Raw genomic sequence first — 144,179 nt, 5'->3', positions numbered from 1 at the left:
ATCCAAACACTGGAAGACATGCTTCGCATGAGTGTCTTGGATTTTGGAGGTCAATGGGATGATCAGCTAGCTTTGGTGGAGTTTGCCTACAACAACAGTTACCATTCCAGCATAGGGATGGCACCCTATGAGGCACTATATGGAAGAAGGTGTAGGTCTCCTCTGTTGGACAGAAATGGGGAAGCGAAGGTGCATGATGTAGACCTAGTGCAAGACACTTGAGATAGTTCCTTTAATCGAGAACGATTGAAAACTTTTTCAAGAGGCGTAAGAGTTATGCACTTGCACGAAGGGATGTGGAGTTGTCAGTAGGCGACTATGTATTCTTGAAGGTTTCTCCAATGAAGGGAGTCATGAGATTTGGAAAGAAGGGCAAGTTGGCACCTCGGTATATTGGACCTTTTGAGGTTACTGATATAGTTGGAGCAGTTGCCTACCGGCTAGAGCTACCACCCAACCTTTCTCACGTTCATCCCGTGTTTCACATCTCCATGCTCAGGAAATATATTCCCGATCCTTCTCATGTACTACAATCGGATGTAATATAACTAAAGGAGAACTTGACATTTGAGGAGCAACCTGTAGCCATAGTGGACTACCAAGTGAGACAGCTAAGATCAAAACAGATCCCTATGGTTAAGGTTTTGTAGAGGAGCCAGTCAGTGGAAGAGTGCACCTGGGAGTTAGAACGGGACATGCGTAGCAAGTACCCTTATCTGTTCAATGTGTAATCATATATTTTATTCTACCTTGTGTAAAATTCGAGGACGAATTTTCTGTAAGGGGGGGAAGAATGTAACACCCCTGATTTTTTTATATATTATTATTGGGCTTCGTGTAGGTATCCTCAATTCGCGGAAATTCGACAGTTGTCCGGATCTGTGAATTTCCGGCCAGACAGACCAGCTACCGAAATAGTCTCCGAATTGGACCGAGGTTTTGGCTAGCCCCCCATTGTCAGACGTCCCGAGCGCGTTCCCGAAGTCGGAATCGGCAAAGGTAAACCCGAACCTTGTTTTTATGTAATTTTCTAGTGCTTAAATAGGATTAAAAATCCGTAAAATATTCGTGATAGCTTAGAAAATTATGATTGATTTGATGGGCCCAGGAGGGGCTGTGTGATATGATTGAACTGTTGATATATGGATTGTGAATATAGAAGTGCGTTTTTAGCCCTTTTGCAGGTTGGGTAGGTCCTAGGTATAGGGAGACTCACGGATTTTCGCACGACTTAGGGCGTAATTGGTCTTTTCTTTGCTTGTATTGAGTCAATTGTATTAAATAAATGTAATATAATTGTCGTGAGCCGATGCCTTTCTTCCTCCGCCACCGCCACAAAGTGATTGTCGTCAAGTCTGTGAGTAAAATATTAATTTTAATTATAATTTCGATATTATTATATGTTCAGCATGCCCATGCATCACTTATATGCATATATTTATGTAGTTAAACTCTAGGCACGATTTATGTTGCATTCATAACTGTTGATGTACCATGGATGTTGTTGTGGTAATTTGGAGCGGTGTCGTGCGTTGGCGTGCGTGTGATGTGGTGTGGACTATGGATAGGGCCGGGGTAGTCACGGCTGAGTAATTCGCTGGGACCGTTCCTTCGAGGGGTAGTCACGGCTTGAGTAATTCGGGACCCTCGATTTGGTTATTAAGTGGAAGTCCGAGCTTGAGTAATTCGGCACCAAAGTTGGATTTAAGAGAGTCAGATAGGGATCGGCTCCCATATGTTATGATTGATACTACAGTGTGTGAGTGCTCCAAATTACCTTTTGATGTTATGATGTGAAAATGTTGTGTATGTTGCATTTCACTCTACAAAGTTGCATTAGTTTTAGATAGTTATAGAGATTATAGTTAAGATTGATATTTTACTCTCTGAGTCGAACGCTCACTCCTGTTCAAAAATTTTTACAGGCCACAGGAGGATATTTTGTTCTGGGTTAACCTGCCTTTTTACCTCGCAGGTTGTTTATCAATATTGTGTAATTTTAATTACTCCTAGAATTTCCGCATGTGTTAGCAGTAATTATTTGAAATTGGTCTGTAATATTATATTCATGTTGGACCTGTAAACTTAATATTTTAAGTCTGTTTGATGGATTGGATGAGGGAGCTGAGCTCCCATTTATTATTATGTTGATGAGTATGTGGAGGGTGAGCTGAGCTCCCCAATGGATTGTTTATTGTGTTTACAGGTCGGGTGAGTCGAAAACTCCCCGTTGGAAAGTCCATTTTATGGCCGGACTCTGTCCGTTTGTTTTCTTGATATTGGGCCCAAATGGGCCTTAGAGTTGGGTTAATGAATAGTTAAGGCTTACTACGGGCCTCGGGGGCTTTAGGCTGGCCCAGGTCCTAGTGCCGGTCCGGCCCATAGGTTGGGTTGTGACAACATAAATGACTTGATCTTTATTTTGCTAAATGAACTCATGAATATTTATATTTCTTAATAAAATAAACGCCACTGTTACAACCCCATTCACATCAACACCAGCAGATGTTAGTGACATTGCTTGTGATATTGTAATATTCATGAGGGACGGGTGGTCAAATTTGCATGATGCACTAAATTTGCATTAAGAGCTTAGTTTCATGTAAAAATAGACAGTAAAATGTACCATATATTTTGCTTCATTTTGCACTTGGTTTTTGCTTAAAACTATCAAATAATAATCAATAACACCAAGGCTAGTTCTTTTCCTTTTTTTTTTTTTAAGAAAAAAAAAACCAAAGCTAGTAAGTTGTATATCTTGCTCATATGTTGTGTTGCGTCGGGCAATACAAAATGGAATTATTATTTTTTTCACAACTCTTTGAATAATTTTCATATAATTTCCATCCACGGATAGGTTTTATTCCATGGCAAATAAACCAATGAAAATAGAATAAAATATTTACTCTTAAAATAATAACCAATACATGCAAAGCTTAATAAAATTATAATCTAAACCATGGATTTTTTTCCTCCATAACAAAATTACCAATAATCCTAATTTTTCTTTTCCTTCGAATTCAACTTAAAGCCAATCAAATGCACATAATATTATACATAATTTCTAAAAAAAAAAAATGCCTATCAAACCGAACCATTGGATTTAGATATTAGCATCCAAACTAAAACTCCAACGAGGAAACCAATTTGAGTATTCTTATTTGTCCCTTCCATTTATTGTTTGCCGATTTCTTCAATGTCAAGCATGCGAGAGCTACTTTCACCAAACTTCTTATTGTAACAATGTTGACTGTAGGCATCAACAGCTTCATCATAATTATTGAAATACTTGTAAACACTTCCACCTATACCTAAAACAGCCGATGCACAATCCTGCCATGAAGAAAATACTCCATGAGTTCTACCTTCAAACACAACGTAATATTTCCCTTTTTTTTCTCTCACTTGTGAAAATTGGATCACCTCCCATTGTTGTAAAAACTTAAAGGGTATATGAGATGATAAATGAAAAATATATTTGAAAAAAAAAAAAAAGAAACCAGAAATGAGATATGGAGTCTCCCACTTGATTATGGAGTTAGAGGTTGAGATAGATCATTATTGGTTAGAGCAATAGTGGGTTGTGATAGGTTAAAAGGATGGTGGATGATGTTTGATTGGTTGAATAATTGGTGAAAAATAGTAGATCAAATAATTGGTGGTATTTGATTGGATGCTCAATAATAAAAAGAGAGAGAATTTATAAATTTTCAAATTCAAATTTGAAAATTTCATTAAGGGCTATATAGACATTTCACATTGAAAAAGTACCTAAAATTTACTAAAATACCCTCATATGTACAAATTTTGTACATTTCATGTATACACAACCTTTTTTCCTTAGAATAAATTGATAATATTTTATTATAAGACCATTCCAATACTAATTCAAGAACATAAGAGGACATCTAATATATATTAAATTTTATTAACAATACCATTAAGAATATTAATTATTAAGAATATAATTAATATGTATTAAGAATATATTTATTATTATAATTTTAATATATATTAAAATTTAATTCTTATATATATATATATATATATATATATATATATATATATATATATTAATTCAGATTTTATAGATATGCAATATAATTTCCTTTTTAAATACTCTATATATAATTTATGAATATGTAAGCCATACATACACTTGTTTTATATAATTAGTACATTGCACTATAATATATACTAATTCTATATAAAATTACTCCTTATAATTTAATTAGAGATTAAATAGTATATGATATTTATAAATTGATACAAATCATATTTAATTTAATTAGGTAGTATATGGTTCTATATTTATAAATTTAAAGTATATTTTATATAAAATTTTGTTAGAGAATAAATAATAAATAGTTTTCATAATAATTTAATTAGAGACATAAATCTTTTTGGCATATATGAATTCAATAATATCTTAAAATAATATTAGTTATGCATATATATATATATATATGAATTTATTCATATATTCTTAATATATTAAACATATTTAATTAGCACAATTGAATATTTAGTCAGTAGAGCATTAATATGTAAATAAAAAGCAATAAATTCTTTCTTGAAAAGATAAGATTGCATTTTGGAGGGAAAAGTTTTATTACTCTACTTTCCCCATTTAATGTATTAAAGTTATAATTGTAATTTCATTCAGTTTTAATGCATTAATAAAAGTTTAAAAACTATAAATTATAGAATTTCAATAATATCCCCATTTGATCCAATTCATTTGATTCATTCAACATCATTCTTAATTTTCTTTTTATCCATTTTATTAATTAGCAAAAATGCCTTTTAAGCTCTTAAAATTATTTTTAAAGTTAAATATGTTTTTATCGATTCAGATAATTTATTTAAGTTCATAACAATTATTTTTGAAGATAAATAAGTTATTATTAGTTTAATTAATTTATTTAAACTTTTTAATATTATTGACGGAGGGTTAACTCTGACAATTATAAGGATTTAAAAGGGCTTTGTACCTTATTATTAATTATTGTAAGAGATTAGCAGGGCTAGCAGATTGTTCTTACAGCCTATTCGGTTATTCATACATGCAGGGTTTCTGATTTATGAAAAGGGAAAATTAATTAATTATATTTTAAATACAAAGTGGAGAAGGCTATTGGTGCGAGCCCACGGTCAGAGTCAGTTGTTCCTGATCCAGTCCCAAAATCTAACCATAAAATTTTACGTACATATATATAACTGCTGCAACTCAGACATCATACAATTGCAAAGATAATGAAAATAAATACATTCATCTAATAGATAGAGATGTATAAAACAGAAGGACTCCAACTAGAAAACAGGAGTGCACCAACAGGACTCTCAAAGAACACAAAGGACTGCTTTACAATTTGTTTGATCAAAAGAACCCAAAAATCGCAGCATTCCAGGAATCTGCATACAAATGCCATGGCATATGTAGATAAATCTCCACCTACAAAATCCCCTTTTGATCATTCACTAATGTCAGCACATCATAATAGTCCCTTTGAGAAGTCCAGCATTTTGATGAAATTAACTGTCCAAAGGAAAAAAGGGTAGGGTATCACATTAAATTTGCAGGTATTACAAGTCTCAAAATGTTAGATTAGTTTCATATATTTTACAGGAAATAGCAAATCTCGGTTTTCTCACCTGGATATGTATCAACTTCATAAAGAAAGCAACTAATAATATTAAAGCTCAGTTTTCTCACCTGGATATGCCTCAACTTCATAAAGAAGGCAACTAATAAAAATATAGATCCTCAAAGTCAGACATATCACTGCGAGAACTCATAGTAGACATCATCATCAATCAATAAATCAATCTAACAAAATTCAGATAGGTAGCCTTCATAATATGATCCAGTGTCAGCAATTTCAGCATCAGATGGATTAGTCATCAATGGAATCAGAGGGAAGCCGCAAATCTTTGATCCGTTCTGCACATCTTTTCCATAAATGTCCTTCTAGACGGACATTAAAACATTGGCGCAGGTCCAATGATTCAAGGTTTGGACAATCATCTAGAATGGCTTGCAAGCCTTCATTTGTCAGCTTATTTCCAAAAATCTGAAGGCAGGGTAAATGAGGCATGTTTTCTGCAACAGCCAATGCCTCTTCATTGCACTCTATACATGGATGCCTGAACCCCTGGTTATTTAGCTTAAATGATCTAAGTAGAGGACAACAATGCCCAACAACTTCAAGAGCCTGCTTTGATAATGAGCAAATATGAAATGTCAAGCTCCTCCAGCTATGGAAATTCTATAGCTGCTTTCACTAAATCCCTCACCTGAAATGCTATACCAGTCAAAGTCGTTTAAGATGACTTGATCTGTAATGTGGTGATCATAGACCAAAATATTAGATATAAGCAGATTGGTACCAACACATATATAAAGAGAAATTGAGTGCAACATTTTCAGTATAGGAACTAACAGAAGGAAGCTTCAACATAGAGTATTAGAAGAAGAAATATATTGTCAGAGGATACACATTCTATCATGTCTCGCAACACTACAAGATAGGCACCTTTTAAGCTCAATTGAATCCCAAGAATGGTAGACACTTGTGAGGAAACAACAAAAAGAAGTGGGTACTATGTGCAAATTGTAAGTCATTGTTTTCATAGGTAGGTTTAAAGCAACGGAAACCTGCTTCTTTGTTGATGATTAAACACAAGAAAAATTTCCTCCTTCCAAGGTAAGCCATAACTGAAACAAGATTTATAGTTGTAGAGAGTATTTCCAAGTACTTCTAGACACAAAATATTAGAACACACAAGAAAGGATCCAAGGATCCAACTGATTTTTCTTACTAATTGACTATCACATCCTTCTTCATAAAGCCCACATTTTCTTTTCTTTTTCTCACCTTTTCCCGCTTTTGGAGGTGAGCAAAATTATGCTAATGAAAAAGAAGTAGTAAATGCTTCAAAAGCTTCTCAACAGCCACCAAATGATAATAAAAAAAAAATTATACCAAATGATTCAAAGCTTCCCAATAGCCCTAGTCAGTCATAGGACACCATGTGAAAACCTCGGCTACCTAGCTAAATCATTCAACCTCATCGATAAAGGCATAAAATAAGAATCAGCAATCTGAAAAGCATGTCAAAACACAACATGATAAGTAAACCTGAATTTCAAATATATAGTGCCCGATGGCCAACAGGCCTGTACCTGGCTTGAATTATCTACCAAATTGTTTTCCTATGGTTGTTCCAATTCCAACCCAATGCTTGTTGTCCTAGAATTTCTCAAGGCTAATTTTATTTCATCTAAATGTAGATTAATAGAAAATATTCCTATAAATAAAAAATGGACAACAACTAGTAACAGCCACAATGACTCAAATTATCGCCTCATATACGAACACAAAATTATAAGAATAACTTCAACTTGTTCCCCCTGCTAATGGCTTCAGTAAACCACAAACAACGAAGTACAGAAGTTCCATATTCAATTCAAAATTATCACAACAAAGAAAACCTTTTTTGTAAGAATCCACAAGCAAACAAGTCAACCCCAGCAATACAGTTAAATAAACAAAATTCCATTTCCACCAACCATCAATACCTATCGGCTATGTATTTGAGGAGATCATCAGTACCAAAATACTCGATGTTGATATCTACCAAGCCACCAGAACTCCTATCAACAGCATGCCTACACATTTTCTTAAGACCATAACCCATGTGCCAGAGATCACCCAAATTGCGCATGTCGATCGATCTCCACACGGAGGGGTCCTTCCAGACGCTACGCCACGTGGAGCAGACGAGCTGCGCGGCGCTCAAGATCTCGACCGCCCCAAGCTTCCAGAGGATCGACGCCGTAACGTCCTGTGTCAGCTCCACCCAGTTCCGATATGGTTCTTGTGGTGGTGGCAAGAGTGAATCCATGGTTGAAGAATTGAGTTTGGAAAAGAGTAGTCAGTTATGAGGTTGTGACTAGGGTTTGGTTAGTATCTGGTGCAGGAGTTTGGTTGTGCTTGGAACTTACGTGACGATGCAGGATTTTCGGGTGAATGACTGATGAATCTTGGATTTGGGTATGGTACCCAAACCCGTTATGTACATTTGGGTAAATCAATGTGGTGGATACGGGTCATTTTTTTAATTCTGTTTTATTTTTTAATTTATTTAAAAATATTTTATTTAAAAATATTTTATTATTATTTTTTCTTAATCTACATAAAATTAATAAGATATAAAGTTATTATATGAAGTTTAAATTTTAATTTAATTTTATTTAAAATAAAGTAATTATATTTCGCATAATATCCCACAGCAGGTAGTTTTCCGGGCAGATTATCCTCAAAGGTGAAACGTGTCCTAAATTCCCTGGCGTCGTTATAAGAGCAGTAAAATCAAGACAACGACATTGCCAAGAAAGAAAAAAAAAATCTTATCGTCAAACGACATCGTTTCAAACCACCAGGACGCCGTACCATGCATTTCTATGATTTTTTCCCCCATCCTATCACTGTTTTAAATAGTAATACTTGTTGCTTCAAAAAAAAATATAGTTAGTTGCTCAGCTTACTGAGGTTGCAGGAGGAGGAGGTTGGAGATAGAAGGGAAATGGTGCGTTTAGGCGGGAAAATGGTGAGCCATGTGGTGAAATTTGGCGGCAACTGTTTCGGCCAGGTTCTGGCTGCTGCCGCGGTGACTCTCCTGCTCCGATTCTTTTCCGGTCCGGGCCCTGCTTTATTACCGGAGGATGAGTTTAGCGACGATGAGAAGAACGATGTTTCTGGAGACGATAAAACTCGAGAGGCTTCGGTCGATGGGAAAGTTGTTCCGGTTACTATCCGCTGGAGCAACATCACGTGTTCTCTCTCTGATAAATCCTCTAAACAAGTACGTAGATTTTTTTTTCTTTTGAAAATTGTAATTATGACAATTTTTCTTCAAGTTCTGCTTGGCTGTTGAGAAAACGTGGTAAAAATTGACTCACTACTGAGCTTAATGAACTATTTGGCTTTAGCTGATGACCTGATGCGTGTTTACTTATGAAGCTCTAGGAGGAAATTTTTGGATTCATCACGCTAGCTAACTGTCTCCAAGCATTCACCTCGCAATGTCAGGAAAACGAAATTTGGAAATTGATGATAGTTTAATCTGTAGGTGCGGTTTCTGCTGAAAAATGTCAGTGGAGAAGCAAAGCCTGGAAGATTGCTTGCGATCATGGGGCCATCGGGATCGGGAAAAACGACTTTGCTCAATGTTCTGGCGGGGCAGCTAATGGCATCTCCTCGTGTGCATTTATCAGGTCTTTTAGAGGTCAATGGGAGGCCTACTTCGAATAGAGCTTACAAGTATGACTTGTTGGGACAGATAATAGTTATTTGATTTTTTTTTTAATAATCTATTTCGTTGTGTTTTTAGTGATGTCTGTGAGATCTATTGTTATTTGTAGGTTTGCTTATGTGAGACAGGAGGATCTTTTCTTCTCGCAGCTGACAGTGAGGGAAACGCTGTCCCTTGCTGCAGAACTTCAACTTCCAGAGATATCTTCGGCGGAAGAAAGGGATGAGTTTGTGAACAATTTGCTGTTCAAGCTAGGTCTGGTAAGTAGGACAGTAGGACTTATGAAGTTTGAAGTCTAAGCATTTGCACTTGGAGCTAATCAATTTAGTTTATATGCTTGAAATAAAATTCACTTATATGTAATTTGGTCTCTTCATCAATATCTCTTATGAGTAAATAATTAATAATAACCCTTAATGGTTTAATATGATGAGGTCATGCACTACGATCCATCTTTCATTTCTTTTATGTATCATTTTATATTATAAGTACTTCTGATGTAATTTGATTTATTTTTGGGGTTTGCTTTTGTTTTTTATATTCAAAGGTCAGTTGTGCTGATTCCATTGTTGGTGATGCAAAAGTTCGTGGGATAAGTGGTGGTGAAAAGAAACGTTTATCAGTGGCCTGTGAACTTATTGCTAGCCCATCTGTCATATTTACTGATGAGCCTACAACAGGTATCATGCTTCATGCGATTCTGTTCACATCATAGTCCTCAATGATTCTGTTTTCACAAGTTACTTTTGATATGGCTCTTGATAAGCTGGTGTTTTAACATTTTTTTTTTTTGTAAAGGAAAAAACTACCGTAGTAGTTGCTATTTTCGTCCATGTCTCTGTGTGATTTGCATTTTCGATGTCAAGTAATATTCATTAAATGCAAAAATTTTCACAAAAGAAATGTGGCATAGAAATGATAAAATTGTACTTATATATTTGTAGTTCTCCAAATGATGCTCACCATTTACAAGTAAAATGTATGATATGAAGTTGAAATTTAATGGATTACATGTCTCAAGCATCAACCCTTTCTGAATCAGCATAAATGGTCATTATTCTAATAAGCAAGCCTCTCTTTGTCGGATGATGAGAAAAGGTTATTGCTTTTGATGGACAAGCAGGACCTTGATAAACTGGTGATTTTATATCAATATGATACTTTTGGAGTGAATGATGAATGGGATGAACTTAGAGGCAATCACATATCATCATTGTCATCATTGTGATATTATTAACTGTCTATTCTTAACAGAGGTTTTAAAAGTGAATTCACACCCCCAAAACCAAATTCTTTGAAGGGTTTGGACCTATATGTGTTTGATTTGGTCACTTAGTGAAGTTAATAGAATTTGGGTAAACTCCTTTTAAATTGAATCTTAATGCACCTTAGAGGTCTTGGTAAGAGTAAAAAGGAATAAAGATTATGGTAATGCTGTGTATTGGCAGTGACTTTGGACCAAAATTCCTTATGCAGTTATTGTGTGACAAAAATATTCTTTGTTTCTTTATAGTTTGTTGGGGATCTTAAGAAGGGTGTCCTCAGTTGACGTTCAATGTGATTGGGGAGTTGCTTCAGTAGATTATAATATATTAATATTTTTCTTGAAGCTTGTTCAGTGAGATCAAATCCTAAGTATTGAAATTTCCCTTCTTCTTCATCAATGAAGTTTTCTTCTGTTGAAAAATAAAAGGAAAAAGAATCTTAATGTATTGTATGAATTTTTGTTGCATTCAACTTTTAGCAAATTGTATTGTGATTGGATTCAATCAAATTTGAAAAGAAGGGCTATTATGTCTGGGCTCAGTTGCGCTGCTTTAAGCTATAGTTCTTTATTTGTTCCTTTCACAAAAGCTGAAATTTCAATATGCTGTTGATCCAATGATTTATACAGTTGACTGCTGAATCAATATTTTCCAGGGCTTGATGCTTTCCAAGCAGAGAGAGTGATGGAAACTCTCCGACAACTTGCACAGGCTGGACATACTGTAATTTGTTCTATTCACCAGCCCAGAGGTTCAGTGTACAGTAAATTTGATGACATTGTTTTGCTAACAGAGGGTGCACTTGTTTATGCTGGTCCTGCACATGATGAACCGCTAGCATACTTCTCAAAATTTGGGTTAGCCATACCTTGTCTCTCTTGTTGATTTTCTTTATGTTGTTTACTAGGGATATATTGTTTATTATTCTCAAGATCTTTTGAAGTTGTGGTATTTTTGTAAATTGCCATTACGGGACATATGAAGCCACAGGGTACAAGCTATATACGAAACAATAAAGGAAAAAAAATATATTGGGTTAGCCTCAAGAATTGCACAAATGGTTGCAAGCCCAAGAAGTGCACCCACCATCATCACTTGAGAATCAGTGCTGCCGGTAGTGGACATGGAACTAATGTTTTCCATGTGGATATACCTTTTTATTTCATTCAATTATAGTCAGCTTTTGATCTTGAACTCAGCTTTTTTAACATTTTTAATTTTTCAAAGTCTTAATTTTGATCTCATACCTCTTATAATTGTTTCATCATTATGCTATAGAAGTTCTAAAGGATATTCTGGGTAGACTATCTGCAAATAAATACTTCCACCATTCATTACCTGGTTTTAGTTTAATGTTGTATTAATTGGACCAAGTTGTTGTATACAATTGTTTCTGTTGAATATGTATATGGATTTGTTCTCTATTTGTAAGTAAACTGTTAGTGATTTTGTAGAAATAATAAACCATGATTTGATTCGTGCAGGTGTGTTCAACATTGAATAGTTTTGACTGCTTTTTTGGTTTTTTACGTTGAAACATTTGATAGCATTTTTTAAATGTTTTTTGGCTCTCTGTTTAGAACTTCTTTTTCCTTGTGTTTTGGTACTTTTTTTTTTTGGCCAAACAATAATGATTAAACTTGAGCTGTGCACTGGGTTTATTGTCTTCACTGTTGTAGTTTTTCACTCAGAAACAGAAACTACATTTCATTTATGCATTTAGTGTTGCAGAATTTAACACACATGCACACTCGAGAATAAGTGAGAATAAAAGAGACAATCAAGAAAAAAAGAGAACACATAGAAGTTTAACGTGGTTTGGCAATGTTCCTACGATAGCAGAGTTGCCTGCTTTTTTTATACTACGAGAAATCCAACCACACTGCTACAACTTACATAATAATGTGTTATGTATCAGCCTCAGATCAATCTTTGAATCTCAGATATTGTGACAAAACTCTTAAGGAATTGAGAAATAGATTGGATGAGAAGAGAAAATAGAATTCAGAGGAGTGGAATATTTCTATTATTGATTCTGGAATAGAATAAATGAATACAGATAAGGATTCTTCTTTTATACAAGAATAGTGCAACTACTTCCCTCCAAACTAACAACATTTCCCTTCAAAACACTTCCTACCTGACTCTTTTATTGCTTAGTACTATTTCTCCTCTTTCTCCTATAGTATGTAACATCATATTGGGTTATCCTTTATATAGCTAGTATCCAAGGGTCTTGAAATACAATGATGCCTCTTTTCCAATAGAACAAGTTGGCCCAAACGTAGACTTCCTAAGTTAAATAGGAATCATTTCCAAATGGGAATTTTACCAGTCTTCCATTAAATATGATCCAATGCCAACAAATAGCCAATGTACATGGACAGGTCCATGGCTGTGGGGATGACTGTGTACCTTTCTGAAACCAAGTCACATTCTCACACAGACTGGTACATGGCCATGGGATGACCGTGTACCTTTCTGGAGTTTAGTCACCTTCTCACACAGCTGAGCCATGTGGCTTCTACATTTCACATGGACAGGCCATGTGACTTACTGCTCCATCCAGCATTGTCTACTTTGAACCATCCCCTCCTTTGCTTGGGACAATTAGGCGTATAGCTTCTCTGAATATGAGCCACCTAACTCAATATATAGATGATGATTATGTAAATGAATATATAGCTGATGTTGCTACTATTAATTTTCAAAGCACTGATTAATAGTTGATTCATTCAACAGGTATCATTGCCTAGATCATGTCAATCCAGCAGAATTTTTGGCTGATCTCATATCTATTGACTATAGTTCTGCTGAAAGTGTGTACTCATCTCAGAAAAGGATAGATGGCCTTGTTGAGTCATTCTCACAACAATTGTCAATGATGCTTTATGCAACTCCCCTTACCAGAAGGGAGAGCCCTAAGAATGACAGGAAGTTAAGCAAGAAAACTGTTGTGAAAAGGAAAGAGTCTTGGTGGAGGCAATTCTGGTTGCTCCTTAAACGTGCATGGATGCAAGTTTGTTTCTCAACTGTCACTTGAATAATTTTTATGTGTTCAAATGTTCTCATTTTATGACATAATGTGATGCAGCCAATTCCCTGTATCTTATAAAAAGGAAGTCTGCTCAAATAGTTGGGCTTAAGATAAACTACAGACATGACATTGTTTTACTTTATTTTTCTTTAACTTTAATCTTAGCTTCTTTATTTAGCTGCTTACCAGTCAGCCAACCAGCAATTTCCAAGAGCATAACTTCATCTTTTACCCAATTTTAGATGACCAATTCACTCCTTTGGCCTAGAATTACAACCACAGAAATACAATATAGGACAATTTTGTTAAGCAAATTCATAAAATTTATTAGATTCTCATTAAAATTGAATGAGACAAACTAGGATGGTCAATAAGTTCTTGTAGTTTTTTAATAGATATTAATTCTCAAATAAATATAACCTGATTAAATCCTTTTAATGAGTTGCTAGGCTTCTCGAGATGGGCCAACAAACAAAGTTCGGGCAAGAATGTCAATTGCATCAGCTATAATATTTGGATCAGTTTTCTGGAGAATGGGAAGATCTCAGACATCAATACAAGACAGGATGGGATTGCTCCAGGTATGTTATGTCATTGATAATCTTTTGAATGGTTTAATATGCCATTAGTATACTAAGTTTCGGAGTTTGACAAAATGCCTCAAGTTATAGTTTCCTTGATTCTTTATATGGACATTTGATCTTTCTCAGGTCACAGCAATAAACACAGCAATGGCTGCTCTCACAAAAACTGTGGGTGTGTTTCCCAAGGAACGTGCAATTGTAGATAGAGAGCGTGCAAAGGGATCATATGCATTAGGACCATATCTGCTTTCTAAATTGATAGCTGAGATTCCTGTTGGAGCTGCATTTCCATTAATGTTTGGTGCTTTATTGTATCCCATGGCACGTCTCCATCCCACTTTGTCCAGGTGTGCAGGTCTACCATTTTGATTTTTGACAAAGATTTTGTTATGTGTAATAAGTTGAATTATTTTATGTAAGCAATTGTGGCCCCTCTTAATATATTCTCTATGTCATGGTGTGAACCCTTAGTCTGGCCGGGGAACAGCACAGAAATGGGGTATCAGCATGGTGGCCTCATAATGCCCTAGAATCTCATATTACACCGGGGAGGTGGGGTTGGTGTGGGGAGCGATAATGAGATCCAATGGGCTTGATTAGGACATTGGGAATTGGGGAGGGGAGATCCTAACCTTGATTAATCTTGGTGACTATCATATCTCAACATCAGTCATCAGGCCAAGGTGCAACTCTGCAATTTTCTTTTTGGAATAAACGTAGTAGTGCCTTTATATGCTTTAGAGATACAAATAATAAAAGAAACATACTTGATATATTTGTTTTGTGAAAAGCACTTTTAAGTGGAAATGGAAAATTGAAGGCCGGCCCCCCAAAGAGTAAAAGAATATTGAAAAGTTTCCAACGAACAGAAGACGTGCCAGAGATCATCTGCTAAAACCTTGGTGATATGTCATTATAATTGTCCCCGAAATAGTCATTATCGAGTAGATGACACTGTTTTTGCAGTCCCTAGATTTATCTAACAGAGAAATTTTCATTTTTGTTTACGGAATGAATATAAAGTGGGATATATTGTCATTTGAAGCACAATCTAAGTGTTTTCCTTTTTATGCTGAACTTAATTGCATATAAGCATGTGAAATGACAGTTTGTATCAGGTGATGCAAAATGCTTACCTTGAAATGTGTGCTTGACTGCAGAGAAATGCACCTTTCTGTTACACTGCACTGAAATTTTGGTTATTATTTTTGTTACTGGTGGTGCCCATGAGTGTGTGCTGTTTTAGTATGTGCAAAAATGCTTTAAGAGAATATGACTTGAATCAAAAGGAGTGTTAAAAATTCTAGTCAGTGCATTATGCTATTTGCGCTCCCCCACACCACCCCCCCCCCCCCCCTCCTCTCCTCCCCTCTTATTGTAGAGTTTTCTAGTTGATTAGACTATACTGTTGCTTATTTCCTTCTTCCTAACTACAATAGTTTTAACTCACTGATGGTTACTTATTTTCCTTTGTCTACAGAATTTCATTGTTGGAATTGGAATTTGGTTCACTTGTTATTATGCCTCATCACAACATTTATTAGACATAATAACATTACTTCTTGTTAACAAGGTGGTAGGGGAATTTTGTATCAAGCATGTGGTCCACATGAAAATAGTGCACCTTCAGCTCACAATTGTACATGATCCATCTATGAATTTAGCATGTGATTCGACATGAATGTGGGAAGAAAGTGCACTATTTTCATGTGCACCGTAGGCTCCAAATAATTCCTCTTGTTGGGCAGGATAGTTCGCCAATCTTTATCATTGATGTATGAAAGGCAATTTGTGATAACTTCATTGTTTGTTCCATTTATAATGCATGAAGTTACTGAGTTACAACTCATGCTCTAGGTTTGGAAAGTTCTGTGGAATTGTGACAGCAGAATCATTTGCTGCATCTGCTATGGGTCTAACTGTGGGAGCTATGGTTCCAACCACTGAAGCAGCAATGGCACTAGGACCATCTCTTATGACAGTTTTTATTGTATTTGGGGGGTATTATGTTAATGCAGATAATACACCAATCATCTTCCGCTGGATACCTGATGTTTCTCTGATAAGATGGTAAACTGCTTGTCATTATATTTTAAACCCGTTCTTTCCATTTTTTACTAGATGATAAAGCTTAATATTGTTTTTTTTTTTTGGTTTCCCTTATTGACTGTATTATCCTTATTTTCACATGTTTTCAGGGCCTTTCAAGGGCTTTGCATCAATGAATTTACTGGACTCAAGTTCGATCGCCAACATTCATTTGATGTTGAAAACGGTGAACAGGTAAACTACTTCATGGATACCAATATTTTAAATTGCAGCAAAATACGGATTCTTGTTTTGGTGAAGAAAAACAAGGAATTGTAGAAGAAAAGATTGGCTTCTTTTAATTAGAACTTTGGTCATATTGAAGATTAACTTAAAATTTCATTTTATCGGGGAAAATGTCTGATCAGTATAACAATACTCGAGATATTCTGTAATGTTATTTATGTCTTTTAATCTTTTAGGTTTATGGTAAACTTGTCATATGCCTGTACATTTTGCACGAAATGTTTAAAATATTAAAAGTAAACTTACATAGTAGTTTTAGTTACCAATTCAATTAGTTATCTCTTTTTAGTTGCTATTTTCACTCAACTACTTGTTCAAATATGACAAAAGGCATACTTATTACCCAATGTTTTCTATGCTCAATTTTATACACATACACGCACATGCACTTCAGTAATAATAATATTTGGCTGGCAGTGGCTGTATATTGGGAATGCATAATCCCTCAACTGGCACATTGATGCAAAACCTTAGGATTCCAAGAGGACTCTGGTATATAAATCAAAATTTTTCTTAATCAAAATGCATAAGACCTGGTAAATCTACAATGACTTTTACATCCTGTATTTTCTTATTTTTAGGGTATTTCACTTAATTTTCTGATTCATGCTTTTAGACTAAAATTTCACGTGAGGTCAGCTGTATAATTGCAGTGATATGGAGTATCTCTGCCACAAGTTGATTAAAACTTGTAGATTGACATCCAGAGCCACCAAGTTTGTGTATGCTTTTTACAGATAAACTGGGTTATACAATCAGTATCCAGGAAACCTTTAATGATCGGAAAATCTACAAATAAGACGGCAAAATGTCTGATTTGTTTTAACAATTTTACCTGCTTCTTTTCTTAAATTGATATATGTTTAATTTTTTGTTTTTTATTCTTATTTTGCTGTTTCGAAAAAAAAAAAAATCTTGTTTTGCAGGCACTCGAGCGACTCTCCTTTGGAGGAAGCCACATTAATGATACGGTGATAGCTCAAAGTAGAATTTTGTTATTTTGGTACTGCACTACTTACCTTCTCCTTGAAAAAAACAAGCCCAAATACCAACGGCTTGAGCCACCTCCTCTTGAACAAATCCAACAACAGCTACAGGTTGAGCCCTTGGAACCTGACCAAGTCAAACAACTTAATCATTCACTGAAGCAAGATGAATCAAACCAGCAGCTTGAAATCCGACCATTTATCTTGGAAGGTTTGTAATTATTTGGGCATTAGTGATAATCATTATAAGATTTGCCACTATTTATTGATTTATCTTATACAGGTGCTAAGTAAAGGAGATCATTTCTTTTGCAATAAAGGAGGTTCTCATGCCTTTTCTAGCTGCTATTGTAGAACTTGACAACAATAAGTTGATTTACGTATATCTCAAACTCAAGCAGCTAAGAAATCTCTCATGTAGAATGTTGCAATCGAGTCCTAACGCCATCGAAATATGTCATCTTTCAGTATAATTGAATGTGTGTCACGCTTCTTTTGTGCAGCATGATGAACCATTCTCATTGATATCAAAGTTTCAGTCATTTTAAATTTTCAATGCATTGACACACATTGCCTCTTTTTTCTTTTATGAAACACAAGGGTCATCATTGTAAAGTTGTCTCACCTGAATGGAATTTCACCATTTCAACCAACTTTGATAACAAGTTGTAGTTTTGTACCATCGGAGAAGTTAACGGCGCGAATGTAGCTTACAACTTATGCTTGATTTCCTTATGACGCTTTCAACAGAATATTTTTCATGCAGAGAGAGCTTTGTTATACCAATTCAACTGGCATCATCAAGTTCAGTCATTTTCACTTTTGACTTTTGCAATGAGAACAAGATTGACAAATTCAAATATTCAAATCATTTGGGATATATCGATCGTGTCATTGCCGTCTTCCTGCTTCGAGAAGAGAAAAAAATAATGGGATACATTGATCATGTCATTGTCATATTTAAAGTTTTAAACGGTCACCGCCAGCCGCCCGAAAAATGCAAACTCGGCTCTTTCTTGGAGAACATTCTAACCGGGACAGGGAGAACTGATACGGCACCCAATCAAAATTACGCGTTAGTTTATGCCACTTTTCGCAACTCTCAACTCTCATAAATACGGGGACTTTTTGCCATAATCAGAGCACTTACGCAACCCATTCTCAAAAACTCGTATTAAAAGCAATCCTCCAGCCAAAAAAAAGAAAAAAAGCAATAATGGAAAAGCCAACCATCCTACACTCATCATCTCTCCCTGTCCCAGCGCACCCATTTCCTGCCAAATCGTTGCACTTTTACCAAAAGATTAGCCTCAAACCTTCCCACAAGATTATTTCAGCATCAAAAAGAGACAGATTTGGCCGCGATTATGAGGGCAAATCAGTCGACGAAAGCATGATCGTTCTTAGAAAGCGTATACGGGAGATGAAGTTGACAGAGACAACTTACGAGTACCCTTGCGAGTGGATGGAATGGGAGAAGCAATATTTTCCAGACTACAATTCTCATGTATGTCAAGCAGTGGGATTTTTGCAATCTGTATTGATGAACACAAGGCCTAGCTTGGCCTTGGGATTGTTTGCTCTTTTCATGTTGAGTTTGCCCACCTCTATTTCGATGATTATGTTGAACTTGTGGGGTTGGTTGAGTTGTTCATATCTATAGTGTTGGATGCATTTGTGACCATTTTTAGCTTTGTACATATTCTTCTTCGTTGAATTTCTACTTATTCTTAGAGTACATATTGTCATTGTGCACCCGTTTTGAGCTGCAATTAATAAAGTTCCACCTTGCAAATATTAATAGATAAGAAGAATTGATAATCCTAGGGCTGTAAATGAGCCAAGTCGTTCGTGCTTTGCTCAAGATTCAGCTCTATAAAAGCTCGGTTCGGCTTGTTTTCTAAACAAGTCTAGCTCGAGCTTGAATTTTAGATTCGCTTAATAAATGAGCCGAACTCAAGCTTAGCAGTATCCGGCTCGAGCTCGGCTAGTTTAAATATTCATGAACGAGCTCATGAATAGGCTCGTGAGTAAGCTCATTAAATAAGCTCCATTATAGGTTCGTGAGTAAGCTCGCTAATAAGTACGTTAAGTAGGCTTGTTTATAAGCTCCAGAAATGCCTCCTTTGCAAAAATATTCATATTACTTATTGAATTTTAGGATATTGTAAAAATATTTTAGCTATTTATGGTTATTCTAAAAATAATATATTATTTAAAATTATGATATAGTGCATATAAATATATTAATTTATAATTTTTTTACAATTTATTTTATCTTTTAAATAAGTTAATTTTAGTATATAGATAAAATTAAAAAATTAGAATAAATATGCTCAATATGAAAATAATATACTATTAGATAATACATACTCTTAAATTTTTTAATATATTTATATTGTAAACATGTATTTAAATTATTTCACACATATAAATTTGAATTAATAATATGTAACCATAAAAAACTATTTTAAATCTTTTTTTTATGCTAGTACTATATGGAGATTTGAAACCTAAACCTCTATACATTGTTATAAGGTATCTTGACCACTCTTCTATATCCATGTTGACATTTTAAAACATTTTAGTTATTTTGAAATTGCTATCTAAATAAATCAAAATTTTTTATATCCTCTTAATAAAAAAATTAATATCCATATCATTTTTATTTAATAATATTAATATTATTCAAAAACATAATATAAATATAAATATAAATATATATATATATATATATATAATATTATACTAGATATAGTATATATATTGATAGCTTACTATATATATGTATAGGATTATATAAAAGACTATTATAATAATAATCTATATATTTAGTCATATAATATATCACTTATAATTATATTATATAGTATAAGTTATAGAGTTATAGTTAACTATAATGTCATATTATATAAGATTATATAATCGATTATTATAATAATTTAATATGTATGTGATTATATGATATATAACTTAGTTACATTATTTAATATAAGTTATGGTTACATTATATATAATTTATAGTCAATTATAACACTTGTAACTTATAATATTATATAAATTATATTAAAAATATTAATTTACTATAGTTTATTATAATTTTTATTAGTATAACTCTAATGAAACTACGTAGTTTTAACTTGAAACTACGTAGTTTTAGCTTAGGCTTAAAAGAAACAAAAGAAGAGCATTAAATTGTGAAATTCAAAATCGCAATTCGCATAGGACAGGTCATACATTATTACCAATTCCTAAATAGCGTTTCTTCTTCTATTTTGTGCCCTAGCCGCACGAGAGAGATTCCATTTCCTTGGTCCAACCTCCTTCTTCTTCATTCCTTTTGCCTTGACCCACTACTCAGCAGATACGCAAAGCTGTTCTCTTCATTGTTCAAACGTTGACGAAGCTTCTTTGGATAACACAGCTTTTTAGAAATCGCTGCATTTGGGTTTGTGTTTAGCAGTATTAAACTGTTTTTTTTTTTTTTTTTCATTTATGGGTTCTTGATTTTCTATTCTTCTTGTATGATTTATGGGTTTGTATCACATAATGAAAAAATTGAAAACCCTAATTCTCTGTTTTGTTGCTAATGCAAAAAATAGAGGTTTAAATTTGTGTTCTAATTAATTTTCTCGCAATTATAGATAATTTATTCTTTCTGTTTAGTTAAAGTTCAGATCTTTCTAAAAAAAAGCAAGGAATTTTAATATTTAGGTTAAATATTTGATATTTTCATCTTGATATAATGGTAGAAATCAAACTAGTCTAGTGTAATTAGAGTCAAACGACTGAGATTTTGTCCCCTTTTTCGATATTTCGCTGATAATTACAGTGAATTTAATTTATTTTTTAAGTTGTAGCTTCTTTAGCAACCGAGAATGGGTTCTAGGTTTTTGAGGGTTTTTTTTTTTTTTTTTTTTTTTTTTAAGTTCTATAATTGAATTGGCAGTTTAAAATTTTAATCACCCAGGTAAAAACGTGTGCAAGACCTGTGCCTTGGATTTATGTTCATAATTGAATTGCCATACCCTGCTGCATCTATTTATATGACTTGCTATTCTTTTGTTAAGGAATAACTTTATTCATGTAATGTGGTAGCCTGAATGTATTGCTAGAACAGAGAGAGGGAAAAAGAAAATGTGTCATGGGGGTTGTGATTCGACAAATTTCAATTTGTTAGTAAAAATGTGCAGTTATATAAGTTTCTGTTCTTCTTGAGCCTGGTTAATTGAGTGGGGATTTAATTTTTGGGTATAATTTTATATACTTTTCTTTTTTGGTTTAAATTTTTATTTTGTTAATGTGCTATGATATCTTATTTTGATGTTGGTGACATTGATATCTTGTAAATTTTGAAGGTTGCAAGGATGCAAAAATGGAGCTTGTTTCCCTCTTCAAATTCAAGCTTCTAATATTTTGAGTGCTTTAATCTTATCTTAGGACAACTTGTTTGATTGAAGTATTTAGTTGTATTTGTAACTTTCTAGGCTTAATGGTGTAATTTCTAACTTTTTAAAAATTAGATGTAATATGTTGTAAGTATTTTTCTTTTTAGTTATTTTGTAAGAGTAAGACTGTTTAGTAAATGTTAACAACTAAAAATTATTGTGACAGGATGCAGCCTTACAGGTATTAGAAAAGTGGCTCTCAAGCTCGAGCTCGAGCTTCAGCTTAACGAGCCTGAGCTTATTGAACTCCAATTTATTTTTACAAGCTTATCAAGCGTTCTCTATACGAGCTGAGTTCGAGCTCAGCTTGTCTAATACAATAAGTGAATTGAGCTCGAATGAGCTCGAGTTTACTATATTTCAAATGAACAGAGCTTGAGCTTAAAAATTAAAGTTCGAATCAAGCTCATATACATATTTCTACCGAGCCAAGCCTGAGCTACCCTAAAGCTCGGCTTGGCTTGGTTCAATTACACCCCTGGATAATCCAATTGCCTCAGGTTTTTGGATTTAACCTGATGCCATAAGCTAATGATAGAATGATTCAAACCTTGATAACCTCTTAATAAAATATCAACTCAAAGAATTATAAAACTAAGATATATATATATATATATATATATATATATATATATATATACACACACTGCAAGCATAATTAAACAAGTAAAAAAAAATTCTATCTACTTTATTCTTAGTTCCAATCTTATTACTCCAATTGCTACAGATTCAGATCGTGACAATAACATTAAAGCAACCTATCAATCTGAATGCAAAGCTAAGTGCTGTGAGGAGCTATACGATCTTTTTTTTTTTCATCTGTTTATGAGATGAGGACTAATAAAGCAATTATCGAAGAATTATCGAGCACCTTCACCGCATTTCCTTTCACTTGTCAAAGAATTATTGCCTACCTTCATGTTTTAATGATGATTACATATGTATAATTATTTTTTAAGCTATAATTAAAAATTTTAATTGGCTTTTATTCGGGTTAAGGCTGAATCTGAAGATGCAAGTTGTGAGATTCAGACATTAGAATTTTTCTGAGCTGATTTTACAAGTCCTGAAACTGAAAAAGATAGAATCAGAAGAGGCAGTGCAGAAGGGTACACAAGAGAAAGAGAAAACTGATAAAACTACTGAACAAACACCTTCACCGCATTTCCTTCATTTTTTAGTGATGATTACATATGTATAATTATTTTTTAAGCTATAATTAAAATTTTTAATTGGCTTTTATTCTAATATAACAATATAGTTTTTGACAGATTTAAGTTCCTTTTAGCTCACGAGATGTAAGCATGAGATTAGCTGTACTCGTTAATTTGATCATTTACTCCATATGATAGCTATCAACCAAAAAAAAAAAAAAAAAGGCAAATACCAACATATATTACTTTAGCAGAAAATGCATGATTTATTATTAACATTAATTCTTAATTAATTGTTGTCTATTTATAATTTGAGTCATATTTATTTTAGCATGAATATGTTATATATTAATTATTAGGATTTTGGCTCAGACTTCTTAAGTTTTGCGGATTACGATAGACTCATGTTATTAGACTTATTAACTATCAAAATCACCTAAGCTTATTAATGAATTTTAATTTAATAGAATCGCGAAGTCTCGAGTTTTAATTTTAATTGGTATCAAGAAATATGGAAATTATTTTCTCATTAAAAATATTTTAAAATTTTGGATAATTATGTAAATAAGAAGAATTTTTTTTTTTTTTTTTTTAAGTTGGTTGGATTTTAAGAATTTGAATTCAATCCCATACCGCAAATCTGCAAGCTTTAGGGACAAAACATCACTGTCAGCCTCAGCCGAAAGTGACATTAATTTGCCACCTTCATTCATCTAATCTTATTCAACTATTTTACGCGCTTAAAACATGCAGCTGTTTCCTGTTAAAACACACGGTTTCATCTCTCTCTTCTCCCTTAAGCTATTGCTTTGCTTTACTGCTTTAATAATTAATCATCATCAGCTTATTCTAACCTTATAAATACACATCCCCATTGCCATTCACCAACAACATCAAACATGGCACCTACTTCTCTATTATTATCATCTCCATCATGTTCTCTTCTCTTTCATCCACTAACCTCTCATGCTCCCTCCAAACTTCACCTTATTAATCCAATCTCTAAGAGGCCATCTACTACCAGAGTTTTCGCAGCACATGACCAGAACTACAGTGGGCGGCTGGTGGATGTCAACATGATTGTTCTTAGGAAAAGAATTCATGAGATGAAGATGGTGGAGAGAAACTATGAGCCTCCTTCCCATTGGATGGAATGGGAGAAGCGTTGTTTTACTAGCTATGATTCTTTCATTTGTGAAATGGTGGGTGTTCTACAATCCCAGTTGATGGACACAAGGCCTAGCGTGGCTTTGGGGCTCATCTCTTTGATTGCTCTCAGTGTTCCCATCTCATCGGCTATGGTGTTTTCCCATTTTTTGGAATTTACTAAGATTGTCTTTGATGGAATAATTCACTTCAGTTAATTGGTTATTATATATCTTAGCAGATCATAATTAGATTTAAGTTTGGTTTGATAGTTTTGTGTTTTTCTTTTCTCACCATTTCATTATTCATATATTCATTGCTGGCAAATATATACAAATTATTTGTTTCCCAACTTAATTCAGTTGGGCAACTAATTAATTAATAATAACAATAGAATTGTACTCAAATAGGCTTTTAAATTATTATATATATCCATTTGTCTTTTCAATTTGTGCTTCCAATATATATATAATTTTTCAATCAACTTAAATTATATTATATTAATATAAAATCTTTTGTAGTTGTAATAATTTATTTTATTAGCATTTTAATAATAAAGCTCAAATAAATAGTAAAATTGATAGAATAAATTCACCAGAATACGCATCTTGATCTGGACAATGTTGAAATTATATATTATTATTATCATAAAAATTTAATTTTAATTATTTCTTTTATTCTTTAATATTATTGATTAAATTTGGTGTTCCAATTAAATGTTTTAAAAAATATTAAATAATAAAATTTAATTATTTGTAAAAATATTAAACAGCTAATTATAATAATATACTATTTTTACTTTTAAAATAATTTAATAATATATAATTAATATTTTCTTAATAATATATCATTTATATTTTGATTAGACTCTAATTGAATTTTAAATATTTAATTCTATGTATTCATTAATTTTATAGTCGCATTGAATTTCAAAATCTGAATCTCCAAATTACATTTCAGCTAACTAGTCGTTCGTGAGTTGACAAGGCCACCGAACTCCTCTCTCTTTAACTTGTTTAGAGGGAGAAACTCTTCTTTTTTTTTTTTTTTCATTCTTTTTCGTTTAAGGGTTTAGTTTTTTTTTTTTTCTGCCGTTTGAGGTTTCAATTGTCCCTTTTAGGTAAGAAAGGCTCCCCCTGACTTGGATTATGTCTACCCCTCTCTTTTTTGGGTTGGCTATAAATAGTCTTTCATGGGTTTGGTTTTATAAGTCTTGGATGAAACTGTAGAGGGAGTTATGGTATCCATGATTTTCTATGAACAATAAAGAACAGAAGCGAAATAGTAGATTCACAACTCTCGATATCTACGGTTTTCAAATTCTATATGAATTTTATCTGATATTAAATGAGGTTATCAGAATATATATATATAGGACTGAAAGTTGGGGCCTCTTCCTCAATGAGCTTCTGGACAGCCTGACTCATTATAGGTTTGCCCAATCACATGACCCATTTAGATATTGACATTACTAAACTTATTATTTGATACCATTATTTAATCTGTCAATTAGCCTAACAATTAATTAATACTAATTACATCCAGATATAAATAAATAATCCAATAATCTCCCACTTGGATAGTAGTAATCAATTTATTAAACTAAAAATACAGATTAATAAAATACAAAATAATATCCAATAACAAGTAAGCAATTTAACTTATAAAATTCAGTTAATGTAATGGAAAACAAAATAACATTGAATCCAATAGGAAAAATAATATTATATATATGTGCTAACAAAATCTCAAAAACAAAAACTGAATTTAAATAGAATATGTGATAGGATATGTCCAAAAAATAATGGTCTAAGCATTCCATACAAATGCTAACCAAAATGTAATATAAAACAGACTCCCACTAAACCAAAGCATCATCAAAAGTTTTCACTACATCTATATGCGCAACATGCTTCTGAAAAATACTAATGGGCAAAGTTTTAGTTAATGGATCCGCAATCATTCGGTCCGTTGTAATATGTTCAATCCGAGTTTATGATTCATGAATATTCTCTTGAACAAATAGGAATTTGACATCAAAATGTTTAGTTCGACTAGAATTCCTGTGATTTTGAGAGAAGCAAACAGTAGGAGTCGCAATAAATGGTCAAGGGCCTTGAGATGCTCTCAACAACAAGCATACCAGAAATCAATTTCTTTAACCAAAAAACTTGACAAGTGACCTCATAATAAGCAACATACTCTGCTTCCATAGTGGAGGTAGTGGCAAGTGTCTGTTTGGCACTTTTCCAAGAAACAGCTCCTCTAGACATCATGAAGATGTAACCAGAATTAGATTTTCTATCATCTACACAGCCTGTAAAGTCAGAATCAGTGTACGCAATGACTTTCAGATTGCCAGATCTTTTGTAAGTCAACATATAATTCTTAGTACCTTACAAATATCTCATAACTTTCTTTGTAGCTTTCCAGTGACTCCATCTAAGATTACTCAAGTATCTACCAAGGACACTAATAGCAAATGCTATATCAGGACGAGTGCATACTTGAGCATACATCAAGCTCCCAACTGCAGAACTATATGGAATCTTTTCCATTTCAATCCTTTCCTTGTCATCCTGAGGACACTGAGCTTTATAGAGTTTCTCACATGAAAGAATAGGTGTAATAGAAGATGAGCAAGTGTGCATATTAAATCTCTTAAGAACTCAATCAATATAAGTTCCTTGAGACAAACCCAATATGCCACGAGACCTATCACGGTGAATTTGAATACCCAGAACATATGTGGCCTCACCAAGGTCTTTCATGTCAAAGTGACTAGAAAGCATGTATTTTGTCTCTTTCAAGAGATTGATGCTATTACTGGCAAGAAGAATGTCATCAACATACAACACTAGAATAATGAAATGACTCCTACTCATCTTCTGAAAGATGCATTGATCTGAAGCATTCTCCTTACCTCTGCCTTACAACCCTATACATGAAAATGTTTCAAACTGGGCTTCTTACCAAACATTAATTCATAAGGAGTCTTAGGCATTGATTTACTAGGAACTTGATTGAGAATGTACACAGCAGTTTTCAAAGCATCACCCCTTAAAAATTATGATAAAGAGGAATGACTAAGCATACATCTCGCCATGTCCATCAAAGTATGATTTCGCCTCTTTGTAACCCCATTTTGTTGTGGAGTCCCAGGCATGGTGTACTGTGCCTCAATCCCACATTCTTGTAAATAAAAAGCAAAAGGATTAGGATTTCTACCAGTCTTAGTGTACCTACCATAATACTCACCACCCCTATCTAACCTTACACGTTTAATCTTCTTCCCAGTTTTCAATTCAACTGCAGCCGTAAATGTTTTAAAGGCATCCAAGGAACTAGCCTTCTCATAAAGAAGATCAATCCAATCATATCTAAAATAGTCATCAATAAAAGTAATGTAGTATTTAAAACCTCTCATAGTAAGAGGAGAAATGGGTCCACAGATATCTGTATGCATCAAATTCAACACACCTTCACTCCTAATTGCCCCTATGTTTCTAGCTCTAACAGGAAATTTTCCCTTAATGCAATCAACAAATGTATTGAAATCAGAGAAATCCAAACCATGCAAGAAACCTTGTTTAACCATCCTTCTAATCTGTCCCTAGAAATATGACCCAATCGTCTATGCCATAATATTGAAGAGTTCTCATTAACTCTTTGACGTTTGTGCCCAATAACAACATTGATAGGAAGATCAACAGATTGAAAAGAAACTGAATTTAAATTCAACATGTATAAACCATTGCATAAAACAGTGGAACCAATAATATCAGATTTAAAATAAATAACAATTTTTTCATTGCCCTGAAGAAACACATAACCACACTTATCTAAAATAGAACTAGAAATTAAATTTCTCCTTTAAGAAGGAACATAAACAGTATCATTTAATTCCAACACATGTCCAGAAGATAAATTTAAAGAAACAGTCCCTACGAGTTCTACTACTACAACTCCATTTACTCCTAAAACAGTCTTCTCCTTTTCACTTGGCCTCCTCACGTTTTTGAACCCCTGCAAGGAATTTGAAACATGAATGGTAACACCAAAATCCAACCACCAAGAATTTGAAGGAACATCAACAACATTTGATTCAAAACATACTAGAGCTAGAGGGGCAAATTCTAGACTATTACATTCCTTCTCATGCTTCTTCTTAAGCTTAAAACAGTCTTCTAACTTATGGCTAAGCTTCTTGCAATAGTTGCACTTGCCTTTTGTCACGACCCAACCTATGGGCCGGACTGACACTAGGACCTGGGCCAGCCTAAAGCCCCCAAGGCCCGTAGTAAGCCTAACTATTCATTAATCCAACTCTAAGGCCCATTTGGGCCAATTTCAAGAATTCAACTGGACAGAGTCCGGCCATAAAATGGACCTTTCAACGGGGAGTTTTTGACTCACCCGACCTGTAAATACAATATATATCAAGTGGGGAGCTCAGCTCACCCTCCACATACTCATAACAACATAAAAATAAATGGGAGCTCTGCTCCCTCATCCAGTCTGTCAACATGCATAAAATAATAAGTTTACAGGTCCAAATTAACAATTTATATTACAGACCCAATTCAATAAATACTTCTAACACATGCAGAAATTCTAGAAGTTTATAGAATTACACAAACATGAATAGACGACCTGCGAGGGAGAAAAGCAGGTTAACCTCAAAAATATCCTCCTGTGGCCTGGAAAAATATTGAACAGGAGTGAGCGTTCGACTCAGAGAGTAAAATATCAATTTTAACCATAATCTCTATAACTATCTAAAACTAATGCACCCTGTAGAGTGAAATGTAACATCAGCAATAATTTCACATCATAACAGCAAAAAGATAATTTGGAGCACTCACACAACCATTAATATCAATCATAATATATAGGAGGTGATCCCCTATACAGCTCTCTTAAATCCAACTTGTGCCAGCGAAGAACTCAAGCCGGACTTTCGCTTAATAAACCAAATCGGGGTCCCAGCGAAGAACTCAAGCCGTGTCTACCCCAAAGGACCGTGTCCCAGCGAAGATCTCAAGCCGTCTCTACCCGTCCTATCCATAGTCAACACCACATCACACGCACGCCAATGCACACACACTGCTCCAAATTACCACAACAACATCCATGGCACTTTAACAGTTATGAATGCAACATAAAACGTGCTTAGAGTTTAACTACATAGATACATACATATAAGTGATGCATGGGCATGCTTGAACATATAATAATAGTGAAATTATAATTAAAATTAATATTTTACTCACAGACTTGACAGCGGTCACTGTGGCGACTGGGCGGAGGAAGAAGGCTGTTCCGACTCACCTGACAATTTTATTACAATCATTTAATAAATTTGACTCAATACAAACTTAAGAAAAGACCAAATACGTCTTAAGTCGTGCCGAAAGTCCGGCAGAATCTCCCCTATACCTAGGACCTACCCAACCTGCAAAAGGGCTCAAAATGCACTTCTATATTCACAATCCATATATCCACAACTCAATCACATCACACAGCCCCTCCTGGGCCCATTCAAACAGTCATCCATCACAATATGTAAAATTTCAATTTAGTCCTTATAATTGACTCTTTTTGCAAAAACTACCCAAATGAACTCTAAAAATTCTAAAACTTTGCCTCGCGGTCCTTAGCAATATTACTAGGCTAATGCAAAAAGAATCATAATTTTCTGAGCTACCACGAATATTTTACGGATTTTTAATCTCATTTAAGCACTAGAAAATTACGAAAAAGTAAGGTTCGGGTTTACCTATGCCGATTCCGACTACGGGGACGTGCTCGGGACATCTGACAATGATGGGGTAGCCAAAACCTCGATCCAATTCGGAGACTTTTCCGGTAATCGGTCTGTCTGGCCGGAAATTCACAGACTCGGATAACTGTCGAATTTTCGTGAATTGAAGATACCTACATGAAGCCCATAACACGGGGGTTAGTACATAAATTTTACGAAATTTTCTAAGCTCATTTAATACTCGGAAAAATACTACGAAGTTTCGTGGGACCCACTGAAAAACGATGTCGAAAATATTTGAAATTTATATCGCCGCGAAGCTCTCGACGAGTGGAGCACTCTGGTACTCTCAGTTTTCTCGTGGGATTCACGGTTTGCGAGAAATTTAGCCCAAAAATCAAAATGGGCTAAAACTTCCCGAGCAAAAATTGGACAAACCGCTTAATGGATTTCGGTGTTCTTGGTGTCTATGGAAAGCTCTCGATGAGTAGATGGATTTAGACACAAGACTCGGTCCGATTGGTGGCCGGATGGGCCGGATTTCGGTCGGGAAGATGAAGCAGCTTGCTTGCGCGTTGCGTTGCTTCGTGCGCCTTTTGCTGGCGTTCCAGGCGGTGGCAGGCGAGGGGAGGTGGCTGGGGAGGCGCGCCGGTGTCACAGAGGTGACTCAATCCCACATCGGCCAAGTATGGGGGAGTGACTGGGCTAATATGAAGGGGGTGGCCTTGCTTAGGTAGACGCATTTTGAGTTGGGCAGAGGCTCGGCCCAGGAACAAAACCGTGCGGGCCGAGGCCCAAAGCGGATAATATCTACCCACGTGAGGCCCCCGTGACATTTGGTATCAGAGCCGACCCATCTTGGTCGACTCACGCCAAGCGCACAGAGGTGTAGGCAGGGTGGCCGGACTGCAACGAGGTCATTGCAGGATCGGGTGGGGGAGGTGTCACAGAGGTGACTCAATCCCACATCGGCCAAGTATGGGGGAGTGACTGGGCTAATATGAAGGGGGTGGCCTTGCTTGGGTAGAAGCGTTTTGGGTTGGGCAGAGGCTCAGCCTAGGAACAAAACCTTGCGGGCTGAGGCCCAAAGCGGACAATATCTACCCACGTGAGGCCCCCGTGACAGCCGGCAGGCTGGGGTGGCTGGGGAGGCGGCAGCGCGGCAAGGGGAGGAGGGAGGAGAGAGAAAACGGGAGAGAAAGAGAGAGGGGTCGGGACGCACGCGGGGAGGAAAGAAAAGGAAGAAGCCAGTCCGATCCGGTCCGGTTCGATTCGGCCGGTTTGATTCAGAATATAAAATTTTGAATTTTTCACTCTGCCTTGGGACAAAAAATGAGGTCCAAAAATTTCGAAAAAATTTCAGAAAACTCAGAAAAATGCGTAGACTCCAAATATATTTTTAGTTTTGCCACATGGTCTTTAAATTAATTTTTTTAAAAATCATCAAAGTTTATATTTTCAGAAAATCGAACCCTATTTCTAAAATTCGAAAAATTTCAAATAATTTCCTAAAATTCAAGTAAAATAAAATATCAATATTTACTAAAAAATAATAGATTTAAAAATTAGGGGTGTTACACCTTTGAAGGGCTTCTTCTTAACTGTTAAATTATGATCATGCTTATCACCATTGTTGTTCTTAAATTTAGCTTTAGGTTTTTTGTCCTTTTGAAATTTCTCATTAGTCTTGCTACTAGACCCTTTAAAGACATAATTAATAGAAGGAGTATTCCCTTTTCTCATAGATTCCTCTTCTCGGCACACAATGGCTATCAACTGATCAACTGTCCACTCCCCTTGTTGGGAGTTGTAAGAAGTCTTGAGAATTTTGAATTGGGGTGGAAGAGATTCAAGAATGCGCCAGACCAGAAAACTTTCTCCCAAATCAAGATCAAAAGACTTGAGCATGTTGAAATAACTTATAAGTGTCATGATGTGTTCCCGTACACTACTAACACCATCATATTGGGTGTGCTCCAACAAAAAAAGATAATGGCTCTTTTAAGCCTTGTCAAACTTTTTAAACTTTTCAGCAACAGCCTGCTGAAATTCCTTAGCAGTCTCCTTATCAGGAATATCTTGTCTATGGACTTATCTATAGTATACTTCATCACCATTAAGCAAACCCTATTAAAATTTTACCACTTCTCATGATAAGTCTTTTCAGCAATAGTGGATTTATTAGTAAGTTCAGCAGGTGCATCAATCCTTAAGGTTAAATCCAGTTGGGCTATTGCTAGGTGCATGCTCAAAGACTCTTTCTAGTCATCAAAATTGGAGCCATTCAGAGTTTTCACAGTAGATTATTGCATAGAAACAGCAGCTGGAATAAAACAATAGAGGAAACATGAATTATGTATATAACATAATCACAAAACTAAAGTTTTCTTTCAGATCTAGTTAAGTAAGCAATTATGAACAAAACTGTTATTTATTATAATCCCGCCTAAGGGTCCCGGATTACAATAAAATTAAGAAAACTCATTGAACTCATCAAATGTATATATATATAAACCAACATCTTTAACACTTTTATACCGATAGGGTATTAAAAAAATATATTAAAGACAATTAACAAATAACATTACAACCAACAATAACTTATTATATTAATAGTATTATACCGATGGATATATCCACTATTAGTATAATCCAAATAACTCTTGAAATCTATGGAACAAATTTTTAAACAAATTAACAAAACAATTTTATGACTAGTCTCATGATAGGTGAGCTCATAATCATAAAAATGTTTACCATAATCAGAATTTCCATTGACACCATATTATGAATATAGTAACAATGTTACTACTTATGGATATGTTCTCAATATGCCTGAATATAATTAGTCTTAAAAAACTAACAACTATCAATAAACACATAATATTACTATAATTAATAAACACATAACCAAACATAATTGTAAATATTTTATGCTATTGGCTTTTGTTAAATTAATTATATGTGACAGTATACATGTTTCATGGGCTACAAAGTTCAATCATATTCAATCATAATCACTATACGAATATATTATGTACTATTTCGAAAAACCAACATATAGGCATATGGATTTTGAAATTTTATATGTATACACACAACAATATATATCATGAAATCAAATTTAATATTTGTTTGCTGAGACTAATATTCAAACATACAACAACAAAATTAACAAAAAAAAAAAATGTAATCCCTAACCATTGCTCTGATACTAATTGTTAGAAACAAATTAAATCATTATAGATTATATGATTAAAGAATATGTGTACCTGAAAATACACTTGTATCCATGATTTTTTATGAACAATGAAGAACGGAAGCGAAAGGGTAGATTCACTACTCTCAATATTCACAGTCTTCAAATTCTAAATGAATTCTTATATTAATTAGATTTTATAGGTTAAATTGCTTACTTGTTATTGGATATTATTTTATATTTTATTAATTTGTACTTTTAGTTTAATAAATTGATTACTGCTATCCAAGTGAGAGATTGTTGGATTATTTATTTGTATCTGGATGTGGATTAGCATTAATCAATTATTAGGCTCATTGACATATTAAATAATGGTATCAAATAATAAGTTTAGTAATTGACAATATCTAAATGGATTAGGAGAAAATTGTTAGAAATAAATTAAATCGTTATAAATTACATGATTAGAGAATATGTGTAAGTAGAAATACACTTGTATCCATGATATTCTATAAACAATGAAGAATAAAAGCGAAATGATAGATTCACAACTCTCAATATCCACAGTCTTCAAATTCTATATGAATTCTATCTGATATTAAATGGGGTTATCATAATATATATATATATATATATATATATATATATATATATATATATATATATATATATATATATATATATAGAGCACTGAGAGTTAGGGTCTCTTCTTTAATGGGCTTATGGACAACCTGACCCATTACAGGCTTACCTAATCACATGATCCAATCTATTTAGATATTGCCAATTACTAAACTTATTATTTGATACCATTATTTAATCTGTCAAGGAGCCTAACAATTGATTAATGCTAATCTACATCCAGATACAAATAAATAATCCAACATGGAGTTGAGTAATTTAGCAGGAAGTATATCCATGCAGTGGTGACAGTGGGCACCTCTGAAGCTATATAGCCAATTCCAACTCTTGGATGGCTTACTCTTGAGGCTATAAGAGACCGAAATGTCCATGAGTTTTGCCTCCATCCGCTTCCTGAAGCGTGTTTGATGGTCGTGTTTTGTGGATCTTGAGATTCTGATGCCAGATGAGGGTTGAGCTTCAAGTGTTCTTTGGTGGTTTTGTTTTTCTCAATTTGAGCTTTTAGATGAACATCTTTATCCCCCTCCCTTCTTATCGGGGGTCCACTTGCCTTGCTAAGAAGGCTGACAACACTGAGAAAGAGGATGATTGTTAGGTCTCTAGGGTTTTCTTTGTTTAAGGTTTGGGTTGTTATATTTAGGGGTGGCAATTTGAGTTGGCAAGTGATGTTTGTATCAATACGAATATGATACGAACACAATTAAGAGTCAACACGAACACGATATGATTAATGAATTCGTGTAAAAAATCTAGACACAAATACAATCCTTTTTATTTTATGAATTACACGACACAACATAATTAATATTAAATCTTGTTGGTTAATTTGACATTACTCGACCTATTTAACATAATTTGACACCATTAAATATAACTTATTCACACATTTTGATGATTTAATATTTTTAATCACTATAAATTAAATATATTAAACAAAATTAACACATTAGTTTTAATTATACATAGATTTAATAATATATAAAAATATGCAATTTAACATTAAGCACAATATTTCAATATTTAATTAACTTCCTGTATAAATTTATAACTTAAATAATTTTAATAAAAAAATAAAAATCAAATATAATTAAACTCTAATATAATAAATGATTAAGTTTATATTTATTAATTTATTATTTTATAAAAATATAATTAATAGGCTAATGGATCAAAACATGTCAGCGAGTTTTAATTAAATTTAACAAAGGTTGTGAGTTGACATATGACACGAATAATAAAACGTATCATAAAAATGTCAAATCAGATTAGTGAATCAACTCATGATAGATATGATTATTAATATTTTATAAACGAGTTAACACAATTTTGACAAAACATGAATAAATCCAATCTAAATTTTTAATTTTCATATCGTTTTCATATTGCGTTGACATGTTATATCTAAAATTGTCACCCTTGCTGTTATGGGCCGGCTCTTTTTAGGCTTTTGTTCTTACCTTAGCTTTGATGTGTTAAAGCCCATTCTGTAATGCTCTAATCTGTTAATGAAAATTATCTTTCTTTGAAAAAAAAAAAAATTAACGTGGCCAGCAAAAATAATTTATCTGACATGTCAACAATTATTAAGAAAAGAAAATAAAAACTCACTCAAAAACCAAAACACAATGTTTGGCATAGAAATTTAAAAAAGAAAAGAAAAGAAATGGGCTCTGTTAACACAGCGTATGGGTTATGGGCTTAAAATTCGATTAGGTTATTTTATTTTTTATTAAATTAATTAAATGTAAAAAAATTATTTTTTAAAAAATTAGTAATCAAAATTGAATTAAAAAAATAAAAAAAATTAAATTAAAATAATACAGTTTGATTTTCAATTATAACCGAGGTTTTCACAACCTCTCGAGTGACTGATGTAACCGAAATTCGTGACTAGATATAATCTAAACAAATTTGAGATATATCTATAAAAGTCAAAAGAATGTGATATAATTGAAAAAACACTAATCTATAAATATTTATGTATATATATATATATATATAATTGGTGACATCCATTGCGGTGTAACTAAAGCTAAATAATTCCCCTCCTCATGACAATTACACATAGATATGAAAAATAAAAATGGGTCAAGCAAGAAAAATAGAAATTTTCTTTAAGAATGTTAAAAATTACAAAACCTATTCTTGATCTCTCACATAAAAATTTATTTTTAAAAAAAAAAAATTGAGTATTTTATATGATTTGGTATCACATAATAATCTTTTTTACTAAACTTGCCAAGTTAATTTAAATCTAGACACTCTCATATATTTTTTTTAATCACCACATATTGTCATTGTAACACCCCAAAAATTTTAAATTTATTATTTTATGAGTGATATTGATATTTTAATTTTATTTAAATTTCAAGAAAATTATTTGAGATTTTTCGGATTTTAAAAATCGGGTTCGATTTTTCAAAAATATAAATTTTGATGATTTTTAAAAATTAATTTAAAGACCACGTGGCAAAACTAAAAATATATTTGGAGTCTACGAATTTTTCTGAGTTTTCTAAAATTTTTTTGGAATTTTTGGACCTTGTTTTCGGTCCCAAGGCAGAGTAAAAATTTAAAATTTTATATTCTAAATCGAACCTGCCAAATCGAACCAGACCGGATCGGACTGATCGAATCGGACCGGCTTTTCTTCTTCCTTTTTCTTCCTCTCCCGCGCGCGTTTTTCTTCTTCTCCTTCTCTCCTGTTTTCTCTCTCCTCCCTCCTCCCCTTGCCACGCCGCCACCTCCTCGCTACCTCGCCACGGCCGCGCTGCCTCCACCGCCTCAGCCACGGCCGCTGAAACCTGAAAAGGCGCTGAATCGACGCGTCGCTCGCTTCGACCCGCCTTTCCCGCCGAATCGGCCGATCCGGCCACCAATCGGACCGGGTCTTGTGTCTAAATCTATCTACTTGTCGAGAGCTTTCCATAGACACCTAGAACACCGAAATCCATCGAGCGGTTTGTCCAATTTTTGTCGGGGAAGTTTTAGCTCATTTTGACTTTTGGGCTAGATTTCTCACAAACCGTAAACCACACGAGAAAATTGAGAGTACCAGAGCGCTCCACTCGTCGAGAGCTTCGCAGGGATATAAATTTTAAAATTTTTCGACACCGTTTTTCGGTGGGTCCCACGGAACTTCGCAGTGTTTTTCCGAGCATTAAATGAGCTTAGAAAATTCCGTAAAAATTTTATACTAACCCCCGTGTTGTGGGCTTCATGTAGGTATCCTCAATTTGCAGAAATTCGACAGTTGTCCGGGTCTGTGAATTTCCGGCCAAACAGACCCGCTACCGGAAAAGTCTCCGAATTGGATCAAGGTTTTGGCTACCCCACCATTGTTAGACATCCCGAGCGCGTTCCTGAAGTCGGAATCGGCAAAGGTAAACCCGAACCTTATTTTTTCGTAATTTTCTTATGCTTAAATAGGATTAAAAATTCATAAAATATTCGTGGTAGCTCAGAAAATCATGATTCTTTTTGCAATAGCCTAGTAATATTGCTAAAGACCGCGGGGCAAAGTTTTAGAATTTTTAGAGCTTGTTTGGGCAGTTTTTGCAAAAATGATCAATTATAAAGACTAAATTGAAATTTTACATATTGTGATGGATGATTGATTTGATGGGCCTAGGAGGGGCTGTGTGATGTGATTGAGCTGTGGATATATGGATTGTGAATATAGAAGTGTGTTTTCAGCCCTTTTGCAGGTTGGGTAGTTCCTAGGTATAGGGGAGACTCTGCCGGATTTTCGGCACGACTTAGAACGTATTTGGTCTTTCCATGATTTGTATTGAGTCAATTGTGTTAAATAATTGTAATGTAATTATCAGGTGAGCCGGGACAGCCTTCTTCCTCCGCCCAACGGCCACAGTGATCGCTGTCAAGTCTGTGAGTAAAACATTAATTTTAATTGTAATTTCGATATTATTATATGTTTAAGCATGCCCATGCATCACTTATATGTATGTATCTATGTAGTTAAACTCTAGGCACATTTTATGTTGCATTCATAACTATTGAAGTGCCATGGATGTTGTTGTGGTAATTTGGAGCAGTGTGTGTGCGTTGGCATGCGTGTGATGTGGTGTGGACTATGGATAGGACGGGTAGACACGGCTTGAGATCTTTGTTGGGACCCGGTCCTTCGGGGTAGACACGGCTTGAGTTCTTCGCTGGGACCCCGATTTGGTTATTAAGTGGAAGTCCAAGCTGAATTCTTCGCTGGCACAGGTTGGATTTAAGAGAGCTGTATAGGGGATCAGCTCCCATATATTATTATTGATATTACTAGGTGTGTGAGTGCTCCAGATTACCTTTTTACTGTTATGATGTGAATTTATTGCTGATGTTGTATTTCACTTTACAGGATGCATTAGTTTTAGATAGTTATAGAGATTATGGTTAAAATTGATATTTTACTCTCTGAGTCAAATGCTCACTCCTGTTCAATATTTTTTCAGACTACAGGAGGATTTTATTGTGGTTAACCTGCTTTTCTTCCTCGCAGGTCGTCTATTCATGTTTGTGTAATTCTATAAACTTCTAGAATTTCCGCATGTGTTAGAAATATTTAATTGATTTGGGTTTGTAATATAAATTGTTATTTTGGACCTATAAAATTATTATCACATGCATGTTTGATGGACTGGATAAGGGAGCTGAGCTCCCATTTATTTTTATGTTGATATGAGTATGTGGAGGGTGAGCTGAGCTCCCCAATTGAGTATTTATTGTGTTTACAGGTTGGGTGAGTCAAAAACTCCCCGTTGAAAGGTCCATTTTATGGCCGGACTCTGTCCGGTTGATTTCTTGAATTGGGCCCAAATGGGCCTTAGAGTTGGGTTAATGAATAGTTAGGCTTACTACGGGCCTCAGGGGCTTTAGGCTGGCCCAGGTCCTAGTGCCGGTCTGGCCCATAGGTTGGGTCGTGACAAATGTGGCATCAGAGCTTAGGCTCCAGATTCTTAGGGATTGTTTGTCTAAAGTGTTGGGAAGAGTCTACTAGGAGTCACATGCAGAAAATAGGGTCCATATTCGCCTTGCATTGTCATCTTTGCTTCTAGTTTCTGCTTTATATATTGTATGTAAACATGAGTCTATAGATCTATGTAATGTGTAGTTTTGAATTTTGTGAGCTAATGCTGCTGAATTTCAGGAAAATGCGTAGAAGCAGGAGAGCTGCCACTGCACCAGAACCAGATGTGCCTGACGAGGTGTCAGCATAGGATGAGGCGCCTGCCCCGAGGAGGCGGGGTAGGAGGCCTAGAGCTGCTCAAGTAGAAGAGCAGCTGTCACCAGTTCAGGATCAGTCGTTTATGGCACAGGGTCCCATGGACCCCATGGCAGCTACTCTAGCTGGGTTGCAGAGAACCATCGACATGATGGCGCAGTATATGGTCCACCCTCCACAACAGCAGCAGTCCATCGCACCAAGAGGGGAACCTTACTAACAGATCATCAATTTTAAGAAGCTAGTGCCTGGTACTTATGATGTGTCAGACGACGCATATCGATTTTTGGATTCCTGCAGACAGGCAGCAACAGAATTGCAGTTGACTGATATAAGACTTATTTAGTGTATGCAGCATGTCATAGGGCCTATGCCTAGACAATGGATGAATGACTACATATTACCTCAGATGGAGGGTTTGTTGTGGACTCAGTTTGTGAAACTGTTCATCAACTGGTTTGTACCAGAAAGTTTCAGAGATCAAAAGCAGTGGGCCTTTGAGGCTTTAAGACAGAATGACAGGTCTGTAGATGAATATGCTACAAAATTTCTGGAACTGAACAGGTATGCCCCTACAGTAGTAGCTACAGAGACTATGAAGGTAAAGAGATTCCTAAAGGGGCTAGACAGGAGGTATGCAAACCTAGCCATGATGTCTGATCAATCTTTTGATGTGGTAGTTGATCGAGCCAAATAGATAGAGATTAGCTATGCTGTGGATGACAGCGGAAGGGCAAAGAAAAACAGAGCAGAGGGTTCTTCAGGTGTTCCCCACATGGCTACTACAGATAGTGGTGGCCAAACTAATTATAGAGGAAGAAACATAAATAAGAGGAGTGGTTTTAGACACAAATCCCTAGGGTTCAGACCAGGGTACGGATCTAGCAGTGGTCACAGTTCGGGTTACAGCAGTTCTGGGTCTGGTTCAGGATCCTCCTTGGCACCTTGTGCACAGTGTGGAAGGGGACATTCAGGACCTTGTATGATGGGTTCAGGAGTATGCTTCAGGTGTGGCCAACCAGTTCACTTTGCTAGGGAATGCCCCGTGTTCAGTGAGCCACAGATGGGGTCACAGGGTTCTGTTGTAAATGTTCCTCGTCAGTTGTATCCAGGTGCTTCCAGCATGGCAGGCAATTAGTTCAGTGGCCAACAGGGCCGAGGACAAGGGGGACGTGGATTTGGAGGCAGATCAGGAGATAAAAGTCAGTATCAGGGTTCTGCCACTTAGGGTAGGGGTTAAGCTCGGGTTTTCACCCTGACCCATCAGGATGCTCAGGCTTCAAATGCAGTTGTGGTAGGTATTCTTCTGGTCTATTCCTATGAGGCTCATGTTTTAATAGATCCGGGTGCTACGCACTCATTTGTCTACCCTGTGTTTGCCATGAGATTGGGTAGAAACCCTACCACTTTAGAATACCCTTTATCTGTAGCTACCCCACTTAGTGACAACATAGATGTAGATATGGTTTTTCCGGGAAGCCCAGTAGTAGTGGATGGAAAGATCCTCCCAGCAGACTTGGTTCCTCTACCAGTAATAAATTTTGATGTAATCTTGGGGATGGATTGGTTGGCAACTCATTATGCCACTTTAGACTGCAGGAACAAAAAGGTGCATTTTCACATACCTGGTGTGGAAGAGTTTAGCTTTGATGGTGACAGGAGCGTGGCTCCATATAATTTGGTGTCAGCAATTAGTGCTAGAAAAATGTTGAGGTGTGGATGTCAAGGGTATTTGGCATTGGTAAGAGATACCTCTGTAGAAGGTGTTAACATGAAAAATTTTCCTGTTGTCAGAGAATTTATGGATATCTTTCCTGAGGAGCTTCCAGGGTTACCACCAGAAAGGCAAATAGAGTTCTGCATTGATGTTGTTCAAGGTACAAATCCCATATCCATGCCACCTTACAGGATGGCACCAGCAGAATTGAAAGAGCTAAAGGAGCAACTACAGGAGCTTTTGGACAAGGGTTTTATACTTCCGAGCACTTCACCTTGCGGCGCTCCTGTTCTATTCGTGAGAAAGAAAGATGCGTCATTGAGGTTGTGTATTGACTACAGACAGCTGAACAAGGTGACTTTGAAGAACAAGTATTCACTTCCTCGGATCGATGCTTTGTTTGATCAACTCCAAGGGGCTAGATTCTTTTCCAAGATAGACCTGTGATCAGGCTACCATCAGTTGAGAATCAGGAATGAGAACGTGTCCAAAACAGCATTCAGGAGAAGATATGGTCATTATGAGTTCTTGGTGATGTCTTTTGGACTCACTAATGCACTAGCAGCCTTCATGGACTTGATGAATATGGTGTTCAAGCCGTTTTTGGACCGTTTTGTCATCATATTCATAGATGACATTTTGGTATACTCTCAGACCGAGGAGGAACACGTGTGGCACTTGAGGATGGTGTTGCAGACTTTGAGGGAGCACCAGCTGTATGCCAAATTTGCAAAATGTGAATTTTGGCTAGAAAGCATCTCATTCTTGGGACACGTGGTTTCTAGTGAAGGTATTCAAGTGGATCCCAAGAAAATTGAAGCTGTAACTGATTGGCTTAGGCCTACAACAGTCACTGAGGTGCGAAGTTTTCTGGGTCTGGCTGGCTACTATAGGCGATTTGTGCAAGATTTTTCCAGGATAGCGGCTCCCCTAACTAAGTTAACACGGAAGAATGTTCCATTCATTTGGACAGATGACTGTGAGAAGAGTTTCTAGACACTTAAGGAGTGTCTAACCACCGCCCCTGTGTTGACACTACCAATGAGTGGTGAAGGATATACTGTGTATTGTGATGCCTCCAGAGTTGGCCTAGGGTGTGTTTTGATGCAGAATGGAAAAGTAGTGGCTTATGCTTCAAGACAGCTGAAGAGGCATGAGCAGAACTACTCCACCCATGATTTGAAAATGGCAGCTGTAATCTTTGCACTAAAAATCTGGAGACACTACCTGTATGGTGAAGTGTGCGAGATATACACCGACCACAAGAGTTTGAAGTACATCTTCTAACAGAGGGATTTAAACTTTAGACAGAGGAGATGGATGGAGCTTCTGAAAAACTATGATTGCACTATCCAGTACCACCCTGGGAAGGCTAATGTAGTAACAGATGCTTTGATCAGAAAATCTTCTGGCAGTTTGGCGCACATTTCAGCAGAGAAAAGACCGTTGATTCAGGAAATACATGAGTTGATGGATCAAGGTTTAATCCTAGATCTTTCAGATGAGGGGGTATTATTGGCTCATTTTTCAGTGAGGCCAGACTTGCGAGACAGAGTTAGAGTTTCCCAGCACAGAGACCAACAATTGATGAAGATCATAGAAAGAGTACAGCAAGGTGAAGGTGGTGAGTTTGGATTTGCCAATGATGGCGCCCTAGTGGAAGGTTCTAGGATATGTGTGCTCGATGTGGACAATCTCAGAGATGAAATCATGCGAGAGGCACACTATACACTGTACAGTGTCCACCCAGGCTCCACCAAGATGTACCATGATGTGAAGGATAGCTATTGGTAGAATGGCATGAAGAGAGACATAGCAGACTTTGTGTCCAAGTGCTTGACTTGTCAGAAGGTGAAGTTTGAACATCAGAGATCGTCAGGGAAGCTGCAAGAGCTCCCTATCCCAGAATGGAAGTGGGAAATGATTACTATGGATTTTGTGACAGGGTTGCCTCGTACCACGCGAGGATATGATTCGATATGGGTAATTATAGACCGTCTAACCAAATCAGCTCACTTCTTGCCTGTGAAGACTACATATTCTATGGCATAGTACGCCCGACTCTACATTCAAGAAATAGTCAGATTGCATGGAGTTTCGGCTTCCATAATATCTAACAGAGGGCCCCAGTTCACTTCTCGGTTTTGGAGAAAGTTGCAGGAGGCACTTGGCACACAGTTGAACTTTAGTACGGCTTTCCACCCTCAGATAGACGGACAGTCCAAAAGGATAATCCAAACACTGGAAGACATGCTTCGCATGTCACACCCTACCCCTCTGTAAGGCATAACATGATCCCGTAGTATACCTAATGAATTACCAACTCCGTCTACTGATAACCTATTAAATACGCTACAAGGGATTTTAAAAACTTTTCTTACTTCTTTTACAGTGGTGAGCACTATTTATAGGTGTTAAAAACCTTTTTGAACTGAAGTGATAGAACTAAAACATTTAAATTATTTGGGATTTCTGTAAAAATTTTGGCAAAGTGCCATCTGTATTTTGGATAAAACAGTTCTTCAGAAAACCTGTAAAAAGCACTTCAATATATTTCCAAATCTCAACTCCAACATATTTCTCAACACAACATATTTCTCAACTCAAATCCACAATGATTTTTCAAAGACTGAGATACAAGAAATATAATACAATTTTTACAAGTCAAAATAACTCATAATTTACTTTACAACTTCAATGTACAATTTTAATTTACAACTGCTCAAAACCAAAAACACTATGTACATACAGTGGTCATACATTACAGTATAAAATGCAAAATGTGGTATACTCATTATACCCGATAATCTCTCGCTGGATGTACTAGCAGCCTAGTCTGCTGCCCTATCCGTCTGTCTACCTGCGATAGCAATAAAAAGCTATCGCTGACAATGTCTCAGTGGTACACAACATTAACCAAATACAACTTTAAATCACAATTCATAAATCATATAAATAGTGGATACTTAAAACCATAGTTAATTTCAAGACAGTAATTGTCAACAAGAATTTAAACTCCATTTCTCAATATCACAATAAATTTCAATAAGTCAGATCATGGTTAAATTCAAAAGAGAGTGAATGTCAATAAGAGTTTAAATTCATTTCACAATCTCACAATACATGTCAATAAATCACACACAGCTTAATCATGTTCCAAGGTTCAATTCGTCCCAAAAGCCGATGGCTAATGAGGTATTCAATTCGTCCCAAAAGTCGATGACTAATGAGGAATAACATAGCTAGCTAGCAAAAATATGAGTACTCATCCAATTCGTCCTCAACAGGCACACACCTCAACACTTCAGCCAGAGAGGGAATTCAATTCATCCCACTAGACAAGCTAGCGAGGAATACAATCAATATACATGATAGCTGTGGTTTCAAACCATTTCCAATGCTTTTTAATAAATAAGTATCCATCAATATCATTCAAATAATTTCTCACAATTTCAAACCATTTACAGTGCTTTTCAAGCGATAAATATCCATTCAAACACATTTCCACAATTTAAAACAATAATGTACAAATAGTCATAATTTATTTCAATTAAAAAATTCAAAAGAAATAGTTGTTGTGCACAAACCTCTGATAACTGTCTCCTGGTCTTGACCCAGTGTTTTCTTCCCTTTTCCTGAGTCTTTGCTAACTGAGAAACACAATTTGAAGTGTTTCAGTACTCATTAAAACTGTCTCTAACGATAATGCTTGATAATTAATTCACTGAATTCTAATATTTGCTTAATCAACCTAATATATCGACCCTCGATGCATTCTAGGTAAATTAGGTTTTAATGTTACTAACATGTCACATTCGATAGTCTTTTAGGGTTGGTAAATGTTACCAAGTTCATTTCCGCGTATACTGCATTTTCTTGCAATTTGCTAGATTCCGGGATACTAGTTCGACCAAGCCAGACGACCTAGTTCCCTCGATTTTCGGGTTTCGGTCAAAACTAAAAACTTGTAGATCTATGTCTTATGGAACGCGGGGCAAAATTTCAGGTCATTCTGAGTTATGTAGACCAAGTTATGGTCATTTTACTATTGCTGGTCAAATTGCACCAAAATTGGTCATTTTAGGTCACTTTAGGTCATTTTAGGTTCGGCTAGTTTTTGGACCCGAACTTGTGCAAGCTGTTTGACTTGCTTATGGTCATTTCTGGGCTTTGGTGTCTTCATTAGGCTTGTAGATATGGGTCTTAACTATTCATGGTTAAAATTTCAGGTTAATTGGACCTGTTTTGAGTGAGTTATGGCCTAAACACTAACTGCTGCCAAAATGGTAAATTTTCAGGCCTTATTTGCACTTAATCCGGATTTGGTCATTTTTCAAGCTACCTTGCAAGCAGAATTTTGGTATGCTTCCTTCATGAAAGTTGGCACATTTTGTGCCTAGTTTCACCTCCAATTGGTCTTATACCAATTGGAGCCACACACTTAAAGTTATAGGCCTAAAACTCAAACTGCCTTATTACATTTCTTCCATAGACATCAAGGATCACTCCTAACACTTACCAAACTCAATATTTAAGTCAATTCTGGTTGTATCATGACCTAAACATAATTTACAACATTTTATAGGTCATTTTGGCAGCTTACAATTACATTCAATATGCACCAACAAGTGCAGAAATTGTCCAACTCAATTTACAATAATTCAATCACCAATTCATGCTCATTTACATGTCCCACTTCACACCACCATACATACACTCGAACTGTCATAACACCTATCACAAATTAATATCATTATTCCATAAACCAAGCATGAATTCCAGCATTCTTCAAGAGCTAACAAACTGCCACAATGGTACATTTACATTCCATTAATTTTCAAGCTTTAAATTTCATTTCACATTTACATATACTAAGTATACATCAAAGTACACATTCACATTCAACATCAAACCTCAAAAATTTCTTCATAAATCAAACACCCATAACATCCTTACAAACTTTAACAAAGCAACAATAAAAAACTTAAACTTACCTATTATTGGGACTTGCTAAATCTTCACTAAACTTCTTGATTTTGGTATCTACTTCTTCCTTGTGAGGTGGGGATCAAAATTAATGAAGAAGCTTTGGTGTTTAGTGGTGAAAATGGAGGAGAGGATGAGGTTCCTTCAAGTTTTGGCCATGGAGGTTTTTAGGGAGTTTATTTCGGCATAGATGAAACAAATGAAGAAGATGAAGTTTGCAGATTGTGTAGTGGGTTTACACCTGCCCTTTTTGTGTTTAATTTACTCCATAGTGGTCCACTCACCAAATAAAGTATATTATATGTTTTAAATGCGTTAATTACTCCATTTACCCTCCACTTTTGGCTATTTACATTAGGTACCCCTAAATTAATTTTTCATTATATTTTCCAAGTGTAATATTATTTATTTTTAATGGACATTTAGGTCAAAAGACAACCCGGGGTGTCAAATGACTATAATGCCCCTGTTCGGGTTGCATTCCCGATTTTTCGGTAACACCGGATTTTGTCCATTTTTCTATTTCTCACTTTTCTTTGTACTAATTATTTAATTTTTCTTTGATATTTTTAATGATATTTATACTTCAATAAATATTTATTTGAGTCCTAAAAATATTTTCTAGGGTTCCCCGCAGTCCAGGACTAGTCAACGGTCCACGCCGTGACTTCCCAGTGCGGTCACCCATCGCTAGGGTTCTCGGCTCGCTTAACTTGGTTACATTTCTTTGCTATTATTTTTCCTTTATTTTTCTTGTATTTTCTTTTCTTGTGTCACACCTTACCCCTCTGTAAGTCATAACATGATCCCGTAGAATACCTAATGAACTACCGAACTTCACCTACCGATAACTCATTAAGTACCCTACAAGGGATTTTAAAACAATTTTTTTTATTTTTGACAAGTGGTGAGTATTTTCTAATAAGTACTTCTAAAAATTTTTCTCAACAACTGCTTCAATTTCATACTCAATCTCAATCAATTTCTCAACACATTTATCAACTTTCAAATTTCAAATCCACTATCCAATGATCATCAAAATACTAGCAATCCATTTCATTCAAATTAAATAAAATAGTTCCATTCATATTTCATTAGAAATAAAACAATTTAGATACATCATTACAAAATTTACATTAAGAGAATTTCAAACTACAATATATATTACAACTTTATACAAATTTTATACAAACTTCATATAAATTTTGTACAAGCTGCTCAAGACCCATTTGCATGTCCATACATTTATATGCAATACATACATGAAAAGAAATATTTACAATTAGGGTATAAATTATACCCGAAGACTTTAAGCTGATAGCTCTTCACACCTCAAAGCCAATCACTGCTCCTCTAGTCTCTCAGATTCTGACAAAGAATAGAAGCCATCACTGAGTACTAGGACTTAGTGGTGCACAACATACTAAAATAATCTTTATGCAAAACTTAAATCACATTTATTCAAAAATTTGGCTGAACATGAGAATTAAGTACAAATCACGCATTGTGAGATTTTAAATGCAAACCAAGTTCATTTCAAAATATCAAAACACATTTCATAAAACCCACAGTTAGATCATGCCATTCGAAACAAATAGAATCTCAATAGCCAGAGGCTAAGAGAAATCACATCATAAGGATAGCTAGCTCAAATATATGGATATCCATTCACATCCTCTTCTACTGGCACACCTCAACACTTCTCCAGAGAAGGAATCAAAATTCAAAACTAATTACCCCCACTAGTCGTGCTAGTGAGGTGTTCAAATATATGGTAATGACACTTGGGTTTCAAAACTTATCTTAACAATTTGCTAAACATTGTCATTTCAAATATACACAATAACTTTCACAATTTAAATCAAACATCATAAGAATGCCATAATTCAATATTTCACATTGTTCAAAATAGTATGCAGAAGATAATTATAAAAAGTATACGTTGTGCACAAACCTCAAGCGAGTCGCCTTTTGGCCTTGACTCGGTTCCTCAGGTTTTTTCCCAGTATTCTTTTCAACTGAAACACACAATTTTACAATGTTTCAGTACTAGAACTTAACATAAATCCCAAAATAAATTTAGCTTCACATTTACCTAGTTCTAACGTGTTAAATTCGACGTTCTCGAAATTTTTGTGTTTCGGGTTACTATTCACTATACTATTCAAGTCAAATAGTTGACTTTCTAAGGCTTAATAGGTATGGGAACTCCAACTTCACCCACATACCACATTTTGGTCACTAAACTTGTTGGTTTTGGTTGTTTACTTAAATCCTAGGTCTTTTAGGCAAATTTGGTAAATTTCAGTTTTAGAGTCCTAAGTTGCACTGTTCCATTGGTCACTTTATTGTTGGAATTTGGCAAAACTTTCTTCATAGAAAATGTTCCCCATTGTCTTAAGTTTATTCTCCTTTTTGAATCACCCCAATTGGAGTTTTTTAGCTCAAGTTATAGCCAAAATACAGTCATCGCTCACGTGCAATCGCTCATGCTGCAATTTTGGTTCTGGCAGATTTTTGATCCAACTTCGTTCAATAATTTGATTAAGTTAAGTCTGTAATTTGGTCTAATTTCCTTCATACGAAATGTTCTACTATGTATTAGGTTTCCATCGGTTCAAGATTCACCTAAATCGGAGTTTTCTAGAGAGAGTTATAGCCATTGAAACCTTACTGTTCAAATGGCAATCCTGCAGTTTTGCAGGTTCAGTAACTCAACTTTGCTCAATAATTTCATTAGGTTAATGGCATAATTTGGGTTGGTGTTCTTCATGAAAGTTTTAGATCTATATTTTATCTAATTACTGGTAAAATTTCAAGTCATTTTGACCTTCCTAGCTCGAGTTATGACTAAATAAACAATTACTGTTCATTTGGTCAGTTTGTGCAGTGGCAGACTGCTCTTAACCAACTTTGGTCAATTGGTTCACTAGGTTTTGGTCAGTTTTTGGGCATGGTTCCTTAAATGAAAATTGTGTCATTTTATGTCTATTTTCATCCTCAATTGGTGGCATATCAATTGGACTTGTAAAATTTCCGTTTTGGTCCTTCAAAGTTGGCTTGGTTATGTTGCCAGCAGCATGACTATTTACCCTACGAATTTGACTTCCATTCTAACAATTCCCACACATCTCCTTTGGTCATTATTGACCATTTTTCTCTTCACAATAGGTCAAAGTCATCATTTATGCATTTCTCTAAAATTTTTCTCAAAACCCTAGGCCTCCTAACCCTAATCACACTAATTTATTGTAATTAACTAATTCAAAGCATATAAACACAATCTTTCAACTCATTCAAGCATTTTAACATGTTTAACTCACTCAAACTCATGCAAATCACTCTCCCCTCCCTGCTGGACGTATTTCAGTTTAGTCTCTCATACATATTTTTTTTTTCATTTTAAGCATATTACAAGCTAATTCAAGCTAAAAACACAACAAGTAAACTAATCTTGTACCTTAAATCACTAACCTTTGTGTAGCAACTTCTAACTCCCCTTTTCTCTAATTTTCTTTCTTCTTTTCTTCTTTCTTTGATGACCAATATTCTTCTCAAGTTGCCTAGACAAGCTTTAACTATGGTGGCTTACTTTTGTATGGTGAAATCTTATAATATGCAAGCTCAAAATTGAGCTTTAATGGAGGTTTTGGTGTGGGAGAGAGAGAGTGACGTTTTTTTGAAGAAGACTTGTGTTTTATTTTCTTTTCTTTTCTTTTCTTTTGTCTTTTATCTCTTTAGGAAGACCAAAAATCCATTTAATTAATTTATTAATTATATGACTTATGGCATCATGCATGATATCATGCATGATGTCATCTTCCTACACCTTTTTAACTTTTTCATTTTCTCTTTTTTTTTTTCTATTAGTTCTTTAATTTAATTCTCGATCCCAAAGTTTTCTTTTCTCCGATTTTATTTGACAGTTAGGTCAGGAGTCAGCTCTCGGGGTCAATTGACCAAATTGCCCCTCGCCGGTTCATCCCGGTTTGCAAATAATTCTATATTTCTTCCAGCTCCCTGACCTAATTATTTGACTGGCTTAACAGTTCTTTTTCATGATTTTCTCTTTTTCACTGTGTTCATAAGGGTCCTAAGGACTGCAGCGTCACTTTTTACGGTTCGAAATTTGAGTTTAAAATGACTTCAAATGATCGTTCGAGAAGGTCACCCATCGCTGTGACTCTCGGCTCGTTTAACTTCTTCTGTTCTGTTTTTCTTATTTATACTTAACTAATTAAACATTACTAATTATTTGTGTTTATGGCTTATCTAGTTGTCTTAAGTGTGGTTCTAATCCCCTTAATTGTCCGGACCGACACCGATCACCGGAACAGTGAAATCTACCAGGCTATGCAAACGGGGGTGTTACATCTTGTATTTCACTATTTTATGTCTCCTCACTCATATCGAAGTGTAGTTCTAGGCATCCTAGCTGTCCAGACAACACTGGTCACCGGAACAGTAGTACGCACTACCGAACATAGGGGTGTTACATCGCATGAGTGTTTTGGATTTTGGAGGTCACTGGGATGATCAACTAGCTTTGGTGGAGTTTGCCTACAACAACAGTTACCATTCCAGCATAGGGATGGCACCCTATGAGGCACTATATGGAAGAAAATGTAGGTCTCCTCTATGTTGGACGGAAATGGGAGAAGCGAAGGTGCATGATGTAGACCTAGTGCAGTACACTTCAGAGTTAGTTCCTTTAATCAGGGAACGATTGAAAACAGCTTTCAGTAGGCAGAAGAGTTAGGCAGACCCCAGACGGAGGGATGTGGAGTTTGCAGTAGGTGACTATGTATTCCTGAAGGTTTCTCCAATGAAGGGAGTCATGAGATTTGGAAAGAAGGGCAAATTGGCACCTCGGTATATCGAACCTTTTAAGGTTACTGATAAAGTTGGAGCAGTTGCCTACCGGTTGGAGCTACCACCCAACCTTTCTCATGTTCATCCTGTGTTTCACATCTCCATGCTCAAGAAATACATTCCAGATCCTGCTCATGTACTACAGCCGGATGTAATAGAGCTAAAAGAGAACTTGACATTTGAGGAGCAACCTGTAGCCATAGTGGACTACCAAGTGAGACAGCTAAGATCAAAACAGATCCCTATGGTTAAGGTTTTGTGGAGGAGTCAGTCAGTGGAAGAGTGCACCTGGGAGTCAGAACGGGACATGCGTAGCAAGTACCCTTATCTGTTCAATGTGTAATCATGTACTTTATTCTGCCTTGTGTAAAATTCGAGAACGAATTTTCTGTAAGGGGGGAAGAATGTAACACCCCAAAAATTTTAAATTTATTATTTTATGAGTGATATTGATATTTTAATTTTATTTAAATTTTAAGAAAATTATTTGAGATTTTTTGGATTTTAAAAATCGGGTTCGATTTTTCGAAAATATAAACTTTGATAATTTTTAAAAATTAATTTAAAGACTACGTAGCAAAACTAAAAATATATTTGGAGTCTACGAATTTTTCTGAGTTTTCTGAAATTTTTTCGGAATTTTTGGACCTCGTTTTCGGTCCCAAGGCAGAGTAAAAATTTAAAATTTTGTATTCTGAATTGAACCGGCCGAATCGAACCGAACCCGATCGGACCGGTCGAATCAGACTGGCCTTTCTTCTTCCTTTTTCTTCCTCTCCTGCGCGCGTTTTTCTTCTCCTTCTCTCCCATTTTCTCTCTCCTCCCTCCTCCCCTTGCCGCGCCGCCACCTCCCCTGCCACCCCAGCCCGCGGCGCCCATCCCCAGCCGCCCCAGCTCACCGGTCGCTGCTTGGAATGCCGAAAAAAGGCACCTGAAGTGACGCGACACGCACGCGCGACAATTCATCTTCCCGGCCGAAATCCGGCCGATCCGGCCACCAATCGGACTGGGTCTTGTGTCTAAATCCATTTACTCGTCGAGAGCTTTCCATAGACACCAAGAACACCGAAATCCATCGAGTGGTTTGTCCAATTTTTGCTCGGTAAGTTTTAGCCCATTTTGACTTTTGGGCTAGATTTCTCACAAACCGTAAACCCCCACGAGAAAATCGAGAGTACCAGAGCGCTCCACTCGTCGAGAGCTTCGCGGGGATATAAATTTCAAAATTTTTCGACACCGTTTTTCGATGGGTCCCACGAAAATTTGTAGTATTTTTCCGAGCATTAAATGAGCTTAGAAAATTTTGTAAAAATTTTATACTAACCCCCGTGTTGTGGGCTTCGTGTAGGTATCCTCAATTCGCGGAAATTCGACAGTTGTCCGGGTCTATGAATTTCCGGCCAGACAGACCTGCTACCAGAAAAGTCTCCAAATTGGATAGAGGTTTTGACTACCCCACCATTGTCAGACATCCCGAGCGCGTTCCAGAAGTCAGAATCAGCAAAGGTAAACCCGAACCTTGTTTTTTCGTAATTTTCTTATGCTTAAATAGGATTAAAAATTCATAAAATATTCGTGGTAGCTCAGAAAATTATGATTCTTTTTGCAATAGCCTAGTAATATTGCTAAGGACCGCGGGGCAAAGTTTTAGAATTTTTAGAGCTTTTTTGGGCAGTTTTTGCAAAAATGATCAATTATAAGGACTAAATTGAAATTTTACATATTGTGATGGATGATTGATTTGATGGACCCAGGAGGGGCTGTGTGATGTGATTGAGTTGTGGATATATGGATTGTGAATATAGAAGTGTGTTTTGAGCCCTTTTGCAGATTGGGTAGGTCCTAAGTATAGGGGAGACTCTGCCGGATTTTCGGCACGACTTAGGATGTATTTGGTCTTTCCATGATTTGTATTGAGTCAATTGTGTTAAATAATTGTAATGTAATTTTCAGGTGAGCCGGGACAGCCTTCTTCCTCCGTCCAGCCGCCACAGTGATCGCTGTCAAGTCTGTGAGTAAAATATTAATTTTAATTGTAATTTCGATATTATTATATGTTTAAGCATGCCCATGCATCACTTATATGTAAGTATCTATGTAGTTAAACTCTAGGCACATTTTATATTGCATTCATAACTGTTGAAGTGCCATGGATCTTATTGTGATAATTTAGAGCAGTGTGCGTGCGTTGGCGTGCGTGTGATGTGGTGTGGAATATGGATAGGACGGGTAGACAAGGCTTGAGATCTTCACTGGGACCTGGTAGACACGGCTTGAGTTCTTCGCTGGGACCCCAATTTGGTTATTAAGTGGAAGTCCGAGCTGAGTTCTTCGCTGGCACAGGTTGGATTTAAGAGAGCTGTATAGAGGATCAGCTTCCATATATTATTATTGATATTACTGGGTGTGTGAGTGCTCCAGATTACCTTTTTGCTGTTATGATGTGAATTTATTGCTGATGTTGCATTTCACTTTACAGGATGCATTAGTTTTAGATAGTTATAGAGATTATGGTTAAAATTGATATATTACTCTCTGAATCGAACGCTCACTCCTGTTCAATATTTTTTCAGGCTACAGGAGGATTTTATTATGGTTAACCTGCTTTTCTTCCTCGCAGGTCGTCTATTCATGTTTGTGTAATTTTATAAACTTCTAGAATTTTCGCATATGTTAGAAATATTTAATTGATTTGGGTCTGTAATATAAATTGTTATTTTGGACCTGTAAAATTATTATCACATTCATGTTTGATGGACTGGATGAGGGAGCTGAGCTCCCATTTATTTTTATGTTGATATGAGTATATGAAGGGTGAGCTGAGCTCCCAAATTGAGTATTTATTGTGTTTACTGGTCGGGTGAGTCAAAAACTCCCCATTGAAAGGTCCATTTTATGGCCGGACTCTGTCCGGTTGATTTCTTGAAATTAGGCCCAAATGGGCCTTAGAGTTGGGTTAATGAATAATTTGGCTTACTACGGGCCTCGGGGGCTTTAGGCTGGCCCAAGTCCTAGTGCTGGTCCGGCCCATAGGTTGGGTCGTGACAGTCATACACTAAGATTACATTTGATAAGAGAACGTAATATAATTCAATATAATGCAATTATGTAATGCGATCAAAATTATAATATAATGTAGTGTAATTATTATTATTATATTTGATTGTAAAATAATAATATAAGTAATATAATGTAATGATAATTTTAATTTTAATATTTAATTTATTTATAGTGTTAATGATAAATGGTAATAGTTACAGTGATTGGTAATTAAGTAATAGTGATGGCTAAGTAATAGTGGTGGTGATAGTAGCTAGGAGGCAATAGAGATAGCAATAGTTAAATGGTGATAGCTATGATAGTAGCAGAGTAATGATGGTGACAAAATAGAGTAGTGGTGATATTAGCAGTGATGTGAGTACTGTATGCAGTGATAATAGTACTGATAATAATAAAAAAATTAATATAAATAATTATAATTATATTTATTTTTATATATAATGATCATTATGTTACTTTAAATATAATTGACTATATTTTATAATCATCATTTCATTACATCAAATTTTTTTATATTATCAAATTATACAATTAAATATGAAATGTAATCACAATTATGTTACAATTTTAATTATGTCATACGTGTAAATATATTTAAATTCATCCCTGGAGTCTGGCTGCATCACAGATTTTAAATAGCATATTGGAGAGATGAAAAATACAAACACGTTTGATTAAATATAAGACCCCTTCTTAATTATAAAATATACGTGTATGTTGTAACAATAGAGAAACCCTGAATTAACGAATGATGCGGCCTGGCCCTAGTTGCTCTTCCTTGTTCTCAAGAAAGCACCACAGTCATCAGAAGTAGATGTTCACTCTGAAGAAAAAAAATCCATAATTAAATGTAAAAGATAAATTACAATAATCTTGATTTAACATCATTAAAATACATATATTGTTAAAATTAAATTATTTATATAAAGTACTTGATATTTATGGCAACTAAATTAAATTTTAAAATCACGTCCATAAAATGTATCATTATTATTCCACGTATTATAATATCTCTAAGTGTAAACATAAAATGTATAATCAATAATTTAGATCATCACTTGGAAGTGTGAAGTTTGAAGTGGGTATCTGTGAAGATGATGCAAATTGACTTCCAAGTCCTTGTGTCTCTGCCATCGTTCAACTTTCACGTTCTTCTAAAAGCTGCTTGACTTGCTCGTGTCATGATAGTCTAGGGAGATAGACTCAGGATGAGTAGATATGCATAAGTAAGAACTAGATGAACAGACGATTACAGTTTTTGAAATCTCGGAAGACCCAAAACCATTCCCCACTCTAGCTGTATCACACAATTTATTGTAATTTTTGTTTTTTTGTTTTTTTTTTTAATTTTATTAGATTTTTTCATATTGAATACTGAATATAATTATAGTTAAAGCCTAAAAGCTGGGAAGAAAATTATAAAAATATTTGCACCACTTTGCATATTTACGGTTAATGCACTATTGTTTAACTGTAGAACAGTAAATTGGCTTCAAATATAATACATTGTGTAGATTTCCTATAATTTTGTCATCAAAGCAAGCTCTTTTTTTTTTTTAACTTGATGGACCAAGAGAGACAGTTTCGGCCGATTAGATGAATTTAACTTCAATAAACCCAAATTTTTCAAGGCTTTGTTACATAAAAGTGTGATGTTAGGAACTACCATTTCTTAAGAGAGTGTAATGTAATTAATAATTGATAAATATTTAAATAATTAAATTAAAATATTTAATATATTATTTAAAAAAATAATCAATAATTGATAGAACACTTATTGGCTACTTTTTTTATTAGTTATTCTTTTATTGTTCGACCCAAGTGATCATAAACACGATACTACCTTTATTTTCTCTTTCTTGCAACGACATAATAATTAATGATCATGCAACAAACAGTGCCAAAGACATTTTTTTTAATAACTCTTAAATAAAAAAAATAATTATATAATTACGTTCTTTTATTTTTCAATTTTACAAAATTTTTATATCATAAAAGATAAAATGATTTATTTAATATTATTAAAATTCATTCTTTCCATTTTTATTTTATCATTCTAATTTCACTTTCTTTGAAATGTTTAATTTTTTTTTTTATTTCTTCTTAGGTTATTGAATTATATTTTTTAAATTATTTATTTATTTATTTCAACAATTTTATATTTAACATGATATAATAAATGAATAATTATGTACTATTCCAATAGTAAAATAAATTATAATATATAATTTTATTAGTTATTTTATATATGATTGTAATATAATTTATCAAATATTTAGTATAAATGAATTACAATCAACTATCAATTCTTGATTAGCTATCAACTATATCCTATAACTAAACTAAATAGAAACTAATTCCTATTGTTCTAAATGGTGTCATTTTGGCACAAGAGGAGAATAGACTTTTTTTAAATTACTTTTTTAATAGTATTTAAAATTATGGTTTTATTCAGAAAAGGAGGTTCAGCCCTCTAAACTCAATGCCACACAGTTACTAAGTTCATATCTTCTGCCACTAAAAAAATATCTTCTACCACTAACACCAACATTAATTTTCTCTGTTCAAAGTAAGCCTAGGAGTTCTTTTATTGCTAGCTTCATGACTTTCAAAAATAGTCCTGCACATTTGTAGAGTTACCAAAGACAAGTGGTTCTCAGAAAACCTATCCCTTATTGACTTTAGCTTTCTCTTACATGCATTTTCTCCCTTCAATGGCCTTTCCTCTTGTATCATATACGTCTGTGGCAGCCCAAAGAGTACACGATATATCTTGATTCCTCATATGAGCACCACCTTGTCTCTCTAAAACTTAGGAAATCATAATCTCCTATTCTATTTTAGCATTAACTCAAATGAAACCAAGAATTTTTATTTTTATTTTTTTTTTTGTAAGAAAGAACATGAAAAAAAGCAGTGATCAGGTTTTGTAAAGGTACGTTCATAGAGTATTTTGGAATTTGATTTCTGAACCCACAGACTTAGATGATTATGCTAATGACTCGATTCATACATCTACATTAAGGCAATCCATTCACAATCTCCAAAGGAAGAGAAGTTCGATAAAATCTGACTTCATTTCAATTCAAACAAAAAATAAATAAATACAAATCCAACATAGATTAAGCAAAGCACAGAAAAACAGATCAATGCCACACCCTGCATGTGGTCACAACAAACGCAAAAGCACAATAGATATACACAAATGGAGGGAGATCGAAGTAAAAGCATAGAACCAAAAAGTACAACATGTTTCTTTATCACAGATCCAAAAAAAAAAAAAATGGGCACATTGAGAGAGATCGGAGCATACCTGTTCCTGTTCAATCAAAAGCGAAACAACGGCAGCAAGAACAAAAGGGGATGAAGGCTGGGAAAGAGAATGCTGGGAGAGAGAAGCTGCGAGAGAAATGAACCCAAAATTGCTATAGTAATCTTCAATGAAAAATTCAAACAAAACCTCATCATAATGGCACATGTTGTCTCCTTTGTCCCAAGACAAAAATCTCTATTATAGGACACAAACAGCTATTTCAATGGTGGATTTGCATTCCATTCAAGATAATGGAACCCTACAGATGATATGCGATAGCGTTCTCCATGGCAATACTGTCAAGATATTTCAAGTGGAAAACATCATTTGGGAGATGATACAAATGCATGGTTAACATTAATACATCTCTCATAATAGAAAATCAATATTGATTATATAAAAATATGATATGAATTGTTTAATTTATTTTTTTTTATTATCTTTTATTGATTTATCTGCAAGTAATCTGTAATAAGATAAATAATAATATTTATTTCTTCGCTATTAACTAGTTATTACTTCATCTTATACTCACCGAAAGATTATTAGGTATAACTGTATATATATATTATTTCTCACAATCATGTGAAGTTTACTCTGATTTATTTTTTTATACGAGAGAAAACACTACCTTTAATAATATGTACAAGAAGTATTCTATAATTTATCCTGTCAACTAGACTGCTGAAATTAAAATTTATTTAGCTCAAATATGAGAATAAAGAATAATTTATAAATGATACCTATTAAATTTAAGTAAAATAATTATTTAACTAATAATAAGAATACAGATAGATATAATACATTGAAAATTAATTCGTAATATCATTTAATCACAATAAAAAAATATGTATCCAAAAAAATTTTATTCTCGCAATCTTATAATTATATACTATATCTCGCAATCATATAAATAACCAGTAAATTTTGTAGTATGCATCAAAAGTATCCTATAATTTTTCCTATCTACACTACTGAAATCAAAATCTATTTAGCTCAAATATGTAGGATAAAGAATAATTTATAAATGATATCTACTAAATTTAAGTAAATTAATTATTTATTTAATAATAAGAATACAGATAGATATGATACATTGAAAATGAACTCGTAATATCATCTAGTCACAATTAAAAAAACTTTATCAAAATATAAATTAAAAAAAAAAAAAAAAAACTCAACATATTGATATTCTTCCTACTGTCTTCTATATATTTGTGCAGTTTGTTCCCTTTTTTTCCTCATTATTAAAATTTAATTTGTATTATGAAAAAAAAATAAAACAAATATAATTTAAGTTTATAGATTAGGGTAAAAATAAAGCCAATGTGGAGATTAAAGGGTGAAAAGAGTAAATTGAAAATTAAAATCTATTTAGCTCAGATATGTGAGTATAAAAAATAATTATAAATGATATCTGTTAAATTTAAGTAAAGTAATTATTTAATTAATAATAAGAATTCGGATAGATATAATAAGTTGAAAATTAACTCGTAATATCATCTAATCGCAATAAAAAAATATGCATCAAAATATAAATAAATAAAAAAAAACCTCAACATACTGATATTCTTCCTACTATCATCTATACATTTGTGGAGTTTGTCCGCCTTTTTTCCTCGTTAATAAAATTTAATTTGTATTATTAAAAAAAATTATACTTTCAAGTTTACAGGTTAGGGTAAAAATAAAGCCAATGTGGAGAGTAAAGGGTGAAAAGAGTAAACTTTCCTTAACGAAAGAGTTGAGGGACTGCAGTTAAATAAAGAAGGTTTGATTTGTAGGGTATAGAGGTTATAGAGGTTCTTGCTTGCTTGCACGCATTGGAGACATTGATTATTCCAGGAAGCTACGCAGGCTTGCAAGCAATGTCCTACCTCTCAATTATTTACAAACAATTCCCGTCCAAAACTTTTTCTTTCTACACATAATTCATGAAGGGGAAGGGTTTGAATGTATGGAAACTTCAAGTTCAAGACCATATCGCTACATCTAACAAAAAAAATTTAAAATTTTTTATGTACTTTTAATGATATTCGCTATTAGAATTACTTGTGTTATTATGATGATCACACTAATATGCATTCCTTTCGACATTGTAATGGGCAAATATCTATTTAAGCAAGGCCAATATTACAAGAATGCCAGTTAAAATATGAAATATAGTTCACAAAAACTTGAGCAACAATTCATACACAGCCTCCACAGCAGGTAGCACGCAGCAGCTTCATCTAGCGACCTAAAAGACTCTCCCATGGCGGCCCTCACATCCGAGAAAACTTTCAATAACTTCTTAGATCTGCTGTAGTAGACCTATATCAGAAATTTTGATTTGAAATATGCATGGAAACAAGAAGAATGAAGCTAGTTAGTAAATTAATATTAATTAAAATTAATTAGACATCGATAAAAGAAATTATTAAGAAAAAAAAGAAGCTGTTACAATTGGATCGAGAGGGAGCTCCCTTCAGTCCAAGACACGACAGCCATAACTGAACATAGCTCCTGCTTCGTTGGATCAAAAACACATCTCACTTTCTGCTTATGTATATGATGAGCTCTTGAACCAACGACTCAGCAGCTAAGTTTCAGCCTTCAACTGCCTTGGACTGGACTGAAGAGAGCTCCTTCTTCCCAGAACACATTATATACATATATCTACACGGGCTGCAGCCCTAGATGCATCTCTCATAGACAACTTCTGGAATTTATAGAGGTATAGAGACCTCGATCTCTATCCAGATAAAATCTTAAGGCCGCCATAGGTGACCAAAGGAAAAGGGTATAACTAGGAGGCATGGAAACATGGAAAGAGAAGGAGTAAGCAGCAATTAAGCGTACGAGGAAGAAAAGAGGAGACGGAGGCATATATAGATAATAAAATTATGAAGAAAATCAACAAAGGCATCAAATAAATAAGGACTTTTTTTTTTAAGACAGTGGAAAATAATCAAATAAGGACTTCACCGACATGAAAATCTAAAGGGCAGGCCCAGATACAGATTTTAACTATTTAAGCATGCAGACATTTCGATGATGACATTGTTGAACTCATAGAAGACCAGTGATGTCTATAATTTATATATTTATATACCTGGCCTCCCAGTCCCTGCTGCTTTAGCTGTGCTGAGATATCTTATCATACAGCTGTATGGCCCAAACCATCCATAAGCTTTTAGTTGTTTGCAATTCATTTCAATCAGGTTTTTGCTTTCCCCTAGCTATATAGCTAGCCCCTCCCATCTCTGCTCTTTAGTCTTTGTTTTGATCTTTCAATCGATTCCATTTTTCGTCAATGAGATTGCACCACGTAGCTGTTTCTGCAGTATGACTTTAGGTAGCCCAGGAGTTCATTTTCAACATTTCTACAGATATAAGAATTATATTATTGATTTTTTATCCTAATTTGGGTTTCTATTTCATCTTAAGTTTAAAATCTAATTCTGAGTACTTTTTCATTATTAATTTCATTAATTTGATGAGTTTAATAAACAAAGAGAATGATTTTATAATATGTACAAATTTTTTTATATTATAGTTGCATGCGCACCCATATATTCTCATTTATTATAACAACAAAAATCACACGTAAATTGCTACTTGTAAGAACAAATCTGAATCAGCGCTTCATCTGACACTCATCGGTAAAACATATGCCTTGTCCTAAAATAGTTAAATATCAATCCTGTCAGAGGGTGATGAAATGAAAACGATAATTAATTAAGTTTTTATTTTCCTTAATTATTACATATTTTTTGCCAAAAAGAAATCCTGGGCTCTTCTTTGCATGACCTTCTCAATGCACAAATTATGTACCAGCCCTTTCGTGCAAATATTTGCGATCTGTCATTCTCCTATTCGGTATATGTTAAGGTCCCACGTTATTTTGAGAAAAAAAAAAAATGTCTCTTATATAATATTAAGTATTTCTTTTTTTTTTAGTTAATTTTTAAGTGAGTTAAATTTGATTTTTTTTTTAAAGATATTATGAAATTTTTCTCAATTAATATTTGAATCTCTTATGAATATTTTAGCTCTAAATATTTGATTTTAGATATGATTTAAAATATTATATTTTATATTTTAAATTTATAATAAATTAAGTTTAAATAAGAATTTTTTATTATAATTAAAACTAAATTAAATTTTTAAAAGTTAATTATAAATTATAATATAAAAATATTTTAGTTAATAAAAAAGAACATTAATTTAAATTTTATATTTGAATATTTTTATTTATTATATAAAATAATATTTTATATGTATAAAAATTAAAAAAAAAAAAGGGTTCTGGAGAGTTGAATTACATTCCAACCAAGTTAGTTCCTGGGGAGGCATCTAGTTACATATAGGAATGAAGCAGTGTAGTAAAGTTATAGCCAGTTAGACCAATACCCAAAGAAACGTAAGAAGAGAAGGAAGTAATGTTCTAAGGAGATATTGATGTTGGAGATGACTAGAAGTCTTCACTTACAGTCTCAAACAGTGGGGGAATATTACAGAACTAAGAATCAGGGAATCCTTTTTCTAAGTACTATATACCTGTGTGTGTTGTCATTTCATTTGTTTTCTTTTCAACCACAAAGCTTTACGTTTTGTTAGTACAAGTTGCAGTGGGTGTCATTATTATTATAATGCCTACTTCTGACTTCCCTTCATCACATGCTCCGCCATATATATATATTTTTACTTCAATTTGAAACTATTTATAAAAAGTATTTGCAAAAAGGTCAAATAAAAAATAATTTTATGAAGAGATATTTAAGAAAGAAAATGTTATTTGAACTGCACTGATATTAATGATTTAATTTATTTTTTTTATGGTGAGTGAGTAATTTGATTATAAGTAATTTATTTTTGTGATTTTTTAGAGATTTATTATAATTTGATAGTAAATCTTCTCTATAAAAAAGATTAATTAAAGGCTAATAAAACTATTTAACTGTAAATTTTGACTTAAGAAATAATGATTGTCACACTCAGAGTGATTTTTTTTTTATAATAAAAAAAATTATTAAAATCAAAGTCATTTATAATGATGTTTTCTCAAATATTTATTAAAGACATTAAATTTGCTTAAAATTTTGAGAACATCTAAAATTTAAAAAATTTATTCTCTGTTAATCACCAACCAATGGCATGGGATTCTATCCTATTAGAATTCAAATATGAAAAGCATAGGAAATATATTGAGGTTCTGTTTATTTTATGAGAAAATATTTTTTAAAAAATTATTTTTTATATTTTTTAATATTTAGAGATATTTAAAAAAATTAATCAATAAAAAATATTTTTCTAATCAAAGAAAATTAAATTGAATAGTTTGGATTCTAATTGATTTTAATTTGCAGTTAGTTGGCTTTACTCTCAGTTTAGAAATGGTTTGATTCACAAAATGTCCTCTAAAACAATGACTGACTGTTTTTTCTTAAAAAAAATCTTCTAGTTTGAACCAACCAATTTGGGTTAGGGAAGGGGACCAAAACCCATCTCTATAACCAGTTCAATTTCAATTCAAACCTTTAAATTATTAGCCTAAAATCGATTTCAGATTTAATATAGATCATGCCTTGATCTGAGTTTTATCTAGAAATGTTATATTTTTGTCCCTCTTAACTTATTAGATCGATTTCTATGCTTAGTTTCTAATAATTTTTAGCTATATATATAAAACTTATTTTGATTTTTTTTTTAATTTACTATTTACGTAATAAATTATAAAAGATTCATTTACTTAAAAAGAATTATATGAAATATATTATTACCTTATATTAATTTGAGATGAGATATTTAAATAATATATAAAATTTAGATAAACTTTTTCCTCTTGAACTAGCCTTTGAAGTTTAGTTACTTACAAACTTGATTTTGATGAGAGGAGAGTGTTTGTTTCTCGTTAATTTTTTTTTTGTTTTGTCCAGAGATTTTCATTGATAAGCAGGATTTAAAAAGGCATGAGGCCCAATACAATAAAAAGGGTTCATATACAAATATCCTTAATGAGCAAGGCCTACCCACAAGACAAATCCAAACCCCTAAAAGAACCCTAAAAAGCATTTGTTATTCCAACTAGATCCCTTGATCCGACTAAAACAAAAAGAAGCAACGTAAGCCCCACCACCAATCTGCACAATCATCATTGTCGGGAAAACAAATATAGAAGCCAAAACTAGCTAACAACACAGAGTAAGGAGAACTCTCAAGCAAATGTCATCTTCCCGAGCTTCAAGGATTACCGTCAGTCTAAACATAACCCCGAGCCAAGGAAAAGCAAATCCATCAAAGCATCACAAGGTAAGCGGAGGACGGTGGTGGCAGATCGCTTCGGCATCCCACTCACGCCTTACGGGCCAGCTCAAACCCAACGAGGTACCACCAACATTACAGATCTCATCCTCTCGCTAAACAAAGCAGGAGAATTAGATGTGGTCACCGTTCAGAATGAAATCATGAATTTGAATTAAATCGTTATGGGACAGTTTGAAAAACGATTTTTGAACTGAATTGTCGGTTTCGATTCGAGTCCTGGTTTAAAACGATTGAAAAGACGGTTTGAAAAATGACGGATCAAGACGGTTTAGAAGCTGCTTAGAGGCGATTTAAGAGCGATTTAAATGAAAAAATTAGAGGAAAATTTTATTGATTTTGAATTTAAGTTATAAAAATATTTTAATTTTTCTTAGAAATATTTCGATCAAAATAAAATAAGAAAAAAAATGAAAATAACTTATTTTTAAGAAAAATTTAATAAGTAAAGACTTAAACTTATTAAAAAATTAGAAATGAAATTAATTTTTTTTTAAATTAGAAAAAAGGTGCATGAATTTAATTTTGCCTTTGTATCCCTTTAGGATTTAGAAGAATCAAAATTTCCAATTATAGTACTTGCCCTTTTTTTTAAATTATATGATAATTGATAATTAAAAATGTATAAAGGAAAAAAAAATTAAAATAGAAAGTGTTGAAAATTTTATTGAATATATAAAATAATAACAGAGTAATTGAGATAATATTAAAAATTTCAGTGAGCATATAAAATAATAAAGTAGTGGAATTGTGAGAGTACTGAGAATTAAAATGAGTATATAAAATAATTGTTTATAAAATTTAAGAGAAATCGAAAGAGTATTAAGAATTAAAGAGAGTATAGAGAATAATTATGTAGAGAATTACTGATATATATATATATATATATATATATATATATATATATATATATATATAAATGAATTAGGAGGGGATTGAGGTATTTATTGAATTCTTTTGTAGGTTCGGAACCGCTGGTTTACGATTTCTAAAAAATATGAATATGAACCAAATTGTAGAAAAACGATTTCGGTCTAGTTCGAAACCAGTTCCAATTTTGACCAATTTTGATCTGGTTTTGACCGAACCAGAACAGGTTCGAAATCGGACCATGGCCACCCCTAAGTAGAACACATCGATGCTTGAAGAACCCGTAACCTACAACAACCAAACAGAATAAAGTGAGGAAAACTAAAACACAAGAAGCAGTTGAATGAAACCCTTTATTTTAATGAATAAGCTACAAATCACAACAAAATAAATTGCTACATCCCAACAGCGAAGGCAGGATGGGAACTCACGTCCGAGTCAGGAAAAGGGAGACCCCCCTGCTCAGAGGGGCAGGAGATGTTTGATGGAGTGGCAGTGAGAAGGCTGAATCCTAGAAGGAAATGGTTACACCCGAGAGAAAAAGAAACAGTGTCATCTTGAGAGTTACCAATTATTGTTCCTCATTAATTTGGAATGAGGTGTTAGAATTATATATTCCTTTGTAGAGTCACTCATGGACTTATTAGTTGTTTTCCTATATTGAATAACATTATTTTTTAGTATTTCACAAGGACATTAAAGTGTTTAATTATATGCGATGTATAATCACCTAATGGATTACTATAAAATGTTTGTTTTGGTTCTGTATGAATATGTGGGTTGAATGAGACTTTGTAAGATATGATGGTTATATTGTTGTGTATGGATATTAGGGTTGAGTTGAACTTCTTAATTATAATATATTATTTGATGTATATGAATATCAAGGTTCAGAAGAACTTTATCTATTATGGTTAGTTTTGTATGCCTATACTCAGAGACTTATATGTTACCTTGTGTATTATGTTGAGGGTGAGTTAAGCTCTTAATTACATTAGTTTGTTGCCCTGTATATGTAACACCCCTGATTTTTTTAAATTTATTATTTTGTGGGTAAATATTAATATTTTATTTTATTTAAATTATAGGAAATTATTTGAAATTTTTTAGATTTTAGAAATCGGGTTCCATTTTTCGAAAATATAAAACTTTGGTGATTTTTAAAAATTAATTTAAAGATCACGTGGCAAAACTAAAAATATATTTGGACTCTACGAATTTTTCTGAGTTTTCTAGAATTTTTTCAGAATTTTTAGGCCTCGTTTTCGGTCCCAAGGCAAAGTAAAAATTTAAAATTTCGTATCCTGAATCAGACCGGCCGAATCGAACTGGACCGGATTGGACCGGTCGAATCGGACTAGCCATTTCTTTTTCTTCTCATTCCGCGCGCGCGCCCGACGCTTCCTCTCTCTCTCCCATTTTCTCTCTCCTCTCTCCTCCTCTCGCTGCGCCGTCGCCACCCAGCCTTCCCAGCTCGCCAGCGTGCCCCCCCAGCCCGTCCCCCTTGCCGGCTGTTGCCTGAGGCACCAGGAAAACGCGGCCGAAGGCGCCCCAACGCGTAACACGTCATTTAGTCTTCCCGAGCCGATCCGACTACCAATCGGATCAGGTCTTGTGTCAAACCTCTTCTACACCTCGAGAGCTTTCCATAGACACCAAAAACACCAAAATCCATTGAGCGGTTTGCCGAATTTTTGTCCGGGAAGTTTTAGCCAATTTCAATTTTTGGGCTAAATTTCTCGCAAACCGTGAATCCCACGAGAAAACCGAGAGTACCAGAGTGCTCCACTCATCGAGAGTTTCGCAGCATTACCAATTTCAAAATTTTTCAACACCGTTTTTCAATGAATCCCGTGAAACTTCGTAGTGTTTTTTCGAGCACTAAATGAGCTTAGAAAATTCCGTAAAAATTATATACTAACCCCCATGTTGTGGGCTTCGTGTAGGCACCTTCAATTCACGAAAATTCAACAGCTGCTCGGATTTGTAAATTTCGGGCCAGCTAGACAGACTACCGAAAAAGTCTTAGAATTGGGTCGAGATTTTGGCTACCCTACCGTTGTCAGACGTCTCGAGCATGTTTCTGAGGTCGGAATCGGCATAGGTAAACCCGAACCTTACTTTTTCTTAATTATCTAGTGCTTGAATTGGATTAAAAATCCATAAAATATTCGTGATAGCTTAGAAAATTATAATTTATTTTGCATTAGCTTAGTAATAATGCTAATGACCGCAGGGCAAAGTTTTAGAATTTTTAAAGCTCATTTGGGTAGTTTTTGCAAAAGAGTTAATTATAAGGATTAAACTATAATTTTCTATATTATGATTGTTGACTGTTTGGATGAGCCCAAGAAGGGCTGTGTGATGTGATTGAGTTGTGGGTGTATGGTTTGTGGATATAGAAGTGCATTTCAAGCCCTTTTGCAGGTTGGATAGGTCCTAGGTATAGAGAAAACTCTGCCAGATTTTCGGCACGACTTAGGACATCTTTAGTCTTTTCTTAGTTTGTATTGAGTCAAATGTATTAAATAATTATAATAAAATTATCAGGTGAGCCGGGACAACCTTCCTCCTCCGCCCAGTCGCCACAGTGACTTCGATTAAGTCTGTGAGTAAAATATTAATTTTAATTGTAATTTCGATATTACTATATATTCAAGCATGCCCATACATCACTTATAAATATATATCTATATAGTTAAATACTAGGCACATTTTATATTACATTCATAAATGTTGAAGTGCCATGGATGTTATTTGTGGTAATTTGGAGCAGTGTGTGTGCGTGGTGTGCGTGTGGTATGGTATTGGATATGGACAGGACGGATAGACACGGCTTGAGAGACACTCGCTGGGACCCGGTCCTTCGGGGTAGACATAGCTTGAGAGACACTCGCTGAGACCCTGCATTTGGTTTATTAAGCGAAAGTCCGGCTTGAGAGACACTCGCTGGCAAAGGTTGGATTAAGAGGACTGTATAGGGGATCAGCTCCCATATATATATTGTTTGACAGTGTTCGGTGTGTGAGTACTCCAAATTTCCTTTTTGATGTGATTTGTATGAAATTTATGACGATGTTTCATTTCACTCCACAGGGTGCATTAACTTTAGATAGCTATAGAGATTATGGTTAAAATTGATATTTTACTCTCTGAGTCGAATGCTCACTCCTATTCATCTATTTTTTCAGGCTACAGGAGGATTATTGTTATGGCTAACCTGCTCTTCTTCTTCGCAGGTCCATTGATAGTATTTAATGTAATTTGTACAATTGAATTAAATTTTAGACTCCGCATGTGTTAGAAGCACTTATTTTATTTGGGCTTGTATTATAAAAGTTATGTTAGACCTGTAAGATTATTAACTGTATGCATGATGAGATTGGATGAGGGAGCTAAGATCCCATTTGAGTTATGACCTTTTTATTATGTGGAGGGTGAGCTGAGCTCCCAATTTATTATATATTGTGTTTAAAGGTTGGGCGAGTAAAAAACTCCCAGTTAAATGGTCCATTTTATGGTCGGACTCTATCCGGTTGAATTCTTAAAATTGGGCCTAAATGGGCCTTAGAGTTGAGTTGAGGAGTAGTTAGGTTTACTACGGGCCTCGGGGGCTTTAGGCGAGCCCAGGTCCTTGTGCCGGTTCGGCCCATAGGTTGGGTCGTGAAAAATATAGTATAAGAGCTTAGGCTCCAGATTCATAAGGAATATTTGTCTAAAGTGTTGGGAAGAGTCTAATAGGAGTCACATGTGGAGAATAGGGTCCACATTTGTCTTGCATTGTCATCTTTGCTTCTAGTTTCTGCTTTATATAATTGTGTATAAATATAATTCTATAGAGCTGTGTAATATGCCACTTTAAAATTTTGTGGGCTAATGCTGCTGAATTTCAAGAAAATGTGTAGAAGCAAAAGAGCTGTCACTGCACCAGAACCGGATGTGCCTGACGAGGTGTTGGCACAGGATGAGGCGCCTGCCCTAAGAAGGCAAGGTAGGAGGCCTAGAGCTGCTCAAGTAGAAGAGCAGTTGCCACCAGTTCAGGATCAGTCTTTTATGGCTCAGGGTCTCGTGGACCCAATGGCAGCTACCTTAGCCGGATTGCAGAGAACCATCGATATGATGACACAGTATATGGTCCACCCTCCCCAACAGCAGCAGCCCACTGCACCAAGAGGGGAACCTTACAAACAAATAATTAATTTCAAGAAGTTGGTGCCTGGTACTTATGATGTGTAAGACGATACCTATCGATTTTTGGATTCCTGCAAACAGGCAGGGATAGAGTTGCAGTTGATTGATAGGAGGCTTATAGAGTGTTTGCAGCATGTATTGAGGCCAGTGCCAAGACAATGGATGAAAGACTACGTACTACCTCGTTTTGAGGGATTATCTTGGACCCAGTTTGTGGAACTTTTTATTAACAGGTTTGTGCCAGAAAGTTTCAAAGATCAAAAGTAGTGGGCCTTTAAGGCCTTAAGGCAAAATGGCAGATCTGTAGATGAATAAGTTACATAATTTCTAGAACTGAGCAGGTATGCCCCTACAGCAGTGGCTACAGAAAGTATGAAGGTAAAAAGGTTCCTAAAGGGGCTGGACAGGAGGTATGCAAACCTGGCCATGATGTCTGATCAGTCTTTTGATATGGTAGTTGATCGAGCCCGACAGATTGAGATTAGCTATACAGGAGATGACAGTGGAAGAGCAAAGAAGAATAGAGCAGAAGGTTCTTCAGGTGTTCCCTACACGGGTACCACGGATAGTGGCGGCCAAAGTCACTACAGAGGCAGAGGTAGAAGCAATAAGAAGGGTGGTTTTAAATATAAATCTCGAGGATTCAGACCAGGGTATGAATTCAGCAGTGGTCACAATTCGGGTTATAGCAGTTCTGGGTCTAATTCAGGATCCTCCTTTGCACCTTGCACACAGTGTGGAAGAGGACATTCAGGACCTTGTATGATGGGTTCAGGAGTATGTTTCCGATGTGGCCAGCAGGGTCACTTTGCTAGAGAATGTCCAGTGTTCAGCGAGCCACAAATGGGGTCACAGGGTTCTATCGTAAATGTTCCTCATCAGTTGTATCCTGGTGCTTCCAACATAGCAGGCAGTAAGTTTAATGGCCAACAGGGCTGAGGACAAGGAGGACATGGATTTGGGGGCAGGTCAGGAGGTAGAAGTCAATATCAGGGTTCTGCAAAGTAGGGTAGGGGTCAAGCTCAGGTTTTCACCTTGACCCACCAGGATGTTCAGGCTTCCAATGCAGTTGTGGCAGGTATTCTTCTAGTCTGTTCCTATGAGGCTCGTGTTTTGATAGATCCGGGTGCTACGCACTCATTTGTCTCCCCAGTTTTTGCCATGAGATTGGGTAGGAACCCTACAACTTTAGAATGCCCTTTGTCTGTAGCTACCCCGTTTAGTGACAACATAGATGTGGACATGGTTTTTCTGGGTAGCCCAGTAGTAGTGGATGGAAGAATCCTCCCAGCAGACTTGGTTCTTGTACCAGTAATGGATTTCAATGTAATTTTGGGAATGGATTAATTGGCAATTCATTATGCCACTTTAGACTGCAGGAATAAAAAGGTGTATTTCCACATACCTGGGTGGAAGAGTTTAGCTTTGATGGTGACAGGAGCGTGGCTCCATATAATTTGGTGTCAGCAATTAGTGCTAGAAAAATGTTGAGGCGTGGATGTCAAGGGTATTTGGCATTGGTGAGAGATACATCTGTAGAAGGTGTCAACATGGAAAATGTTCCTGTTATCAGAGAATTCATGGATGTCTTCCCTGAGGAGCTTCCAGGGTTGCCACCAGGAAGGGAAATAGAGTTCTGAATTGATGTTATGCCAGGTACAAACCCCATATCAATGCCACCTTACATGACGGCACCAGCAGAATTGAAAGAGCTAAAGGAGCAACTAGAGGAGTTTTTGGACAAGGGCTTCATAAGTCCAAGCACTTCACCCTTGGGGCGCTCCTGTTCTATTTGTGAGAAAGAAAGATGGGTCATTAAGGTTGTGTATTGATTATAGACAGCTGAATAAGGTGACTATGAAGAACAAGTATCCACTTCCTCGGATCGATGATCTATTTGATCAGCTCCAAGGGGCTAGATTCTTTTCCAAGATAGACCTATGATCAGGCTACCATCAGTTGAGAATCAGGAATGAGGATGTGTCCAAGACAGCATTCAGGACAAGATATGGTCATTATGAGTTCTTGGTGATGTCTTTTGGACTCACTAATGCACCAGCAGCCTTCATAGACTTGATGAACAGGGTATTCAAGCCATTCCTGGACTGTTTTGTCATCGTATTCATAGATGACATTTTAGTATACTCTCGGACCAAGGAAGAACACGTGTGGCACTTGAGGATGGTGTTGCAGACTTTGAGAGAGCACCAGCTATATGCCAAAATTTCAAAATGTGAATTTTGACTAGAAAGCATCTCATTCTTGGGACACGTGGTTTCTAGTGAAGGCATTCAAGTAGATCCCAAGAAAATTGAGGCTGTAACTGATTGCCTTAGGCCTACAACAGTCACTGATGTGTGAAGTTTTCTGGGCCTAGTTGGCTACTATAGGCATTTTATGCAGGATTTTTCTAGGATAGCAGCTCCACTAACTAAGTTATCTCAGAAGAATATTCCATTCATTTGGACAGATGATTGTGAGGAGAGTTTTCAGAAGCTTAAGGAGTGTCTCACCACCGCCCCTATGTTGACATTACGGATGAGTGGTGAAGGATATACCGTGTACTGTGATTCCTCCAGAGTTGGCGTAGGGTTTGTTTTGATGCAGAATGGAAAAGTAGTGGCTTATGCTTTAAGGCATCTAAAGAGGCATGAGCAGAACTACCCCACCCATGATTTGGAAATGGTGGCTATAGTCTTTGCACTAAAGATCTGGAGACACTACCTGTATGGTAAAGTGTGCGAGTTATACACCGACCACAAGAGTTTGAAGTACATCTTACAATTGAGGGATTTAAATTTGAGACACAGGAGATGGATGGAGCTTCTGAAGGACTATGATTGTACCATCCAGTACCACCCTGGGAAGGCCAATGTAGTAGCAGATGCTTTGAGCATAAAATCTTCTAACAGCTTGGCACACATATCAACGGAGAAGAGACCATTGATTCAGGAAGTACATGAGTTGATGGATCAATGTCTAATTTTAGATCTTTTTGATGAGGGGTTATTGTTGGCCCATTTTTCTGTGAGACCAGACCTACGAGATAGAGTCAGAGTTTCCCAGCACAGAGACCAGCAATTGATGAAGATAATAGAAATAGTACAGCAGGGTAAAGGTGGTAAGTTTGGATTTGCCAATGATAGCGCCCTTATGCAAGGTTCCAGGATATATGTGCCTGACGTGGACAATCTCAGAAATGAAATCATGCGAGAGATACACTATACACTGTGTAATGTCCACCCAAGCTCCACTAAGATGCACCGTGATATGAAAGATAGCTATTGGTGGAATGGCATGAAGAGAGACATAGCAGACTTTGTGTCCAAGTGCTTGACTTGTTAGAAGGTGAAGTTTGAACATCAGAGGCCGTCAGGGAAACTGCAAGAGCTCCCTATCCCAGAATGGAAGTGGAAAATGATTACTATAAATTTTGTGACTGGGTTGCCTCGTACCACGCAGGGATATGATTCGATATGGGTAATTGTAGACTATCTGACTAAATCAGCTCATTTCTTGCCTGTGAAGACCACATATTTTATTGCATACTATGCCCAGCTCTATATTCGAGAAATAGTTAAATTGCATGGGATTTCTGCTTCCATAATATTTGACAGAGGGCCCCAGTTCACTTATCTATTTTGGAGGAAGTTGCAAGAGGCACTTGGCACACAGTTGAACTTTAGTACCGCTTTCCACCCTCAGACAAACAGGCAGTTCGAAAGGACAATTCAAACACTGGAAGACATGCTTCGCATGTGTGTTTTGGATTTTAGAGGTCAATGGAATGATCAGCTACCCTTGGTGGAGTTTGCTTACAACAACAGTTATCATTCCAGCATAGGAATGGCACCCTATGAGGCACTATATGGCAGAAAGTGTAGGTCTCCTATGTGTTGGATGGAAATGGAAGAAGCGAAGGTGCATGATACAGACCTAGTGCAGTACATTTCAGAGATAGTTCCTTTACTCAGGGAACAATTGAAAACAGCTTTCAGTAGGCAGAAAAGTTATGCAGAACCCAGATGGAGGGATGCAGAGTTTACAGTAGGCGATTACGTATTCCTGAAGGTTTCTCTGATGAAGGGAGTCATGAGATTTGAAAAGAAGGGCAAGTTGGCACCTTGGTATATTGGACCTTTTGAGGTTACTGATAGAGTTGGAGCAGTTGCCTACCGGTTGGAGTTGCCACCCAATCTTTCTCATGTTCATCCTGTATTTCACTTCTCCATGCTTAGGAAATACATACCTGATCCTTCTCATGTGCTACAGTCGGATGTAGTATAGCTAAAAGAAGACTTGACGTTTGAGGAGCAACCTGTAGCCATAGTGGACTACCAAGTGAGGTAGCTAAGATCAAAATAAATCCCTATGGTTAAGATTTTGTGGAGGAACCAGTCAGTGAAAGAGTGTACCTGGGAGTCAGAGCGAGATATGTGTAGCAAGTACTTTTATCTATTTAATGTGTAATTTTGTACTTTATTCTACCTTGTGTAAAATTCGAGGATGAATTTTCTGTAAAGGGGGAAGAATGTAACACTCTTAATTTTTTAAATTTATTATTTTGTGGGTAAGTATTAGTATTTTATTTTATTTAAAATTTAGGAAATTATTTAAAATTTTTCGAATCTTAGAAATCAGGTTCGATTTTTCGAAAATATAAAACTTTGGCAATTTTTAAAAATTAATTTAAATACCACGTGGTAAAACTAAAAATATATTTGGACTCTACGAATTTTTCTGAGTTTTCTAGAATTTTTTTAAAATTTTTGGGCTTCGTTTTCAGTCCCAAGACAGAGTAAAAATTTAAAATTTTATATCCTAAATTGGACCGATCGAATTGAACCGGACCGGATCGGAATGATCAAATTGGACCGGCCATTTCTTTTTCTTCTTCCTTCCGCCCGAGCACCCGACACTTCCTCTCTCTATCCCGTTTTCTCTCTCCTCTCTCCTCCTCTCGCTACACCGCCGCCACCCCAGCCTTCCCAGCTTGCCAGCGCACCGCCCCAGCCTGTCCCCCTTGCCGGCCGTCGCTTGAGGTGCTGGGAAAATGCGCTCGAAGGCGTCCTCATATGCAGCGCGTTGTTTCGTCTTCCTAGGCCGATTTCGGTCGATCCAGTCACCAATCGGACCAGGTCTTGTGTCAAACCTCTTCTACACCTCGAGAGCTTTCCATAGACACCAAGAACACCAAAATCCATCGAGCGGTTTGCCCAATTTTTGTCTTAGAAGTTTTAGCCCATTTCGACTTTTAGGCTAAATTTCTCACAAACCGTAAACCCCACGAGAAAACCGAAAGTACCAGAGTACTCCACTCGTCGAGAGCTTCGCGGCAATCCAATTTTAAAATTTTTGACACCGTTTTTCGATGGGTCCCGCGAAAATTTGTAATGTTTTTCCGAGCACTAAATGAGCTTAGAAAATTTCCTAAAAATTATATACTAACCCCCGTGTTGTGGGCTTCATGGTACCTTCAATTCGCGAAAATTTAACGGTTGCCCGGGTTTGTAAATTTCGGGCTGGGCAGACAGGCTACTGAAAAAGTCTTGGAATTGGATTGAGATTTTGGCTACCCCACAGTTGTCAGACGTCTCGAGCATGTTCCCGAGGTCAGAATCGGCATAGGTAAACCCGAACCTTACTTTTTCTTAATTATCGAGTGCTTGAATTGGATTAAAAATTCATAAAATATTTGTGGTAGCTTAGAAAATTATAATTCATTTTGCATTAGCTTAGTAATAATGCTAATGACCGCAGGGCAAAGTTTTAGAATTTTTAAAGCTCATTTGGGTAGTTTTTGCAAAAGAGTTAATTATAAGGATTAAACTATAATTTTCCATATTATGATTGTTGACTGTTTGGATGGGCCCAGGAAGGGCTGTGTGATGTGATTGAGTTGTGGGTGTATGGTTTGTGGATATAGAAGTGCGTTTCAAGCCCTTTTGCAGGTTGGGTAGGTCCTAGGTATAGGGAAGACTCTGCCAGATTTTCGGCACGACTTAGGACATCTTTAGTCTTTTCTTAGTTTGTATTTAGTCAAATGTATTAAATAATTATAATAAAATTATCAGGTGAGCCGGGACAACCTTCCTCCTCCGCCTAGTCGCCACAGTGACTTCGATTAAGTCTGTGAGTAAAATATGAATTTTAATTGTAATTTCGATATTACTATATGTTCAAGCATGCCCATACATCACTTATAAATATGTATCTATGTAGTTAAAAACTAGGCACATTTAATATTACATTCATAAATGTTGAAGTGCCATAGATGTTGTTTGTGGTAATTTGGAGCAGTGTGTGTGCGTGGCGTGTGTATGGTATGGACAGGACGGATAGACACGGCTTGAGAGACACTCGCTGAGACCCCGCATTTGGTTTATTAAGCGAAAGTCCGGCTTGAGAGACACTTGCTGGCAGAGGTTGGATAAAGAAGGGCTGTATAGGAAATCAGCTCCCATATATGTATTGTTTGATAGTGTTCGGTGTGTGAGTGCTCCAAATTGCCTTTTTGATGTGATTTGTATGAAATTTATGACGATATTGCATTTCACTCCACAGGGTGCATTAGCTTTAGATAGCTATAGAGATTATGGTTAAAATTGATATTTTACTCTCTGAGTCGAACGCTCACTCCTGTTCATCTATTTTTCCAGGCTATAGGAGGATTATTGTTGTGGCTAACTTGCTCTTTTTCTTCGCAGGTCTATTTATAGTATTTAATATAATTTTTACAATTGAATTAAATTTTAGACTCCGCATGTGTTAGAAACACTTATTTTATTTGGGCCTGTATTATAAAAGTTATGTTAGACCTATAAGATTATTAACTGTATGCATGATGAGGGAGTTAAGCTCCCATTTGAGTTATGACCTTTTTATTATGTGGAGGGTGAGCTGAGCTCCCAAATTTATTATATATTGTGTTTACAAGTCGGGCGAGTAAAAAACTCTTCGTTAAATGGTATATTTTATGGCCGGACTCTATCCAGTTGAATTCCTGAAATTAGGCCTAAATGGGCTTTAGAGTTGGGTCGAGGAATAGTTAGACTTACGATGGGCCTCGGGGGCTTTAGGCTGGCCCAAGTTCTAGTGTCGGTCCAGCCTATAGATTGGGTCATGACAGTATAAGTTGAGTGAATTATATTTCCTATTGAGTTGCCCAAATTATAGCTATACTCTATTCATTTATTTTCAAAATTAAACTTTCTTTTATTGGGCTTATATTATAAGCTTGGGAATAATTAGGCTTATTAAAAGTTTTTAGTTCCTTATATTAGCCTGAGGTTTAGTGCCAATTGTAGTTCACAAAATTGATAGAATTGAGTCGTAACATAATTTATATTTAATATATTAACCATCATCATTATTATTATTATTTCAATTTTTAATCAATTTTGAAGGTAATGTAAAATGTAATTGTGTAAACATAGATTATATAATTTCAAGTAAAATTAAAAAAATATAAATGAAACAGTAAGTTATTATAGTTAGAGAATGACATGATTGTAAATACGAAGAAAAACTAAAAGATAGACACACAGAAGGAGAGCTCCAAGCTCCAATGTATTTAAAATTGAATTATACATTTTTTAACAACTAAATATATAAATTCACATATAAACTTGAAATTTTTAATAGTATCCCAACTTTTATATTATGGTATTTAACTTTTATGGCTTTATTTTCATAATACATGAACACATGCACATGATAATATAATAAAATATTTAATATAATTTTTATTTTCTTTTACCTTTTAACTAATATATGTCTTTTTTTTTCTCCTTTAAATGAGGATGAATTAATATATAACTCATTTATTTATATAAAGTCAAATTAATTAACACAATTTTTTTAGCACTCTCTTTAAATTTAATAATATTTAATAAATAAAAATAAAAATTTAAAGTGTTATTAGACTTTTTAATGAAAATATAAGGAGCAATTTATATATTTTTCCATTTTTAAACAATTTATTAAAGAGAATGAAAAAATCTAAACGAGTATTTATTTATGAAAATATTATAATAAAATATAATATTATATATTTATATGTATGCCAATTTGATAAATTAAAATCACAATCTAATATAGAATTTAATTAATTTTTGAACATATATATTTTTATTTTTTTTTACCTTTGAATTTTGCAATTTTTCTTATTCCTAACCAAGAGAACAATCATTACTTTAGTACTGACAAACAGAAAATTATGGACTATATACATCTGCCCAGCACATCAATTATTATTATTATTTTTGACAAGCACCATCAATTGAGCAAAAATGACGTGCAGTACTCAACAACTTTGCATCCTATAAAAAAATAAAAATAAAAATGTCTAAATTATTTTTTAAAATAATAATATATTTTATATTAATGAATTTTTATTTAATAATATTTAAATCGTCGTTAAATTATAAAATCTTTTATTTAAAATTATAATAATAAAGAAAAATAACGTTTGATTTGGACCGTCTAAATGAAAGCTTAGAAAAAAGCCCAATAAATGATAGAAGAAAGACAATATTAAAATTCTAATAATGTGTTTGGGTTTGGATAGGATTAGGAGAAACGACCAAATAGCTTAATTTTTCTTTCTTTTTGCGGAGTCCTTGACCAGATTCTTTCGAGTGTAGAGGAAGATGTTAATGAGAATCTTTTCTTGCTAACTGCTGTAAAACGTAAACCTTTTCCTTAAATCTTGAATTCTCTTCCTTTCTCTGGAGTCGTCTCGATACAATTCTTTCTACGATCTGTAAGCTAGCTTTCTCTCTCCTTTAATTTTAGTTTTATTGAAATATTTTGTGGTCAAAAGATTTGTGTTATTGTCTGATGCCTTGTTTCAATAAAATTCTCGAAACCCATGTTTCATCTTCATTGATTTCGTTTGCAGGTAGAAATAATATGTGAATTTCATGTTATAGTCTTTTTCATTTTCCTTGAAAATCTGCGAAGAGCATGTTGTTTGTTTGATTTGGCTATAATTTTTTTTAGATGGATTTTTTTCATAGTGGTTAGCGGTACTTTTTGAAGCCCAAGTTGCATTCTCGGTGATTCTGCTATTTTGCTTGGCGATTAATCATATCCCTATTGTAGAAGTTCGAATTTCTTAAATGGGTTATTGAAATTAATTGTGTTCGTTTTGAAGTTTTTGTAAATCTTGTTTTTGTTTGTTGCAGGAAGAAATATTTTTCTTGATCTTTAAATATTTGAAGGGAAGATGTCTGGTTACATTAATGCTTTATATGAAAACAATATGAGGTCTAGTGGTGAAAATTTGTCAACTGCTATAGTGCCTTTGATGAAACTTCTCTCCCTTACAATTATAGGATTGATTCTTGCGCACCCAAAAACCCAAATCATCCCCAAAGCAACATTTAAGCTCCTAAGCAAGTTAGTTTTTGCTCTGTTCTTGCCCTGCCTGATCTTCACTGAGCTTGGTGAAAGCATTACACTTGAAAACTTTGTTCTTTGGTGGTTTATTCCTGTTAATGTACTGGTTAGTACAATTATTGGTTTCTTTCTTGGGCTATTAGTTGTTGCAATATGTCAGCCACCGCCACAGTTTAACAGATTCACCATTATCATGACTGCATTTGGCAACACTGGAAATCTTTCTCTAGCGATTGTTGGATCTGTCTGCCATACTAAAGATAGCCCATTCGGAGCTCATTGCCACTCAAGGGGAGTGGCTTATGTCTCTTTTGCACAATGGGTTGCTGTAATTCTGGTTTACACTCTTGTTTATCATATGATGGAACCACCGTTGGAGTATTATGAGATTGTTGAGGAAGGGTTCGAGATTGAGGAACAACAGCCAACTCCTGATGTCAGTAGACCTCTCCTTGTAGAAGCTGAATGGCCAGGCATTGAGGATAAAGAGACTGAACATGCCAAGACTCCTTTCATTGCTAGGATTTTTAATAGCATCTCAAGCGTTTCACAAACCAATTTTCCTGACATTGAGCTTGCTGGAGATAGTTCTGCAAACAGTCCTAGGTCCATTAGGTGTTTGGCTGAGCCAAGAGTTGTGAGGAGAATCCGAATTGTGGCAGAGCAAACACCCATAAGGCACATACTTCAACCTCCAACAATTGCTTCTTTATTAGCAATCATTGTTGGGATGGTGCCTCAGCTAAAAGCTTTTGTCTTTGGATATGATGCTCCGTTATCATTTATCACAGACAGTTTAGAGATTTTAGCTGGTGCTATGGTGCCTTCTGTTATGCTTATTCTTGGAGGCATGCTAGCAGAAGGACCAAATGAGTCTACACTTGGTCTTAGGACCACAATTGGCATGTCTGTAGCTAGGCTTTTGGTGCTTCCTCTGCTGGGAATTGGCGTTGTAGCGTTGGCAGATAAGCTGAATTTTCTTGTACAAGGCGATGCAATGTACAGATTCGTGCTCTTGTTACAGTACACAACACCAAGCGCCATTTTATTGGGAGCAATTGCCAGCCTGAGGGGTTATGCAGTGAAGGAGGCTTCTGCACTTCTCTTCTGGCAGCATGTCTTTGCTCTCTTCTCCCTTTCCTTGTATATTGTGATATACTTTAAATTACTTTCTTACATTTGAGAGTATCTTTGTGTTAGTAGTATGCTCTAGAGCATATCGTTTAGTACGTATCTCGTACATGTTTTATTAATAAAAGCCATTTTTACTTTTCCTTTTACATAATATATTTATGTGTAATAGAAAAGATCCATTGATATTTTGTTAGAAATTCTATTATTAAATTGTTAAGAATATCAGTGACAGTATTTATAATACAAAATATCATAAATTGATTCATAATCGAGGATACTTTATACATGACATAACTTATCTAGGAAGATTGCATTCATGTTTGTTCCCAACGTATTTATATGAGATATAAATAAGATGGAATGGTGAGTCTCATGCCATATAACAAATATGATAGGCACTTATGCATGATAAGTAGGTTGAACCAGTGACATTTATGACAAGCATATGGAGTTTACTCTTATCAATGTATTATCATAAATCATATCAGTGCATATAATTTTTAGACCTGAAATAGCACAGTTATCTTGTATATAGGTGGTTTGAGTTTGATATTGCTTTCATACTTGTAATGTGTATGTGTGTATGGGCATGTATTGACTCCTACTAGTTATATATGGAGGTAGGTGTTGATCAAGATGGAACCTATTACCTTAAGTAAATAGGGATAAAATCCTATGTTCATTTAATTGTTCTTTGATGTTTTAAGTTCCTGTCCAGGATAGATAAATTTAATCATAAAATAGTTTCTGATGAGAAAATATTGTTAATCAAGAACTGGAATTAAAAGAGAACATAATATTCATAGCAAATGAGGTTTGACATAAATCATGACTCCAGCTCCAATTGAGATCTTGTAACAGAGAGATTTTAATGCATGGTAACTTATGATTATAGGTTCATTTAAGGTAAAACTTATTACTGATTGGGTAGCTATGGTATGCTATGCTAGGTGTTAACCATAGTCTATGAGCTGCATAAAATGATTTAGAGAAATCATTTATGGTAAGAAAGAGTTCTGATGATATTAAGAGTTGATATCGTGTCTCATTACCAATTAGTGATGAGCCTAGTAAGTTACACATATACACAAGTAATCAGCAAATTAAATATGATTTAATTAATTAATTAAAGAGTTTAATTGATTAATTAAATAATTTTAGTTTGCAATTAGATTGCAAAAGTCCCTAGCATGGCTTAAAACCAAATCTAGGTTATTGGATGTATAGTATAAGTTAAATTTATATTTAAAGTGTTTAAATATGAATTTAATTATGAGAAATTAATTAATAGAGATTAATCAATTAATTTATATTTCATATAAATTGATTAGAAAAAGAGAAATAATTATTTTGAGTTGATAACTCAAAATTAAGACACAATGGTATTTTGGTCATTTCACAGGGTGACATGTGGCACTATGAGATAGTGACACATGGCACTATACATAAGCTTGCCAATTGTTTTTTAATCATGTAAGATGATCAAAGTCAATATTAAATTTTGGTTTGACACTTGGCACAATGTGATTGGGTCAATTAAACTAAGAACTAATCAGAAGGTGACATGTGGCAAGTGTTTTAAGCGGTGACCTAGCTATATAAGGGAAATGATGAAAAGAAAAATAATAAGGCTGTTGTTCTTCTTTGGTGCCGCCACCCAAAGGAGCCTCTCCCTCTCTTCTTCTTCATCTCTCATCAATTCAAAGAGAATTGTAAACATTCTCTTGAATTAAAATTGTTAGAAATTATTTCTAGTGTCCTGTATATATAAGTCAAAACCTGAATTTTCAATTGATTGAAAAGGCTTGAGAAGTTGTTCAAGGTGCTGCCATTGGTGATCTTGCATCTGGTGTCCTAGGTGCATCCCAAAGGTGCCAAACACAACTGCAGTGCATTAAAAAGTTAGTGCACTTGTTCTTGATCTAATCTAGGGTTCTAATGAATTAATCTGTTAATTCTAAAATTTTAAATCACAAATGTAAATCCAAAATCATATTAAAAGTATTTTAATATGCTGTTTATCGTTGAAATCAAATAGATAAAAATGAATATTGCATGATGCATGTGACTCTAGAAGAAAAAATTTTGAATTTAATGATCTAAATTTATATTTTTCATGCTTCCGTTCCTTCACTTTGTACTCTTACCATCTCAAAGTGTTTGTGAAGCTGTTTGGTGGAATCCACCAGGTTTGCCGTCCCCCTGTTCCTTGGAGTATCTCGTTTTAAAAGTTATGGATTTACTTGTTTGCTCTGTGTACTCTACTGGATAGTGGTGATGATAACGAATGGTGCCTCCTGCAAGTTGATTTGCAGAATCTAAATATGATACATATCTTGTAAAAACTTGAAATACTCGTTGGCACCATGTCCTGCCATCCTGGTAGTGATGGTCAACCATAAATAACTCACACATTTCTGCAATAATATTCTTTAGGCAATTGGATTAATTTGACTCGAAATGCATGCATTTCACAGCCTTTTCGATTCATGTGACATTTATATAAGCGTAAGAGAGTGCAAATATGCTTGTTTTTAATCAAGGCACTTGTTGGAAAGCTGGAAAGCTTCGATGGGTGTTTGGATGATTGTAAATCCATAGGAGATGCAATTGTGTTTGCTTATAAGAGGCCTAATGCAGTTATCTCGAAGATACCATCCATTCCAGATGGCCCATGATCACTCTTCGCTTAGCTTAAGGCGTTCAGCCCAATGTTACCTAGAATTGAAAGTAACATAAAAGAAAATCAATTAATCTGTATGATTTTCCCAAACAATATATTGCATGTGTTTTCCATACAAATCTTGTTTTCCAATAATCTATATTAGTCTAATATATCATTTTTTTAATCAACACTAATAATGCATATGATAAACCCTCTTAAAGTAACCTCTTTCTAGGCAAATATCCTAATTGAATGGGCAAGTGGTTCCTTCGTGGGTCAAACTCAAAATATCACGTGTATGATGACAATACTCATTTAAATCGTGTTTGTTTTTATTATAGGAATAGGGATGCAAGTGAAGAAAAGTCCTGAAATCCAAGTATGGGGAAACTTCTGAGAGGTTGCAAAAAAACTCAGAATCCAGTTAAGTGTGAAGCACGTCATGAACGAGAAAGGATGGTCAAGAGTCAAGATGGCTCGGATTTGACACGCCAATTTCCATTCAAAGCCCATCAAACTCCAAACTCTTCTCCGAGCCTGAGTTTGCTTGCTTTTTTTCAACATTCCGTTGCCATTTTAGTCCTCAGGTTAGTTAAGTCTTTTGTAAAGTCTCTCCATTTGTGATGTGAAGATCACGGTTTCGAGTTATCAGAGCATTGTTCTCTTGGCTATAACAGTGATTCTGATTTGGAAAAAAATGGAGGTCAGCTGTTGGTGGGGTTTGAACTAGTGGTTAGTATTTGTGCAAGGTCGTTGGTCCAGTTTAGCGCTGTAAGAGAAATGGCTGCATCAGTCTTCCTTAATGACAGCGTCTTTGCTCTTCCTCTCCATTCCTAGGGTTTATGGGTAGCAAAATGAACTGGGTTATCTGTGTATGGGTGGATTGTTGAGCTGGGCTTTGGACCTTCTTTCATTGTAATGTTTCTAGGCTCAAAGTTTGTAATTTGATAATACATAAATCTTTTTTTAAACGTATAAATATGAAATGTTCTGTACCTTTATTAGTTAATCTTTTGCAAAAGCTCAATTGATCGGAGGTGATCAACGGAGAAACTAAAAAAAAGAAAAGATTGAAAGGTTCGTAGATTCATATGATAAATAAAGACAGGACAGGACACCAATATCAAGAAACATGAACCATTGTAAGTGAGCAAGTAGTGGAGGAGCCAAACGTTTTGACTTGTCAATAACAAAATATTTCTTTTTAGCCAAAAGGAGAAAGACAAAAGTGAAGTAATAGCTTTGTACTAATAAAATGATGGGTGATTAAATTAAGTTTTGATATATAATAATCCAAATCTCAGCATAGGATGTATTAATTAGCAAAATGGTATTAAAATCAAAGAACAGTGATGGATGGAAGGTGACAAATTCATGTTCATTGATTGAGAATATGCGGAGAATCGCAATTTGTTTGGCACTTTGGGTCTTGAAATGAGGGAAGAGACCTTCTTTATGCTGCTTTTTGGTTTCTTTTCACATGGGCCTATCCTTCATGACAGATGAAGCCACCCGCCACCACCAATGATGTCATATCATATCATATCAACCCCGCCAAATCTTACAATTCTTAATTTGGATTCTTCCAAGACACCATCCCTCTCTCTTGTATTTTACTATTTTTTGGTATTTTAATTTCATGAATACATATGAAAAATTTTTCATACACCTTTATTTTTTTTATTTTAACATATTATTTTTTAAAATTTTCATTTTTAATTTATTTTACTCTTTTTTTTATAAATAATAGATATAAATTTTCAATTAATAAAAAATAATTAAATAAATTTTTAAATTTACTATTTTAATGACAAATTTGATAATTGTGAAAAAACAAAGTAACCTTAATTATATATGTTTAAAGAATTATATTTATTTTTATGAATTATGTTTGAAAAAATAATAAAATAAAGCATTATCTATGAAATATGTTTATTATATTATTTTTCAAATTTCTAGGTCATTATATTATTATTATTATTATTATTATTATTATTAATTAATTAATTAATTAATTAATTAAAAATTGGAAGGAATCTGCTTTCCCTACCGCGGGAAATGCGCAAGATTTTTTCCTTCCAATCAAAATTGCCATTCCTTTGGTTTCCTTTCCTTCCTGAGGACCACCGTCACACTTCCGTCCATCCCTTCCCTACCCGCTCCTCTATAAAACCACTACCTCATTTCTTCTTCTTCATCTTCCCCACGCACAAACCCTATCTCTTTCTAATCTCTACTCTCCACCACACATAAAACCCCATATGATATCTCATTAGCCTCTTTTTTAGATAACCTCAGTCCTTTTCTCCCCCTCTGCTTTCTTCTTTCTTTTTTCCTTGTTTTTATTTCAAAGCAAAGAAAATGGCTATTCCTTGTCTTCCTCTGTTTGGTTCAGAAAAGCTGTCCATGGAGGCAGGCCCATTGTCTCCTCTCTCATCACCACCCCAAGTTGTCCTCACCCAAGACGAGCTGAAAAAGATTGCTGCTTACAAAGCCGTCGAGTTCGTCCAGTCCGGCATGGTTCTTGGCCTCGGCACTGGCTCCACCGCCAAACACGCCGTCGACCGTATTGCTGATCTATTGCGCAAAGGCAAATTAAAGAACATTATTGGCATACCCACTTCCAAAAAGACGCACCAACAAGCTTTGTCTCTAGGTATTCCTTTATCCGATCTTGATTCCCACCCCATCGTCGATCTAGCAATCGACGGCGCAGATGAAGTGGACTCCGATCTCAATTTGGTCAAGGGCCGAGGTGGGTCTTTACTCAGGGAGAAAATGATTGAAAGTGCTTGCAAAAAGTTTGTAGTTATTGTAGACGAGTCTAAATTGGTATCCCATATTGGAGCCAATGGGGCGATGCCGGTTGAGATTGTGCCTTTCTGTTGGAAATTCACGCAAGAAAGGCTTCAACAGTTGTTCGACTACGCGAGTTGCATGGCCAAGTTGAGGACTAATAGCGGTGGAAATGGTGAGCCTTTTGTTACTGATAATGGGAACTATATTGTGGACTTATATTTTAAGAAGGATATTGGTGATTTAAGGGCTGCTAGCGATGCTATTCTGAGGCTAGCTGGGGTTGTGGAACATGGAATGTTTCTTGGTATGGCAACTACTGTAATTGTTGCAGGTGAGCTTGGGGTCACTATCAAGAACAAGTAGATTGACATGGGTATTTAACAATTACACAATTTTTTATGGGTTACCAGTCAAATTGGGAAAATTTTAACTGGTTGGTATTGTAACAGTATTGACATCAATTATGAGGAGATATTCTCCATTAGTTTTGGTCAGAAAATTTAGCAGGGAAGATTAGGAGCTTTTAGGATTCTGCTAGCGGCTGAATAATCATCTTATTGTGTATCAGCTGCCATCTTCTCTTCTTTTCAAAATAAAAACTACGCTTCTTCTTAATTGGGTTTATCTGTTTTACTTGATACATTTTGGCAAGTTTGAATTGACTGGATTAGACTTTGTTTCAATCGTATGGTCTATGTTCTATACGGTAACTGTAGCTCTGTTGATACCTTCATAATTTTGCAAATTAGCATTATGATGCTTGTTCACTCATTGGCTAGTACATGCTGGCCTAATTCTTATTTATGACCTCAATATCAAATAGCAGGATGGGGGAGTGAAGGTTGTGCACGCCGCGCGCCCACAACCCAATACACCACCACCACCCGCCCGCCCCACCCACCCCCACCCCACACCCCCTACCCCCCCCTCAAACCAAATCCAACGCGGTTTTCTTGTTTTGTCTTTTTTTCTTCCTCTTACTCTTAGTGTATTGCCTTCTTGTTAGTAGTTCTATTTAAACCCCAAAGGAGCTATTTTATTATTACAAGTATATAGCAGCCAGAGAACCTACATGACCCTCGTATCTTGTTGAATTCTGTGTCTTTGTAGGCCAATACATATTCCAGTCGATGTTGCCTATGTTAATTGAGCAATACCTGCATTTGAAATGCCCTCGTTTGGGATTTTTCTTTAGAAAAGATGGGAATTGGTTACATGTTGAGCATAGGTTGTCAATGATTGGATTGAATAGTGCCCGGATTCTGTTGTACTTTAATTCAAGTTATGTCATATTTGGTTGATAAATGATAGAAGTTAATTTGACACAAGTCATATTTATCACCTGATACTGAGCTTTCACTAGGTCCTTGAGAATGACTGTCAATAAAGCTTAATGAAATGTGCATCCTACTTGAGATAATTTTTCTCTATGGGGGTAATGGTGTCATTAGAAGAGAAACATTGAAATTTCAGGTTATAGAATCGAAACTTTATTTTGCATGTGTTTGTCAGTGTGAAATTGTCTAGTTCTTGAGGGGAGTTGTAAGGTGAAAGGCTGAAAAAGCAGGTACAGCAAGGTTACACAGGAATGGTAACAAGGACTTGATTAACACTGCAGATGTTTATAGAGAAATACTGAGTGAGGTTTAATTAAACATTATCTCGCTGTTGCTTGGAAAGCAAATCTGTGGCAGAGCTGGACATGAAATCTGCTGTTAAGCTCATGAATTTGATGTATAGACTTGCTGTTATGCAATTATCTAAGGACTGCTAGAATCCCACGAGGCCTTTTTCATTTTCTTAGCACTCATAAACTTATTGATAGCTTCTGAAGAAATCGAGTCATTTAGCTATCTTAATAGTGTTATTATTTTTTATCTTGTATTGATCTCTCTGGAATGTTCAACTTCCTCTGAAAAGAGCACATTATCGTCCCTTGTCTCATGGTTTGCAAGATGAGATTGCTTTCTTTTAAGTTTGCCCTTTGTGGTTTGTACACGTCTTCTTGTGTATTATGGTATGCAAACTGGGGGGATACTAGGCTGGAACTTTAAGGCTGTTTACTCATTTCAGATTAAGTTGGGGAATAACTTGTGCTTTTGTTGGAAAGATGACTGCAGATTTCTAAATTACAGAGGGGAGTGGTTGTAGGACTTTTGTCCTAAAGGTGGAAAGAAGGCACCGGGGAGCAGCATATATCCATCTGGCTTTACATTCCACCAAACAAATCTTAATGTTTTGGAGCTAGCCTTTTGCTGAAGGATTGAGCTTCTGTTGCTCTCAGCTGTATTGTTATTTGTCTCCTTAATAATTCTGTCATTTTTATTGTAATTTTGAAAATGTAAACACTATTGCACATTTTATCTGTGGGCTTCGATCATTTTGAGAAAATATCAGTTGGCCTAATATCAATCAGCAGCTCTAAGGGCTCTTTACAAAAGGGAATGGCGATTAATAATTTAACCAATAAATATGACAATATATGGAAATTTTATAAAATCTTTAAGTGAAAAAGAGGCGTCAATAAAAGCCTAATAAAAGCCTAAAGAGCTTTTTTGGTTGCAGATTTCTATGGTCGTTGACGTCTTGTGGTGGGCCTGCTAAGATTTACTCATCATTAAGATCTCATATTTCCATTGAGAAAAAACACCACCAGTTGTAAAGCCTGCAATTAGGCCCGCGTAAACTTTTGTGTTGGAATGTGATAAAAGGGAAGGTTGAATATTATATTAAAATAAATTAAATATTTTTATTGTAATTTATATATTAAATATTTTAATTATATCTAATATTTTTTTTAATACAATTATTATAAACTCAATTTTATATAAAAATGATTTCAATATTTTTTAGGTAAAATATTTTATATTGAGATTTGTTTATTTATTTATTTTTACTTATGTATTGAAATTAAAAATTATGAAATTTATTTTTATATAAAATTAATTTATATTAACCATACCCTCTTATTTTTAACTTTTTCCCTTATTCTTTTAGAAAATAAAAAGGATAGAGACGAGAGATACATTTAAGTATTTAACTACTAAATTATTATTATTATTATTATTATTATTATTATTATTATTATTATTATTATTATTGCATAGAATTAGTTTAGCTTTGAAGAAAGAACTTTTATTCGGAAAAGTCGATGTACATAAAATAACTTTAATTATAGTGGGACTTATATAAAATTTATCTTATTCAATAGTTATAATGAAATTATTGTACATTATTATAATTAATGGCTATAATGAAATTATTATACATACACAATTTCATTGTATAATTAGGGAATTTCCTGTGTTAATGTATATAACTATTCTACTCAACTAAGCCTTTATCCCAAAAATTTGGGGTCGGCTATATGGATTCGCTTTTTCCACTCTGAACGATTTTGGGTTAAATCCTCAGAAATGTGTAATGCTTCTAAGTCATGTTGTACTACTCTCCTCCAAGTCAATTTAGGTCTACCCCTTTTTTTCTTTCTATCCTCTAACCTAATGTGCTCTACTTGTCTAATTGGAGCCTCCGTATGTCTACGCTTCACATGACCAAACCACCTTAATCTCCCTTCTCTCAACTTATCTTCAATTGGCACCAATCCTACCTTTTCTCTAATACTTTCATTACGGACTTTATCTAGTCTAGTATGGCCACTCATCCACCTTAACATTCTCATCTCTGCAACTCTTATCTTAGATGCATACGACTCTTTCAGTGCCCAACACTCACTACCATATAACATAGCCGGTCGTATGGCTGTACGGTAAAATTTTCCTTTTAATTTATTGGAAATCTTACGATCACATAAAACTCCCGTGGCACGTCTCCACTTCAACCATCCGGCTTTAATCCTATGACTAACATCCTCCTCACATCCTCCATCTACTTGAAGGACTGAGCCTAGATATTTAAAGTGATTACTTTAGAATAGTACCACTCCATTCAAACTAACTCCTTCCCTATCACCAGTTTGGCCTTCACTGAACTTGCAATGCATGTATTCTGTTTTCGTTCTACTTAACTTAAAACCCTTTGACTCTAGAGTACTTCTCTAAAGTTCTAACTTCCTATTGACTCCTTCTCGTGTCTCATCTATCAGAACAATATCATCCGCCTAAGTAGTTTGCGCTTAGCCGGTCCCAAGCCCGGATAAAGGAAGAGGGTTGCGGTAGGTGACAACCAGCGTAAAAATTTCGTCACACCTTATGATATAATGTATATAACTATTAATAATTTTAATTTATATTTTTTTTTAATTTTAATATATAAAAATAATATAATTTTTTAAATTTTTTATTAATTATTTTAAATTTTATTTTTATTACTTTTATCTCTGAAAGTTTTTAATAAAAATTTTTATAATATAAATAATTAAAATCTAACTATATATAATATGAATATAAATATATGTAATTAATATATATTTGTAACACCTTAAATTTTTAAATAATTATTTTATATATAAATATTAATATTTTATTTTATTAAATATTTTGGAAATTTATTTGAAAATTTTTGAATTTTAAAAATCAGGTTTGATTTTCTTAAAATAATAAATTTTATTAATTTTTAAAAATTAATTTAAAGATCATGTGACAAATTTAAAAATATATTTGGATTCCATGAATTTTTTTGAGTTTTTTTGTAATTTTTTAAGAATTTTTTGGTCTCGTTTTTTATCTCAAGACATAGTAAAAAATTCAATTTTGGGTATTCTGAATTGAAACAGCCGAATCGAATAGGACAGGATCGGACTAGTTTCTCTTCTTTTTCTTCCTCCTTCTCCTACACTCCCTCCGTCCCTCCTCTCTCTCCCTTTTCTCTCTCCTCCTCCCTCCTTGCAGGCCATTGCCTCCCCTCCCCTCCCCTCTCCTCCCCTCCCCAGCCCGCCGGCGACCTCCTAGCCCCTTTCCTCGCCACCGACAGCCCTCCAGAGCGCCGGAAAACTAGCAAAAATCCTCCCCCTTCACTACGCAATGCTTCAATTTCTAAGGCCAAATCCGGCCAATCCAGTCACCAGTTAGACTGGGTCTTATCCCAAACATCTTCTACTCCTGAAGAGCTTTCCATAAGTACCAATATTACAAATTTTCATCAAGCGAATTGTCTAATCTTAGCTCGAGAAGTTTTAGCCCATTTTGACTAAATTTCTCTCAAAGCAGGAACCCCACCAAAATTTCGAGAGTATTGAAGTGCTTCACTCGACGAAAGCTTCGCGGCAATATAAATTTTAAAAATTTTTAATACCAAAAATCTAGTGTGTCCCACAAACTTTGCAGTTTTTTTTTTTGAGCTTATTTAATTTTAACCCCTGGTAGTATGGGCTTCGCGTAAGTACCTTCGTTTCGTAGAAATTTGACCGGCGCTCAGATCTACAATTCCGAGTCGGACAGACAGGCTGTTGGAGCCATTTCAGAAATGAATTAGAATTGTAGTCCTCCCCACCATTTATAGATGCCCTATACGCGTTTCAAGCATCGGAATTAGTATACGTAAACCCGAACCTTTTGTTTCTTCATTTACCTAGTGCCAGATTTAGAATAAAAATCCATAAAATATTCGTGGGTAGCTAGAAAATTATAATTCTTTTTGCATTAACATTATAATATTTTTAAGGACTGTGAAGCAAAATTTTAGAAATTTTAGAGCTCGTTTGAATGATTTTTTATAAATGTTGGTTTTAGGGACTAAAATATAATTTTTTAATTTTGTGAGTATTGCCTATTTTGGAGGGCTCAGGAGGGGCCATATGATGTTGATGGGATATGGATTGATGTGTATGATTTAAAAGTGTTATTTGAGCCCTTTTGCAAGTTAGGCAGGTCCTAGGTACATAAGAAACTCTATCGAATTTTTGGCAAAGCCTAGAATGTCTTTAACTCTTTCAAAGTTTTGTTTTAAGTAAATATTGATCAGTTTATAATGTAATTGTTTAGGTAAGCCGGGTCAGTCTTCCTTCTCTGCCCAGCTGTCGCAGTGACTTGTGAAGTACAGTGAGTAGATATTGATTTTACTAATAATTTTAATATTATTATGTATTCAAGGCATGTTTATGCATTACTTATAGATATATGTACATAGTTATTGGCTAGGCATGCCTTGTATTGCGTTTGTATTTAATGACATTGTTGTGGTTGTTGCTTTATGGCAATTTTGAGCTACGTGTGTGAGTTGGCATGCATGTAGTGTGTATATGGATATGGGCAGGACGGGCAGACATGACTGAAACTTGACTCGCTGGGTCCCGATCCTTATTATGGATAAGTCGAGGTAGGCACAACTTGCGTTGATCTTGCTGGTCTCCGCATTTGGATATTAAGAGAAAATCCGGCTTTGAGTTGATCTCGCTGGCATAGATTAGAACTAAAAGAGCTGTATAGGGGATCAGTTCCCATATATATCTATATGTGTGTGAGTATGGATTTGACACACGAGTGTGTGAGTGCTCCATATTACCTTTGGTGTGATTATGACTTGACTTGTTTGAATAGTATGAAGATGTTGCATTTCATTCTTAGGGATGCACTAGATTTAGATAGTCACAAAAATTATATGTAAAATCAATATCTTACTCTATGAGTCGAACGCTCACTCCTGTTTACCATTTTTTTCAGGCTATAGGAAGGCTTTTCTTTGTGACTTACTCATTTTATTTCTCACAGGTTTACTAGTCGCTGTATTTATATTTATGTTATGTTATTGATTTAAACTCTGTAACTCTACATGTGCTAGAAATATTTTATTGATTTGGGGCTATAAAAGATTATTAACTGAGGTTGTAAACTTAATATTATGCATGTATGGTTGAATGGGATGGACATATATTTTGGATGAGGGCATTGAGCTCCTATTTGATTAAACTGATTGATTGTAGGTTATGAGAGTGAGTTGAGCTTCCCATATATATATATATATATATATATATATATATATATATATATATATATATATATATATATATATATATATATATATAGGTCAGGCGAGCTAAAAAACTCTCCGTTAGATAGTCCAGTTTATAGCCAGACTTTGTCCGGTTGATTTCTTGAAAATGGGCTTGGATATGGGCTTTAAGATTGGGCTAGAGAATAGTTAGGCTTACTATGGGCTTTAGGGACCTTATGTTGACTCAAGTCCTAGAGTGGGTTCGGCCCAAAATTTGGGTCGTGACAAAGTTAGTATTAGAGCTTAGGCTCCAGATTAGTGGGAAATACATGTCTAAGGCCTTATAAAGAGTCTAGTTAGGAGTCACATGTGGGGTATAGGATCCATATTCGTCCTTGCACTATCATCCTTGCTTCTAGTTTTTGCTTCATGTACCTATGTGTGATTATGAGTTTGTAGAGATGCTTAGCATGCTATTTTGGATTTTTATGGACCAATATTGTTGAATTTCAGGATAATGCATAGAAGTGGAAGAGCTGTTACAGAGCTAGAATGGGAAGTACCGGATGAAATAGTGGCACAAGATGAGGCGCCTGCCCCAAGGAGATGGGGTGAGAAACTTAGAGCTGCTTAAGTAGAAGAGTAACAGCCACCAGTTCAGGAACAGTCTTTCATGGCCCAAGGTCCTATGGGTCAATGGCAGCTACTTTAACTGGTCTATAAAGGACCATTGATATGATGGTACAGTATATGGTTTACCCTCCACAATAGCAACAGCCCACAGTACAAAGAGTGAAACTGTATAAGCAGATTGTAAATTTCAAGAAATTGGTGTTGGGTTCTTATGACACTATGGATGATGCCTACCGGTTTCTAGATTCCTGCAAATAGGCAAGGATGGAGCTGTAGTTAACTGATAGGAGATTAATAGAATGTGTGCAGCATATATTGAGGCCCGTGCCTAGATAGTGGATGTCAGAGTATGTGCTTTTTCGCATTAAGGGGCTATCATGGACACAGTTTATTAAGCTGTTCATCAACAGATTTGTACCAGACAGTTTCAGAGATTAAAAGTAGTGGGTCTTTGAGGCCTTAAAATAAAATGGTAGGTCTGTAGATGAGTATGCTTCTGAATTTTTAGAGCTAAGTAGGTATGTCCTAACAGCAGTGGCTACAGAAAGTATGAAAGTGAAGAGGTTTTTGAAGGGGCTAGACAGGAAGTATGTAAACCTAACTATGTTATCAGATCAACCCTTTGATGTAGTAGTGGATAGAGCCAGGCAAATTGAAATAAGCTACATGAGAGATGATGGGAACAGAGCAAAGAAAAATAGGGCTGAAGGGTTATCCAATTTTCCACACATGCACACCATGGGTGGTAGCCAGAGCCACCACAGCAGAAGGATTAGAGGGAATAAGAAAGTAGGCCACAAACATAGAACCAGAGGATTCACGCTAAGTTATGATTCAAGCAGTGGTCAGAGTTCAGGCTACAGCAGTTCTAGATCTGGTTCAGGGTCCTCCTTGGCGCCATGCACATAATGTGGTAGATCACACCCAGTGCCTTGTTTGATGAGCTCTAGTGGATGCTTCAGATGTGGCCAACAGGGCCACTTTGCTAGGTAATGTCCCATGTTCAGTGAACACTTGATGAGGTCACAAGGTTCTATTGGTAATATGCCCCGTCAGATGCATCTTAGCACATCTAGCATGGCAAGCAGTCAGTACAGTGGCCAACAGGGCTGTGGACAGGGAGGACATGGATTTGGAGGTAAATTTGGAGGCATAAGTCAACTTTAGGTTTTTGCAGTTTAAGGCAGGGGTTAGGCTTGGGTTGACTCATCACTATGCCCAAGCTTCAAATGCAGTTGTGATAGGTATTCTTCCAATATGTTCTTTTGAGGTGCGTGTTTTGATAGATCCGGGTGCTATGTACTTGTTTGTTTCTCCTGTTTTCGCCCTAAGGTTGGGTAGAAATCCTACAGCCCTAGAATGTCCCTTGTTTGTAGCTACACCTCTTAGTAATAATGTAGATGTAGACATGATTTTTCTAGGTAGTCCACTAGTAGTGGATGAGAAGATTCTCTCGTCAAATTTAGTTCCTTTGCCAATGATGGATTTTAATGTGATCTTGGGGATGGATTGGCTGTCAACTTATTATGCCACCTTAGATTGTAGAAATAAAAAGGTGTATTTTCATATACCTGGAATAAAAGAGTTCAGCTTCAATGGTGATAGAAGCGTGGCACTGTACAACCTAGTGTCAGCTATTAGCGCCAAGAAGATGTTAAGGTGCGAATGTCAGGGATATTTGGCATTAATAAGGGACACATCTATTGAACGTGTCAATGTAGAGGTTGTTCCTGTGGTCAGGGAATTTGTAAATGTATTTCTAGAGGAGCTAGAGAGGGAAATAGATTTTTGTATAGACATTGTGCCAGGTACCAACCCCATCTCTATGCCACCTTCATCTATCCAAGTACTTCACCCTGGGTGCTTCTGTTCTGTTTATGAGGAAGAAGGATGGATATCTGAGATTGTGTATTGATTATAGACAGTTGAATAAAGTGACTATTAAGAATAAATATCCACTTCCTTAGATTGATGACCTGTTTGACCAATTACAAGGAGCAAGGTACTTTTCCAAAATAGACCTACAGTCAGGTTATCACAAACTGAGAATTTGAAGTAAGGATGTACCAAAGACAACGTTCAGGACTACGTATAGTCATTATGAGTTCCTGGTGATATCTTTTGGACTCACTAATGCACTAACGACCTTCATGGACTTAATGAATAGGGTGTTTAGGCCGTTCTTGGATCACTTTGTCATTATATTTATAGATAATATTTTAGGGTATTCTCGCACCGAAGAAGAGCATGTTTGACATTTGAGGATGGTGTTGTGGACTTTAAGGGAGGACCGGTTGTGTGCAAAATTTTTAAAGTGTGAATTTTGGCTGAAAAGCATCTCATTCTTAGGACATGTGGTTTCTAGTGAAGGTATTTAAGTGGATCTTAAGAAAATTGAGATAGTAACTAACTAGCTTAGGCCCATAATAGTCATTGAGGTGCAGAGTTTTCTTGGCCTGGCAGGCTATTACAGGCGCTTTGTGCATAATTTCTTTAGGATAGTAGCTCCCCTAACTAAGTTAACTTGAAAGAATGTTCTGTTCTTTTGGTCAAACGAGTGTGAGGAAAGCTTCTAGAAACTTAAGGAATGTCTAACTACAGCTTCTGTGTTAACATTGCCTGTGAGTGGAGAAGGATATATGGTGTATTGTGATGCTTCTAGAGTTGGGTTGGGGTGTGTTTTAATGCATCATAGAAAAGTAGTAGCTTATGCTTCAAGACAGCCAAAGAGGCATGAGCAGAACTATCCCACTCGTGATCTAGAGATGGCGGCTGTATTGTTTGCATTAAAGATTTAGAGGCACAATCTCTACGGTAAAGTATGTGAGATATACATTGACCATAAAGGCTTGAAGTATATTTTCAGCAAAGGGACTTAAATCTAGGGCAGAGGAGATGGATGGAACTTCTGAAAGATTATGACTGCACCATTGCAAAGGAGATGGATGGAACTTCTAAAGGATTATGACTGCACCATTCAATACCACCCTAGAAAGGCAAATGTAATGGCAGATACTTTAAGCAAAAAATCATCAGGAAGTTTGGTGCGTATAGCAACAAAAAAGAGGCCATTGATCCAGGAGTTGTATGAATTAATGGATCGAGGACTATTCTTGGATATTGCAGATATAGGTGCACTCTTGGCACATTTTAGGATAAGGCCAGACCTTTGGGATAGGATAAGGGTTTCCCAGCACAGGGACCCACAATTAATGAGAATTGTGGAAAGGGTACAACAGAAAGAAGATTGTGACTTTAGGTTTGGTGCAGATGGTACTCTTATACAAGGCTCTCAGATATGTGTGCCAGACGTGGACAACCTTAGAGCTGAGATCAAGCAAGAGGTGCACTACACACCCTATAATGTCCACCCAAGCTCCACTAAGATGTAACATGATGTGAAGGATAGGTACTGGTGGAATGACATGAAGAGAGACATAGTAGATTTTGTGTCCAAGTGCTTGACTTGTCAGAAGGTAAAATTTGAACATCAAAGGCCATTAGGGAAGTTATAGGAGATTCCCATTCTGGAGTGGAAGTAAAAAATAATTACTATGGATTTTGTGACTGGATTGCCTCATACCACACATGGATATGACTCGATATGATTGATTGTGGATTGTTTGACCAAGTTAGCTCATTTCTTACCTGTATGGACCACCTACTATGTTGCCCAAATATGCTAGGCTCTATATTCGTGAAATAGTCAAATTACATGGAGTTCTTGCTTCCATAATATCTAACAGGGGACTTCAGTTCACTTCTCTATTTTGAGAAAGCTACAGGAGGTACTTGATACACAGTTAAACTTTAGTATAGCCTTTCACCCTCAAACAGATGGGCAGTTTGAAAGAATAATTCAGATACTGAAGGATATACTTCGTATGTATGTCCTAGATTTTGGAGGTTAATGGGATGATCAACTACCATTGGTGGAGTTTGCTTATAATAATAACTATCATTTCAACATATGGATGGCACCTTATGAGGCGTTATATGGCAGGAAGTGTAGGTCCCCTCTATGTTAGACAAAAGTTAGAGAGGTAAAGGTACATGATGTAGACCTGGTGTAATACACTTTAGAGATGGTCCATTTGATGAGGGAGCAATTGAAAATAGCCTTTAACAAGCAGAAGAGCTACTTAGATCCTAAGTGAAGAAATGTAGAGTTTGTAGTGGGTGACTATGTATTTCTGAAGGTCTCCCCTATGAAGGGAGGTACGAGATTTGGGAAGAAGGACAAGCTGGCACCCCGATATATAGGGCCTTTTGAGATCATGCACAGGGTGGGAGCAGTTGCCCACCGGTTGGAGTTACCACCAAGTGTTCCATATCTCCATGCTTAGGAAGTACATTCCTGATCCTTTCCATGCGCTATAACCTGATACAGTGGAGTTGAATGAAAACTTAACCTTTAAGGAGCCAGTCAGTGAAAGAATGTACTTGGGAGTCAGAGTGGAATATGCGCAGCAAGTACCCGTACTTATTTAGTATGTAATCCTATATTTTTATTCTATCTTGTATAAAATTCGAAAACGAATTTTTTGTAAGGGGGAAAGAATGTAACACCCCAAATTTTTAAATAATTATTTTATATGTAAATATTAATATTTTATTTTATTAAATATTTTGGGAATTTATTTGAAATTTTTTGAATTTTAAAAATCGGGTTTGATTTTCTTAAAATAATAAATTTCATTAATTTTTAGAAATTAATTTAAAGACTACATAGTAAATTTAAAAATATATTTGGACTCCACGAATTTTTTTGAGTTTTCTGTAATTTTTTCAGAATTTTTGGGCTTCATTTTTTGTTACAAGGCAAAGTAAAAAAATTCAATTTTAGGTATTTTGAATCTAACCGACCAAAATAAACTGGACTGAATTGGACCGATCAAGTTGAATTGATTCCTCTTCGTTTTCTTCCTCCTTCTCCCGCACTCCTGATGTCCCTCCCCTCTCTCCCTTTTCACTCCCCTCCTCCCTCCTCTTTGTTGGCCACTGCCTCCCCTCCCCTCCCCTCCCCAGCTTGCCAACGACCTCCCAACCCCCTTCCCTACTGTTGGTCACTCTCTAGATTGCCAGAAAACTCTCCAAAATCGTCCCCCTTCACCGCGCAATGCTTTAACTTCCAAGGCCAAATCCGGCCGATCCGGCCACCAATCAGACCTGGTTTTGTCCCAAACACCTTATACTCCTCGAGAGCTTTTCATAGAAATCAAGATCACAAATTTTCATTGAGCGGATTGTCCAATTTTAGCCCAAAAAGTTATAGCTCATTTTGACTTTTGGCTAAATTTCTCCCAAATTGGGAACCCCACGAAAATTTCGAGAGTATCGGCATGCTCCACTCGACAAGAGCTTCGCGACAATATAAATTTCAAAATTTTTCAACATCAAAAATTCGATGGGTCCCATGGACTTCGTAGTATTTTTTTCGAGCTTTAAATGAGCTTATTTAATTTTGTAAAAATTATATTCTAACCCCTAGTAGTATAAGCTTCACGTAGGTACCTTCGTTTCTCAAAAATTTGATTGGTGCCCAGATCTACAATTTTAGGTTGGACAAACTGGCTGCTGAAGCTATTTTAGAATCAGATGCAGATGCCCCAGATGGGTTCCAAGCATCAGAATTGGCATAGGTAAACCCAAACCTTATGTTTCTTCATTTATCTAGTGTCAGGTTTAGAATAAAAATTCATAAAATATTTGTTGGTAGCTAAAAAATTATAATTCCTTTTGCATTAGTTTTATAATATTGTTAAGGATCGCGAGGTAAAATTTTAAAAATTTTAGAGCTCATTTGAATTATTTTTTTTTATAAAATGTTAGTTTTAGGGACTAAAACATAATTTTTCAATTTTGTGAGTATTGCCTATTTTGGAGGGCCCATGAGGGGCCATATAATGTTGATGGGATATGGATTGAAGTGTATGATTTAGAAGCATTATTTTAGCTTTTTTGCAGGTTGGGTAGGTCCTAGGTACAAGAGACATCTGTCGAATTTTCGGCAAAACCTAGGTTGTCTTTGACTCTTTTAAAGTTTTATTTTAAGTAAATATTGATTAGTTTATAATGTAATTGTTTAAATGAGCCGAGCCAGCTTTTCTCCTCCGTCCAGTCGCCTTAATGACTTGTGAAGTACAGTGAGTAGATGTTGATTTTACTTATAATTTCAATATTATTATGTATTCAACGTATATTCATGCATCACTTATAGATATATATATACATAGTTATTGGCTAGGCATGCCTTGTATTGCATTTGTATTTGATGACATTGCTGTGGTTGTTGCTTTATGGCGATTTGGAGCCACGTGTGTGAGTTGGTGTGCATGTGGTGTGTATATGAATATGGGTAAGATGGGTAGATATGGCTGGAGCTTGACTCGCTGGGACCTGATTCTTAAGTAGGGGTAGGCACAGCTCAAGTTGATCTCGTTGGCCCCAGCATTTGGATATTAAGAGAAAGTTTGGCTTTGAGTTGATCTCGCTGGCAGAGGTTGGAACTAAGAGACCTGTATAGATGATTAGCTCCCATATATATATATATGTGTGTGTGTGTGTGAGTATGGATTTGACACACAGGTGTATGAGTGCTTCAGATTGCCTTTGGTGTGATTATGACTTGACTTGTTTGAATTGTGTGAAGATGTTATATTTCATTCTTAGGGATGCACTAGACTTAGATAGTTATAGAAATTATCTGTAAAATCAATATCTTACTCTATAAGTCGAACGCTCACTCCTGTTCACCATTTTTTTCAGGCTACTGGAGGGCTTTTCCTTATGACTTACTTATTTTTTTCCTCGTAGGTCTACTAGTCGTTGTATTTATATTTATGTTATGTTATTGATTTAAACTTTAGAACTCCACATGTGCTAGAAATATTTTATTGATTTGAGGCTGTAAAAGATTATTAATTGAGTTTGTAAACTTAATATTATGCATGTATGGTTGAATGGGATGGACATATATTTTGGATGAAGGAGCTGAGCTTCCATTTGATTAAATTGATTGATTGTGGGTTGTGAGGGTGAGTCGAGCTCGCTATATATATATATATATATATATATATATATATATATATATATATATATATATATATTGTGATTACAGGTCGGATGAGCTAAAAAACTCACCGTTGGATAGTCCAGTTTATAGCCAGACTCTGTCCGGTTGGTTTCTTGAAAATGGATTTGGATATGGACTTTAAGATTAGGTTAGAAAATAGTTAGGCTTACTACGAGTTTTGGGAGCCTTATACTAACCCAAATCCTAATGCCAATTCAGCCTAGAATTTGGATCGTGACAGTGTTAATATATTATAAGTTATAATAATGGCTATTTATTATAATATTAATAGGGTAATTATTAAATAATTTATAACTTACATATAATAGAGAATGATATGTGGTAATATCATGAAAAAGAATATTACATATTAATTACGTGGCAATATTATAAAAGAGAATGTAACGTAGCAGATGGGAATTGTCCGTGCTAATGCACATAGCTATTAATAATTTAATTTTTATATTTTATTTTAATTTTAATATATAAAAATAATATAATGTTTAGAATTTTTTATTAATTAGTTCAAATTTTATTTTAATTACTTTTATCTCTCAAACTTTTTAATAGATAGTTCATAATAAAAATAATTAAAATTTATCTATATATAGTATAAATATAATATATGTAATTAATATATGTTAATATATTATAAGTTATCTTATAATAATAGTTATTTATTGTAGTATTAATAAGATAATTATTGAATAATTTGTAACTTACATATAATAAAGAATGTTATGTATTAATCACATAATAATATTATATAAAAAAATATCACATTATATTCTTTTGGAAATATTTTTCTGCTTTAAATATATATATATATATATATATATATAACCTCATTAATTAAAATCTCGACTTTTATGCAAAAATTTTCAACCTGCAACGCAAAACTGAGCCTTAACTCACCTCTGTTTTGAGTAAGAAAATTCATGTGATTTAGGTTCCATCTACCCAAGTACAAGCTATGGGCCTGCAGGATCATGATGGACCTGATTAAAATTGAAGGCCCAATCAAGCTCATCATTTGCATTAGAAGCAACAAGGTTTCTGTAGAGTAGACACGGGTTCCATTAGTTTGGAACCGAAACTGATTCACTCAAAATCGAACTTAAAATTGGGTAATGAATTTTGTGATCAGACCGAAATTAGAAGGAGAAAGGACTAGTCCTGGTTTGAGAGTTTCTTATATCAAACCCCATCAAAACCGTCTGTTTAACTTACTGTTCGGTCTTATTCAGCCCATATTTTTTTATTTTTATAAAAAAAAAAATCCACATTTCAATTTACTTTTTTTTATAAAAAAAATATTAAATAAATTTAACTTAATTAAGGCATTTGTCTCCCCTAAAATTAAACTGATCATTTTGTTATTTTCATATAAAATGCACATTTCAATTGACTTTTTCAGAAAAAGAAAATTAAATAAATTTAAGTAAATAATGTCAATTTTCTCTTCTAACATTATGAACTTATTTCTATATAAAAATGCATATTTCAATTAATTTTTAAAATTAATGTTAAATAAATTTAAGTCAATAAAGGTATTTGTCTATCCTAAAATTATGATCACCATTTTTAGTTATTTCCTTATAAATCATGTGGATTTATAGAAACTAAGAAAATTTATAAGAGAAATACAATAATAAGCCAACTTCTTGTATTATGAATTTGATAAAGCACAATTTTTTTTTTCAAAATAAACAAAAAATTATTTTTAAAATGAAAACTATTGGTTTGATTCAAAACTGAATTAGGTTGAACTATGCATTAACCAGAATTTAACTTTTTAAATTAGAACTGTTTCTAAATTGAACCGAAATCAAATTAATAAGATCCGAAACTCTGAGGATTCAAACCAATCTAGTCCGGTCCTGACTCGATGACTCACCCTTCCTCTAAAATTGAACTGATATTTTCTGCCTAACTGCGGAGCAAGGGAGTAATTATATAGTGTAAAATATCCTATATAGAATGGCTAACCAATAGAAAATAAGTATGTATATATAAGTGAGTCATACAAAATTATAACTACTAAATAATTACTAAGCAATGTTTAAATTTTTAAAATTTAATGACTGAATATATATATATATATATATATATATATATATATATATATATTTCTTATTAGCTTGTCATCCCAGGTAATATACTTATATTGAATAACAATTTTACAATATAATTTCTACAAGGATCCTATAAAACTTATGGGCAAGCCACTGTTCAAATGCATAATCTCCAAAATTCATCTGCTCAAATGTTTTTTATGAAGTAGTCACTTGGCACATTGTTTAAGGCTTTGAAACTTAATGCTTAACATAACAAAAGAGGCGAGCCCATTTTTCCTTAACATCTCCTGTGAAAAAGATTAATTAATAATTAGGCCAAAAGCAACATGGATGATGATAATTGTAAAAAGGTTCTTGCTCTGATAGATTGTGATAAAGCGGAATGCGTCTCTCTTTTAATTATTTGTTTTTCTAACACAGTCTTGTTGTGTAGGAATTCCCTTTATCTCTTCTCTCTTCTCATGTAATCATAAGATTTGAGGAGTGCTAATTATATTTATAAATTTTTAATAAATAATCAAGTATAGTAATTATTTTTAAAACGTAATCACAAATGTAATTTTATAAAGATGGTATTCAATGATTTTATGTGCACGACTGTAGTTAGAAGAAGCAAATTGATTCTGTGGTTTCTTTTGTGAATACAAGCTGGAAATGAAATGAATAAAGATTATTGATTGATTAATCGCAACGCATAGCAACTTCATTAACAAATCCCTTGAGCTTGTATCAGACAACCACAGGACCAAATCTACACTCAAGTACAGGAAACAGAAAGCTGAACATCTTTACCAGAAAATTTTAAAATTCATCATCATCCAAGATGCTTGTTTCATTTTTGTTATCCATTTGAAAAGAAGATCTTCTCACTTCTTCTGGTCTATTTCGTCCCTCTAGTATCCCACGCAGGCCATGAAAAACAAGCCAGTCATTCTGATACATGTTTGGGAAGCTGACAGGGACTTCATTGAGCATGACAATATCACCAGATCTGCTTATACGAATTCCATACCCTTCCAAATATGTACCTAACACCATCCCGTTATCGAAATTAAGCAAATCCTTCCACAGAATCTTGCAGGGCACAACGTGCCTGAGAAAGATGGAAGAGTACTTATCCACATTGCCAACAAAACCCTTCATCACTTCATCAACTGGAGCAAATATTGTTGGTGTGGGCCGGTCCTTAAACCCCACCAACAGCAAATCAAGAAAGAGGCAATAACACAGCAGCCATTTGATCTCAAAACCTCAGTAGCCTCTGTAAAAGAGTAAAAACGACCACCGGCCTCGAAAGAACATCCAAGATTACCACCAGTTCCTTGAATTTGCCCCGAAACCTCAAATTCTGGATCCAAAAACTTGTCAATCCCAAGAATAACCAATGACCCATCATCATATATCGGCGACCCATGAATCTTGACGCCATTTATAGAAACACCGTCATAATCAGTTGGCCAGAAGTGACAGTAAGCGAGTGATTAGCAAAGAGTGTCGGGATCTTGGACCCAGAACAGAGAGATTTGAGGGATCAGAGGTGGAAAGAAAAAGGGCTAAAATGGAATAGGAGGAGGGAAAGAGAGGCTGGCCTGACCGAGCGAAGGCGGAATCAGGAGAGAAGCTGGTGAGAGATGGAGAGTGGGGGATCAGAGATTTGGATACGAGTTGCAGAGTAAGAGATATGGAAAGGTAGCCGGAATTCGAGAGAAAATCGGCGGCTTCGAGGAGAGTTTTCGCAGAAAGAGAGGAGGAGACGTAGAAGAGTGAGAAGAAGACGAGAGAGACTATCAGGGGCTTGTTCGCCATTGGAAGAGCGATTTTGATAAGACGCGGTTGTAGAGAGAGCGAGAAGGAGATTTCAGGTACTAGGAAATGTGGTTACAGAGTGAAGGGAAGGCATTTGGCGGGAAGGAAATGACACGTGGAAGAACATGATTAGTTGATATGGGACGGAAACAAAAGTTAATTGATGGGCGGTTTTTGTAGAATGACGGAAATGATCCATTCAAAGAAGAGCTTATCCCAACTGAATTTTCTTTTTACCTCAAATTTTGTCACATATCAATAGGCTTTGGACCAGCGGTGATTCTCCATACAAATCGAATTGAGAAGCTCAGTGCAACAGCTTCTCCACTTCAACCAAGTCCGCATTTGCATCTCCAGGCTCCATAAAATGAACACCATTTTCTGCATTAATGGGTAAATGCTGATAAAAAGAAATTGGTATTTGATTGAGCAATAATTTGTGTGTTTGAGACCTCCTCAATTTGCCGATGGAGTCCCCTTGCTATTGACGCCAATGCATCCTCCAAGGAATCATTTAAACATAATTTTCTTCAATTTTTAGTATGTACTCAATTCATCTCTCTCATGCAAATTGTTTTTCTTTTTATATGGTTTAATTTTGAAATGGCCGATATACAGAAAATTTGCATATATGTTTTGATTGAGGAGTAACTTTTTTGTCCATCTAATGACTGATTCAAGTTTGAATGGGATTTTGAATGGGATTTGTAATTGAAGAGTGAAATAGTTATGGTAACGTTTCGTGCCATGATATTTTTTTGTTTCTGTTAACGTTTTGAGACTTTTTTTATAAATATTTTAGAACGTAACTCTAATTATAATTGGATTGAGATATTAAACTAGAATTGAAGATTTGATATGGAATTATTAGGGATTTGACAAGGAGATTAGATTTTTTTTTTTTTGTTTATCTTATTTCTTCACTTGAGCGATTCACTTTTTTTCTATCAGCTTTCGTTATTTCTGAATGTTAGAGGGATTTGGTGAATTTTAGGGCTCTTTCAGGTCTTGGTTTGTTGAGTTAGAGAGTACTAAAGGTAGGGAAGGGGTGGATATCCAATGGTGGAAAATTAGAACCTATTTTAGCCAATGAAGTCAAGGGAAGAGAATCGAAAGGAAGGGAGATGAAACCAAGAGTCGGAAGAGGGGTCGAAGGCGAAGGATTGGTTGCTCTTGGAGGAGGTATCGCGGAGGCTGTAGAGGAAAAACCAAGAGAAATGGTGGTGGGGAAGAAAGGAAGTAATGCAGTTGAGGGAAGCACGGAAAAGAGAGAGGATAGATGGGATTATGTAAAAATTGTAATCACAGGTAATTATTATTATTATTATTATTAATTTTAAGTGATATGCTAACATGATATTACCATTTTACTATATAATTTAACAGTAATTTAGCACATTAGAGTGAACACATTTCCTCTAAATTGAATTCAAAATTTAAGTAATTTTCTATAAATTTGAAATTAAATCATCAAAACATGAAAATGTTTCAATAGTTATTATAATTAGACTTATAATAAAAATTTTCTCTTTGATTTAAACTGTCAAATATTAAATTAAAGCAAATGAATGGATTTTTTAATATATATAATTAGACCTATAAAAAAAAAAGAAAAATAAAGAAATCATAAAGGATAAACAGTTGGAGCTACTCAACTAACTAACAAAGATCCATATGTCAACAATATTGGAGATGGATAACATAACTTCTGGAGGGTCAACAATGCCAAAGGTCCAATTTGGAGACCGAAGAGGGCCTATAAATTGGACTTTTGTCAGCTCATTAAGGAATTAATTTTATAAGAATATATAATTCCAATAAGGGTATTTATATATAAGAAATTATATTTCTATAACTTCAAAAATAATTTAGTTTTAAATTCAATCATAATTTTCCTTTTTTTTTTAAATAATTTAGTCGAAATTGGAATTGCCCATCTTGGTTAATAATGTCTCAATCAGAAGTAAATAAAATAAAAATAAACACTATAAATAGAATAGTGGATTAGTGAAATTCTGAGCAAATAATCAAAGTTGAAAGCTATTTTCTATCTGTATAGTCTATAAAGTCTATCTTAATGATTAATGAAAGAGGAAAAGAAAATTATAGCCCAAGAATTTTGATGAATTCAATATTGTGATCCATATTTTTATTTTCTCATTGTAATTTAAAATTAGTTAAAAATATTTTTTTTAATAATAGAAGGATTGACATGTTTAGAACAATGGTAAGATGTAAATAATGTAAATAATTGTAAATTTACATCTCAATAAGTTTTTATTAAAAAAAAATCTAAATCTTATATTCTATAATAAATTATTATGCAAAATTCTCCAACAATGAATTTTAATTTAATAACATTAAATATGTGTAGAGCTATAAATTTCAGTTAGAATTAATTATTAAAAAAATTAAAATATTTTCTTTTTTTATATTTATTTATTTTTTAAATGGAGAGGTTAGTATATATGAAGAATTAAATCTTTCATCATTAGTATTAATTATTATATCATATGTTTATCATAAATAAACAGGAAACAGAGCTACAAATTAGGATTTTTTTTGGGTAAAATGTTAAATTTAACTTTTATATTGTATCGGGAAAGTTTAATTTAATTAATTTTTAATTTTTTTTTAGATTAAAATTTTTAATTTAAATTTAATTTAGTTTAAAAATTAAAATTATAGGCTACAATTTATTTTTTTAATTTTAAGGGTAAATATTTTAATTTCTTAATTTATATTTAAAAATTAAGAATCTCAATTTTTTAATTTTTGTGCTAATTTAAGTTTAAATTAAAATTTTTAATGAAAATTAAATAAAAAATTAAGAATAGCTAAATTGAACTTATAGGATGTAATTGAATTTTAATTTTTTTTATTTATTATGTTAATTATATTGATTAAATACACAAAATAAGAAAATTATATTAAAACTCTATATATATATATATATTGATATTGTTTTTTTAATGAGGTAAAACGTTAAGGACTCAAATTTAGAATATTTTAAAAATAAAAATAAATAAATAAGGAGAAAAAATGGAGAAAGAAGACGAAAATTTGAATATGTCGTGGGCGTGTAAACGGCCAAGTAAATGGTGGAATCATAGCGGTTGGGTTTTGCCGCTTGAATCTCTCTTACTTTTTCTTCTCTGTCTCTCTCTCTCTCTCTTTCTCTCTCTCTCTCTCTTCTCTCTGTCTTAAAGTCTTACACAAAACAAAAGCTGTCTCTCTCATCTGCTTTCTTTCTTTAGTCCCATATGTATATATAGCATTCGCATCCAATACACACACCCAGCGAGAAAAGTGAGGATATGTTTTTCTAAGCTATAAGCTTATCAGAAACGAATAAAAGAAAGAAACTTGTATGGATAAATGGCTTATGCCAAGTTTTTGGCTTGTTAATTGAGTTCCTTCACTCAATCTCTTGCTTCATCCCAAAACAGAGATAAAGAAAAGACAGAGCTTTTCTTAGCTTCAAGAAAATTCCAATCCTTCATTGTAAGTTTCTACTCCTTTCTTTTCGTTATATCCCTTTTCTTGTTTTGATGCTTATTCTCTTTTTACTCCTTGATTGTGGAAAGGTCTCTCTTTTTGAATCTGGGTTTCTTCCATTTCGTTTTTTTTTTTTGTCCTTTCTGGGTACTCTTGTTTTTTTCTTGTTTCTATGCATTTTCACTGCTTTATGTGTTTTTCTTAATTGGGTCTTTGCCATTTCTTGTGATTGTTGGGCGTCTTGTGTATTTTTTAGGCAGTCTCAGTGAGAGCAGAAACCGCTTGATGCAGTGAGTTTTGGTTCCCCAACAAAATTCACTGTACGCTGTTTTGGTTTTCAGGTGCTCTTGTGAAAGAACAAAGGCTCGGTGTCTGGCCTGGATTTATTGGAATTCTAATTGGAGATAGTCAAATTGATTATTGGCTCTCTTTGAATTTGATGACGGGGGATCATTTTGTCTTGTTGGTGGATCGATTGCTAACGGAATCTACATTGGAAGCTGCAATTGAGAGCAGAAACCCCTTGATGCAGGCAACAGCATCCGCAGTAGATGAAACAAAAATTGTTATATCTTCCCAGAAAGTGGATTTTGGAGATGTGTCTACTCCCATGAAAATGGTGGAGTGCAGGATATGCCAGGACGAGGATGAAGATTCCAATATGGAGACACCTTGCTCTTGTTGTGGGAGCCTGAAGGTTAGTAAGGCTTTTATTTGCTCATATAGTTTCAAGCTTTGGAAATGTATATTTGTTTTGAGCTTAAAAGAACATTTTCCATTTTATATGCAATATTTTTTTTTTATGAATTATTCGACAATATTGGTCCATGTCTCTTTCCGTTTAACTGATTTGACTGTCAAGTTAATTGCCAAATTAGATTTTCTTTTGGCTATTTTACCAATTTGGGGTTTAAAAAATTTCGTTTTCAATCAATCACTGAGTTTGACATTTGACTTTACTGTTATTTTTATAATTGTTTTTAATGTTTGAAGGAAGAACAATAATTTGTTTTGAAAGGTGAGATTATTATTGTCTTGATGGCGGCCTTATTCCTTCCTTCCTTCCTTCCTTCAATGGCCAAAACCAAATTATTTTTCCTCGTGTAATTTGAAACATTAGATCTGTCACTGCAAATAGTTTCATTCATATAACCATTTCATTATTCAAATCTTGGTGAGCTTAAGGATTTTGCTTCCTCTATTATACTGTGGTAATTTGCACTGAATCATTGTGTTCCAAACAGAAAAGGATTTGATAATATCATGTCAGTTTTCAAGATGGAAAGTGGACTTCTACATGTTATATTAAGCACATAGGCTTCTTGTTGCATAGCATTTGATGCAGTGATACTGCAACAAAGGCTACTTGATAATCAAAAATTGCTTGCACATTCCAGCCCAACAGCAAGGATATCCTACTTATTTCTTTGCAGTTCTGTAAATTGTCTATAGCTAAGGTGTACACATGTTTCTGGCTCAATCCTGAAGGTGTTGATTTAACCACGTTGCTTCTACAACCTTTGTTAGACAATCATACTGACTCTTCACATGTGCAGTATGCTCACCGCAGATGTGTTCAGAGGTGGTGTAATGAGAAGGGTAACACCATATGTGAGATATGCCATCAGGTGGGCTTTATTTGTTCGGATTTTAACTTTCTGTTTAGTTATTATTATTAGCCTTTGGGAGATCTTTCTACTTTTTATAATTTCTTAGTCTTTGTCAATGTCAAATTGAACTGTAGCTACTTCTTGATAGTAAATTGGTTTATTTTCAGCAATTCACACCTGGTTACACAGCTCCCCCACCTCTGTTTCAAATTGGACGTATTCCAGTGAACCTCAGGTAATTTTGTTCAGCTGCCTATAATCTGTGACTAAATATTTTTTATTTCATTGGAACTTCAACAACGTGCTTTACTGTTTTTTTCAGGGGAAATTGGGAGAATTCAGGAAGAGACTTGCATGGTCCCCGCTTTATAGCAATGGTGTCAACTGACCGTAATTTCCTTAATCCTGAGTATGAAGAGGATTCAGCTTCAACAAGAAACTCAATCTGCTGTCGCTCAGTTGCTGTAGCTGTAAATCTCTCTCTATATCTCTCTCTCTCTCTCCCCCCCTCCCTGCCAAATTTAGCCAATCTCTATCTAGAATACTTCTCGTTTGGTCTTCTACTTCCTCTCTCTCTTTTCCTTCTTATCTATGTTAGTTCTAAGGCAACACTAGATTGTGCTTTATATGTAAGATGATGGGAAATACAACCATTATTTATAGACTTACATGTTTAAAATTTTAATTTGGACTTGACCTTGATTTGTGTGAACAGAATTAGTTCTATTATGGTGAATAATGAACGGTTCAGAAGCCTATATATCTATTACTTGCATCCTGCAAAGTGCTCACAATATTCTTATTTGTTGATTGTGAATTTTGCAGTTTATGGTTCTTTTGATTCTAAGGCATACTCTTCCTGTCATCCTTAATACCAATGAAATTTCCTTCCCATTGCTTATGGTAAGAGAATATATATCACTACTTCTTTTCAGAGGGTTTCATGAGGATAAATACATTTATTTATCTTTACGTTTTATGACAGTTGTTATTTCTACGAATTGCTGGGATTGTTCTTCCAATATATGTTATCATGAGAGCAGTAACTGCTCTCCAGCATCGCCACCATCAACAAGTAAATTCTGGACAAAATATGAGATTCTACATCGTTCCTATAGTTAAGATATATTGCACTAATCAATGATTATGCTTTGCTTATTTATGTGTTTCATTGTTGGCCTTTAGGAGCCCCCAAGTTTGTCTTTTACCACATCTGATGATGAAGAAGCTGAGCATTCAACCCTACAGGCACAGCCACATATGGGCGATGTTCCTTAGTTTGTGCATGCCAAATCAAAGTAATTCCGCAATAAAACATTGGCATCAGCAGCATCTGCCATTTGCTAAGTCAATCTTGAGTTTGAAGGCATATGAAGATGGCTTAATTTTCAGATGTCAGAAGAAAGACACGAAGTAAAACTTCTATGGTGATTCTCTCACTAAACTTCCATGGTGATTCTCTCACTGGCCAAAGTTTAATTGGATTACAGCTTCTCAAGCAGCTCTCAGATGAGAGGCAGCAATTACCTTGGAAATTTTAGGAAGCGTCAACTTTGATGTAGGTTATTGGATGTGCATTTTCTATATGGGATATCATCTTAAGATACTTTTTACAGGAAAATATCCCATTGTATATACAAAATTTATGCAAAGAAAATTACAAGGCAAGCCATCAGCCATGAAAATACACCAATATCTGCTGCTATGTGCATATCCATCTGTATTAATTTTAGTGGTAAGGATATGCAAATTATTGGAAATGTCTTCTTCTCATGTGATTTTACTTGCATTGTCTTGTTATTGATGTTCATTAAAATGGGAAAATAACTGCATTTCATTAAAATGGGAAAATAACTGCATTTCATTAAAATGGGAAAATAACTGCATTTTTTTATTTGTGGGTTCTTGTTTGCTAAATGTAACCAAGGCAACCCAGATTCTAAAGGTGGAAACCTACACAAGAAAAACAATAAAGGGAAACGATTTAAATGTAGAAAATTTCTGTTTCTATAGAAAATATCCAGTTCTTTACAAGTGTTACAGCTTCTTTGCCATGGTTGCAAGAACACTTGCCGCTCAAAGAAGTTCTTTTTATTATATTTACCGTTTTTTCTCGCTAAGATTAGAACCGTCTATACATGCAGAAAGGCCTCTGCTATAGCGGCTCTGCCATGCATAGTTTTGCCAGTTACTAGTAGTGCAGTACTAGCAATATGTTGCAAAATGATTCCAACTCATATCCAATAATTTATCTTTCATTATTGTCTGCCAAACACGTTATTAGAGATTGAGAAGAAATAAAAAGTGGCCTGTGAAACCGAGCAAAACAGATACCTACAACCACAAATAAATATGAGGGGTTACTAGGTTAAATTCAAAACTGTTGTAGTTCGCTCAGTGAAAGAATGTATAACTACTAAGGGCAGCAAATTTTGGAAGAAGAAAAGGAAACCCGGTTTTCAGAGCTAAAGAAAATGGCAGATGTTTCTCATGCTTTACAGAAGAAGTATGATGATCTGTTTATTGCAAGTAAGTGCACCAGAAATGACAGTGCAATCTTGGGATGCCGAGAGAAATCAACACGAGAGGATCATCTTTTTTGCGAAAAGACTTAAAGAGGTAAAAGAGAAGCTACCCGATGCATTTATGGAGAGAGAATCATGGCGATTAATGTTTAAAAGCTTACCAGAAAATCATAAATAAAGCCAAGATCTATATGAAGAGAAACTGAATAAAACAATCCATTTGTCAAAGATCATACAGACATCGTCAGCATCTTTTTCTGATCAAATTTGAAATTGATCTTTCTCCAAACAATGAATCTTGCAATACCAGCAGATTGTAAAGGCATGAGCAAACTGAACCAATATGTGATGATTTTTTAAACTGAGCGTCTCCCACCACTGAAGCTTCAAATCCGGTTGGATGAAGCAAATTAAATAGCAGCAACACTCTTAAAATAGAACTATAGGCAAGCATTCTATTAATAAATACATACAAAAATTGGATCCATGCAGTGCACAGAAGATATATAAGAAGTATACAAAATGAAAAGGGCAAGAAAAATTCTTTTCCAAAATTACAAATATGACATTAATCTATACAATCCAAAGCATATGTTGAGAAGGAAAATTTTGAAAAGAGGGTACAGAAGAGGACCTCAAAGCAGGTCAGTGATTATGTAATCTGGATTCCTATCAGAGCCTGATTTCACTCGACTAAGCAGCTTAATGGCTGTGTATGGTTTGGTCCTTCTAACTATCTGACTTCCGGCTTCCTCCTCGGCAAATAAGAAAAAAAATTTACCTTAACTATTAAAATCTCTTTTTTCTCTCTCTTTCTTTTTTCTTTCCTTTTTCTGTTATAACTCATTATAATTTTTGAAAAAGCGCACTGCCCTCCTAAATATCATATGTTCTTTAAAGAGTGTAGTTGGTGGTAATACTTCTGACTCTTCTGTTGTGAACGCCAATAACAAGCAAGTGCTCCAAATGCACAGCTAGCAAGAGCAATTGCCAATGCAGCCCCTACTGGCACAACTACTGCATTTGTTGAGGCCACCAAATCTTCAATAGTCCCGTCAATCGCTTCACTCCCAAGAAGATCCTTGTCCTTGTACAGAGATGCAAGTGCTTTTCCATAATAATTAGTTAAGAACTTGTATACCTCGTCCATATCCCAATCAATCTGATTGGTTCCATCATTTCTCCGGCCATGAGAGAGATAACACGAAGAGCATAGCTGCTTTGGAGGCCAAATAATCTTTGGGAACTTAGGGTCACCAGTTCCAAGAGATGCTTCTTCCTTCATTAATCTCTCATTTACCATATTATGTGCATTCCACAACCAAAGGGCAAAGTCACGAGATGTGTTGAAAGGACTTCTGACGCTGTATTTAGAACCCACAGACCACAGTTAGCTGAAAGAAGCTTGGAGGGCTTAAAACTGAACTCTTAATCTCTTGCTTTTACCTTGAACACATATGATAGAAATGTTGGCGACACTCCTCACAAATAAAAAAATTGTGGATAAAATCACATACAGCAGTGAAGGCAAACTGGCTCTCTGCATCCTCAATTCTTACAGACAATGAATGCACAAGAACCCATAATCCACAACTGCATATAAATAGACAAATCAATAAGATATTTAATTAAACATTAATGACTTGATGAGTGCAAGCAAAGCTTGTAGGGCTTTTAAAAAAAAATAAGGGGCATTTCGGTTAGACTTGAGAGAAAAGACTACTAAAGATGCCAAGTTTGGGGAAAATTTGCAATGGTATTGTTATTGTAAACCTATACAAGTATCAGAAATACAACCCTTGATCTTAGAAACCAAAACTAACAAGAATGCACTGCACACGTGAGACTACAATTTGACAAGAAAAGAACAAAGGCAAAAGCAGCCTCCCCCCCTTTCTCTGATATTTTTAGAATTAGTCTTATGGAAGCAAGAAAAAGAAACCACAGCTTGTGAATATAAGCAAAAAGATTGGCACCATTGGCATCTATGATGTTACACACCACTACTAACAATCACAATCACAGCCATGACAGCACTCAGGCCACCATGTCACTATATGATGGCTTTTACTTATCACTGACCATGCTGCCACCACCTTTAATAATCTCAAATTGAGATTACCATTCAATCATTGTCATGCAAATCAACTTTGTTCATTAAAGAATGTTCCCAGAACTGAACTGATCACTCAGCCCCCTTGTTGTGCCATGTCAAGTGATGGCATAATGGACTTGATTACCGCAGAACAAGACCAAATATAATCACTTTATTAGCTCTATACAGCCTCTTCAAGCACCTTTAATTGGTGAGCTCAAAAATAGACTAGAAGGAACTTTCCAAATGGCATGACAAAAAAACTGGTAAACCAGATCAGACTTGAAACAAATGCAACTTGCCATGCCTGAATTATATAGTCATTGCGCATGCACTTGCTGTGCCAAGCAAGTCAATAATGAATGAAAAAAATAAATCATTACCTAAAGCCCCTAGTATCGTTCTTGCTACCACGGCAAAACATCTGAAAAAGAACACACAAAGCTTTTTTAAAGTATGTCAAGAAAATAGTGCTTATGAATGGTGAAGTAAACAAATAGAGAGCCATAGATAAATTCACAGCAGATATAAATTTCATCTTAGCTACCAAAATAAAATAGATAAAAATAAATATCCTTTTTAAGATATATAAATCGTACTCTTTTTTTTTTTGAGGTGAATCATACATTTTCTATTTGATTGATGAATAAATGGGACAGATGAATCGTAACACAATTACAGTTTTGTTATGAAAAAAAAAAATTACGAAAGCAGCATCAGAAACTTCGATAAAAATAAGCTTCAATGCATTGTCATCATATGGAAGAATGGGCACTTGGCATTGGCAAGCTATGAATTCAATCACTGATTTATCAAAGGTTTTGGAAATATTAAGCAGCTACCTTCAAAATTTATAAATTGAATAAACTAGTATAATGTTTCATGTCCCACTCCTTTACAGATAGTTGAGAGAGAAAGTGAGAGAGAGAGAGAAAGAAACATGCCTCAGAGTGAAAAAAAAAAAAAAATTGCAAGGACATTAACAGTGATAACATCAATTACTGTAAGTGCTTCAAAAAATAAATTGCAATTATAGTATCTGGAAAATGGAATTATATTCATTCATTAGATCTACTAATTCAATATCACAATAGCTTATCAACATATCAAAACTATAAGCAAAGCACTGCCAACATGAAAGAATAGAGGAAAAAATGAAAAAAAAAAAAGCACATACCCAATATCCCAAAGGAACTTCCTTCCCACAAATCTGGAAATGCCCCAGCACACTCTTGCCATTGCTAACAATTTCTTGTTTTTCATTTGGTGGGCACAAGTCATCAAAGTTTACTAGCACTTCTGCACTTCCCTTCCGGCACCTAATACCAATGGTCTAGAGTAAATCAATGAAGTAATCACCACAATATGTATAGCAAAGCTTCATTTAAAAAAAGTTTGTCTTTGCCTTTTGGAAGGATGATGTGCCACTAAAAGCTGAAGGAATTTAATAAGTGAAGCCCGAGTTTCTGATCTTATCATCTGCAGAACAGCCAAATAAACCATAGGTAGAAAAAGAAGCAAAAGATGCACAACATTCACAGGCAAACACACAATACATACTCAACTCAACTCAACTCAACTAAGCCTTTATCCCAAAAATTTGGGGTCGGCTATATGGATTCGCTTTCTCCACTCTAAACGATTTTGGGTTAAATCCTCAGAAATGCGTAATGCTTCTAAGTCATGTTGTACTACCCTCCTCCAAGTCAATTTAAGTCTACCCCTTTTTTTCTTTCTATCCTCTAACCTAATGTGCTCTACTTGTCTAACTGGAGCTTCCGTGTGTCTACGCTTCACATGACCAAACCAAACACACAATACATAACCATAATAAATGAATATGTCTACCTTGAGTTCAAATATAATTTCAAAAGCAATGGTCGTTGCCTCCTCAACATCATAGACAGCACGTGCAATCTTGAATAAATCATGAACCAAACAAGTTAACATCTATAATTAGATAAAACAATTCTTATTTGAAATTACAAAGAAAATTTTGAGCCAGGCTGACAGAAAACCTCTCCAGGGTCTGATATATTTGATGGAAGATGCTCATTTTCAAACTTCTCATCATCCAAATTATATGAGCTGTACACAATCATAAAAAGCAGAAGTAGGATAATGACTGAAGGTAACATGCAGTATTGCAGAATCAATGAAATATAAATTGCCATTATAAACCACTAACAATGAGATTTCATAACTGAAAACAATAGGCACATTTATAAAAAAAAAAAAAGAAAAGAAATAACAAAAGATCTTTCTCACAGTGTTTTATTTTTATTTGTCAGTTTAAAACTTGAAAATGCATCATTATTACATTTAGCAACAACCTAGAAGCAGTGCGTCTTCCTTCGGATAGATACTGGAACACCAGATGACTACTTCTTCATTTAGTATGATCTAAATGTTTGATATTGACCGGCTTAAAACTTATTGATGCTATCATAAAACTGTACGCATACAGGTAAGCAGATATTGTAAGTGAATCCAAAATATAGCATTCTTCTGAATCATGCAAAGCCAAGAACAAAAGCTTTCAGACTTCTAACTTTTCTGATTATTATTTACATTACAAAACTACAACAAGAACAAAGTACGCCTTCTAACAACAAAGGGAAAAAAAAAAAAAAGACAAATATTATTGCACAAAACATTAGAAATACTTTTTAATAAATGAAACACAATATATCAAATAACTTACTGTCTTCAGATTTGCTTGTTTTGGGTAGTTGATTAAAAATATATCTTTCATAGAATTTATCATATTTTTGTCCACAGGTAGATAAACTATGATTGTTTACTGAAAAAGAGGATTACTAATGAGCCAGTATCCTAATCACAAGGATACAAAACAAATGCTAATGATTTTATTTATTATTGCTGTATAATTGCAAACTTTACTGCTTTTGAAACATTGGGAAACCAACCAATCTCAAACTGAGTTAAGAAGATCCTGTAAAGTTTGACTCAACAAGATGGCAGATGTTCAAAAATCAATTGACTTTTCAAATAGGTGTGCAATATTTGGAATGAATGCCACATAAAAGATGGTGTTTTGTGTAGAAGCTGACTAACTTGGTGCAAATCCAGGTTTTTTTTTAAGAAAAGAGTATCCCATGCCACTTCTGAAGCGCACATGTTAACTAACAAAAGAATCCTTACACACCAGAAACATACATGGAAAAAAAGAACCCTTCATTAAAAAGTTTTAAATGAATGAGGATTTTTTTCAACAATCCCTAACTTGGTTCATCAGAAATTAATGAATCAATGGCCTTGAGGCATTATCTTATTAGTTATGGTATTGACTGTAGCGAGGATAGATTCTAATTTCAAATCTTTTCCAAACAAAGGGGAAAAAGTTAGTAAGCTAATGGTGAACCAAAACCAAACTGCAGAAGAACATGAGAACTGTTTACAAATGTCAAAGGCAAAGGGCACCAAAACTGAGAACTTGTGACAATGTTTTGTTAGCACAATGTCAAGAAAGTCCAACATCAAATATAGTTTTGAGCTAAAGATGCAGTAAATTACAATTTAAAGATCACAACAAAACAAGACATGGTCAGTAATACCTCATACCTGCCTAATTGCTTATTGATCCAATTAAGCAAATGTTCAGCTGTTCGTCCATCATCGATTACACGAATTACACTTTTCTCTTGTTTGGGTTTCCAACCACCAGATACAAATTTGGCAGGTGGACCCCAGAATAGCATGGGATAATGAGTCACGGAAAATCTATCACAAAGTTCATTATTTATCTGTGCTGCCAAACAAGTTCAAAAGGGATAAATCACTAAGCCATGCTTTAAGCAAATAGAATTAAGTGTTTTAACGTAATTAAACAGCATATAAATTTAGAAGAAGAATTATCAATAGAGAGCTAATAGCATGACAACTGCTAGAATCCTTGCACTAATGTGAATAACTACAAGTTTACAACCCCCTCACTCACTTTGCCAACAATTTATAACAATTAAAGATTATGTTATATATATACACACAGTAATATTACTATATTTTTGGTCATTTAATTGCCCTAAGGCCTCATTATGGCTGTTTACCAAAACAACTGAACCGCTCAATCTGACAACCAAACCAACCAAGTTTAATGATTTAACAATTTGTTGGTTGGTATTGGGTTGTAAAAATACTTAACCAGAGTGATCATGGTTTTACATTTAAAAACTGAGAAACCAAACTGACCCAGGCATTTTCGTACTTCTAATTTGAAATATTTAAGTTTTTAATCCAAACAACACATATTTATGAATAGTTTAAGCCAACACAATGTGTTGGACCATGGGCTCTAAGTTCAGTATAATATGCTGACAAAGCCACTACTCCACATAGAGATGAAATTCCCACATAAGGTAGCAGTCAATTTAAAATACTGCTGATGATGAGGAGTATACTATCCCATAGGAACAAGAGAACAAGAATTATACATTGTGTGTTATGTATCGAACATGGATATCTAGGTATTTCAAAATGAAAGGTATTCCATATAACTAAATATGCGTATGGGCTTTCACGATTTCTATTTTGATTTGATTCTGTAAAGGTATAAAACTTTCCAAAACTATTTTCAGGTCAACGGGGAAATGGGAAACTTACTATCAGTATCAAGCTAGAAAACCCAATTCAACCTTTCAAAGAAACTAGTAAATTTTTGGTCCATGAAAAAATAAAAAAGAAGAGAGAAAACTACAAAAGAGTAGAAGTACACCACAGCATATATGAAAAGAAATCAAGAAGACAGTCTACATACCTTCAATGCACAATCCACCCTTGTCATCAATACAATACCAGGATGCACTGCATCAGGTCCATTGAAAAGCCTTGCAACTTTTTCATAATGGGGCTGCACGTTATAAGCTCGAAGACCAAAAACAATAAGGAAACACACACGTACACATAGAAATGCTAGAGTCAAAATATTCCATGTAATACCTTATAATTTCTGCAAGCAGGGCACCTGATAAAAAAAATGAAAATGAAAAAGAAATTGCGGAGAGAATATAATGTCATATAAATTACAAATATTGACACAAAAAAGGCATCAACAATACATGTAGCAAGTAGCATATAGAAAATAAATATAATGGTCATTACACATACACCGAGGCATCCTACTTCATGAGCAGAATGAAGATATTTTACAAACAGCCAGCTTCTGTCATTTTATTGACTTTCTACCATGCAAAATCTAGAACTATTACGTTTGAATCATACTCATAACACATGGCATCTTACAAACCATATGTCAACTTTTTAGTATAGAAAAAACTCAATGACTATAAAGTTCTTATCTCATTTTCACAACAAATATGTTATCAACTCTAAAACAATGAGGAATGATGATTTTATAAAAACAGACCATGTTAGCAGCGTTCATGATGGACACGGGTCTTTTACAACATGTAAACAAATAATTGATAGAAGTGAGTTTGAATGGTGAAGCAGGGGATAAAATTAAATTTCCCTAGAATCTATGAACATTTTGAACAATCATGCCACCATACACATCCTATGCTACACATATAACAACAAGAAGGAAGCAATTAATTAAATCACTAGATTTTATTGACAGAGAAAATCTAATTTTTATTCATTGCGTCAATTCACATTTCTCTTCAAATATTTTTCTCCTTTTTCGAAACTTTCCACACAATAATCTACTAACAATATCGAGTAAACTAAAAAAAAATCTCAAAATCCAGGGTCATCGCGTTTCAATTTTTGTCAAACTACCTGATTTCAAACTGAGCACCAGACTCGCATTGTGAGATAAGCACAAAATATCGATCAAACTCAACTCGCACTAGGCAACTTTAAGTAAGGGTCTTTTCATTGCAATCTTTTTAATTTGACGTGAAAACAATCATTGCGTTGAAGACTAGATGATCAAACTAATGAATAAACCTCTCCACAAAAATTTGAGAGAGAGTTCAATAGCTGATCGGTTTATGAAAATCATGACTATTAAAAAAAAACCTGTACAGCCATACAGTAGTCCTTCATGGAATCCAAAAAACATATACACTCTCTACGATTTTACTGAGAATAAACACTAATGCATGAAGGTTGAAAACAAAATAATAATTCTTCATCCACATAATAAATGACTAAACAAATAAATTTCAAGTCTTAGTTACCACCCACATGCCAATTCACCAGAATGATCGACATGATCTTTTTCAATGAACTCATGGAGTTCCCTAACAGTTTCACTACTACACCAAAAAAAAAAAAAACTCCAGTTCTATAGCAAAAGAGGGAAATTTATACAAAAAATCAGCGTCAAGCATATTTTAACAAATTCACATAACAAATAGTTATTCTTTTCAGAGTTAGAGAAGTAACCAGCGGGCGAAGAATTCGACAATGGCAAAAGTAGCAGAAGTGTCTCTAAGAACTGCATCGAAGTTGGTGATGTTAAAATCGATGGCATAATCTGCCTTCACGGCGTTGTCGTTGCTTAATTCTCGAAGGATCGAACGGGATCCCGGAAGAAACGACGCCGCTTTAGAGCTCAGCAACAAAAGCAAATTAACAATCAGAATCAAACGCATCTGAGACATGGGCATTAAATTTTAAGCAAAAGGAAGGAAGAAAGAGATCGAATTTTATGTCCTGTTTTGCTATTTATTTTGAAAATAGAAAAACTTTTGTAGTTTTTATCAACTTTAAGAAGACGAATGAGGGATCTGATGCTAGCGTTAGAGGTGGCTGAGCTCAATGCAAAGATGGTGGTAGTGACAGTGGCGGGTAGGTGGAAAGGTGCGGGTCAAAATTCCGGCAGAGCGAGTGCTTTCACGTGCTTTCGCTGCGTTAAGTGCATGCGCCGGTTTGGTTCTGAAACCAATAGAATCGTAAAAACTTTGTCACAAAATTAAAATCAAACCGAATTGAAATACTAAAGGTAAAATTGTAAACCAACCGAGCCAAGTTTTAAGCGCACAAATTTAATTTGTTTAAATTTTTTCAAATTAACTCGATTCATTTAGAAAATAAATTAAATATCATAAGCTTAAAATTGGGCTGTTTACCTTGAGTAATTTGCAAACAAATCCACTTATTTATAATTTTAAAGAGTTTTAAGTCAATGACTATAAAGTTTAAAATTATATAAATTTAATTAGATTTAATATAACAAGTTAAAACTTAGAGAGTTTCTATCATAATTTTTTTTACTAAAGTAAATTTTACTTTGTTAATAATTAAATGAATTGATAAGTATGATGAAAAAAAAAAGCAAATTAAAAACAAAATAATCATTGAAGATAATTAAAACAAATTACTTTAGTTAATGGAGATAACTTGCAAGCCCATTTACAAGCCAACTCATAAACTTATCAAATAAGTCAATTCATGAATTTTAATAAATTTAAAATTAATAAACTCGAGATTGAATATTTTATTAGAGGAGCATAAAATTTAGTCTCAAGCTCTTTAAAAAATATCTACTGAGCTTTTGTCAAGCTAAACCTCTAATAGCTTGTGAATAATTTAATTCATTTACAGCCTTAGATAGATAAGAAATTGAACTGAATTAAATTGATTCAATTTGATTTATCAATTTGTGTATGAAACCTAAGATTGCATTTACACAAAATGATATTGTTCTCACTTTCCCTACTCAGTTCCCTATGCCTCATCCGCCTAATGACAATTTAATCAAACAAATTCAATCAAACAACAATATGAATAATCAAGTTCAAGCAGAATCTGTTATACCACGTTGATTTGGAATGAGGTATTTGGGCTATTCTCAAGCTTTCTTTCTCATTTGGCTTAGGCCATTTCTTTCTCATTCTTTCAATTTTTCTCCTTTGGGGAGAATTGTGAAAATCAATCTCATCTCCCTAACCATTGAAGACACTCAAGCTCCCTTTTTGTCACGACCCAATCTATGGGCCGAACCGGCACTAGGACCTAGGCCAGCCTAAAGCCCCCGAAGCCCGTAGTAAGGCTAACTATTCCTCGACCCAACTCTAAGACCCATTTGGGCTCAATTTCAAGAATTCAATCGGACAGAGTCCGGCCATAAAGTAGACCTTTCAACGGGGAGTTTTTGACTCACCCAACCTGTAAACACAATATATAATCAATTGGGGAGCTCAGCTCACTCTTTACATACTCAATGTCATAAAAATAAATGGGAGCTCAGCTCCCTTATCCAGTCCATCAAACATGCATATAATAATACGTTTACAGGTCCAACATGATAATTATATTACAGACCCAAATCAAATAAATATTTCTAACACATGCGGAAATTCTAGGAGTTAATAAAATTACACAAACATTTATAAACAACCTACGAAGGAGAAAAGTAGGTTAACTACAACAAAAATCATTCTGTAGCCTGAAAAATAATGAACAGGAGTGAGCATTCGACACAGAGAGTAAAATATCAATTTTAACCATAATCTCTATAACTATCTAAAGCTAATGCACCCTGTAGAGTGAAATGCAACATCAGCAATATTTTTACATCATAACAGTAAAAAGGTAATTTGGAGCACTCACACACCCGATAATGTCAAACAATACATATATGGGAACTGATCCCCTATACAGCTCTCTTAATCCAACCTGTGCCAGCGAAGAACTCAGCTCCGACTTTCACTTAATAATCAAATTGGGGTCCTAGCGAAGAACTCAAGCCGTGTCTAACCCGAAGAACCAAGTCCTAGCGAAGATGTCATCACACAGCCCCTCATTGGCCCATCTAAACAGTCATCGATCACAATATATAAAATTACAGTTTAGTCCTTATAATTGATCCTTTTTGCAAAAACTATCCAAATAAACTCTAAAAATTCTAAAACTTTGTCCCGATGCCCTTAGCAATATTACTAGGCTAATGCAAAAAGAATCATAATTTTTTGAGCTATCACGAATATTTTATAGATTTTTAATCCCATTTAAGCACTAGAAAATTACGAAAAAGCAAGATTCGGGTTTGCCTATGCTGATTCCGATCTCGGAAACGCGCTCGGGGCGTCTGAAAACAGTGGGGGAGCCAAAATCCCGATCCAATTCCAAGACTTTTTCGGTAGCCAGTCTGTCTTGCCGAAAATTCACAAACTAGGATAACTGTCGAATTTCCGCAAATTGAAGGTACCTACACGAAGCCCACAACACGGGGGTTAGTATAAAATTTTTACGGAATTTTCTAAGCTCATTTAATGTTCGAAAAAACACTGCGAAGTTTCGTAGGACCCTTCGAAAAATAGTGTCGAAAAATTTTGAAATTTATATTTCTGCGAAGCTCTCGACGAAGCGCTCTGGTACTCTCAGTTTTCTCGTGGGGTTCACGGTTTGCCAGAAATCTAGCCCCAAAATCAAAATGGGCTAAAACTTTCCGGACAAAAATTAGACAAACCGCTCGATGGATTTTGGTGTTCTTAGTGTCTATGGAAAGCTCTCGAGGTGTAGATGGTGTTTGATACAAGACCCGGCCCAATTGGTGGGCGGATTGGCCGAATTTTGGCCGGGAAGCCTAAACGTCACGCGCTCGCAGAGGGAGCTTCGAGCGTCGTTTTCGGCCGCTTGGAAGGCCGATCGGCGATTGAGAGGCGTTGGGGGGTGCGCCGACGAGGTAGGGAGGCGGCGGCGCGGCCTGGGGGTGAGGGAGGATAGAGAAAACGGGAGAGAGAGGAGGAGGGACGGAACGCGCGGGGGAAGGGAAGAAAAGAAGAATAAGGCCGGTTCGATTCGATTGTTCCGATCCAGTCCGGTTCTATTCGGTCGGTCCGATTCAAGATACAAAATTTTAAATTTTTACTCTCCTTGGGACCGAAAACGAGGCCCAAAAATTCTAAAAAAATTCTAGAAAACTCAGAAAAATTCTTAAACTCTAAATATATTTTTAGTTTTGCCACGTGATCTTTACATTAATTTTTAAAAATCATCAAAGTTTTATATTTTCGGGAAATCAAACCCGATTTCGAAAATTCGAGAAATTTCAAATAATTTCCTAAAATTTAAATAAAATAAAAATATTAATATTACTCACAAAATAAAAAAAATTTAAAATTTTGAAGTGTTACACTTTTATTTGATCTTCATTGTGAGAGTTAGAAGAAGTAGTTTCCATATGGGTGAATTGAGAATGTGTGTTGAGTTGTGTTGATGAATATGAATATACTCATGTTATATAAACGAGTTAAGCTTTCTTTAGACTTTGCAAGTTGGGATTGTAAATTGCAGTTTTAAGGATAAAAACGTGATGTAGCTTAGTGATGTTGTGGTTCCAGCAGATAACATAGCTTGGCCATGTTCTATAAGGGATCACACGGTATGATTATGTGAAGTGTTGCATAGCTGTGTAGTGTGTTGCATGGCTGTGTGATAAGTTAGTTGGCCATGTGATATCATGGCGGGCCGTGTGGTGGGAGCTCAGGAATTCCCAATATATTATTATACACTCTGGTTGTGTAAACTAATCTAATTACTCCACTAAGGAAAGTGACATTTATTTTTCTTGGCATGTTAAAATTCAATTTTCTTTAAATGAATGATTCAAGAATCATAGGAAGATAATTATTATTAATAAGAATTGTTTGAGAGAAGGGGAGGAGTTTAAGCTAGAATACAGGGCTTGGCTTGGTTGGTATTAATAAATTATGACCTATTCGTGTTAATCCTAAAATTTGATGGACTTTTTCTTTGTGATTGTGTTTCTTTGGTTATTAAGAAAGGGAATTTTTACTGTACAAGTGTATTGTACAAGTAAAAATATTAAAATAGAGTGGCATTTAGGTAAATTAGGGAAAGAGGGTAAGTTATGGTCATCTTACAGAAGACGCTAATTAAAATAGTGTATGAAGGATAAAAATACTAATCAAAGTAGTGTTCAGAGAAAAAAAAAATGAAAAACACAGAGACGCTATTTTAAGTAGCGTCTTAAAAATAAAACGTTATTTAACTAACGTCTAGGGATTAATAGTGTTTTTTAGCAAAATGCTAATAATAGTAGTGTTTTTGCATCGTACATATGTTCAAATTTCATGCAATAGTTTTAGCACCAAAACGCCATTCAAAATGGCGTCCCCCTTGATCACTACATAACATTTAACTAAAATTTATTTAATATTATTAATATAATTAATGCATAAAATATGTTTTGTTTTAGATAAAAAATAATAATGTATATAATATTTGAACCATGCTATTGAGAAATTTCTTATTTTATTTTTTAAAACATGTTAATTTTGTATTTTCAAAAATACATTACTTTTATAGATTAAAAATATTAAAGTATAAAATTTTAACCGTATTTGTTAACGAAAATATATAATGTAATTTTTTTAAAAATATGTTAGTTTTATAAATAAAAAAAAGTATAAAATTTTAACTGTATTTATTAATGAAAATTTATATTGTAATTATTTTAAAAAAATATTAATTTTATAGATTTAAAAATGTTAAATGTTGAACGTATAGTGGTACTGTGCAATTTAAATTATCAGAAAATGGTACCAATAAACTAAATTACGGGAGAGTATGCAGAACTTTAGCTTAATTAACATTCTGAGGCTACACCCATATATGCAGATATAAAAATTTATATTAATTTATGCACGTAAAAAAATTAAAATTGTGAAATTATATTAAAAAATTAAAATTGTGAAATTATATTTTCACAAAATATTGGTAATATAAAAAAATAAGAAATTAAATAAAATTTGCTGCTTTAATATTCACATAATATAATGTAAAAAAATTAGAAATTAAATAATTTTTTTCCTTTAAAATATTAAAATTTAAGTTATATGAGAAAAAAAATGGTAAACAAAATTTATTATCCTCAATTAAATTAATTTGCATGTGATATTAATTTTTATTCTTATTATAATTATGGATAATTTATTTTGTTGATAGCAAATAATAAATTTAAGTATTAAAAGAAATTAAATTATTATTTATTATGTGTGAGCATCTATAACAATATAAAATTTAGATATTGTAATTAATTTTCACTTAGTATCAAATTAAGTTATCAAAAATTTGTGTAAAATCAAATTGCAATTTCTTATAAAATTTATAGTTTTTAATAAAGTGTAAGTTGCATCGTGTGTTATACAGTCATTAGTTTTAATAAGTTAGTTTTATTGAAAATAAAAGAGTAATTAAAACTAATGATTATATAACACACGATGCAATCCACACTTCATTAAAAACTATAAATTTTATAAGAGATTGCAATTTAATTTCATACAAAGTTTTAAAAACTTAATTTGATACTAAGTGAAAATCAATTATAATATCTAAATTTTATGTTATTATAGATGCTCAAACATAATAAATAATAATTTAATTTCTTTTAATACTTAAATTTATTATTTGCTATCAACAAAATAAATTATTCATAATTATAATAAGAATAAAAATTAATATCACATGTAAATTAATTTAATTGAGGATAATAAATTTTGTTTACCATTTTTTTTGTCTGGTATGACTTAAATTTTAATATTTTAAAGAAAAAAATTTATTTAATTTCTAATTTTTTGTACATTATATTATATGAATATTAAAGCAATAAATTTTATTTAATTTCTTATTTTTTTTTGTATATTACCAATATTTTGTGAAAATATAATTTCAAAAATTTTTTTTATGTGTACAAATTAATACAAACTTTTATGCTTGCATATATGGGTGTGGCTTTAGGATATTAATTAAGCTAGCGTTTCTCCAGTAATTTAGTTTATTGGTACCATTTTTTAATAATTTAAATTGCACAATACTACTATACGTTCAATATTTAATATTTTTAAATTTATAAAATTAATATTTTTTTAAATAATTATAATATAAATTTTCATTAATAAATCCGGCTAAAATTTTATATTTTAATTTCTTTTTTTAATTTATAAAACTAAAATATTTTTTAAAAAATACATTACATATTTTTGTTAATAAATACGGTTAAAATTTTATACTTTAATATTTTTAATCTATAAAATTAATGTATTTTTAAAAATACAAAATTAACATATTTTACAAAATAAAACAAGATGGTTTAAATATTATATGCATTATTATTTTTTCTCTAAAACAAAAATATATTTTACACATTAATTATATTAATAATATTAAATAAATTTAAGTTAAATATTGTATACCGGTAAGGGAAGACGCCATTATGGATGACGTTTTGTTGTCAAAACTATTATATGGAATTTGAACGTGTGTACGATATAAAAATATTATTATTATTAGTATTTTGATAAAAAATACTATTAATTCTCATATACTAATTAAAATAATATATTATTTTCAAAATGCCACGTAAAATAATATCTCTATATATTTCATATTTTTTTTTCTTAGACACTACTTTAATTAGTATTTTTATCCTTCATATACTATTTTAATTAGCATATTCTATGAGTTAACCATAACTCACCCCTTCATAATTTGCATAAATGTTATCTTATTATGATATTTTTACTTGTACAGTAAAAAATCCTTAAGAAAGAGAGGCAATTGGTTATGTTGTTTTAATTTTCTCTTTCAACTGAACAATATAGTAATTAATTATGGAATCATAAAATTAATTGTTATCAAATGTTAATGATCCATTAATTTCCCCTGCCTTAGGGTAGGGAAAGACGCCGCTCGTCCAACCTAGAGTGCGAGTCGCTCTCCCCCATCTAGGCTTGGGAGTAAATAAAGTTTTAGTTGGTTTTGATTTCTGCAGTACTTTTGTAGCAAAGAGAGAGTTTTTAATTGATTTGTGCAATGGCTTTGGTTTGTTGGAGCTGCACCATTTGTTGATGTTGGTGGCCTTCATCCTCTTGAAGGGTTATTTGCATGTGTGGTGGTGAGCATCTCAGGTTGTTGAGTTAGGCTTATTTGGTAGTTGCTATAAGAGACTGAGAGGCCATTAGCTATACCCTTACCTCCTTCGGTGGCTATCGATTATGATAGTGTTTGATGTGTCCTAAATTCCAACGACCAGTTGGGTTAATGTTTATAGGTGGTGGTTTTTTGGTTTGCAAGCAAGTTTCTTATTTGATTAGAAAACTTTCCTTCTTCGGCCTTCTAGTGTTCTGCTTCAACTCCAGCTGCGATAAGACTCGGCAATGCTTTTAGGGCTCTTGGTGGTTTCGACTTCGTTCTTCTTGGGGTTTGATTTATGAGTTTCAATTTCTCGTATGTGTTGGGCTCAAACTTCATTGCCTTTCTGTTGGTATTGTCGGACTTGATGTACTTCTATCCTTTAGCCCTTGTTAATGCAATGATGCAATTAAAAAAAAAAAGGTTTGCATAATTATCTTAAAGCCCAGAAATCTTTTGTATGAAAACTGGTCAATTTCAAGAAACCCAACCCAATATCAAAGCGGTGTCGCTTTCTGCTGTTGGTTGGCGGGCTATCGATCATTGGTCATCACCTTCTGTCCCCAAATCTACACTTCTGAAATGATCAATCGCAACTAAAATCGATACGCCAGCTCGAATATTTGATTTTAGGATTCATTCCGATCAACAGGCAATATCCCCCGAAGGCTTTGAGATTTTATTCATTTTCTATCAAATCTTCGATTCAAATTGTCTACAAGGTGCTCTAATTGACCCATTTCCTTCTTATTTTTGTTCCTGTTTTGCCAATATGTGGAAGTTCAACATGATTCCTTGTTTTAATTCTGTAATTAGCGTTAAATGGAGATATTTGGATTAATGTGTTTCTTGATTTTTGTTTCTTTCAGGACTTTAAGAGAGGCGTTGTATCTGTTCGAGAAATAATCCATTATGAAGTTATTAGAATACAGTACCCTTGAAAGGTAATTTTTTAATTGCTACTTTGGCAATCGAATTGCCCTTGAGAGGAATTAGCCTTTTTTTTTTTTTTTTAAATAATTAGGTGAATGTTCCATCAGGGAGATTTGTGAACCTCAGCCTGTGACTAGTCTTAGATGGGATTACATTTGAATTTGATTTTGATATATTGTGTTGTATTCTGTTTATTATCCCCAGCATAAATGAGTTCTTAAGCAATTTAAATCTTGGAGAACGTACAATCAAGGGATGCCTTGAAGCTTACTCATGCAATTACCAATTTGCAACTTAATTATCAAGTTTTGGAAATTTTATTTTGGATGAAAAATGTGATTTTTCCTCCCTCGTGTTCTGTTAAGGTAAACATTCTGGAACAGACAAAAAACTTTCTATCAGTTTGGAGCACGAGGAAACATAATGTAATGCATACTTTCTTTGCTGTCGTTGCTAGTGAGCCATTATGGATTTATTCTTTAAATAGAGCTACCTTTCTTTTTTCCTCAGTTTTGATACTATTCTATTTTTGTGCTTAGCATATGAGAAATCCAAATCTAATGTAAAATTTTTATATTTGAATAACTTGAATTAATATGAAAACAACATCTACCTTTAAGTATTTTTTTTTTAATGTTACCATCAAAATTTATTTTATTATTTGAAGAACAAAACAAGAATAGAATTCCTGAAATAGGATGTCTATATGATATCTATTTCTATTGCCATTCCATTTCTACAGGAAACCAAACATGTCCTAAAAGCATTGGTATTTTGGATAAACTTTATCCATCTGTGTTTGTATGGTGAGCGCTAGTGGATGTGTCCACGTGTCTTGCATTTTTGTCTTGTGCGACTGCAGGAGTTGAGCTATGTATGCAACAATGATCTTGCTTAGGATTCATTTGTTTTGCAAGAGTTATATTCCATGCTGTAGACGGTGAACTGCAAGATTTCTCATATCTAGGTTCTTTAATTTTTTTTTTGGGGGTGGGGGGTTGGGGGGGGAGGAGAGGGTTGGGGGCGGAGCGGAAATGATTGGCTTTGGTAATCATTTTCTCCTCAGATCCTTGATTATCTTGGGAAAACTTCAGACATGGACTCATCCTCACCAGCTGATTACTTATTAAGCAGATCCAAGTGGTTACCGGTTGCCTTGTTGTGTAGACAGGTTTGGGGATTGTTTAGCTGTTTGTGATTTCTATGACTGGTTTTCCATTGTGCTCATTCCAGCCGAAAGACACTGAGTTATCTTACACTCTGTCACATGTATCCAGATTATGACTTCAGGTAACAATGTACTTTTTGTTGCATCTTTTATTTCACTGATGGTGAAAGGAGGATTATGGGTAATGCCATTGTCAGCTTCTTGTGCAACATGGCATCCCACTATATAATCCTCTTTAAAATGCAATGGGAGCGTTGTCGAAAGGTTTGACAGACAGCTCACGGAAACAGTTGCTCTAGGAGGAGCTGAGAGTTCAAGTCTCTCCATTTCCCAAATCTAATCTGGGCCATTAATGTGGTTTGCATTTAAAAAAAATATATATATAACTCAACTCAACTCAACTAAGCCTTTATCCCAAAAATTTGGGGTCGGCTATATGGATTCGCTTTTTACACTTTGAACGATTTTGGGTTAAATCCTCAGAAATGTGTAATGCTTCTAAGTCATGTTGTACTACTCTCCTCCAAATCAATTTAGGTCTACCCCTTTTTTCCTTTCTATCCTCTAACCACCTAATGTGCTCTACTTGTCTAACTGGAGCCTCCGTATGTCTACGCTTCACATGACTAAACCACCTCAATCTCCCTTCTCTCAACTTATCTTCAATTGGCACCACTCCTACCTTTTCTCTAATACTTTCATTACGGACTTTATCTAGTCTAGTATGGCCACTCATCCACCTTAACATTCTCATCACTGCAACTCTGATCTTAGATGCATACGACTCTTTCAGTGCCCAACACTCACTACCATATAACATAGCCGGTCGTATGGCTGTACGGTAAAATTTTCCTTTTAATTTATTGGGAATCTTACGATCACATAAAACTCCCGTGGCACGTCTCCACTTCAACCATCCGGCTTTAATCATATGACTAACATCCTCCTCACATCCCCCATCTACTTGAACGACTGAGCCTAGATATTTAAAGTGATTACTTTGGGACAGTACCACTCAATTCAAACTAACTTCTTCCCTATCACCAGTTTGGCCTTCACTGAACTTGCAATGCATGTATTCTGTCTTCGTTCTACTTAACTTAAAACTCTTTGACTCTAGAGTACTTCTCCAAAGTTCTAGCTTCTTATTGACTCCTTGTGTCTCATCTATCAGAACAATATCATCTGCAAACATCATGCACCAAGGAATACTCTCTTGTATATGTTTCGTCAGTTCATCTAAAACTAATGTGAAAAGGTAAGGGCTTATGGCTGATCCTTGGTGTAATCCAATTGAGATCGGAAAATCTCGTGTCCCCTCCCATTGTGCGCACAATAGTAGTTGCTCCTTTATACATATCTTTCAATACTTGTATGTACCTAATAGATACCCTCTTTTGTTCTAACACATTCCATAAGACCTCTCTTGGAACACTATCATAAGCCTTCTCCAAATCAATAAAAACCATGTGTAGATCTTTCTTCCCATCTCTATATTTCTCCATCAAGCTTCTAATGAGAAAGATCGCTTCCATAGTAACGACCGGGCATGAAACCAAATTGATTGAGAGAGATAGAAGTATCATGACGTAGTCGATGCTCCACAACTCTCTCCCACAACTTCATAGTATGGCTCATGAGTTTAATTCCCCTATAGTTTGAGCAACTCTGTATGTCTAAAATATATATATATATATATATATCTCAGTTTGTTTCAGATTTGAACTATAAGGGAATTATTACATGGATGCCTTTAATGCATATATTTTGTTGTGCTTTCCTTTTATTATGATGTTGCCATGCATCTTTGTGAGTTGCAGTGCCATGAAAGCCCGCCAGTTCTTTACAGAGGAAAACTGGGACACTTTTAAGCAGATTTTGGATATATACTTGTTTGAGGCGTCAAAGGTATTAACTAATTGCTTTTCATTCATGTGTATAGAGCAATGCAAGTCCCCTCCTTCCCAAAATAAAAAAAAAAAAGGAAGAAAGAGAAGAAGAGATATTAGGGTTAGGTGTTATATTATTATTTTTGTTTTGGCTAATTGCATTTCTTCTTGGCTAGGGGAAGAAATTAGCTGACTGCATTTGCATTTTATTATATGATTTAAATCACATCTACTAAACTTCTTGTCCTCAGTAACCACTAATTCTCTCTCTCTCTCTCTCTCTCTCTCTCTCTCTCTCTCTCTCTCTCTTTCTCTTTATTTTTTTTTTGTTTTTTAAATACTATATAATCTAATCTCTCATCATTACTTGTCAGTTGTTACCATATATCAGAGTTGTTTTACCATTTTCTTTATATAGAGCGGTGACCTTATCTAAAGCGTAGGATTTCTGGTTGATTCTTGTGTGAATAGGTGATTGGAACGAAACCCTAGTTTACAATGTTGAAATGGTAACTGGTGTTGAGGTAGGTAATTGCATGAGTTGTAAAGAAATGATTGCTTATGTTTCCATATTATATGCTTATGTTTCCATATTATATGCGTATGTTAGGCATCAGCCTAACTCAGTCTCTGGAATACAGAGATTGTGAAAGAATTAGAGAATAGAGTAAATGAGAAGAGAAAAGAGATTGGATGAGAAGAGAAATAGAACTTGAGAGAGAAGTAATCTGTTATTGACTTATTGATGAGTAGAAGAATAAATGAATACAGCTGAGAATCTCTCTTTATAAACAGAAGCATAACTGCCTCATAACCACCTCTCAACAACTAACTGAATTCAGTCAAACCAGCTGACTCTCCTAAAAATATTTCCCTCCAAAATACTCCTTTATCTGACCCTATTGCTATTTCTCCTCTTCCTTCTATAGTATGTAGGGGTGTGCAAATGGTCGGTTCGGTTCCGAACCGAACCGAACCGAACCGAACCGATAAAACCGAAAATCGAAAATAAAAAATTTTAAAACCGAACCGAACCGATAAATATCGATTCGGTTTTAAACCGATCAAACCGAAATTTATAAAATTTCATATTTTTAACATTAAATCTAAATAATAAAAACATAAAAACAAAAAAAATTAGAAATCAAAACTCAAAAATCTTAAGGTTCGGTTCGGTTTTCTTTGATTTCGGTTCGATTCGATTCGGTTCGATTCAATTTGGTTCGATTTTTTTTATTTCCTATATATATTAATAATTTCGGTTCGGTTCGGTTTTTTTGATTTTTTTATGAAAATAACCGAACCGAACTGATTAATCCGAAATTATCAAAATTATAAACCGAACCGAACCGATTAAATTTTAAAACCGAACCGATTGAACCGAATTAATCGGTTCGGTTCGGTTTTTCGGTTTAAACCGAAAACTGCACACCCCTAATAGTATGTAACAGTGTGAGAGAGATGTGTTGCAGCATCTGGTTTCCTTATTTTTTTGTTGAGATATCAAGCCCAAATGTGTGGCTTTGTCATTTCAGATGCCGTGACTTCATTTTTTCCCTATTCATTGTAGGAATAGATGAAGGAAAATGAGGGTGATTCCTTGCTGGTAACCTCATTCAAGGCTTTGGACGAGGTGAGCATACTTAAAGACATGAGGGCAACTTGTATAAAGAGACAACATTATGATATATTGTTGTGCAGGTTGTAAAACTAGCAGAATGCGAAATTTACAGCTACAATGCAGACCCATTTCTAGAAAAAGGAGCAATGTGAGTATTCATATTATCTTCATGATCTCACATAAGCCGTCAGTGGTAACACCCATCTCTAAGACCCCCATCCCGCGAGGCCCCCCCCCCCCCCCCTCCAACCCACACACACACACACACTCCCAAAAAAAGAAAAAAATGTTGGTGGGGAAAACTAAGAGTTATAACTTTCGCATTTTTTCTATAGCCAGTCTTTCAATTTCTTTTTCTACAATAGGAAACTAAAGCGCGTTGTGCGCTTCCATTTCTGTTGTCTAAGGTGGGTTATTGTGATTTTGTTGTGATGTAGACACATATGATGAGCTGTTAGTTGAATTGATTGTAACAGAGAGTGAGTGGCACATAAAATGTATAAATACATTGTTATTGAACATGTACAATCATCAATTGAATAGAATGACTGAATTTTTCTTCCTACTCTATTTCTTTCTTTCTTCTTCTATCTCAACTCTTTCCTTCCTCTTCTTCTCCTTCTTCTTCTTCCCTTTCCCTGTTTCCATGCTAGGTTATGGCTTTGCCATAACAATTTGTATCAAGCAGCTTTGATCAAGGGAAATTCTCCTTCTTCTTCTATAATTTCTTCTTTCTCTCTCTCTTCCTCACCCCCCTTCTCTCTGAATCTCTCCCTCTTTCCTCTAAATCTTCTCCCTTTCTCTGATTTCTTGGGTGCAAACTCTCTAATCTGGATTCTTGTGAATTCATATATCTTCCTACTATTTTCAATTCCTTCTTTCCATTAAATTTCATCCGTTCTTTCCATTTTTCTTTACACAAATCCCTGCTTTTATCACCACTCAAATTGCAAAAATTTACGGCAGAAGACCCCAAATTTCAGAATCTTGGAGAGGAGTGACATTCTTTAAAATGTAATTGTCTGATTCTTATGAGGGAAATTGTTGAAGGTTTGTATGATTCAAGAAGACTTAATAAAACATGGAGGGTTTGTGGGAGAATTAAATACCTTTCTTTAAGAATTGGAAGCTGGACAACTTCTGATGAGCAAAACATGGAGGGAGTTTTCGATTTCTTGAGGGAAATTGTAGTAGAATCGGGACAATTGTTAGAGCCTATTCCAGAATTTTATTTTGAAGAAAAGATTTCAGAATCTCTTGAGCAAATTGATGTGGTTCAAAGTATTGAACCTACAAGCAATTAGCCATTGGGAATTCAAGAGGGTAAGGATATTTTCTTAACTTTCTATTCTGCCAAAATGATTAAGAGTGATTCTATAGCGTTAGGGTCTTCTTATGTTCATGAAAGTGATAAAGAAAAGAAACAAATTGATGGGGGTTGTGATTCTCGGTCAATGGAGAAAGGGTGGCTTCAAGGTGTTCATAGCTTGAAGCAAAAATTTTTTCTTGTTGATCATAGTTATTAAAGGCGCGCCTCAGGCACAAGGCTCACCAGGCTCGAACCCTCGCGCCTTATGCGCCTAGGTGTGCGCCTTTGTTCCTGACACAAGGTTCTGGAAAGGCATGCCTTCTTTATTTCCATCTTTAGCGAGCACTTTGCCAAGCAAAAAGGACAACCACTTAAAACTCAAACTAACAAACCCAATTCAAGATATATGCCAAAGAAAAAAAAAAAGCATCACATTTATTTGACTTTTATGGATTTTTTAAATTTTTTACTTTTGCGCCTCACCTCGCTCAGGCGCGCGCTTGCACATTGTGTCTTGCGCCTAGGCTCCAAGACTCCTTGGCGCCTAGGCTCCAAGACTCCTTGGCGCCTTAGTGCGTCTTGAGCCTTTAATAACTATGTTGTTGATGAGGAAAATATTGAGGAAGAAAAAGAAAATAGTTCTGTGAGTAGTTTGGTGCATTCAACATTTGCAATCGTTCTCAAAGAATTGGAATTTGAGATATGGAGAAGGCAAAAGAAAAGATTGCAGCATTTCCTCCCTGGCACTTGTACATACCGAACTGTGGCAAAGGAAAAAAAAAAAAAAAAAGAGAAGACAACCAGCTGCTAAAGAGTTATGTGAAGACTTGTAAAGCATGGCAGGTCAGTAGAGCCAATATTAGTTCATTGGTAATCTGTCTGTTGATGATGCTACATGGGAGGATAAAGATTTTACGGTGCTGCGATTTCCATGCTTCATTCTTGAGGACAAGAATGAGCTTGATGGGGAGGGTAATGTTGTGATGTAGACACATATGATGAGCTGTTAGTTGAATTGGTTGTAAGAGAGAATGAGTGGCACATAAGATATATAAATACATTGATATTGAACATGTACAATCATCAATTGAATAGAATGACAGAATTCTTCTTCCTACTCTATTTCTTTCTCTCTTCTTCTATCTCCACTCTTCCCCTCCTCTTCTTCTCCTTCTTCTTCTTCCCTTTCCCTGTTTCCATGCTAGGTTATGGCTCTGCCATAACAGATTTATTGTTTTTTCTTTTTTACTTTTGGGGTTTTCCTTCAAAGTACCTTATTTACTTTTTGGTTTTATCATTGCTGTTTGTGACGGTAGCTTGGTGGTGGAGGGATATCTTTTGGACAATTCAAATTATGAGGGAGATGAGGAATGACATGGACATGTGAGTGCTGATAGCCATGGACTATTAGCATGATGTTCATATGTGAAGGCCTACAACTTCCATCTGTAGTTATGCTTCTGTATGTGCCCCTTCTCATGGTACCTAATTGGTAGGATTAGCTTTTCTACTTCTCAACGCATGTAGTTAGTTACTCTTGTAGTCAATAAAGATGCTTCTAAACTATATGTGAAATCTTGTTAGGCTTGTGATTAGATGTGAGGATCCAAGTTTCTAGAAGACATTCATTTCCCCCTCTATTCAAATGGTGTCATTTGTTTGCATTTTGTATATATGTATGTATGTTCATTTGCAACTGCATTTTTTATTTTTAGGATGACTTGAACATGATAACTGAAGAGGAGATATTGGTGTTGCTTTCTAGGAGATATTGATGTTGCTGTCTATCTGTCTTGGTTCGTAGTGATTTAGAATCCAGATTGGCTGCTGCCATGGCTTTGGTGGTTGGGTAAGTAGAATAGTGAGTTATAAATTTACAAAGAATGCTTATGGCTTAAGCAGTGAAGAACTGTCCAATCCATTTGGATAGCCTCACAAAAGCTTGGGATAAAGAGGATGAGCAGATCTTGGACTGAGCATTAGTCTAAATATTGGGTTAAAATCTCACCCATTGCCCTTCAATTTTGGGCGTTGTAATGTCATCTTTCATCTTTGAATTTTAATTTTTAGCACAAGATTTTATAAACAGTGATTTGAATAATAATAAAGCCTTTACTACTTGAGATAATCAGTTTTTCGATAACTTGATAATTTTGTTAAAGCATTTGTAAAAAAAGAAAAATGAAATGTCCTAAAAATCCTCAAATAAAAATTCAACCTTTTCTTTTCCACTCATGCTGCCTTCTTCTCTTTATCTATGTTTCCCTCACCTTCACCTCCTTGTCTGTGTCACCCTCTCTCCTCCACTGCTGCCATCTTCATACATCTTTCCCTCTCCATCTCTCACTTATTCCCTCTCTTTCTTGGGAATTTTAACTCCAAGAAGTCTACTTTTTTAGTCTTTTTCATCATTAACTCTCGAAGAAGTTTGACCCGAAACAAGCCCATTTGTTATCCAGCAAGATTCAATGACTATGCCTCTAAGAAAGATTCTTGTTTTCTTCTTTCTCTACGATCTCTTCAACTTTCGAGACATTTTCTTGTCTTAGCCAATAATGTCAGCTTAAGCAAAACCAGAGGCAAATCGGAGGGAGAGAACTTAAAACCAACCATTAAGATCTAAACTGATACTCCAACACTGAAGAAATTGAAAAACACCCTGAAAATAAATAATAAAGGAGGAGCTATCCAGATACGAAAATCCCAGGTAGCATCATCTGAAGATGCATAGATTCTTGAATAGTGAAAGTGAATGCATATATTCTTCTTGAATAGTGAAAGAGGATTCGTGTCTTTTCTTTTTGGTTCTGTCCTGTCCTGGAGTTTCTCTCATAACCGTAGCTCTATTTTTTCACTTGATTTTTGATAATGAATATTGACTGAAATAATAATGTAAATTTATGGCCTTCTATATTGTGATCATTTGACAGGTTTAATTCCTTAAAGTTTAGAAGCAATTAGACAAAGAAAATAACAGATGCTATGAACGATAAGCCAAGCTGAAACAGGAAATAATTGGCCTTGCCATGTTGACCTGAACTCAGCATACTGATATTTCTTCCTCACTCTACTCTTTTAAATGAATATTTACCTCGTTAAAATATTAATGGAAGTTGTGGATGATTTCCAAGGAAAATAGACGACAAGAGTAGCACAATAAATTCAAGAAAATATAAATTTTCAGCTGGACAAAATGATTGTTTATATTTCGAAAGGCTTTGATAAGAAAATATTTTATTCTCATTTGAGATCCACCTCTACAGGATGAATGTGAGAGATGGTGGGAATGAGAGATCAGAAAGGTGAGGGGTAGAGAAAGAAGGTGAGAGAGACATAAATAAAAAAAGAAGAGAGGTTTTTTTTTTTTTTTTTTTTTTTTTTTTTTTTTTTTTCCTGTGTCATTCCAATAAATTAATTAGAAAATTGATCATATCTCAATAATAAGAATTTTATAAAATTTTGTATTATAAAATAAAATTTATTTAAAATTAAAAAATAATGCATAAAAATTTATTCAATTTATTGAATTGACTGAATTAACCAATTACAAGAGTCTAAAATATCATTCCCTTTTCCCCTTCTTATTAGGGGTGTGCAGTTTTCGGTTTAAACCGAAAAATCGAACCGAACCGATTAATTCGGTTCAATCGGTTCGGTTTTAAAATTTAATCGGTTCGGTTCGGTTTATAATTTTGATAATTTCGGTTAAATCGGTTCGGTTCGGTTATTTTCATAAAAAAATCAAAAAAACCGAACCGAACCGAAATTATTAATATATATAGGAAATCAAAAAAATCGAATCAAATTGAATCGAACCGAATCGAACCGAACCGAAATCAAAGGAAACCGAACCGAACCTAAAGATTTTTGAGTTTTGATTTCTAATTTTTTTTGTTTTTTTGTTTTTATTATTTAGATTTAATGTTAAAAATATGAAATTTTATAAATTTCGGTTTGATCGGTTTAAAACCGAACCAAACCGAAATTTATCGGTTCGATTCAGTTCGGTTTTCTCCTATCAATCGATTTGGTTCGGTTTTTAAAATTTTTGATTTTCGGTTTTCGGTTTTATCGGTTCGGAACCGAACCGACCGTTTGCACACCCCTACTTCTTATTATTAATCAACTAGGGAAACTTTTTAACTTAATTCAGTAAAGAAAGTTTATACTACAAAAATCCTGGATTTTTAGGGAAAGAAAAGCGTAACTTGAATACTTGAAGAAAGTGAGATTAGGCAAGCAAAGTGAAGATCCTTCAATCATTGTATTTGTAGCCCCTTAATCCCACTGATCACTCTATCTGCCTACCTGCATCACTATGCAACTAAAAAAAAAATGTACATTAAGGGGGTACACTTGTTCATCTGGCCATGATTAGATTAGTGGAAAAGGACAAATTCTATGAATTATATAATGTTTAGGCTCTACCTTTTCCATTATCAATCATCAACCAGCATCTGTACTTCCATCACTTTCCCCTCTTTCTCACATTGCAGATTTGCATTGAAGCATAAACAAAGGTAGGGTCATAGCCTTTTGGCTACACCAGCTTCTTTTGGCAACACAAATTAAATTGAGGACAACCCTTCTTCTCTTATCAAACACTTTAAAATTTCACCTTATTATAAAACTTTCATGTAATTTAATATGCTCTATATATTGCATTTTAATGGAGCTGCACATTAGAGTGTACACATGTCAACAAAGGGCGTCAAGTTAATAAAAAATCCATTCAAGAATCAACAATAATGAATAAAAAAAGAGCATGTCTTCATTGAATTGAATTATTGAAGAGCAATCCAATAAAGTTCATAGTTCAATATATATATATATATATATATATATATAATTATTAATTCTAATCTCTTGTTTATTGTAATCTGTGAAGGCAAACCTTTGTCCCATAAGACTGGGGTTCTTGTCAACATGCTACGTGGTGCCGGAATTTGACATCATACAGTCCATGTTTATTATGTGCTACTTGTTCTTCACAGAGTGGCTATGTCAGATCTCTCTTTTTCTCCTTTCTATTTTATATACCTCACCAGATCTTCATATTATCACACCCAACCACGTATTTTGTTCTTCATGATACCTCCCATTTAATTACTTCCAAATCTCCTTTATTTATTGGGGGTATTCTTTTTCATTAATTATATATCATCAGTGATAATGATTATCTGTATCTCTTTCAATTAATTCATTGTATTTATATATCGAAACTTTATTTATTTTATTTATATCGCAATATCTTAAAATTCATATCAAATTTAAACTCTTTTTATGAGAATTAAGTTAAATTAAGAATATCAATAATTGATTATAGGCTTAAAGTTTAAAAAAGTTATGATAATCATATCTAAAAAAATTTTATTTTTTCTTTGTAAAAAAATTAAAATAAAAACTAATTTATTAATTTTCTAACTAATTTGAATTAAACCTAAAATTATAATATTATTCTCAATATGAAAGAATTATTTGATCTGAATAAATATCACAATCAATATATCTCTCAAGAATTAAAAGCTTTTACAATGAGGAGAAAAAAACTTTTTTTTTTTTATTACAAAAGGAAAACTAGAGAGAGATAAGAAACAGAAAGCATAAAAAATTCCATAAAAATTGGAGAAAGGACAAAAGAAATTGAGTAAAATTTTTCTATTTTATTGAAAAAAAAAAGAAAAAAAAGAGAGAGAATTATATGTCGTGGATGAAAATGGCAAACGACAGCCTCAAATTTTTCATAGATAGAAAAGTAAAAAGAGGAGCGGAGAAAAGAGTGTGGCTAGGGTTTAAAGAATTAGTTATCAATTCATGAGTTCTTGACATTAGAGAAAATGATTTATTGATTAGTTTTGGATAATAATTGTTAACTAAGAAAATACTCATATAATTTTAAAAAAAATTATATTCCACGTTCATAGTCTTACAGTTTAATAAACAATTTATTAGTAAAATTGTTCTTATTTAAAAATAAAAATTAAACAAGGACAAGCTAAGCATTTAACCCAACTTGGACAGTGTGGGGTTCCATTTTTTTCCATTAATGTTGCATAGTTACCAAATCAAATTGTTTATTGCTGTAGTAACTTTTTCATAAACCTAGTTGTCAAGCAGAATCTCATTTATATCTCATTCAGGAGTTCTTATCCAATTTACAGACACCATTATAGAGGAGGAAGGTAGACTTGTTGAACAACATAAAATGATATATTACCTTCCTCTCTATCATTCTTTCTTTTCATCTCCTCTCCCTCTAATATTCAGGACCTAACAAAACAGAGATAATATCTTTTCATGGATCATACTTCTAGGGCAAGATACTCCCAGAAACCAATAACATCTCCAAACATGCCTGCCCACACCGCAATCCAGAGCCTTTTTAGCTCATTATTAACTTATCTGCCAGACTGCCACCATTTGCTTTCCCATGGATTTGTATGGTTTAAACATAACCTGGTTATATATATATATATATATATATATAAGGGTTTTTTTTTTAATTGCAGGTCAAGAAGACTTATCAATGATTTCATATACTATTAAATTAAAACTCATTGATGTTTTAATATATATTTATCTTGTTAGGTCCACCATTTTCATGTACATATGTAATAAAGCCTAGCTATTACAAGGTGAGCAGCTTTCTCTTGTGAATGAGAGCTAGCTATATGGAAATATGGAACTGATCATGAGGCCAAATGGTGGCATGTGAATTGGGAAGCAAGAAAAAGCTTTCCAAATTAAAAAATTCAAATAAGTTAACAATCTTATGTTAAAAAAATAAATTAAATCGTTATAGATTACATGATTAGAGAATATATGTACCTGGAAATACGCTTGTATCCATGGTTTTCTATGAACAATGAAGAACAGAAGCGTAAGGGTAGATTCACAACTTTTAATATCCACAGCCTTCTAATTTTATATGAATTCTATCTGATATTAAATGGGGTTATCAGAATATATATATGACTGAGAGTTGAGGCCTCTTTCTTAGTGAGCTTATGGACAGCCTGACCCATTACAGGCTTGCTCAATTACATGACCTAATCCATTTAGATATTGCCAATTACTAAACTTATTATTTGGTATCATTGTTTAATTTGTCAATGAGCCTAACAATTGATTAATGCTAATCCACATCCAGATACAAATAAATAATTCAACAATTTCCTACTTGGATAGCAGTAATCAATTTATTAAACTAAAAATATAGATTAATAAAATAAAAAATAATATCCAATAATAAGTAAGTAATTTAACATATAAAATCTAGTTAATGTAATGGCAAACAAAGTAACATTGAATCCGATAGGGAAAACAATATTATATATATGTGCCAACAAAATCTCAAGAACAAAAACTGAATTTAAATGGAATATGTAATAAGATATGTCCAAAAACAATGGTTTAAGCATTCCATACAAATGCTAATCAAAATGTAACATAAAACAAACTCCCACTAAACCAAAACATCATCAAAAGTTTTCATTACACCCATGTGCGCAACATGCTTTTGAAAAACACTAATGGGCAAAGCTTTGGTTAACGGATCCACAATAATTTGGTCTGTAGTAATATGTTTAATCTGAGTCTGTGATTCACAAATCTTCTCTCGAACAAACAGGAATTTGACATCAAAATGTTTAGTTTGACTAGAATTCTTGTGATTTTGAGAGAAGCAAATAGCAGGAGCATTGTCGCAATAAATGGTTAAGGGCCTTGAGATGCTCTCAAAAACAAGCATACCAGAAATCAATTTCTTTAACCAAATAGCTTGACAGGTAGCCTCATAACAAGCAACATACTCTGCTTCCATAGTGGAGGTAGCGATAAGTGTTTGTTTGGCACTTTTCCAAGAAACAGCTTCTCTAGACATCATGAAGATGTAACCAGATGTAGATTTTCTATTATCTACACAGCCTGCAAAGTCAGAATCAGAGTACCCAATGACTTCCAGATTGCCAGATCTTTTGTAAGTCAACATATAATTCTTAATACCCTGCAAATATCTCATAACTTTCTTTGCAGCTTTCCAATGACTCCATCCAGGATTACTCAAGTATCTACCAAGGACACTAATAGCAAATGCTATATCAGGACGAGTGCATACTTGAGCATACATCAAGCTCCCAACTGCAGAACTATATGGAATCTTTTTCATTTCAGTCCTTTCTTTGTCATCCTGAGGACACTGAGCTTTAGAGAGTTTCTCACCTAAAAGAACAGGTGCAATAGAAGATGAGCAAGTGTGCATGTTAAATCTCTTAAGAACTCGATCAATATAAGTTCCTTGAGACAAACCCAATATGCCTCGAGACCTATCACGGTGAATCTGGATACCCAGAGCATATGTGGCCTCACCAAGATCTTTCATGTCAAAGTGACTTGAAAGCATGTGTTTTGTCTCGTTTAAGAGATTGATGCTATTACTGGCAAGAAGAATGTCATCAACATACAACACTAGAATAATGAAATGGCTCCCACTCACCTTCTGACAGATGCATTGATTTGAAGCATTCTCTTCAAAACCAAGAGAAGTTAAAACTTGATCAAACTTCAGATACCATTGTCTAGAAGCCTATTTCAACCTGTAAATAGATCTTTTCAACTTGCACACCAAGTGTTCTTTACTAGCTTTTATGAAACCGTTAGGTTGAACCATATACACATCTTCATAAAAGTCTCCATTTAAGAAAGTTGTTTTAACATCTATCTGGTGGAGTTCTAAGTCATAATGAGCAACTAAAGCCATAACCACATGAAAGGCATCTTTAGTGGACACTGGGGAAAAAGTTTCTGTATAATCTATACCTTCCCTCTGATTATAATCTTTTGCTACTAGTTTGGCCTTGTACCTTTTTACTTTACCTTTGACTCCACGTTTGGTCTTAAAGACCCATTTACAACCTACATCTTTACAACCATCTGGTAATTTAACAAGTTCCCAGACTTGATTGTGATACATAGAAGATAGTTCATCCTGCATGGCTCTCATCCATTCTGAAGAATTAGGACCACATATAGCCTCCTGATAAGAAATAGGATCAGAAATGTCAGCACCATCAAACTCGTGTTCCTGTAAATAGACCATATAATCATTTGATATTACAGGTCTATGAATCCTTTGAGATCTCCTCAAAGGTGCAACTTCATCAACTGTATCTGGCCCCTCAGCATCTACAACCGGTGGTTCTAAATTGACATCAAAAGGATTTTGAACTTCATCATTGCCCTCAGGAGGATTAAAATCTACTGAGGAAGGTAGCAAAGGCATAGGAAAGACAACAGTCTTATCTCTAAGATTGACAACACGAGGTATTTGACTCCTACTATCCATCTCATCCTCAAAATAAACAATACAATCTGATTCAATCACTCTAGTGGAATGAGTTGGACAATAAAATCTACTACCTCTAGAACTTGTACAATAGCCAATAAAGAAACCACTAACAGATTTAGCATCTAGCTTTTCAATCTGAGGGTTATATGGCCTCATCTCTGCCTTACAACCCCATACATGAAAATATTTCAAATGGGCTTCTTACCAAACATTAACTCATAGAGAGTCTTAGGCACTGATTTACTAGGAACTTGATTAAGAATGTACACAGCAGTTTTCAAAGCATCACCCCATAAAAATTCTGGTAAAGAAGAATGAATAAACATACATCTCACCATGTCCATTAAAGTACGATTTCACCTCTCTGTAACTCCATTTTGTTGAGGTGTTCCAGGCATGGTGTACTGTGCCTCAATCCCACATTCTTGTAAATATAAAGCAAATGGACCAGGATTTCTATTAGTCTCAGTATACCTGCCATAATACTCATCACCCTTATCTGACCTTACACATTTAATCTTCTTCCCAGTTTTCAGTTCAACTGCAGCCTTAAAAGCTTTAAAGGCGTCCAAGGAACTAGACTTTTCATAGAGAAGATCAATCCAACCATATCTAGAAGAGTCATCAATAAAAGTGATATAGTATTTAAAACCTCCCATAGCAACAGGAGAAATGGGTCCACAGATATCTGTATGAATCAAATTCAACACATCTTCACTCCTAATTGCCCCTTTGTTTCTAGCTCTAGCAGGAAATTTTCCTTTAATGCAATCAACACATGTATTAAAGTTAGAGAAATCCAGACTATGCAAGACACCTTATTTAACCATCCTTTCTAATCTTTCCCTAGAAATGTGACCCAAATGTCTGTGCCATAACATTGAAGAGTTCTCATTAACTCTTTGACATTTATGCCCAATGACAACATTGATGGGAACATCAACAGATTGAAAAGGAACTGAATTTAAATCCAACATGTATAAACCATTGCATAAAATAGCGGAATCAAGAATATCAGATTTAAAATAAATAATAATTTTTCCATTGCCCTGAAGATACACATAACCACACTTGTCTAAAATAGAACTGGAAATTAAATTTCTCCTTAAAGAAGGAGCATAAACAGTATCATTTAATTCTAACACATGTCCAAAAGACAAATTCAAAGAAATAGTCCCTATGAGTTCTATTACTACAACTCCATTTACTCCTAAAACAGTCTTCTCCTTTTCACTTGGCTTCCTCACGTTTTTGAACTCTTGTAAGGAATTTGAAACATGAATGGTAGCACCAGAATCCAGCCACCAAGAATTTGAAGAAACATCAACAACATTTGATTCAAAACATACTAGAGCTACAGGGGCAAGTTTTAGACTATTACCTTCCTTCTCATGCTTCTTTTTAAGCTTAAAAC

At 34.5% G+C, this 144,179-nt stretch overlaps 6 protein-coding genes, 2 long non-coding RNA genes and 2 pseudogenes across 13 annotated transcripts; 6 read left to right on the top strand and 4 right to left on the bottom strand.

Moving 5' to 3' along the window:
- Positions 1-5,189: 5,189 nt before the first annotated feature.
- On the bottom strand, positions 5,190-8,094 carry LOC110644992 (F-box protein SKIP19-like; annotated as a pseudogene).
- A 401-nt stretch (positions 8,095-8,495) lies between these two features.
- On the top strand, positions 8,496-22,137 carry LOC110644993 (ABC transporter G family member 7). 2 transcript variants are annotated; one of them, XR_009145435.1, is made up of 13 exons: positions 8,498-8,868; positions 9,136-9,326; positions 9,428-9,578; positions 9,866-9,998; positions 11,239-11,440; positions 13,326-13,602; positions 14,070-14,201; positions 14,331-14,551; positions 16,062-16,274; positions 16,403-16,487; positions 17,465-17,735; positions 17,808-19,031; positions 21,883-22,137. XR_009145435.1 is itself a non-coding variant. In XM_021797977.2 (12 exons), exons 1-12 carry the CDS (start codon positions 8,590-8,592, stop codon positions 17,816-17,818), a joined length of 2,166 nt encoding a protein of 721 aa, XP_021653669.2. In that variant the 5' UTR covers positions 8,496-8,589; the 3' UTR covers positions 17,819-18,177. The 2 variants fall into 2 exon arrangements, 1 of the variants encoding a protein (XP_021653669.2); XM_021797977.2 differs by lacking the exon at positions 21,883-22,137 and having other exon boundaries at positions 8,496-8,868; positions 17,808-18,177.
- Positions 22,138-23,996: 1,859 nt separating this feature from the next.
- LOC110644990 (uncharacterized) lies at positions 23,997-24,543 on the top strand. The gene has a single exon (XM_021797976.2). The coding sequence runs from the start codon at positions 24,026-24,028 to the stop codon at positions 24,488-24,490; it is 465 nt and encodes a 154-aa protein (XP_021653668.2). The 5' UTR covers positions 23,997-24,025; the 3' UTR covers positions 24,491-24,543.
- Positions 24,544-59,143: 34,600 nt separating this feature from the next.
- Positions 59,144-60,018, bottom strand: LOC131175407 (uncharacterized). Its single transcript, XR_009145599.1, has 2 exons — positions 59,499-60,018; positions 59,144-59,368 (listed from the first exon to the last, which is right to left on the bottom strand). It is a non-coding gene; the product is annotated as an uncharacterized LOC131175407 (long non-coding RNA).
- A 16,956-nt stretch (positions 60,019-76,974) lies between these two features.
- On the top strand, positions 76,975-79,109 carry LOC110644988 (protein PIN-LIKES 2). Its single transcript, XM_021797974.2, has 2 exons — positions 76,975-77,186; positions 77,611-79,109. The coding sequence occupies exon 2, from the start codon at positions 77,652-77,654 to the stop codon at positions 79,005-79,007; it is 1,356 nt and encodes a 451-aa protein (XP_021653666.2). The 5' UTR covers positions 76,975-77,186; positions 77,611-77,651; the 3' UTR covers positions 79,008-79,109.
- A 4,624-nt stretch (positions 79,110-83,733) lies between these two features.
- Positions 83,734-85,037, top strand: LOC110644997 (probable ribose-5-phosphate isomerase 2). The gene has a single exon (XM_021797980.2). It carries the CDS (start codon positions 83,985-83,987, stop codon positions 84,783-84,785), a length of 801 nt encoding a protein of 266 aa, XP_021653672.2. The 5' UTR covers positions 83,734-83,984; the 3' UTR covers positions 84,786-85,037.
- Positions 85,038-101,795: 16,758 nt separating this feature from the next.
- On the bottom strand, positions 101,796-103,355 carry LOC110644985 (putative fasciclin-like arabinogalactan protein 20; annotated as a pseudogene).
- Positions 103,356-106,016: 2,661 nt separating this feature from the next.
- On the top strand, positions 106,017-109,706 carry LOC110644984 (uncharacterized). 4 transcript variants are annotated; one of them, XM_021797967.2, is made up of 8 exons: positions 106,037-106,409; positions 106,660-107,100; positions 107,837-108,031; positions 108,181-108,248; positions 108,336-108,483; positions 108,839-108,916; positions 108,999-109,088; positions 109,199-109,706. In XM_021797967.2, the coding sequence occupies exons 2-8, from the start codon at positions 106,843-106,845 to the stop codon at positions 109,289-109,291; spliced, it is 930 nt and encodes a 309-aa protein (XP_021653659.1). In that variant the 5' UTR covers positions 106,037-106,409; positions 106,660-106,842; the 3' UTR covers positions 109,292-109,706. The 4 variants fall into 4 exon arrangements, with proteins under 4 accessions (XP_021653662.1, XP_021653659.1, XP_021653660.1 ...); XM_021797968.2 differs by having other exon boundaries at positions 106,039-106,409; positions 106,745-107,100; XM_021797969.2 differs by having other exon boundaries at positions 106,051-106,409; positions 107,960-108,031.
- A 1,337-nt stretch (positions 109,707-111,043) lies between these two features.
- LOC110644989 (sulfhydryl oxidase 2) lies at positions 111,044-119,442 on the bottom strand. Its single transcript, XM_021797975.2, has 11 exons — positions 119,006-119,442; positions 117,593-117,617; positions 117,411-117,503; positions 116,219-116,400; positions 114,652-114,721; positions 114,482-114,550; positions 114,039-114,112; positions 113,811-113,952; positions 113,017-113,057; positions 111,985-112,131; positions 111,044-111,902 (listed from the first exon to the last, which is right to left on the bottom strand). Exons 1-11 carry the CDS (start codon positions 119,227-119,229, stop codon positions 111,422-111,424), a joined length of 1,548 nt encoding a protein of 515 aa, XP_021653667.2. The 5' UTR covers positions 119,230-119,442; the 3' UTR covers positions 111,044-111,421.
- A 6,775-nt stretch (positions 119,443-126,217) lies between these two features.
- On the top strand, positions 126,218-128,410 carry LOC110644996 (uncharacterized). 2 transcript variants are annotated; one of them, XR_009145609.1, is made up of 3 exons: positions 126,232-127,221; positions 127,369-127,857; positions 128,175-128,410. It is a non-coding gene; the product is annotated as an uncharacterized LOC110644996 (long non-coding RNA). The 2 variants fall into 2 exon arrangements; XR_002492920.2 differs by lacking the exon at positions 128,175-128,410 and having other exon boundaries at positions 126,218-127,221; positions 127,369-128,054.
- The last annotated feature ends 15,769 nt before the right edge of the window (positions 128,411-144,179 follow it).

Source organism: Hevea brasiliensis, chromosome 17 (genome assembly GCF_030052815.1).
Source record: "Hevea brasiliensis isolate MT/VB/25A 57/8 chromosome 17, ASM3005281v1, whole genome shotgun sequence".
Lineage (NCBI taxonomy): Eukaryota > Viridiplantae > Streptophyta > Magnoliopsida > Malpighiales > Euphorbiaceae > Hevea > Hevea brasiliensis.
Note: the sequence above shows the minus strand (reverse complement) of the source record. Positions and strands in the feature narration are given on the sequence as shown.

Coding starts and splice junctions, on each gene's coding strand:
- LOC110644988 (XM_021797974.2), top strand. CDS start 77,652: ATGTCTGGTTACATTAATGCTTTATATGAAAACAATATGAGGTCTAGT.
- LOC110644990 (XM_021797976.2), top strand. CDS start 24,026: ATGGCACCTACTTCTCTATTATTATCATCTCCATCATGTTCTCTTCTC.
- LOC110644989 (XM_021797975.2), bottom strand. CDS start 119,229: ATGCCCATGTCTCAGATGCGTTTGATTCTGATTGTTAATTTGCTTTTG. Junction 114,551..114,651: donor ATATATCAGACCCTGGAGAG/GTTTTCTGTCAG, acceptor GATTTATTCAAG/ATTGCACGTGCTGTCTATGA. Junction 111,903..111,984: donor TTCTATCATATGTGTTCAAG/GTAAAAGCAAGA, acceptor TTCTAAATACAG/CGTCAGAAGTCCTTTCAACA.
- LOC110644993 (XM_021797977.2), top strand. CDS start 8,590: ATGGTGCGTTTAGGCGGGAAAATGGTGAGCCATGTGGTGAAATTTGGC. Junction 13,603..14,069: donor TTAAACGTGCATGGATGCAA/GTTTGTTTCTCA, acceptor ATGAGTTGCTAG/GCTTCTCGAGATGGGCCAAC. Junction 16,488..17,464: donor ATGTTGAAAACGGTGAACAG/GTAAACTACTTC, acceptor CTTGTTTTGCAG/GCACTCGAGCGACTCTCCTT.
- LOC110644997 (XM_021797980.2), top strand. CDS start 83,985: ATGGCTATTCCTTGTCTTCCTCTGTTTGGTTCAGAAAAGCTGTCCATG.
- LOC110644984 (XM_021797967.2), top strand. CDS start 106,843: ATGACGGGGGATCATTTTGTCTTGTTGGTGGATCGATTGCTAACGGAA. Junction 108,032..108,180: donor TATGTGAGATATGCCATCAG/GTGGGCTTTATT, acceptor GTTTATTTTCAG/CAATTCACACCTGGTTACAC. Junction 108,484..108,838: donor GTCGCTCAGTTGCTGTAGCT/GTAAATCTCTCT, acceptor TGAATTTTGCAG/TTTATGGTTCTTTTGATTCT.